Source organism: Rhinopithecus roxellana, chromosome 17, assembly GCF_007565055.1.
Source record: "Rhinopithecus roxellana isolate Shanxi Qingling chromosome 17, ASM756505v1, whole genome shotgun sequence".
Lineage (NCBI taxonomy): Eukaryota > Metazoa > Chordata > Mammalia > Primates > Cercopithecidae > Rhinopithecus > Rhinopithecus roxellana.
The window spans coordinates 6,981,198-7,123,700 of NC_044565.1; the positions used below are offsets into that span (position 1 = coordinate 6,981,198).

At 47.6% G+C, this 142,503-nt stretch overlaps 2 protein-coding genes and 1 long non-coding RNA gene across 17 annotated transcripts; 2 read left to right on the plus strand and 1 right to left on the minus strand.

Annotated features, from left to right (window-relative positions):
* Positions 1-8,998: 8,998 nt before the first annotated feature.
* On the minus strand, positions 8,999-70,470 carry PAX8 (paired box 8). Of its 6 annotated transcripts, none has more exons than XM_010366036.1 (12): positions 70,351-70,470; positions 69,893-69,992; positions 38,122-38,287; positions 35,801-36,001; positions 34,038-34,126; positions 33,302-33,424; positions 32,845-33,020; positions 27,586-27,706; positions 26,931-27,137; positions 18,741-18,842; positions 11,732-11,818; positions 8,999-10,252 (listed from the first exon to the last, which is right to left on the minus strand). In XM_010366036.1, the coding sequence occupies exons 2-12, from the start codon at positions 69,915-69,917 to the stop codon at positions 10,176-10,178; spliced, it is 1,374 nt and encodes a 457-aa protein (XP_010364338.1). In that variant the 5' UTR covers positions 69,918-69,992; positions 70,351-70,470; the 3' UTR covers positions 8,999-10,175. The 6 variants fall into 6 exon arrangements, with proteins under 6 accessions (XP_010364338.1, XP_010364341.1, XP_010364339.1 ...); XM_010366039.1 differs by having other exon boundaries at positions 26,931-27,058; positions 35,801-35,998; positions 70,351-70,442; XM_010366037.1 differs by having other exon boundaries at positions 35,801-35,998; positions 70,351-70,442.
* Positions 27,179-72,763, plus strand: LOC104664520. Of its 10 annotated transcripts, none has more exons than XR_004054200.1 (4): positions 27,179-27,598; positions 29,897-29,983; positions 54,534-54,710; positions 56,768-58,315. XR_004054200.1 is itself a non-coding variant. In XM_030920553.1 (3 exons), the coding sequence occupies exons 1-2, from the start codon at positions 50,516-50,518 to the stop codon at positions 54,677-54,679; spliced, it is 444 nt and encodes a 147-aa protein (XP_030776413.1). In that variant the 5' UTR covers positions 42,833-50,515; the 3' UTR covers positions 54,680-54,710; positions 56,768-58,315. The 10 variants fall into 10 exon arrangements, 1 of the variants encoding a protein (XP_030776413.1); XR_004054201.1 differs by lacking the exon at positions 29,897-29,983 and adding an exon at positions 60,773-64,160 and having other exon boundaries at positions 27,188-27,598; positions 56,768-56,826; XR_004054199.1 differs by lacking the exon at positions 29,897-29,983 and having other exon boundaries at positions 27,183-27,607.
* Positions 72,764-100,916: 28,153 nt separating this feature from the next.
* On the plus strand, positions 100,917-103,563 carry LOC104664519. Its single transcript, XR_748285.1, has 2 exons — positions 100,917-101,250; positions 102,765-103,563. It is a non-coding gene; the product is annotated as an uncharacterized LOC104664519 (long non-coding RNA).
* The last annotated feature ends 38,940 nt before the right edge of the window (positions 103,564-142,503 follow it).

A 142,503-nucleotide genomic window follows, 5' to 3' on the forward strand; every position in this document is an offset into this window, starting at 1 on the left:
TGAGCTTTCAAGATAGTTTCTGGAAGATGCCTCTAAATCTAAGCCTTCAACTCTCATCTCTGTTCTGAATTTCAGACCTGGAATTCTAACTGTCCACAATACATGGCTCCTCAATACATCTTCCATACGGTACAGTTGTTACTTATCACCCGTAAGACCACACTTGGCGTTGTCTCCTGAAAACTAGTCCTCTCCTGACTCCCCTGCTTCTGTGAGTGATTCTGCAGTGGCCTGAGGTCATCCATTGCTTTGAAAGATCTCACACCAGGGTACATATGGAGATTTGACCCGGATGGTTGGACCTGTGCCTCATGATCAGGGTAGAAGCCTCTAGCTGTCTCATTTCTTTGTCCTCCTCTGTGGTGTGACACAGGTGCAGGAGGAGGTACACAGACACAGAAGAGATGCTTTCCCTGTGCAGGGTTGCTGACAGTCTTGCCCGTAACTCCTGGCCTCCTTCCCCTGCATCAACACATTCACTGCTCTGACCCTGAGTTGGACCCAGCTAGGAATTGTGACTTCAGTTACTAGTATTTCCTCTGAGCCTCTAGTCATGGCCAAGGGCTAATCTGCATATGAAAACCCACTTGAAAGAAATCCCAGTGCTGAAGAAAGAATTGAAACATACAGAGCGTTTCCTTGCTCAAGGGAGTGTGGACTTCAGCACTTTCACTGAGCAGAGGCTGCAGGTGACCACCTTGTCTCTCCCTGCAGGAGACAGCCCAGGGAAACTGAGCCTGAATTTGCTGCCATGTTTTGAGGACATTATCCACGCTAGTCTCTTTCATCTGGGCCGAGGTGGGTAATTTTCCTTAGAATCAAGTAATAGAAAAAGTGTTGCTTCTTCTGAGAGCTGGTACATTGCCCTCTTGTGAATGAGAGCTACATACGTGACCACAACACCCTTTCATTTGACCACTAAGAGACTGAAGGCCAATTCCGGATCAACTTTACAGCTGCCTAAGGTCTGCTATACCACCCATGGCATACTTTCTGTGGTCTGATGCTTTATTTTTTATTGTATTTTACTAATTTATGGCATGCATATCGTATGAGCTGTCTCAAATCCTCCCCAGAATAAGGTGAGGAATATATTAATATTTAAAATAAAATAAACAAAATGTCAGTGTGTGTGTGTCTTAGGCTGGAAATTCCTTAAGGGCAGGGACCATGTCTGTTTATATAGCACCTGGCACAGTGTCAAATTGAGGCTTAACACATGAATTTTGATGAAGAGCAGAAAGAAGCTGCAGAGACTTAGGCCTCATGCTCCCACTGATAGTCATCCAGACCCTGTTTGCCAAGGTCCCCTTCCTCATGCCTGACGAATCCTTACCCCACTCCTGACCATACAGCTTCACTCCCCACAGTCTACCTGGTCCTCACCCAAGCTCATGCTCTCTCACAAGCCCAGCCACACCCAAATCTGCTCAGAGGTTCACCCCAATCACCCAGCCCACCCTTTCACCCACTGTCCCCGCCACCCTGCAAGCCCATCCCAGGCTGGGCAGCCGCATGTGGTGCTAGGAAATGCCACTGGCATTTGAGGCGTTTGAGGTGCTGTCCCCACACGTGCCTTGGCCCTGTGGGGGCCTCCAGCCAGGCAGGGACCCGGGAGAGGGAGGGAGAGGATAAGCCGCTTCGAAACTCCAGATGCAGCAGTTAAAAAGAGGACAGAGGCAATGATCCTTCAAATTGCCACATCTGTATAATCTGCCTTTTATTTTCTGCTTCATGAAGTTTTATTTCCTATTATTTATTCACCTCCCCGCCCTCCCCTCCCCTGCCTCCACTCCTCCTTAGCAGGCGACATGCTCAGATGGGTCCTGAGCCCTGGCCTGGGTCTGGGTCTACCCCCATCCCCTCCCTGGGGCTGGCTGCTGGGAGGAGGCACCTGCTCCCCGCTTCTCTGACTCCCTGTCTTCTACTTTCCCTTCCTTCCTTGAGACATTCGGGTACTGCATCCCCCCATCATTGTGTTTCAGCCTCTAAAGTCCCCTCCCTCCATCCTTCAAGTAGAGCTCTGAGAAAATGTGCATGGATCATGGGATCATGGAGGTGAGGCCTGTTCCTAAAGCCTGTATCACTGTCACCTCCCCCAGCAGTCCTAGAACTCACAGCCAGGTGATGTCCTTGGCCCTCTCCTTTCCTCTGCTTGCCATTTCCCACTCTCCCCACCCTGGAACCTTCCCTCCCTTTTCTAGTTCTCCAACCTGTGGTTGGGGAGCTTGGCTGGTCCACCCTGGGTGCAAGGGGCTATCAAGATGGGAAGGAGGGGACCAGCCAGATGTGCAGGGAGGTGCAGCCTGTAGTGTGTTTTCAGACCCTGAGCACCCACTGCCCCCTTCCCCACCCAGGTGTAAGAACAAAGAAGCAACTCAGAGAGAGACGCAGACCTTCTGGTCCTAGGCTTTGTGGTCCAGTTAGATAGGTTTGGAGCAAGTCTGGAAGACGGTGGTTGGAATGGGGTGAGAGGGTGTTTGGGAAAGGATGCTCATGATGTTTTATTTCTTCCTTGCCTAGCACCACCTTACTCCTCCCAGACACAGAAGCATAGGAGGCCAGGGGAGCAGCCTTTTTCCAGGAAGACAGGTCGGACTTCAGGCTTGAGGGTTAGAGTTTGCAGTTGCTGTTCCTAGTGGCTGCTTCTTGGAGAAGACAGTGATCCCAGATAGAGGCCTGGGATGATCCTGAGGGACTTTGCAAATATTATCTGAAACCCAACAGTATTTTGTGTTTTATATGCAACCGTCTTCTGATCTTCACTTTCCTACTTTGCTCTATAGTTCTGTACAAGTCTCATTTCTTAAGCTATTGTGTTTTTTTGTTTTGTTTGTTTGTTTTTTCCCCCTGGGAGCTGGGAGGAGTCCTTTTGGGTTCATCTTGTTTTCTCCTGGTGCCTACCAAAGGGAAACGTTCATAGCTGGTAGTTCATGAAAGACTTCTGAATGAATGAATGAATGAATAAATCAGCTAATGTAAGGGTTATAGCAGAATCCTCATGTCCCAGCCTATACTAACTGTGGCTAGCTGGCTCTCCTCTGGTTTCTGCCCCATCCTGGACTTTTTTGAAAGCCTGGCTTTAGCTCGGTGGCAAACTGAGTCAGGATCCAAGCTCCCATCAGGGAGGGTGGGGCACCATAAGCTGCCCCACCCCCACCCCAAACACAGAGCAGATTCCAAATATGGAAATACGGTGTTTGCCTGATGGAAAATTACTGGGGAAATCTGGGAGAAGGAGGGTTTCATATCTAAACCAGTCAAATGAGGCCCTCGATGCTTTCACTGACCTGGGTCACTACTGCGTCACAGTGTTAAGCTGCACATTTTTTCTGGCTCAAGCCACGCATTTTACAGTTGAGGTAAGTGAGCAGTCTCCCGGAATCGCCAGCAGGGAAGGGACAGAAATCCGGTCACAACCCTACACTCCAGGTCTGGGCTCTTTTAGCAACATCCCTCAGCCAATCTCTCCCAGGGGGGAAACAAAGGCAATGACCAGGGGCCACGTTATTATGATATGATAACTAGCAAAACTTGAATAACACCAACCAGTTCAGCCCCTAGAATAACAGACTGGGCAGACCCTTTCCTCCTGCCTCAGCAAAGAGGGTGTTTCTAGGGAAGAAACGGCTACACTTTGCAGGTAAACACTTTCATCGCCTTCATGGCGACAAGAGCTCCAGGCCTTGCTCCTCCCTTCTTTCTTCCTCCTTGTCTCTTTCTCATCCTTGTTTTCCTTCGGTGGGGAAACGAGTTTCCATTCTGACCAAGCTCATCTGTTTTAAGGACAATTTCTTTCCTGCTGCAGTTAAGTCTTCTGGGTGCTCTCGTCTCCCCAGGGGGATGGCTATATGTGGGGGTCCCCACAGCTGGGGGCCTCCCCACTGGGTCCCTCTAGGGGGTGAGGACAGGGGAATGATGTGACTTCGGTGGGAGGATGAGAGGGCCTGGACTGTGAGGTCCCAATCTGTGCTCCTAGCAAGGGCTGTGGCTGTCAGTGAAGCTTGCTACCAGGCCCCCATCTCCAGCAAAAAAAGCAAACAAACACAAAACAAACAAAAAAGACAGTATTTACAAATGAACTTGTCTCTCATTGGGGTGGCTCTGGGTGTCTGGGTAGTAGGCGGATAAGCCTGCGCCCGCACGGTTGTGTGCAGGAGCAGGAGCTCAGGCTCCTGAAACTAGGGGAGGGTGCCTTGTCTGGGGGAGGTGCCTTGGCTGTGGAAAAGGCAGGAGAGAGTCTGACGGGAAGAAGACCATGGAGGAGGAGGAGAAGTGGGGGGGGGGTCTCGGAGGGGGTGGAGGAGGGAGGCGCGGTGGGGGGGTGTTGGCTTCATGCTGTTACTAGTTTGATTTATCCCTAATGAGTTCTCAGCACATGGCTGCTCCCGGCTCACTCCAGGGGCCAGCCGGCCCGCCCCGACTCTGCAGCAACAGCAGCAGCTCGCTCAGAAAAGAGCCAATTTCCACACTGCACAGTCCGCTTCACTCAGGGGGAAATCACATTTCCCCGGGAGAGCCGCAGGCGGCGCTTCCCTCCACAGCCTGGCCGGCTGCCACAGGGCACAGATGCCTAGGAGCTGGGTCCCCCACCTCCCCTTGTCTCCCCATCCAAAGCCCCTCTTGCTGCCTTCCAGGAGGCCTGAGTCCCTTCACTGTGCACCTTAGCCCCTGCTGCTTCTCAAGGATAGGGGAAAGAGTGAGGTCAGGGGAAGGAGAGACCTGTCTGCCCTGCCCGCCTGCTCCAGCTTCTTCCAGGAAGGAGAACCAGGCACCCTCCTTCTATCTGAAGGGCATGGAGATGTGGGGATGGGGTTGATGACAGTGGTGTGTGCCTATGAGAGTGGGGACTCGTGGGGACAGGTGTCTGCCAGGCGGTAATGACCTCCAGTGTCTGTGTCCCCGTGGTCTCCAAAGAGCCACAGGAGCTGTAGACAGTAATGAGAAGAGCAAGAAGCCAAGGAGAGGGCCATGGGGTGAGGGCGATAGGGAGAGGACAAAGGGGAGAGGGAGATGGGGAGAGGGAGAAGAGGGGAGGGTGATGGGGAGAGGGAGAAGGGGAGAGGGTGATGGGGAGAAGGTGATAGCGAGAGGGCACTGGAGAGAGGGAGGAGGGATGCTTCCTGGCATTTTGTGAGCACGGTCAGGGACTCCAAGCTCTCCCCAAACATTCCCTTTCTCTTTCCCTCATTCATAGCCCTGGAGACACAAATGTCTCTCAAACAGTAGGGAAAGGAATAACTGCTGTAGACTCAGCAGAAAAGGAAAAAGACTAGAAAACTAAAAGAAGTGAACAAAGGAAGGAGATAGAGGTGAGAGAGGGAGTTTCCTCCAAGAGAACCAGAGCCACGGTGGCTTGGCCACTTGGCATCAGAAGGTAGCAGAGCAGCCTGGGGCAGAGGAGCCACCAGCTCCTTTATGGAACATGGAAGGCTTTATGACCCTAAAGGTTAGAGAGGGGCTGCCAAAGGGCACCAGGAAGGGAGATTTAGGGCCAAGGATGGTGGGAAGTCTGACATCAGCCTGGCACCGCTCTGCCTGGCCCCAGTGCTTCTTCTGTTGAGCTCTGGGCCTTGTTGTCCAGTCATGCTTTGCAGGGAGGGGCAGCAGAAGTCACTGTGCCCCAACTGGTCAAGTGACTTTTGCTCCTCCCTGCAAAGCAAGAGGTGTCTGAGGTCTCTCAGAAGCCTGGCCATGTCCAGATAATCTGAGGCCTGATAATAGGATGCAGATTAGGCCTTGGATTAGGGGTCAGGCTGTGGTCCCTGCTCCTCTGCTGACTCGCTGAATGACCTTGAAAAAGTCAAGTTATCTCTTGGTCTCAGATTCCCCAAGTGCAAAACAAAAGAGGCCAATGTTCAAAATCAGAGATGTAAATAGATGTGAATGGGCTTTGTATGGAAAAAGAAACTAAGCCTGTGTAGAGGGTTATTATCACTTCTGAGGCTGAGGCAGGGCAGAGATGCTGTTAAACTGTGGGTGCAGGAGCTGCCTGTGAGGGAGCTGAATCCCCGCCCCAGCCTCCCTCAGCCTTGATTGATGGGGCTGACGCCTGCCGACGCCCAGGCCCAGTAATAATGGCATTGAGGTCCGCAGTCCCCTTCCTCTAGTGCCCACCCCCAAAGAACAAGGAAGTGTGAATTACCTTAAAGAAGCCTCATGGTTTTTTTTTTGTTTTTTTTGTTTTTGTTTTTTTTTTTTTTTGAGACAGAGTCTCGCTCTGTCACCCAGGCTAGAGTGCAGTGGCACGATCTCGGCTCACTGCAACCTCTGCCTCCCGGGTTCAAGTGATTCTCCTGCCTCAGCCTCCTTAGTAGCTGGGATTACAGGCATGTGCCAAAATGCCTGGCTAATTTTTGTATTTTTAGTAGAGACGGGTTTCATCATGTTGGCCAGGCTGGTCTCAGACTCCCGACCTCGTGATCCACCCGCCTCAGCCTCCCAAAGTGCTGGGATTACAGGCGTGAGCCACAGTGCCCGGCCAGGAAGCCTCATGTTGATATGGATGGGAAAGGTATGTGTATTTTGAGTGGTAGAAGTGGGAGGATGGTGAGGGTAGGTGGGAGAGGGGAGATTTTAGCAAGAGCCTCACCCTCTCTCTCTTTCTGTTTCTATTTGGAGGCTCCTGCTTCCAATTCCAGTAGGTTTCACCAACTCCTCTTGCCTGAAGTTGTAACCAGGGTTGAGTGTGTTTGGCACCCAGAGGGCAGAAGATACATATTTCTTAGTCACAACTCATGGCAAGGATATTGGAGAAGTGAGAGATGATGTGACAAGGGGAGGGGTTGGAAGTAGCCTGGGGGCTGACTTTGTAGGTGACGACTCCCAGTTCCACTGTCTCTACTACTGGAACTTTGTGGTAGAGGGTACAGGTCAGAGCAATTCTGTTCATCTGGTGGGCCCCAGGCAGGGTTCCAGCTGCCCCTTTCCCAGCAAGAAACCCACTGCCCTGCCAGGGTTGGTTGGTCCACATGAATTTCCTGCGAGCTCCTAGCACCCTGGACTGGCCTGGTCTGTGCTAGAACCTGAGGAGGAGGAGTGAGGGTAATAGACCAGGGAGAAGTTAAGAGTAACCTGCCTGGGAAGCTCAGGTGGTCTCTCTACATGAGCAGTGCAAGGGATTATTCCAGGGGGAAGGGATAGTGTTTTGGGCCCATGCCTCATTCCCAATTCTCCTACCAACACACATACCACCCCCAGAGAACCCCTGGCTCCCCTGCACCATAAAGCAATCCCCCTTCACCTGTGACCACTCACAGATGCTGCCCTCACTCCCCCAGGTGAAAGTGGCCCCTGGGCCAATCCACAAAGACCCCTACGTGTCCTCCCTGTCCTTGTCATCACACCCTTCTTGTGTCCCCCCATACGCCAGTCTGACTCCTCCCAACACCACCCCAAATGCTGGGGCACTTTGAATTGTCTTTCTTTCGCCCAATACATAAATGGCCCTATTTTCTGAGCCCGAAAAGGGGACCCATGGTTTGACCATGGGCAGAATATTGGATAGGTACTAGCCAAGGCCCGCTACATGGGGAACACATCCCCCACTCACCAAACACCCGCTCTGAGCAGAGGTTCCTGGCAAGCCTAGCTCACCTCAGGGAAAGAAAGGCAAGTTTTAAACCATGGTCACCTTAGCCAAAGCACAGCCCAAGCCCCTTCGTTGGTTGTGAGTCGGAAAGGGCCTGACGGGTGTACAGAGTGTCCCCAGAGGGGCTGTGGCTGTAAATGCAAGGGATGGCACTATAGGCTCCTTCAGATGCTGTGCATCTCAAAGTGATTCATGGGTAGGGAGCACTCGGGATCCCAGAGGTTTGAGGTCAGGAAGACTCTCAGATATCATGGATTGAGAGTCGCGCTGCAGAGGGAAGTCCTGCCATTGAGAAAACAGCCGCATCTCAGATCCCCTCAGAAGAGATGGATTTTCTTCCCGGGAGGGCTCCCCCCTGCCATGTCATCCATGGCAGCATCCCTAACCTCCCTTTGGGAGGCCTAAGGAGGTAAGAGTCCTGTCTCCCAGCCTCTGTCCTCCCAGCCCTGGAGTCCCAGGGCTCCTTCCATCAGACTCAATCTCAGTGTTGTCTGTCCAGCTGTCCACATTCACCTGGGCATCCCAGCTGCAGGCCCCTGCCCCCTTGTTCCAGCTGGGTCTCACATGGACAGGGCCCATGTGGATACCAGACAGCCCCCTGGAGTGCAGAGCCCAAACTGTCACATTGCATTTCCCAAATTTCCTGGAGGGGGTTGGCCTAAAGTCCTAAGTCTCTATAGCTCCCTCACCTTGTCCTGGCCCCACCACACTGTACCTCTCCATTCAGTCAGGTCAAATCTTAAGCAAATCAAAAGAAATTAAATCCCCACTGGCAGCCCCAGAACCTCCATTGGGTCTAGAACCCTTTGGCATCCCTGATGAGGACTCTGGGGTTTTGGGTACAAGTGTTGGGCTTAGAGTAAGAGGACTTGGTTGAATCTACTACTTCTTATCTTTGGCAAGTCATTTCATTTTTTTCAAAGCCTCAGTTTCCTCATATGTAAAATGAAGCTGTGTGTAAAACAGGGTTAATTTCAACTTAATTTATATGAAGCCCTCCATATTGTGCCTTGCACACAAGAGAGCCCAGTCTTCTCTCTTCCTTCAGAGTTGTTTATGCAGGCTGTAGTCATAGCTATTCCCAGATCCTTCACTAACCTGCCCTGCTGATTCTCTGGCTTCCTGTTAATAACAACAGCAACTCCTTGCGGGGAGTCTATGGCTGGCTTGACACTGTGCTATCCTTGCATTTACTCAGTGTCGAAGAACTTGGGATGAATGAGGTACCTAGCATTCAACATGAATTAAAGGCAGAGGAAGAAGGCCAAGCCAGAGCTGTGGGGCATTAGATGGTCCCTTCCAACCCACAGCCCCAAAGTGAGTTTGTTGGCTACTCAGCTCTGATGCTCTTGGGAGAAAGCCCAGCCCCAAGGTGCCTCCTTCCCCAGCCAACCCCAAAGCCTGAGATGAAGAGCAATGGTTTATTGAGTCATGTGGTAATGGCAGGTTGTCTTTAAAAAAAAGAAAGAAGCATCAAGGAGAGAAGCCCCACATGGCAAAGAGAGACATTTCACTCAGAGGCCAAAGTCTGGGGGTGGAAAGAAGGAAGCTTGACCCAAACAAAGTTTCATTTACAGTATATACAGTCAGGCCTTGGGGGCAGGAGCTGCTGGGGAGCACAGAGGGACCCTGTATTGTTGGTTTCAGGGGGTGCCTTGGGTCTCTTCAGTAGCTGGTGGGCGTGAGCTGCAGGAAGCACATTTGGCTTGGCAGGAGCTGTCGGGAAGGGGAAGCGGGTTTCCTGCAATTCTGCCTTGCTCTGCCCTGGGTGAAGCTGCACACCACGCCTCACCTCCCAGGCGCCCAGGCCCTGTGGAATGTCTGTTTTAAGCTGCCTGGGGCTGGTCCAGCTGACGGCAGCTGCTAAGGGGATGCCCCACTGCAGGAGGACCTGGGGTGGTGCTGTACCTTCACAGCAGCAGGCAAAAGAAGTCAGCTGACAGCCTGGTGGAATTTCTGAGGGACTCGCCCCAGCCTTCAGCCAGCCCATGCCCAAGTGGGAGGTGTAGAAAGAGCCAAGCAAATGGTGTGGAGAAAGAGGACAGTTAGAGCCTCCGTGTGGGCCAGGCGGGAGGCTAAGGGAGGTGACTACTCCCTGGGTGGCTGGTGAGGAGAGCCTCAGCACCAGGCTGTGACTTGTGGGCTGGAGGGAAGTGCTTATGGTCCATAATTGCTAGAGTTGTGCTAACAATGGAGCCATGGAGGTGCCCTGTGTACCCCTTGGGCCCAGGCAGGAACCATTCACCATCCCCCCAAGTTCCTTGGCTATTCCTTCTTCTCTCCTTTGGTGGGTACCAGCTGGGGGCTACGTTTCTTCTTCAATTTTGTCTTTTTCAGCATGGCATGGTTCTCTTTCCCTGGGACTCCTGCCCCTCATTAAGGAGTCTTGGAGGACAGTTTGGCCTTCTCCAAGGTCATCCTGTCTTTCATGGTTCATTAAATTAACCACACAGGGAGTGTGCCGCAATGCTGGACTTGTGGTTATTTTTCATGTAATAAATAAAGATCCTTTGTGTGACTCTCTGGGGCCTGTCCCAGGCCGAGTCCTCCTGTTGCTCAGTCGCTCCCACTGTCCCCATGGTAACTACAGATGGTCAAAGGCCGTGGCAGTGGTGGGCGGTGCGCTCGGCCTTGATGTGGAACTGTAATAATATGGGGAACCTGGACACATTAAAAAAAAAATAACAACAACACTGCTGGTCAGAAAGGAAAATTGCACCATAGCCTTCCCTGCATCTGCTGACCTTTAAGACAACACAAGTTAATCATTCATTTCTCTGGCCTATCTGATCATCAAAGATTAACTCCTCTCCAGCCCTATTTCCTCCTTCTCTGGCCTCACCTTTGAATTTCTGGCCAGAATGAGAACAGTGGCTTCTTGCCCCTTCCCCCTATGGCTGCTCTGACCTTCAACACCCTCATTGCAGGGAGAGGGCAATAGAAAACAACTGCATGTGGAACCCCAAAGAATCAAGTGCACTGAGGGGTCATCCGGATCCTCCCTAGCCTTGCCCAAACAGTGCCAGGACAGAGAGCCTTCTCTCTTAAGACCCAGAGAGATTAGACTGCTGTGGGGTCAAAGGGGGTCTGGGCTTGACGGCCCTTAAGGTGAGGCTCTGCCTACCTGCAGGATCGGCAGCCTGGGGAGGCTCAGTGGGAAGGTGCCTGAACCCTGGTATGTCTCATTGCCCTCATCTTTTCTGGTTAAATTGAATGGAAAGGTGGGTTGGAGTTGAACTCATCTGGCAAACAGGACCCAGGTCTGCCACCTTTCAAGTTATTTCTGGAATACAAGGAGGTAATGGGAAGAGTGGGGGTCTTGGGGAATGGATAGTTCCCAGCCTGCAATGGTGCCTGTGGGGTTGGCCATCCTTGGGTCGCTGCTTCTGTCTGGCTCAGGTTTGCTCTGATACCCCCAAGGCCACCACTCAGGGAGGCTCTAGTGGGATCCCTCAAGTCCCCGTTGGTGGGGTTTTGCTTTGCTGGAAAGCTTATCTTCCCAGTCCAGGACTCCAGGACAAGAGAGGGGTGAAGAGAAGCCTGAAAGCTCACTGAAGCTCACTCTCTGGACTTTGACCCTGAATACTGCCAACATATCAGGCTAAATATGGGGAATGTGGTGGAACAAAGGATTTCTGTGTAAGGGTTTGGTGCTGAATCATGAGTATTTCGGAGCCACTTAGATGGTTAATGGGGGCAACAGGATGACGTTCTTGAAATCAGCTCCCAGGAAGGAGAGCAGTTGCATTCTGGCGGGTTGCCTGGCGTCAGTGTCTGCACTGTGGGACTGTAAGCCGTGGAGGCAGGAGGTCCTCTCTTAGGCTTTTCTCAAGTCCTCCCCTGCCCTCCCCTTCAAGGCCTGAGCCCTGAATCTCACACAAAACAAAGATTTAAAAGACATGGCCTTAAGAAGCAGGAGGGAAACCAATGCCTGCGAGCCTCTGGACTTCTGCCCTCTTTCCCCAAACAACCAGGTACACTGCCCTCCTGCTGCCTTCTTCCATTACAAACAACACCACCTCCCAGGCTGTCTGTATAATCTGAGGCCTCCCAGCTTTCAGGTAACCTTTGACCCACCCTTGCCCCCCACCACACCATCCATCCTGCCCAGCAAAGGCCTGGGCGGCCCCAGGGACTTACTCAGCAAGCTGGAGTTGGGGAAGCGCCAGGCCTCGCTGTAGGAGGAGTAGGGGGTGTGGCCATAGGCATTGCCAGAGTATTCACTTCCTGTTGGAGGCACACAGGGGAGAGGCCTGTGAGGTGAAGGGCACCAGTGCAGGGCTGGGGTGTGGGGAGGTCTGCAGGGCTGGCAATGGGCAAGCTCAGGAATGGTCGGGGAGACAGTTGGAGCCATGGCAGGGACAGTGGAGCTCAGAAGGTCCCTCTATCATCCCTTTTGGAACCCATCAGTCTGGATAATTTGGGGCAGTGTCCTTTTCCGTAGGTACTGGAGGCACTGGTTTGACACACTACAGCCCTCCCAGGAGGCCCAGAAGGTAGATGTTATAACTACCCCCATTTTCCAGATGAAGAAACTGAGGCTCTGCCATCTGCGGAAGCTCCCAGAGCTGGAGGGTTTGGTGGAATTAGGAAACTGTGTTGTGACTCTAGGGCCCAGGGACTAACTGCTCCTTCTCCTGCCTGGACCTTCTGCAGGAGGGCTCTTCTGGGAGGGCCCCACAGCAGGGGTATGGGGTTAGGCGCCAAAGAGGAAATCTGTGTATATGAACCTTTTAGCCTCCATAGGTATGAGTATGTGTGTATGCATGGGGGGCTGAGGGGAGGTGTGAGGGTTAAGGATGGGACAGGAGGGAGAGACCCAGAGGGCACCCACCTCCCGGGAAGCTGCGTCCTGGGACTTGGAGTAGTTTGTTGTTCCATCCTGAGTCTGCCACTTTAAGCAAACTCAATGTATAAATTTATGCAAAGTAAATCAGATCACCTCCTTCTATTAATAGATTCTTGACTTTTCCAAAGGAATTATTTACAGATGAAATTAGTTAAGAATTCCCTGACATAACAAAAACAAAGTCAAGTTGACCACCACAGCTACTACCAGTGCTTGGTGTAGAGCTTAAAGTTTGTAAAGCACTTTCCCACATATTATGATCTTTTATTCTCACACTACCCTATGAGGTACTCATGGATACCAATTTATAGAAAAGGAAACCGGAGTGCAGCATGATTAAGTAGTTTGCCTCAAATCACATTGTTGTTAAGTGTCAGAGTAGAACTCGACCTTAGGGCTCTCGACTCTAAATTGCAGATAATCCCTTTATTCACTTACAAGATAATTCCATTTACAAAGCTAGATTCCTGCCAATCCTGAGACTCAATGAATGTCCACCCAGCCTTTCAGAAACTCACCTACGATTGTGAGCAACGTGGTTCTAAGTCTCCTTCTCAGACTCTCTGGAGGGGTTGCTCGAAACTGCCTGACTCTGGAACTGACCTGTCTAGAGTCAAATCCTTACTTCCCATTTCCTGGTTCTGTAACCTTGGACAAGCCACTTAGCCTCTCTGAGTGAGTGACTTACAGGTGAGGCTTGGTTTCCTCATCTATAAAGTGGGCCAAATAATTATCCCTATCTCATTTTGTTTAATGAGAATTAAATGAGAAAATATGTATTAAATGCTTAGCACCATGCTTCAAATATATAGGGAGACCTCAATAAATGTAAGCTTTTATTATTTTCCCATTAAACAGGTGTGAAAATAAAGCTCAATGAAGGCTTAAATCAGTCATTCAATCAGTCTTAAGGCCTGGGTTGGGGTTAGTGGGAGCTGCTTTATTGCCAGACAAGTAGGTGTTTATACAGGAAGAAGAGAGATGAAGAGGAGGAGCCTGAAGCAGAGAAAGGCTACTGGATCCTTTCCTTGTCTAGGAAGTCAATGACAGATAAGAACACAGTAAGAAAGTTCCTTAGGGGCAGAGACTAAGTCTAACGTAAATCAAGCAAAAAATATGAGTAAAAAAAGGAAGGGGGTAAAGAAGTAAAAAAGCAAAGCACAAACAAAAAACAAAAAATACCCTAAGAAATAATTGAATCTAAACATCTATTTAACAGATGAAAAACTAAGAAATAATCTACTCTAAACATCTATTTAACAGATAACACATCTGTTACATAGGGAAGTAAAGACATTTGGCCAAGGCCACGTGTTCAGTGAAAGCCTGAACTAGAACCCTGGCCTCGTCCTTCCACACCGGTGCTCTCTCTTGCATCTTCCAGTGCCAAGTGCCCTCTGCTTAGCCCAGGTCTCCCGGGTTTTAGCCGATCCTCTATTGGCCACACAGCAAGGGCCCTAGCACCTTTTACCACACCCTACCCAATGGCAAACACAGCAAGCTCTAAAGGACAAGGGAGAGAAGTGGAAAACACAATGTTGTTTACCCTCTCATTTTGTCACTCATTCATGCATTCACTCACTCACCCACTTATTTATGTATTTAACTACCATTTACCGAGTACCTCAGTCACATGGAACCTGGGGCAGGGGATGAGGCTCGGTAGGTGGTACACACCTAGGTGTGGCATCTGCCTGTCACCAGATGTGCCTACCTGCCTGCAGTCACAGCAGACGAAATGTCTCTGCCCCAGTGAAAGGCCAACCCTGCTTCTCTGCTCTGCATTCTACCCTACTCACCTTTCCAAGGATTTGGCGGCTCCAACGATCCCATTTTCTGTTTCATCAGTCTCTCCCTTCACCCTGCAAACATACTCTGCTATCTTCTGTCTTTAAAAAATCCCCTTCCTATCTCCACATTCCTCTCTAGTTACCAGTGCCTTTCTCTGCCCCATGGTCTCTGCCTTCACCTTCTTATCCCTTCCCATCAGGCCAACTCTGATCCCCTCAAGTCCCCACAGTCTCTAACTCCATCATACCAATGGTCGCTTCTATATCCACAATTCCCTTGACCGTTTAGCTCATCTCTCTCTCCATGCCTTTGGGTTTGTGATGACCAGTCTTCTGTTTGCTTTGTAACTCAGTTGTCTTTCCTACTCATTCTCCTTGCTGTTCCTTCTCTGTTGAGCTCTAAATTGTTGAAGAACCCCAGGCTTGGTTTCTAGTAGTCTTATCATTAAATGACAGCTTTGTGCAATGGCTGAAATTTATACTCCAGTCAGGATTCTTTCCTGGCTTCAGACATACATGATATACCTACAAACTTATTATAAAACTGGGTATTTAGTAAGCATCTCAATCCTAACATGGCCCAAAAAACTCTTGATTTCCACTTGCCATCTACTATATCACTTTCCCTCCTGGTCTCCCATATATGTACTTGCCACCATCATCCATGTCCCAAACCTACAAATGATCCTTGTTTCCTCTATTTTCTCATCCCGACAGCCAATCCACCAGCAAGGTTTGCTGGCTTTGCAACCAAAATATATTTTCAGGGTCTCTTTTTTCCTCCTTCACTGCTAATTCCCTAGCTCAAGCCACTGTCATCTCTTGCAAGAACTACTGAAACTGTCCCCTAACTGGTCTGTGCTTTCTCTCTTGACTGTGTACAATTCATTTTCCTAGAAATCAGAGTCGCCTTTTCAAACTCGACCCAGCCACTGGCAATTACTTGCTACCATGCTAAACTAGTTCCTGCCTTAGGCCCTTTGCACTTGCTGTTCTTTGGGCCAGGGATGGTCTGCCCCAGTTTATCACTTGGATGGTCACTTTGAACACCTTCTCAGAGAGGCCTCCCCTGACAACCCAATCTAAAGTAGTTATCTCCTCTCCCTGTGGCTCTTTATTACATCATCCCATTTTATTGTCTTCACAGGCAATAAATTATTATGTTTATTCATTCGTTGACTTATTTACTGTCCATTTCTCTTCACCATTATGTTATAAGCTCCAGCAATAAAGGAATCTGACTTATTCACTGCTGTATCCCCAGCATCCCATACAGTAGACCTTCAACCAGTATTTGTTAAGTGAAAAAGTGGTGAATGAATGGATGGAAGGATGCAAGGATGAATGAAAGTGTGAATGATGGAAGGATGGATGGGTGGAAAGATGGATAGAAAGACAGATAGATAAAAGGATGTATGTGTAGAAAGATGGATAGATTAATGGAGGAATAGATTGAAAAGGAGATGAAAGATGGATGTATGAGAGGATGGATGGCTGGAAGAATGGATGATGAAAGGATGGATGGAAAGATAGATTAAAGGATAGTTCTGTGAAAAGATGAATGGATGAATGAATATGGATGGAAAAATAAAAAGATTGATGGAAAGATGGATGGATGGAAAGATGGATGATAGATAACTGGAAAGATAGATGAATTCAAAGATGGATGGAGGGGCCAGGCACGGTGGCTCATGTAATCCTAGCACTTTGGGAGGCAAAGGCGGGCAGATTGCCTGAGGCCAGGAGTTTGAGACCAGCTTGGCCAACATGGTGAAACCCTGTCTCTACTAAAAATACAAAAATTAGCCAGGCGTGGTGGTGGGTCCCTGTAGTCCCAGCTACTGGGAGGTGCGGGGGGCTGAGGCAGGAGAATCGCTTGAACCTAGGAGGCAGAAGTTACAGTGAGATAAGATCATGCCACTATACTCCAGCCTGGGCAACAGAGCAAGACTCTGTCTCCAAAAAAAAAAAAAAGATGGATGGAAAGATGGAAGGATTGGTGGAAAGGTGGAGGATGACAGGATGGATGACGAAAGATGGAAAGATAGATGGGAAAATGCATGGATATGTGGAAAAATGTATGGGAAGATGAATGAGTGGAAAGATAGATGACTGGATGGATCCATATATCTGGAGCTGCTGGTTCTGCTCTAGAACTGGTTAAGAATCATTGGCTGTTAATGGAGTCAGAACAAAAAATAAAATAAAATAAAATAAAATAAAATAAAATAAAACAAAATAAAAGAGAAATAGAAGGTGAATAGACAAGGGAAATCTGTCCTAGCCCTTTTCCTGTGCTCCTCTCTTGTAGCCTGTGTCTTTATTTCTGGTATGGTAGGAGGCACTATGATGTAGTGGAAAGAGCCTTAGACGTGAAATTGAAAAACCCGTGTTTGCACAACTCAGCCACTGAGTATGATTATGACCCTGAGCACACTACTTTGCTTTTGCTTCAGTTATTCCTTAAACTGCGATAGTATTAGCCTCTCAGTCTTATGGTCAGGGTAAAATTAGAAATAAAGTTACACATATTTGAATGGCTAGACCTGCACAAGTACATAATAAGTGATCCTTCCTTTCATAATCGATTGAAGAATGTCTTTGGCATGCCTTGCTTTAAGCATTTATCATATACCTAACATGCATGCAGTAGGTGCTCGATGAAGGTTTATTCACTTTAATTGCAGGAATCCCCATTCGATCAACTGGGAGATTGCAGGCGGTGGTAAGAGATGGACATATACTTTTTCCACAAAAAAAAATTCCTTAAGAATTCATTTGCGCAATGCTATTCCTAGGAACCAAATGATTCATTTAAATAGTGCTGCATTTTCTAAAAACTGATTTTCATGGAACTCACTGGGAGCCCAACTGTGTAGGACAAGGTCTCTCCTTTGTGGATTTTACTTGCAGTCAGTGTCCTAGTTGTGCTATTTTTTTTCTTTTTCTTTTTCACAGCACCCACTCAGGATTCTTTCTGGAAACAACCTGGGGGACTTTGATGAGAGGCCCAAGCCTGCCAGCTACCTCACAGGTCAGACTCTGGGCCCCAGGAACCCCTTGCCCTGGGCCTGCCCTCAGGGAATGATTCATAATTAAGAGAAAAGCCTTGTGCTTTATGTTTCTTCCTCCTCCTCTAAGCAAGCGGCAGGGGAAGGTGGAGGGGTTGGAAGGGGAATGGGGGGAGCCGACTGGAGCCTGGGATTTTGATTGAGAGGCCCCATTATCCACACTCTTAAAAAAATAACCGAATCTTTTCCTTTTTTATCTTGACCAATCTCATTTCACGCTCCAGAAGAGGAAGGGAGGGAGGGAGGGAGTCCGGGGCCAGGAGGGAGAGAGGAGTCAGTATTCTGTATTTTCAACGCTGCATTAAGCACATCGCCACGGTAACCAGGCAGCAACAAGTGCCAGCTCAGCAGGTTCCCAGGGAGCACAGAGCCTTTTTCCCTCCTTCTTTCTCTCCCTCCCTTCCCTCTGCCCAGGAGATCCCAGCCCACCTGCCTCTGCATAGGGTGCCCAGAGTGGGTGGCTGGCAAAGATTAACTCCTGCCGGCAAGGAAGGGAAGCAGGCCTAGGTAAATATGCCAAGTCTCTGGGGTCAGAGCCAGAGAGGCTGGCCTAGGGCTGGCATGGGGGTCACAGATGCCTTGTGTTCAGATCTCTTTCCAGAAATTCCAGGTCCCAGGCCTTTTTGACCAGTGAAAATGGCTCAATTATGTCTCATCCATCCCAAAGTCTTTCCTATATAGCTCCTAAACAATTGAGACTTGCCCAAGGAAACTCCCATTATCTTCGTTTGTTCAGATCTTGTCACCTTGAATCACCATTGGATGATGACTGGCAGACAAAGAAACCCAAATGACTGGGAGGCAGGTTCCAGGACAGTTCAAATGAGGATGGAGAGCTACTCCAGGCTCATTTCATCCTCTATAGTACTCTTAGAGTACCTAGAACCCAGGTCCTATCCATGCAGGGTTGAGAGAGAGTGAGATGTGAAGCATATATTTCATCATCATGGTCATCATCATCATCATTATCATCATCATCAATACCCTTCCGATTCAGATTTTACAGAAGGGGAAAACGGATTCATCAGAGTTAAATCACCAGGAGACCAGCACTGCTTGAGGGTAGGGCTCATCTTCCACTCACAGCGTTTTGGGGCCCTTGAAGTGCTCTCCATTTATGCTCACTGATTCACCGGAAGAAGTGGTGGAGCTTGGATTTGAACACAGGTCTGTCTCAGCCCCTCCCTTTTCATCATGGAGGGTAACGTGGCAGGCCTGGGAAGAAGGAGGCCAAGCTGGGGCGAGTTAAATAGGGAGTCAGGACTGCACTGGGATATTGTCTCCAGGCATTTGCAAGAAGATGCCCCCTTTGGTCCATCCTTCAGTGCCCTTCGGGAAGTCTATGAATAGGGCACAGTATGCCTCTTGCCCCTCGTGTCCCACCTTGCTCCAATACTTCCTCTGTGCAGTGCTCCCCTCCCTGCCAGCCCTCTCCTTACCTGCCACCATGCCTGCGATGGCAGAGGAGGCATAGCTGCCCTGTCCGCTGGTGGGGATGTGGGGTGGGTATCCGGGCAGCGTGGGCCCCACCATCTCTCGCCCTGAAAAAATACAGCAAAGAGTCATCAGTTGGGCCGTGGGGGCTCCCATATGTATCATCTCACTCTCCTGAGGCTGTCTTCCCCCATGCCATTCCCACCCTCTCTACAGTCATTCTCCAAACCCACTTCCTCCTGCCCCTCCTCCTCTGAGCCCAAGTTCTTGTCACCTCTGTCTGGTCTTCTGCAGGACAGAGGCTCCACCATGCAGGGAGCACTTGTTACTGCAGTCTCACACTGTTCCCTGTTCTCCAGTGGTTTTGTTTACATGATTGTTATCTTATTAATCCACAAGAATGTCCTGGTATTGGAGGCTGAGGCTATGTCATCTGTTCTTTGTTATCCCCGACAGCAGCCTGCAGAGCAGTGGGTACAGCTGGCCTCCATAAATACATTTGAGGCCACTTGACTCCGAGCTCATCCCTTTCATTCCTGGCTCTGAGGAGTACCAAGAATAAGACCCTATGAAGGGATGGCATGCATGTGGCCCACTAACTCATCACTATTTTTTGGAGGGGGCCTGTGACAGACATTGCTAATCAACCACTAAACCATTTCCCACTGAGTAGGGGGGCCTTCCAAGTGGATGCAATCTATCAGAGTTGCAAGGTACAGGAAACCGATTGGCTAACCCCAACCTGGAAGGAGATGTGGCAGAGATATTTCACTTTTACATGACCATGAGCCACATATCTGTCAATGCTATTTTGAAAAGAACCATTTTTAGCAAAACAGACACCAATCTCTCTGTTTCTCTATGGCTTGTGGGTCATACTCCAACCTTGGTGATACCAAATCAGCTCTGTAAAGACCTCATTTCCCAGCTCTGCTTCTCCTCTATGTCGAGAAATCACTTTCCCATTCTGGAGGCCCCACCTGACCTGGCGAGCATCTCCCCATCTACTACATATAACAATGAACATAAGCATGATCCCTTGCCCTTGCCCCTCTTCTATTGCTCCTGTGTCCTGCAGGCCCCAACCAGACTCTCCTTCACCCCGAGATTCTTGGCAAGGTGACAGTACACCTTGGTTTGCCAAGATGTACCCAGGTGATGACCACTATCCCAGCATATTTATTAATTATGCCCATTTCACTCTCAAAATGCTCCAACTAGAATAATGAGTTATTTGCTCATCCTAGTTCTTGGTAATGTTTACAGAGTTTCTCAGTCTCAGCAATATTGGCATGTTAGGCTGCACAATTCTTTGCTGCAAGGGGCTGTCCTGTGCATTGTAGGATATTTAGCAGCATTTCTGGCCTCCATCCAGTAGATACCAGCAGCAGTTTTCACCCAATGTGACAACAAAAATGTCTCCAGACATTACCATATGTCCTCAGCAGGAGGTAGTAGGGGCAAAATCGCTGCTGGCTAAGAACCATTATGTTGGACTATGACTGTTTTACCCAAATGCCTTCTGCCTCTTCCATTTTGGGGGCTGTTTTTTCTTCCCAAAACTTGTGTGGGCCACTGTGAGCCCCTGTCAACCAACTTACCAAATTCATCTCCTCTATGGTACTGCTTGTCCAACTTTCCGCCCATCAGTCCCCCCCAGGTCCTTCATACCTCAGCCCCTTCAAGGGGTGCCTGGTCACGACAGAAGGGAAGGAAGGCCTCATGAAATCCTGCAAGTTGCCAATACTACAGTGACTACCTCCTCTTTCTCTCTCTTTCTGGAGATTCCTCAAAGACAATGTTCATTTGCTAAATACTTATTGAGTAAGTACTATGTTCTAGACACTTTTCTAAGCACTTGGGTATATAGCAGAAAGCCAGAATGCTAAATTAGCAAGGCCAGGCACTAAATCAAGAAGGGACATAGGCTGGGATAGGCATTTGGAGCCAAGCCCAAGGGGTCAATGAACAAAATCAGGCACACTCAACTTCTGCGCTTCCTCTAGAGGGAAGGGCCTGGGAATCAGAGGGCCTGGGGTCCTTATACTGCTTCTGTGGCTGGTTTTCTGAATGCCCTTAGATAAGGCTAGTATGTGCACTGTGTCAGTTTCTTCAAATGCAAAATTGGAAAAAAAAAAAAAACATAGCTGGAGGTACCTTATTACAATTTCTATGAGGTTATCTGTATAATTCAGAGCCAGGGTTTCATGCTACAGGTGGACATTGATTAGTGCAATGGACACATTCTAGAAATGGTTATATGCCAGTGAACTCCTACAGAATAAAAGCCATCAGTGCTCATTGTTTAAAACTGTGCGCATGTTTTGGTAAACCGGAACACCACCTTCTAATTCGTCTGACTATTCCTGCAGTGTCCAGCTGTGCTTGGTGCTGGACCAAATGGGGTGAAACCCACTAGCATTCCACAGGTGGGCTCAGTTCACCTGACACAAGGTCATCAAGGGAACAAATGAAGGGTTGGAAACACAGGAGGGGAAAAGAGGATTTTTAAGATATTTAGATGTAGAGGGAGAAATATGCAGAAGCTATACTGAGATAAAATCTGAGCTTTCTGTGAAGAATACAACACAATAGACCCTCAAACTCAGCCCCCTTGGCCCTGAGATAAAGCACTGGCTAGGCAAGAGTGCCAAGGAGTGACAGGAAGTCTGTGAGAGCAGGAGGAGCATAGGGCAGGGACAGGTGGTGAGGGAGGGAGTGATGGAAGAGGGTGGCAGATTCAGGCCTGCTTCCTTCTTTTCTCTTCCCTCCCTACTTCCTCCTCCGTGAGAGAGAGAGAGAGAGAAAGGGAACTCTAGATCCAGGCCAGACCCTGGATGAAAGGTAGCCACTTAATTCTCTGAACCACATCTTCCTGCCTGTCACATAAGGAACTAGTTTAGATTTCAGCTTGTAAACTGGATTCACCTGACTACTTGATTGACTGGTAGGGGCTTCCTGGCACCCAGTGTTGAGAAGGATTCTGAGGCAGCTTGTGTCTGCCATGATCAGGGTGGGGAGCAGTGGGAGGTGGTCTTGGCTCTCAGGTCACCTGTTTGCTGATGCTGGCCTCCTGCCCTGCAGGGCTGCTTCTGGCCTGGCAGCCTGCGGCCCCGCGCTCCCCCTCTCCCCGCCCTCATCCTGTCCCTTCTCTTTCTATTACCTGAACCTGCTGCCTCTTGAGCCTAGCAGAGTAGCAGGCAGAGTTCCAGAGCATATACTCCCCTTACAACACAACTTAATGTGGTCCACAGGTGCCCCCACGGGGCTCTATCGCATAAGAAGTAGCCCCCACATTGCTCTTATAAATGAAATTCATCAGCCTCACTCCCTTGTACTCTAAGATTTTAATCTTCATCTCCCCTCAGTCACCTAATGTCTTCCCAATGGGGTAGAGGCTTCTGAATCGGACATCAGAACAGATGCCTGAGGCTTCCTCCCATGAAAGCTGGTCTTCCTGGAAAGACTGGTAAGACTTTCTTCAGCATAGCTCTCACCAAGACTGTGGCACCATAAACTTTCCCAACAGCCCTACAAAACTCTTTGCTCCAATTGCTTAAATACATAGTTTCTTCCAAAAAGCCAAGAAGCTTGCAAGCCTTCTTAGAAACAAAACCACAGAAGCCATGGGGTGGAAACTGCATCAGGGCCTAACCGTGCCCTCTTATCTACTTCTCTGTTTTTAAGACTCTTCATCATAAAATATCCTTGCTATGAATTCCATCTCCTCTACACCCACATATCCTTCCAAGTGGTCCTATTTTTAAGAAGTTGTCAGAAAGCGCAGGCCCATGTTGACTGGCTATGGGGTTCTCTAGCTCCCTCCACGCCTTGAAATATTGGTAAATATTCTAAATATCGGTAGAGACCAGAATCATAAAGCTGTTGCCTGGAGGAATTCAGAGGGTAGAGGTGATTTCAGACTATTTTATTTGCCCCCTTTGAAGTCTGCCCTCTATGTAACCCCTTTTCAATTCCTTATCTCGTTCTGATAGCAAAGAGAATTTATGGCAACCCAGAAATCTCTTTGGCAGAACTAAATATAATTTTGTACAAAAGGATGGAGGAGGGGAATGGACTCTTTGATGATAAAACCTAGCTCACAGCTTTCCTTTGAGCTGAGCTGGAGTCAGTCCCAGAGCAGCTGGGACCAGGACGGCCTCGACATTGCTGTCTTGGCCAGTGTGTTGGGATTCCAGACCAGGGTTTCCAAAGGGAACTGGCGGCAATGTTAGGGGCACTCTTGCTACTCCCCAAACCCTGCTGTTTCCTCGTTCTGGGCTGACTGGGGACGAGCTGAGACTCAGAAGGATAGTCCCCTTGGAAATCACACTATCAGAGCCACTGGGCCGAAAGAAGTGACCCAGAGAAAAACACTATGAAGCAGGTAAAGGAGTTGCAGGAGGCAGCAGCGAGGGTCCTTGGGAGTCACTCAGAGGAGTACAGAAGATTGACGCAGGTTAAAGCTGAACTGACTATGGAATGAAAACTCACTGTGTCCTCTTCCTTGGTCTGCAGCATTACCTAGGAATAATGTGGCCTCAGCTTCCTTCTTTTTCTTTTTTTTTTTTCCTTTTTTGAGATGGAGTTTTGCTCTTGTTGCCCAGGCTGGAGTGCAATGGCATGATCTTGGCTCACCGCAATCTCTGCCTCCTGGGTTCAAGCAATTCTCCTGCCTCAGCCTCCCGAGTAGCTGGGATTACAGGCATGTACCACCACACCTGGCTAATTTTGTATTTTTATAGAGACGGGGTTTCTCCATGTTGGTCAGGCTCATCTTGAACTCCCGACCAAGATGATCTGCCCACCTTGACCTCCCAAAGTGCTGGGATTACAGGTGTGAGCCATCGGGCCCGGGCTCCTTTTCTTTCTTTCAAATTCACCTCTTCTTGGGAAGGTCTGCAGCCTCCTGTGCTCTTGGAACCATTCCCTTCCTAACCTTCCCCCACCCCGTCATGTCCTCCCAGCCCTCTCACCATGGCTCAGCCATGTGTTAGGTATTGAGGTCCAGTCTTGACCAGAGGCCTCAGGTGGACAGTCTGCAAGGAGCTCCAGGCCAACACTCTGAGCTCAGCATGGACACCAGCCATCCCCTCCCTTGTGCCTGAGCCGCTTTCTGACTTGCTTCCTACTCTTGGCCATTTACCTAGACCCCAGATCCTCCATGCCTAGCACTCCTCACTCTTCTCAGAGCCTCTGCCTCTGTGCTGAATTGTCCCCCTTGGGCAAGGGGGCCCTGTGACCAGCCAGCAACCTTCAAAATGCTCACACCTGCACTTCAGCATCATCTGGGCCTGGGTTGGGGGCCACCAGCCTGAAGGATATGCTGATGCGGCATATTTGACTGCTTGCTGCCTGCATGACCACCTGGTGTCTGCTGCCAGCTGTTTTATCCCATGGGCTGGGTGACCTCTCAGTTCTGCAGTTGGCCTGGAGAGTGGGCATGTCCACTAAATTAACAGCTGACAGTAGTTGGAGGCATCACCTCTGATTGACTGCATGTTGACAGGGGATGCTAACAGGATGACAGGGAGGGGACAAAGTGTGGGGGCTTTGGGAGCAGGGAGTTTGCCCTGGGCTGTTCCAATTACACTTTACACCACAGCCTGTGTCTGCACTGTGATACATCTATCCACTTTCAGTTGCCCTAAATCCTTCCCTCTCCTTCAGCTGGTCCTGCCAAGCCTCTCCATGGCTTGTACAGCAACTGCTCCCCATCATCATGGGCACCACCACACCCTCACCCGTTGCCTACCCCGTGACCGCCCCCAGCTCTAGCCTGCCATTCTCAGAAGACATGCAGGCTTGTGTAACTCCCTGTAACTGACATGAGCCTCTTTTGCTCAACCCCTCCCCTCCCCTCTCTTCCCTTCCCCTCCCTTCCTCTCCACTCTCCTCTCATTCCCCTCCCTCCCCCCATCCCATTTTCTCTGGCTGACATAATTTTACTCAGCTCACAGGTTTTTCTCCTGTAATCACTTTGGTCAAAACAAATGACCCAACTCTGCTGACTTCACCCTCTTGAATTCTTGACTCCGAGTCAACATTTTATTCCTCACTTTAGATCCTTAAACACCATCTTTCTGCCCACACACTGGATGTCCCTCTCTTCTAAGAAAATTTCTCACATTAGGTGCAGGGCTGCACGGGGTGGGGGTGGGGGGGGGGAACCTGGGTGCCAGCCAGAAAGAAAATGTAGAGCCAGTTATAAAAAAGGGTCCATGGGCCGGGCGTGGTGGCTCAGCACTTTGGGAGGCCAAGGTGGGCAGATCATGAAATCAGGAGATCTAGACCATCCTGGCTAACATGATGAAACCCAATCTCCACTAAAAATAAAAAAATTAGCCAGGTGTGGTGGTACACACCTGTAGTTCTGCTACTTGGGAGGCTGAGGCAGGAGAATCGCTTGAACCCAGGAGGCGGAGGCTGCACTGAGCTGAGATCACGCCACTGCACTCCAGCAACAGAGTGAGACTCCATCTCAAAAAAAAAGGGTCCATGGACTTGTATCACATGACCCTGTGGTAACTCTGGGCTGGCAGAGGTTTTGCTCTGTTGGTGCAGTGGTTTTCAAGTCCAAGGGTTTTCTAGGGGCAGGACCCCCAATCTAAAAGAGCAGTTCTTTAGGGATCTGGTGAGCATACATGGCTTCTGTCAAAGGCTTCATTTCAAGAGAGCATTGAGAGGCCCAAATTTGAAACCACTGGTCCAGATGGACTGTCTGACTCTGGGCTGCCTCTGTGACAGGTCTCCCATGCCCCACTCCCGCACTGGTCTCTGCTCTAGCATTTCAAGGTCATCAGGGTAGGAGGGTGTGGGAGGTGAGGAGGCATTTACTCTGTCACTAAATACCCACACTCCTTGGAGACAGTGCCAATATTAAAGAGATTCCTCCAATGCTGAACTGAGAGCTAGCTGGTTTCCTCCCTTGGTCCTGGGCCCCAGCTGGGCCCACATCTAAAATAGTCCTATCCCTGTGGAAGCCCTTAAGGTATCTGATGACCATATGGGTCTCTGCTCCCCACTTTTACTGCACATCAGGCCTTCTCCAACCCAAGCCAAGCACTTGACTCTTAGCCATTCCTCAGACCCTGACTGGATGGGCGAAGGTCCTTCTGCCAGGAGACCCAGCTCCCCTTGAGGTCTGACTCACGGAGTGCAGGCCCAGGCCTCAACCAATTGCAGATGGTGCTCCCACCCAGAGACCTTGGCAGGGACCTTCTCCTCCCTAGGCCAGTTTCCTCAGCAGCACAAGAAGTTTGCTCTAGAGGCTCCCTCGGGTGTTTCCAGATTTACTTATTTTTATTTATTTATTTTTTTCCGTTTTGAGATGGAGTCTTGCTCTGTCACCCAGGCTGGCGTGCAATGGCGTGACCTCAGCTCACTGCAACATATGCCTCCTGGGTTCAAGCAATTCTGCTGCCTCAGCCTCCCCTGTAGCTGGGATTACAGGTGTCTGCCACCACACCTATCTAATTTTTAATATTTTAGTAGAGATGGGGTTTCACCATCTTGGTCAGGCTGGTCTTGAACTCTTGACCTCATGATCCACCTGCCTCAGCCTACTAAAGTGCTGGAATTACAGGCGTGAGCCACTGCGCCCGGTCAGTGCTTCAACTTTAAATATTTTGAGGCAGTTGAGGTTCCTGATGGGAGGTCCCCCACTCCTCCTCTCCCAAGTTGTTGAATCACTGAATTTATCATGTTTAACAGATGTCTGACTGTCCTCCTGGTGATGCTGTTAAGCTAGGTATGAAGATGGCTACCTCATGGAAACACAACTGGGACTGACCCTTGGCCTTTTTAGAAATTTGATCCTGAAATTGGTTCCAAAAGCCAATGCCTTTTTCCCTCCAAAATGTTCATTTTTCCTTCTATTTATTTATGCATTTACCAAGACCAAGTGTTCCTATGTTACAGCACCTGGCTCCCGGCCTCAGGGTTCCTGCTTTTCCATGGGGTCTTGGGGTGGTGTATCCCACTTTCCGGCACCCCTAGAGCATCCGCCCCTTCCGAGCATGTCTTCCCAGTCACGGAGAACCTCATGTTGGCACCTCCAAAAGTTGCCGTAGGAATTAGGGAATAGGGTGGTGGTGGACGAGATTGGGGCCAGAGAGGGGGCTGGCGGTCGGCCCTGAGGACCCCCCTCCCACCCACCGCAATGCCTGCATGGCCCCGGGACTTCCCTGTCATACCTGAGAGGAGGGCCTGGCCCGTGAACTGCCCGTACACGGAGGCAGCATGGGGAAAGGCATTGAAGGGCGGGACCGAGGCACCGGCTGGGACCCCGGAGCCGACTTGCTGCAGATCCAAAAAGGCGGAGCTAGATAAAGAGGAAGGGGTGGAGCTAGAACTGGACACCTCGGGGGTTTCCTGCTTTATGGCGAAGGGTGAATGAGGATCTGCCGGAGGGAGGGAGACAACAAGGAGAGAGGGGTGTGAGATGATGGGGCGGGAACATGCACAAACCAAGCCATGAGATGTGGAGGGTGCGGGCGGGGCGCGGGGCAGGCAGGCCCAGCTGCTCTCAGAGTCTGGGCTGGGGAGCCAGGGCCCACGAGGTGTGGCAATGAGGGGAGAGAGAAGCTCGACCTCCCTGCTGTGCTTCTGCAGTGAAAATGGAGAGACTGGGAAGGAGTGTGTGCGCCCGCCTCTCCCACAGGAGGGAGAGTGGAGGCCTAGGAGCGGCCTAGGACTGGAGGCACGACCCCCTTGATCCACCTTGAGGCCTAGCCAGCACAGCCCACCTCTCCTCTCCAGGCCAGGGCCCCACACACGTTCTGCCTGACAGCCAGCCAAGCTCTGCAGTCCTCCGCCCTCCACCTGCCAGGGAGGCTCCGGGCATCGTACCTGCCACCACAGGGTAGGTCTGGTGAGTCGACAGGTTGCGCCCCAAGGGCGTGTTGGAAGGAGTCAGGGTGGCCTTCCCGTCGTCCAGGGTGCTGTTGAGCAAGGGCAGCGGGTAGAGGCCCTGGGGAGCAAAGAGAAGTCAGTGCACAGAGATGATCTGACAAGCCGACCTTCCTGCAGACCCTGAGCCTATCTTAGGACTTAGCAGCCCTAATCTCCCCAGGAGATTTCCTCATCGTCCCCTTCTTCCTTTACATTCTCAACTCCACTCAGCACGTTTCGTTCATGCTCATTGTCCTCCTGCATCCCTGGAATTCAAGGCCAGCTGGTGGCATGGGTGCTCCGGCATGGGATAGAGGGTCTCAGCCAGAGGACCACAGCCTGGCTAGATGGCTGGTCGGCTTCCTGGTTTCACCACACTGTTTTGACCCACAGAATACAGGCCGGTGCCAAGGACGGGAGCAGTCTCCAACCGGACTGTTCCGGGTCCTTCCATCTATGATTCTTCCCCAGATAGGGAACCCAGGCACAGAGGTTTAAGAAACTTGTCCCACTTCCATATGAACCAAAGATAGGATTCAGACTTGAGGGATCAGAAGGCCTCTGCTCTCAACCACTGTCCTAAACTGGGTGACATAAGGACCACTTCTTACACTTGCAAAGAGCTTACATCAGAGCTTTGCCTCTGTTGTCCTAGTAGAGTCCCCCAGCAGCCCAGTGACATGGGTGAGTAATATGTCTGTTATTGATTTTATATGTGGAGCCTGGAACTCAGAGAGGTAAATGGCCTAGTTTTGTGTAATGAAACTGAGACTAAACCCAAGATTTCGGCTGCTTTACCCATCACGTGGATTTCTTCTTTTCTCTCTCCACATCCAAACAAATAGAAGTGTGCAAGTTCAGCTTGAAAATGGTATTTAGGGCCGGGCGCGGTGGCTCAAGCCTGTAATCCCAGCACTTTGGGAGGCCGAGACGGGCGGATCACGAGGTCAGGAGATCGAGACCCTCCTGGCTAACACGGTGAAACCCCGTCTCTACTAAAAATACAAAAAACTAGCCGGGCGAGGTGGCGGGCGCCTGTAGTCCCAGCTACTCGGAGGCTGAGGCGGGAGAATGGCGGGAACCCGGGAGGCGGAGCTTGCAGTGAGCTGAGATCGGGCCACAGCACTCCAGCCTGGGCGACACAGCGAGACTCCGTCTCAAAAAAAAAAAAAAAAAAAAAAAAAAAGAAAATGGTATTTAGAGTTTTTTTGTTGGAAGCACTCTTTATCAAGTACCTGGGGTCTTCATCAATAAGACCTCATGTTAAATGCCTCGTGGCCTCCCCTTGCCAGGAGCACAGCTATGACCTTAGGTACTCCTTCTGAAAAGAACTTGTTTAACTAAGGGCAAGTGTACCTCATCCTCACCATGGCCTCCTCCCACCGGGGAAGCAGATAGCACAGAAAAAAGAACACACCCATTCCCCGCATACCTTCACACACGTCACATACCTGCTACGTGAGATATGCAAAGCTGAATTCAAGGAATGCTCAGTGGTTACATAATAGTGCCACTAAAGGCAATTGTTTTCAGTGATTTCCATCAAGCTGGGTTCTGCAAAGATCCACAGCACTTTCCGGTTGCATGCTGGGCACTTTTGGAAGCTGCAGTCAATTCTGAAGGCCACCAGGGCACCATTAGCACATAGCAGCAATTACTGACTAAATGGTGCTCTGGTTCCATGTCTTCCAAGGGGGCTCACTTAGAGGCAGGGTGGAGTTGCTTAGGGCCTTTGGGTTTTTTTTTTTTTTTTTTTTTTTTGAGACGGAGTTTCGTTCTTGTTGCCCAAGCTAGAGTGCAATGGCGTGATCTTGGCTCACTGCAACCTCTGCCTCCCGGGTTCAAGTGATTCCCCTGCCTCAGCCCGAGTAGCAGGGACTACAGGCGCGTGCTACCATGCCAGGCTAATTTTTTATATCTTTAGTAGAGAAGGGGGTTTCACCATGTTTGCCAGGCTAGTCTTAAACTCCTGACCTCGTGATCCGCCTGGCTCGACCTCCCAAAGTGCTGGGATTACAGGCGTGAGCCACCACACCTGGCCAGGGTCTAGGTTACTGAAATTGAACAAAATACATAATTTCTAGAGAGTGTAAGAAAAGTTTAAAATGCTTTATGGATGTGTTGTTTTGACAGCAAAATACTCAGAATCCTATAGCTATTTCAAAATTCAAGTAACTTAAAAATACCTATATAGGCAAAATATTTTGGTGATTTTGTATTCAATAGCTGAAACTTCCCAGTGATTATTGGGCTTTTTTTTTTTTTTAAGCTGGAATTGAACTTGAATTGGGGCAGAGCAGCACAATGCTTCAGAACTTCAGTGAATCTGAGCCCTGGTTCTGCAATGACTTGCCAGGTAGCTTTAGTCTGCTTGACTGCTCTGAAGCTTAATTTTCTCACCTGTATGGGAGTCATAGACTCTATGAGGCTGATGTAAGCATTACATGAAATTTTATATACTAATACATAACGTGCTTAGCACCGAATACTTGGTGACAACAGATGCCCAGTGAGAGTTATCACAGATACTGTTTCAGAATCATGTGAAGAGTCAGAAGCCACCAAATTCTTGATTTCTGTCAGTAAGCTGATATTCATATTCTGTTGATGTTTTTTGATGCGTTTGAAAAATAGGGAAACGAGCTGTATGACTTCTAGCTGTGTCTGGTCATGAAACAGCAACCAGGAATAACATGATGTTTCTGTTGAACACTTCCCCTTGCCCTTTGTTGTTGTTGTTTTTTCAGATGGAGCCTTGCTGAGTCACCCAGGCTGGAGTGCAGTGGCACAATTTTGGTTCACTGCAACCTCTGCCTCCCAGTTTCAAGTGATTCTCCTGCCTCAGCCTTCTGAGTAGCTAGGATTACAGGTGCATGCCACCAGTTCTGGCTAATTTTTGTATTTTTAGTAGATATGGGATATTGCCAGGTTGGCCAGGCTGGTCTCAAATTCCTGACCTCAGGTGACCCATTCACCTCAGCCTCCCAAAGTGCTGTGACTACAGGTGTGGGCCACCATGCCTGGTCCCCCACTTGTTGATTTTACAGAAAAGATGGCTGTGTTACAACCTGTCCTAAGATCAGGTATGAGTACTTGAGCGTCTTTCTTGGCTCCCCAACCCAGAGGGCCTTCCTATGCCCAGGTGAGAGAGCACGGAGTGTTACTTTGGTAGCATAGTCAGTTACCAGAGGTGGGAAAAGCAAAGGCCAGGCAGGACATGAGGGGCCCTTGCACTGGCTAGTTCTCCCTGCCCTTCACCACCCTCCAGGTGAATGACTGGGTGAGTAATGATTGACTGAGTAGGTAGTGAATAATTTACGGACACTGCTGGACCTCAGTCTCCTCATCTGAAAGATGAGTGGTTGGAGAAGTTCAATGGTTTTCAAATGCTTTTTTTTTTTTTCAGTCTTCAAATAAGTATTTACATAGAAGCACCATATCTGAAGCAGGTGACAGTGGACCAGTCTGAATGAAATGAGGATTGGCAGGCCTGAGCTCCAAAATCTTCTGGTTGCCCAAGCCCTCCTTATCTTGCTTGGCCTTGGATTATCTCCATACAATTGGAGAAACTGGATGAGGTGGTCACGGAGGTCTCTGCAAGCTCAAAGACTTTCTCATTCCAGGATCCCCCCTGTTCATATGCCAGTGTGACATGGGGGTGCTTTGTAGTCAAGCAGGGTCCTTTGGGGGGCTTAGGGATGGAGTCAGGAAATGGCTCTGGGTGGGTGTCCAGTCTTATCAGCAGGGTTTCTTTACTTTCACTGGGTGGCTGGTGCCTGCACACTGAGTTTTGCAGGCTTGCTCTCACAGAGTGAGCTTCCTGCAGGCTCCCCACTGCAACCCCCTTTCCTTCCTGGAGCTGTGTGCTGACTGGTAGGTGAGCACCCAGGCCCTCTCCCCATGGCTGCTGACGGCCAGCTTTCTCTGCACCCTCGTGGTTGCCACAGTCAAAGCTGATAAAATTGCTGATGCAGATTGCCTGGCCAGCTGCGAGTGCTGGCATGGGACCAGCAGCCCAGACGGTCACTGGAAGTGGTTGGGCTGATTATTGCCATCATCTCCATTGTCCTACTCAGTTCTTAAAGGCATATGGGTTTGCCTCACTCCTACAGCAAATGACGGCATGGGCAAAGAGGGGCAACAGACAGCACCCTGAAGACACTCCTCATCTGGTTGACTTGGTGGGGTTAAGGGAAAAAGATGTGATGGCTAGGGGCTGAGAGTTCGGTGGTTCTGCCAGAGCTGCAGAGTCTTTGTTGGCTTCGGGGTGGGACCTCTCACATCTCTGTCAGCTTGTCACAGATGCCGACCTGTTATGATTCATTTCACCTGTCCTGAGCACTAGCAAGAAAAATTCCCTGTAGCTTGTGATGTATTATTCTGAATTTCTCAACTCATTCATTCGTTCATTCATTCACTATACCATTACTATCTATTATAAGGGGGGCACAATGGTAGGTGCTGGGAATAAAAACGACATTTCATGTTTCATGAGGCTTCTCTGTCCTTAAGGAGTCCGCATGTCTTTGTACCTGTCTGTCTGCCACATTATTAAGCAACACTGAGAAGCTACTGAGAGCAGCATGTGGGACAAGCAGAAGGACAAGAGGCAGGAGAGATGATTCACGTCGGAGAGGCAGGGGAGGACTCATGGAGAGGGTGATGTTTGAGCTGAGTCATGAAGGCTAGTGGTATTTTTCCATGCAGAGAAGTGGGAGGAAAGGCATTCTGTGTGGAGGGCACACGGTGTGCAAGGGCAGAGAGATGTGAGCGAGGGTGGCATGCTCGGGGCCATGAGTAATGCAAGAGCATGGGGTGTGCAGGATGAGTGGCCAAATGTGGGGCTAGGAAGTGGTGGCTGAGGTCGTTATGTGAAGGCTTTGTGCTACTGCTTCAGAGTTGTGGAACCCGACCTCGCGGTCTGGGGAAGATGCTGATGGCAAGGGATGGCATCATCAGGTTGTGCTGCCATCCCGGAAAGGCCCAGGCTCAAAGGTTTTGGGTTAAATAAGCCAAGAGGGTTAGAAAGAGAGGAAGATGCCAGGGCATCTGGTACGATAAAGCATGTGTCAGGCTTGGAGTTGCATGAGGCAGGTGCCCTGAGCCCATTGATGCAACTTCCAGCTGCTTTGGTGGTGGAGCGCAGGCACATTTGGAGAGCACACCTTGCTCTGGCCCCTGCACACCCTGCTCACCTCCCAGGGCCCAGCTTCTCACCTGCTCGCCTTTGGTGTGGCTGGGAGAGGCATAGGCCTCCGGGTAGTGCTGCCGCTCAAATGGGCACTCAAGTGGCTCAAGGTGGTGCTGGCTGAAGGCGTCCGTGCGAAGGTGCTTTCGGGGTCCGGTGCTGCTGCTCTGTGAATCGATGCTCAGCCGGCAGCTATCCTGATCACCTGGTACCCCCCGGAGCAGGAAGAAAGCTTTTAGGGGACATACCTACTCGTGCCTCAGGCCAAAGTAGAGGACTGACTCCAAGCCGACTCACTGTGGAGGGAGAAAAAGGGCCAGCCACCTGGGCCCAGGAGCCTTGGCCAACTGACAGACAGGACATGTGACAGTCACATGCCGAGCTCCTACAGAGTCCCATGTCATAAGTGGAAGGGCTTCTGTCCCCATCAAAGCCTGAGCAAACTGCCCTCGTGCACCCCCGCTGCCCTCCTGTCCCAGCACTCACTGTCATCCATTTTCCTCTTGTCGCTGCCAGGCTGAGCGATGCCCAGGAGCCCATTGATGGAGTAGGTGGAGCCCAGGGAATCTGACTGGGGTGACTCCGGAGGAGTTACAGCTGAGCTGGGGACTGCAGCGGGGGAGAGGGAGAGGTCAGGGGTGGGACACCCCTCACAGTCCTGGGTGACTCTGGGGGAGTTACAGCTGAGCTGGGGACTGCAGTGGGGAGAGGGAGAATAGCTGAGCTGGGGACTGCAGTGGGGAGAGGGAGAACAGCTGAGCTGGGGACTGCAGTGGGGAGAGGGAGAGAGGCAGGGGTGGGAGTGACACCCCTCACAGGCCTGGCGTGACTCCAGGGTGACTGCAGGGGGTGCGGGGAGAGGGTCAGGGTGTAGGAGTGACACCCCTCACAGCCCCTGCTGACACTGTGGAGGAGGCAGCAAGCCGAGCCATGGACTGAGCCCCGAAGGGGCTCAGGGGCTCAGGTCCTTCCTCCAGGGGGCCTGCTGGTGGGAGGCATTCTTGGAGTCAGAGTTGTCTCAAATGTTTGCACCTCTCCATAGTTCAGTGAATCTGCCCTGGGAACAGGCCAGACTTTGTTGCAGTGGCACAGCTCAGTCCACACATGGGTTTGTGAATAGTACTGTGCACAGCTGTGTCTGTGTGGGTGTGTCTCTGTGTGCCTCTGTGTATATGTGGGTACACTGAAGGATGTGTGTGCATCCAGGTCTCTCAGCACTCACTCAGCGTGTGTCCGGGGCTCAGGGACTTGGTGGCCACGCAGCTGTCCATAGGGAGGTTGAATGGTTGCTGCACTTTGGTCCGGATGATTCTGTGATGAAGAGAAGAAAGGCCATGAGAGAGAAGAGGAGGAAAGATAACTCATGGCTGCCCCGGACCCAGTTGCCTTTTTAACACCCCTTTGGGTATCTCAAAGGCACTTGAAACAACTGTTCACAGTAAAGTCCGTGACCCTACTCTGCATGCCTAGTCCTCCCCAGTTGTCTGTATTTCATGATTGGTACCATCAGTTGCTCAAGGCCCCATCAAGAGATGGGGCTTAACATCTGCTTCCCTCTCTTTCCTATCAAACCCATCATCGAGTTCTGTGTTTTGACCTTGTGAACCTCGCCAATGTTGACCCCTCTCTTCTGCTCTCCATCAGCACCTTCGTGCATGTCATCACCACTATTCCACGGTCACTCACTGGCTCACGCCCATCCCCTCTTGATCCTTTCTAAGTGATTCTCCCTACTGCTGCCACAGTGGACTTTCTGAAATGCAAGTTGACCACCTGCTTAAAATCTGCCAACAGTTTCCCATTGCTTTATGACTAAACACAAGAAGGTATAACACAGCTCCCAGCCTCTGAAAGGCCACCTCTACTGACATGTTCAACTTCAGCCTACCTTATGCTCCCCTGCTCTTTATCTACTGGTTTTCTTTTCTTTCTTTTTTCTTTTTCTTCTTCTTCTTTTTTTTTTTTTTTGAGATGGAGTCTTGCTGTTGTCACCCAGGCTGGAGTGCAGTGGCGTGATCTCAGCTCACTGCAACCTCTGCCTCCCAGGTTCAAGCAATTATCCTGTCTCAGCCTCTCAAGTAGCTGGGATTACAGGCACCCACCACCACACCCAGTTAACTTTTGCGTTTTTAGAAGAGATGGAGTTTCACCATGTTGGCCAGATTGGTCTCAAACACCTGACCTCAGGTGATCCACCTGCCTTGGCCTCCCAAAGTGCTGGGATTACAGACGTGAGCCACTGCACCTGGCCTATCTACTGGTTTTCTTTTGATCCTGTTAGCCACAGGGCCTTTGCATAGCTGTCTAAGCTCTTTTCACCTAGTTGTCTTATTTTTTCTTACTCAGGGGAAGACTCATGACCTTCATAAACCAAATAATCCTATGCTAGCTTGCATATCCTCATGTTCCTTTTCTTAGCAGGACTTACAGCTGTATTTTTACAATATTTTTTGTAGGTAGTTGATTAATATCTGTGTTCTCATTAGACTGTAAGCTCCGCAAAGATGGGTTTTGTGTGTCCCCAGGGCCTAGCACAAGATGAATGAGTGAATTATGTGGGAATGAATTAATGAACAAGCGAGTAAGTAAATGATTGATTGAGGCAGTGAGTGAATCACTGAGGGACTAAAAAAATGAGTGAATGCTTGAATGTGGGCCAGGTTAGGGGTCTGGTGGCTTAGAAAAGGATCAACTCATGAATATTCTTTTATTGAATGAAAGAGGATGTGGTGTTTGAGGAAGGAAACTGTAGATAGCACACTATGGCTTGGGGCCGGGGGGAGGGTGCCCCATAGCATGGGGCAAGGGAGGAGGCAGGGAGATATGGTATCTGCCTGGAGCCAGGTGTGCTCCCTGCCTGATTCTTCAGCATCAGGCCCCTTCCTGGCCTCTGCTCCACCCAAGCCAATTCCTTCTTGTTTCTTTCCTGATTTCCTCAAAGCCCAGGGGCCCCAGCCTGATGCCAGAGGCTGCTTTCTCTCTTACCTATTAATGGAGCTGACACTGGGCACAGTGTCATTGTCACAGACGCCCTCAGCCAGGAGCCGGTCTCGGATCTCCCAGGCAAACATGGTAGGGTTCTGGCGTTTGTAGTCCCCAATCTTCTCTACCACCTTGGGGGTGGCCACCTTGGGCTTGGAGCCCCCTATCACTCCAGGACGGATGCTGCCAGTCTCGTAGTACCTACTCCAATAGAGAACCCCAAAGAATTACCCAATAAGCAGGTGGGGTCTTTAGACAGTGACTTAGCCAGAGCCTCCCTCCTCTCTAAGGCTTCTAGGGAGGGGTATGAGAGTGAAACGTGCCCCCAAGGCTGTCCTCAAACGCTTGATGTGCATGGAACTATCTGTTTCCCTTGCATGGGTAGGTTCATGCTACTGCCAACCCAGCACCCTCTGCTAAAGGCCTCACCTTGGCTTCTCTCTCTCTCTTCCCTCTGACTGGTCTCTTGTGTCCTAGCACCTGCAACAGCCATCATATGGGACACAAAAGATTTCCCTTATAAGAAAGGAAATCTTGGTGTGCCTGATGTGTGAATGACAGGGGCACAGCAGTTTGCTCTATCCAGCTTCTCTTGGCTAAAGCACGACTTTTTTTCTTTCTTTTTTTTTTTTTTGAGACAGGGTCTCACTCTGTCACCCAGGCTGGAGTGCATGGGACAATCTTGGCTCACTTTAAACTCTGCCTCCTGGGTTCAAGCGATTCTCCTGCCTTAGCTTCCCGAGTAGCTGGGATTACAAGCGCCTGCCACCACACCCGGCTAATTTTTGTATTTTTAGTAGAGATGGGTTTCATTGAGTTGGCCTGGCTGGTCTTGAACTCCTGACCTCAAGTGAAACGCCCGCCTTTGGCCTCCCAAAGTGCTGGGATTACAGGCATCAGCCACCATGCCCAGCCAATGACTGACTATTTTCTTTGGCCACTTAAAAAGCTAGCTGAGGTCACTGGACCCTCTGCTCTGTCTTGCTGGTTCACCTTTGCTCCCTGCCCTGTCCAAGCCTGAGGCATATCCCTCACCCCCCTTGTCGCTAGCTTTCTATCAGGTTTTAGCAGGTTCAAGTTGAAGCTTCTCCTCATGGACTCTGGAATCCTGACCTTGCTTGGATCCCCAGCCAGGTCCAGCTTGTTAAGCTGAGCCTCCTCTTCTGGGGCCTCCACCCTTCCCCTCCCTTTATCCTCCAACTAGTTGCTTTGGCAGATCAACGGCCTATGTCAGCATATCCTCCTCTTCTTGTTGTAGAAACTCTCTGCTCTCATCTGCATGAAAAAGAATCTGGCTCTTTAAAACTCCATTCAGCTGTTGCTTCCATCCGGGACTCATCTCCTCTGGGACACCACAGCCCATCACAGGAATCCCCTCTTCCAAGCCCAGCAAAGGATCACGCCTTTCCCTAACTACTTCAGGAAGGGAGCCAGGGCTTTTCACGGTTCAGAGAACAGTCCAGTTCCCTTTGCCTTGTCCAACCAGGGCTCCTCCTAAATCTACCTAAGGGTCAGAGCAGGGGGACAGGCACACGCACACATAGCTGACTGGAAGCTCTGGCACAGAGGCATTTGTAGTGGAAGTGGCTTTGCAGACTGGAATCTGTGACTGTGTCAGCTCAGAAGCAGGCCTTTGCTGCTCCTGGTCTCTCCTGAACCTTTGGTTCAGTGGTTCTCAACCCTGGCTGCAGAGTATTAGAGTCTCTTGCTGGGGACAGACAGGTTGGGGAGTTATAAACCAAAATTTGGGCCTATTTTGTTTAAGTTTTGATTTAATTGGTCTGGGCTGCGGCATAAACAGTATTGCTATTTTTAGAATCAGCCTTCCTCAGGTGACTCTAATGTGCTGCCAGGGCTATGAAGCGCTGATCTGGGGTCTTGGGGAATTATGGTTTGAGAAACATAAACTCAGATGTCCCTCTTTTAGGGGTTAGACCTTGGGAGCTCATCTGACTGTGTGTCCCCTCCCTAGTGGCCCAATTTCCCTAGGTCTCAGTAGGAAGAGGACCTTTGGGGAAGATTCTCCTGCCTTAGAAGAAGAGAAGCCTATAGCAAATGAGACACAGAGCAAAAGAGAAGAAGGGAGAGGGAGAAAGTAAAAGGATAAATGGACAAAGAGAGAAGGGAGGGCAGAAAACAGTAGAAAAATGGTGGCTAGGTAGAGGCCCAGAAGGACCACCATAACTGTTCAGGTCTCAGGACCAAAGCTGGACATTGGGAGCAAATCCCCATTCCCTGGGAGGGGAATTCTCCAGCTGCCCTGAGATGAGCTGGAGAAGTCAAGCCCTGCAGGGAAGCCAGCCCACGGTGAATTTCGTGCTTACCTGCCGAGGATCTTGCTGACGCAGCCATGGCTGACGCGGAGCTGGCGAGAGATGTCACAGGGCCTCACACCCTGGTGGGCCAGGTCTACAATGCGCTGGCGGACCACTTCCGGCAGGGGTCTGCCATTCACAAAGGCCCCTCCCAGCTGGTTCAGCCCTCCATGGCCTAAGGAGACAATATTCCCAGGGACAGTTGTCAGGGCCAGGAGGCAGTTTGGGTGGGGATTAGCTATGAGTGCAGGTGCAGGTGCAGGTGTGTGTGTGTGTGTGTGTTTGACTGTGACCATGAAATCCCACGGCCAGGCCCTGTGGACCCCTCTGCAGTTCTTTCTCCCAGGATGCTGGCACAAATGGTATGTGATACTCATCCCCCACGATGGGATGGTGTCACAGGAGCACCTTGGGCTTGGAGACTCTCCGGGCAGACTCAGCCCTTCACTCCAAATCACAATCCCCTATTTTCTTCCCTCCCTCTGAAAAGCGTGTAAGGAGTTGAGGATGTAGGGTCTTCCCATGCCAATACTGAGCCATTTGACCTTGAGGAAAACCCCTTCTCTTCTCAGAGTCTCTTTTCCTTTTGTAAAATGAGGGCACAGGTGATTTTCACCTTTCTCCTTCTCCTCATGGAACCGGATTTTAAAATACTACCCCATTGAGAAAAACAAATACAAAAGAATAAAAGCAGAACCTCTCTGGTAGAGCTTGGGCAGAGAAGGCCTGAGCCCTATCTGTGGACTTCTGGCCTAAATTACCCCCAAGGTTCCTTCTTTCTCTAACAGGCCAGAGCACCAGGGACCTGCTGCAGGGTCCTTACAGGCATAGATAGCACTGGGTTCCAGGATGGACATGGGGGCTACCGGCCACTGTGGGAATCTGTCCATGTCATGGATGGATATGTGTACACATTCCCTTAGCTGCTTTCCTGACTTGGCCTCTGCTCTCCGGCCCCAGCCTTTGTTTCATTCTGAGCCTATCTATCCAGTCAAATCTATATGAATTGAGTGCCAACTATGTGCCAGGCACTATACTGGTCCCTGACGATGCCAAGGTGAATAAGGCAGACATGATCCCTATTCTTCCCTCATGGGGTTTATTACAGTGAGGTCCCAGACCAGCAAAAGGCCAGTTAACATATTTTGTGACCACTTTTGGGACTGGTGACATGCAGAGAGTTATGGGAACCACTGGAGGGGAACTTGACTTGGCTCAAAGAAACACAAAAGGGTTCCTGAGGAGGTCTAAGCTGAGACTGAAGATAAACAGGTACTAGCCAAGTGAGGGAGAGAGGGGAGAAAACTGTTCCAGGCAGTGGGAACAGAATGTGCAAAGACTCAGAGGCAAGAGGATACTTGTCTGTTAGATTTTCTGACATATTCAACTCTATAGTCCCTAGAACCATTTTGGGCTAATTTCAGGGCCGAGATTTCTATTTTTCTCATGAGGAGATTGGGGCTCAGAGAGTTTTAGTGATCTGATTTATATGCTTGTTTAACTCAGCTTATATGAGGAGGAGCTGGGATCCAACCAGAATTTAAGGCTCAGATCAGGGCTGCTCCTTGAGGGGAGCCCTATTCTGGGGCTAGAGCTACACTGGACGTTTGTCATTGGCATTGCTATTTTGTGCTGAACATGCCATGGTCTTTTCACAACAGGGGCAGGATTTGGTGATATGACGGGGAGGGTAGAGCCCTGGGGTGTAGGAGTCAGGGAGCAGACAGGTGAGAAGGAAGAGCCAACCCCAGGCTTCTGTGTGAACCAGTTAAAGACTATTTATGGCCGAGGGTGGGAAGTGCCTTTGCTGGGCACACAGTGCCCATTATTACCCACTGACTTAGCACATTCAGAACTGCCTTGTAATGTCTCCTCAGGGGCCCAAGCTGTCTTTAGCAGAACACTCAATTTCCCTCTAATAAAGGGGGTGGGGGCTGGGCATGGTGGCTGACGTCTGTAATCCCAGCACTTTGGGAGGCTGAGGTGGGTGGATCACCTGAGGTCGGGGGTTCGAGACCAGCCTAACCAACATGGTGAAATACTGTCTACTGATAATACAAATAATAATAATAATAATGATAATAATAATAATAATAACTAGCTGGGCGTGATGATACATGTCTGTAATCCTAGCTACTCAGAGGCTGAGGCAGTAGAATCGCTTGAACCCTGAGGTGGAGGTTGCGGTAAGCTGAGATCGCATTGTTTCACTCCAGCCTGGGCAACGAGAGTGAAACTCCGTCTCAAAAAAAAGGGGGGGTGGGGGTGCTCTAATCCTCTACCCTGGGCAGTAAGTCAGGAGGAAAAGCCCTCTGGCCAAACACCCAGCAAGAAAGATGCAATGATCCATCTTCCTGGTGGAGACAACGGGCGAGCTTGGGTACAGCTTCCACCTGTGCCCATCCAGGCAAGCCTTCCTAGTGACTGCTTCTCCACTGGGGCTGAAAGAGTGCTTGGAGGGCCTTTAGGAGAGCCCAGATGGTGGGCAGAGGGGCCTTTGCCCAGTCCTAAGCCCATTCCTCTGGTCTTCACTGGCCAGAGTGCCATTGATGAATTCCTGTAGCCATTTGCCCTCACTGCATCATTGTTGCCTTCCGGCTCTTTTGGGTCCAGGCACTGAACACAAGGGGGCGCCAGACAGCCACCCAAACACAGACAAGACCTTCAGCAGTCCAGCTTTGTCCTCATTTTCCAGAACTTTCCCTGCTGCATCCACTCAAACCTAGATGTTTGTGCTGGGACCTCTATATCTGGAAGCGAGGTTTCTTAGAGGTGAGGGTTCTCCACCTCTACAAATGTGAAGCAGGTTTAAACAAATGCCATTGCGGGGTGGCATGAATTGGGTATTGTGCCTTAAAATTAAAAAAGACGGTGTAAGTTGTGTGGGCCATTGCCCTTAATTATTATGAAGGACTAACTCGCATCCTTAGAAACCCAAACCCTGAGAGGTTATTTACCGTTATCAGCAAACATTGTAGTGCTGGGAAAGATGCATTCACATTTCTGGCCCCTAAACTGAATTCTCTGGTGCTTGTTTTATTTGACTGCCTTCTGAATGACTTTGTGTTACTGTGGAAAGAGCCTTGGACCTGATCCCTTCCTTGACACTGCCTGTTTTAGTCTTATCATTCGAGAAAGTGGGTTTTATTTTTTCAACCTTAGTGTTTTTGTCTATCGAATGGAGCTTAACAAAACTTATGCCTGCTGCTGACTTAAACTCCTATAAGAAGATAGGGGGGCTCGGCATGATGGGCATGGTGGCTCATGCCTGTAATCTCAGCACTTTGGGAGGCTGAGGTGGGCAGATCACAAGGTCAGGAGATCGAGACCATCCTGGCTAACACAGTGAAACCCCGTCTCTACTAAAAATACAAAAAATTAGCCAGGTGTGGTGGCGGGCACCTGTAGTCCCAGCTACTCCGGAGGCTGAGGCAGGAAAATGGGGTGAACCCACAAGGCGGAGCTTGCAGTGAGCCGAGATCATGCCACTGCACTCCAGCCTGGGCGACAGAGCAAGACTCCATCTCAAAAAAAAAAAAAAAAAAAAAAAAAAAAGAAGAAGAAGATAGGGGGATCAGGATGGAGAAGTATTTATTTAGATAAACAAATCTTGCTATAAATGTAATGTTTTTCTAATTGGTAATATTCCCATGGTTGAATGTTATGACCCAAGCTTAGGACTAGGATATAGGAAGTGTTTTCTCAAACTTCAGTGTGTATCAGAATCACTTGGCAGTGAGCCTTATTAAAATACAGACTACTGAGCACAATGCCCTAAGTTTCTGAATCAGTAGGTCTGGGATTGAACTAAGAATTTATGTTTCTAAGAAGTTTCCACATGGTGTTAATGCTGCTAGGCCAGGGACACACTTTGAAAACCACTGGTTTAGTCCAGGTGATGGCTGGTAAATTAAACATAAGAGAATAACTCTTCATACTCCTCCAACATTCTTCTAAGAATAATAATGATAGTTTGTATATTATGGTTTTCATTTCTTTTCAACTCAAGACATTGACCAAGTGCCTATCATGACTCAGGTACAAAGCACTGGGAATACAACCTTGAACAAGACAAGAATCCTGGCCTTCAAGGAACTTCGAACCTTTTGGGGGATATGATAAGATACATTAGGAATCACCATGTTAATGGTGACCTTTCTTGAAGGATATGAGTCCAGGTGCTCGCGGAGCCCTGGTGGTTAGAGGGAAGTTGCAAGGAAGAGTATCTAGGAGGTAACTAGGCAAAGAATTTTCCTCAGGGGGAAGAAAATCCATGCGTAAAGTCTTGGTGCCTTCAAGAAATTGAAAGACATTTAGTGTGGCTGTAGGACAGGCAGGAAAGAGAATCTGGAAAGAGCCTGCTGGCTGCAGATGGAGATGGCCCCTATGGTTTGAGGTTTTGAGCTGAGTCCCTGTAATGGAAAGGCTTTTGTCTTTCCTGTGTCCGGTGTGGGGGAGTGGACTCTTCTGGGTGAGTCACCACCAAACGCCCAGAGGTGGGTGCAGTCTTCCTTCCTGCACTGGGGTGGGGGGACGATTGGTGCCCACTGTGCTGACCACCCTTTCATGCTGCTGCAGATGGGGTGGGCTTTGAGGTCGGAAGCCAAAAACAAGTAGGAGCCTCCTGGTTGGGCGGGAAGTGGGGTTGGGGGGAAGGTGTGACCCAGGAAGAGGTTTGAAGCCTCATAAGCAGACTCTTTGTATGTCTGAGAGATTGTGAGTGGGGAGGTGGGGTGGGTATGGGGGAGGAAGACAAGACCGCCTGGCCGGATGCAAGCAGGTTCCTGAGTGGAAGGTACTCAGACAGGAAATGCAAGCTTTCCTGTGGTCAGAGAGGACTTATCGTACAGTAAAGGGATTGGAGCTCAGCAAAGTCCTAGGTGAAGCTTGCTGTCCAGAAATGTATCCTTTTGAAAAGTGACCATTCAGGGAGGTCTTAGGACTTTGTTGGTAATTTATTCGTCCTTTATAGAGCTCCGAGTAGTTGGGATGGCAGAAAGAAAAGAGACAGTCATTGACCAAAATTCGTGTTACATGCACCAATATCCAAACCCTTAAGATGTGGAAATCCTTTCCCCATGTCCCTATAGTCCTTTGCACAAATTCCTATGATAGCACTGACCGCGTTGAACAGTAACTTTCTCTATTTGGGCTTCTTTATGAGTTACTCAAAGGCAGAGGCCCTGTCTTTGCCTACTGTAATTAGTGTTTTCGTATATACAAGTGGTAGAAAAATGGTTTACATTGGTTATGGTTGTTGCATGGATTCACACGATTCTGCATGATGGGACCCCCAAATCCCATGCTTCAGTACTTTCCCCTTTATCCTTTTGCTTTATCTTTTGCCACTCTGCGCAATCCTAAAGTAGCAATGGCTCAATGTGTTGTTCTGCAAAAATGTCCATTTAACTACCTGGGGCTTTTTGACACATAGAGTGTCAAGTTGGTGGTTGAGCCTTGGCAGGGCTATAGTGAGAGGTGCAGTGGCCTTTTTGGGTGCCCTCCAAATCATGCCAGGCCTATTCTCCTTCTACAAAGGAAAGGCCTTGTCCATACGAATCAGTCCCTGGCATTCTCGGCTTGGTGCTTTTCCCTTCCCCCGCTGCTCATTTGCAGGTCTGTGATCTCCATGTGCCACCTCCCAGCTAATCCTCTTGACTTGGTGCCTTTCTGGAGTAAAGGCCAGGGCCTGTGCCTCCAACTGCTCCTGAAGAAAGTGTCCCAGGACCATGGAATCCCAGTGTCCAAAGTCTGCACACCAGATCACGCCAGCATACATGAGGTTATGGGTTACCTGGACACATGAGACCCTTGGACTGGGTAAAAGGGGCTGGCATGCTGGAAAGCAGCATCCTGCATCTGCTGTTACCCCCAACTTGCTGCATGACCCTTGGTTATCTCTGTGTCTTATAGTTGTCTTCCTAAGGGAAACTGGAACAGAAAGACAGCAGCTAGGCAAAGCTGTGGCTTGTGTTTCTCATTGATCTCTTGCCCTTCTACCTGTTCTGGAATCCTACTCCATCAATTATCCTCTCATTTTAAAGCATTACTTACCTCTTCTTTTCTACCAGGTCCTTCCCCTAAACCTACAAATGGAATTAAAATAATCTATGTTGCCTCTCCAGCCCCTGACTTCAAAATAAATTAAACAAAAAAATTCTTCCCTTGACCATGATACTCTTCTTTCCTATTGTTTTCAACTAAATTTCTCAAAAAGCAGCCATACTTGCAGCCCATTCCTCCCTTCACATTCCGTGCTCAGCCTGCTCTGTGCCTCCTGCTTAGCATGTGCTTGGTGATGAGTGGCCATGGATGGACAGTGAGTGGTTGGAGGGTGCCATGTGTTCCCTCTTGAAGAGATTTTAGTGATTCCTTATACCTTCAGTCTAGGCTTTCTCTTTGCTTTAATGGGGTTCTCTTCCCTCATTTGCTCCATGACGTATGTTTTCTCCCTTCAGGCTTCTCTCAGTTCTCAGTGTTTCTCTCCCCCTTCATGGCCATCCTTGGTGATCCCACACACTCTCATTGTCGTACCTACTACCCATCTCCTGATGGCATCATGGGCATCCCAGGTAACCCCAGTCAGGTCTTTCCCCCAACTTTTGTTTTCAATTTCTATTGGAGATTTCCTCTTAGGTGATAAGGGGGCTCCTCCTCTAGTGTTGTCTTGGTTGGTAACAACACCAGCTGTCATGCAAGCTCAGGGCCTGCCCCTTCCACTCAGCCTCCTGCCACCTGCCACCACACTCTCTGTGCTGCACTGTCATCGATCTTCTGCACGACCTTGGAATTAACTGTGTCCCCAGCCTTGGGGCACTTGCACGTGCTGTTCCCTCCTCCTGGACATCTTGTCTCCCCGTCTTATCTAGTTAACTCCTGCTCATCCTTTATATTTCAACACTGAGTCATTTCCTCGGTGGCTTTGCTTTATCCTACAGAGTAGGTGCAGGCTTCTGTTTGGGTATTCTCATGACATGTTTTACCTTTCTTGAATGGCAGTCATAGAAATGTAGCACCAAATATAACTGCTGTTTGGAATCTGGTTGAAAATGAGAGGACGAAAATGTCTCATAGTCAAGGGAGGAATTTTGGGGAGAATGGGGAGGTATCATAGATAAATTTAATTGCATCTTTACGTCCAAATTTTTATTTTACATTTTTTGCATAACCATAACTGTATATGTATGAATCATAACTGTCTTCTCTCACCAGATTGAAAGCTCTATGAAGGCAAGACTTCTTTCATTTTGATCATTATTAAATTATATTAGATATTCAATAAACTTATGTCACATGAATCAACTAATCACCTTTATCTTTTTCCATTCTCCACATGAAATACTCACAAGACCACTTTTTACCTCCTAAATATTTACCTAACCAATATCTCCCTGCCTGTCCCCAGCATTCATTCGCTCATTCATTTATCCATTCTACATATATTTTTTATGCCTACCATGTAGCAAGCATTTTAATAGAACTGACTATATAGAATTGATTTCTACCTTCGTGGAGCTTCCAGGCTAGGGATAGGTAGGCTGAAGATGGGTATATTTAAAAAGTAAATACAGAAATAAATGTGTAATTACTACTTGGAATAAGTGCTAAGAAGAACACAACAAGGTGCAGTGTTAAAAAATAATGGGGTGGGGGTGCAAGAGAAAATGAGTTCAAGCTGATTAGGAAGATGTCTCTAAATGACATGTAACCTGCGTGGAAGGTGAGTAGGAGTTAACTACTCACCTGGACTCATTGGTCTCCACATCCAACCTTGCTCAAGTGAACCTTTGCTACCCAGCTAGGGAGCAACACATCTAAACCCTAGTCTGGCCATATCACTCCCATATTTAAGAATCCTTGCAAGACATGGCATCATTTTCTTCATGGCAAAGCCCAAGCTACTAAATCTTGAAGTCAATGCCCACTACCACCTGATCCTGACTTAGTGTTCAAGCCTCATTTCTTACCTGTGTGAGCGTTGAACCTGATGCCCTAACAACACAAAATTGTTTGCCATTCTTTTGCCACATCTGAATCCTCTCCTGGGTCCTTGACTGTGTCCTCCATGCCTGGAGTGCCCGTCCTCACTTTCTCCTGATTGATTTCCATTCATGCCTTAGGAGTCAGTTCAGGAAGCTCCCTCCTACAGTAAGTCTTCCCTGGCTTTCCCTGCCTGCTCTCTTTGGTCCTTTCTTTTAAATAAGCCAGGACATAATCTCATTAAGCAGAATGTAAGTGCCTGTTGGTTATTAAAAGGAAAGAAGAAAGGAAAGAGGGGAGGAAGGAAGGAAGGGAGGGAGGGAGGAAGGAAAGGAGGAAGGGAGTAAGGGAGGAAGGAAGGAAGGAAGGAAGAAAAAAAGAGAGAAGGAGGAAGAGAGGGATAGAGGGAGGGAGGAAGGGAAGGAGAGAGGAAGATCTGCAAGTTTAGCGAAGCCCACACCTTATTTGCCTTAAACAGAATTCTGTTTTCCACAGACACATATACTTATAGAAATGAGTTATTTAAAGAGGATGGTCCAGATTCCACAGTCAAAAAAAAAAAAAAAAAAAGAGAGAGAGAGAGGTTTGCCCTGCTTCTGAAGGAGTCAGGATATGAATGCAGAGGTCTTCCTGTTGGCTTACATATCAGATCTTCAATGTCAACAATAAATGTGTGAGCACTTGCCAGGCTCACACTGTTGAGAACACCTTTATGGTTGAATGTGGCAGTGTGTTCTGCAGGAGTCCTCTGTGAGATTAGTGCTACTCTTGCCATTTTACACCACTAAGGAAACTATCACTGACTCTAGTCTTCGGATTCTGAGCCAAGAAGTCTTTTTCTTCTAGCCTTGGCCATAGAGACTCTATGGAGAATAATGGGAGGTGATCTACACAGACTCCTCCCTCACTGGGTTGATAGCTTTGTTGGGAAGATTTTAACATCCATCAAGGGAAAAAACCACCAGAGACAGCTCAAGTTAGGGAGGCAGAGGGTTAGCAGCAAATGCTACTCCTCGTTAGAACTCAGGAATTCCAGACTTGGAGATACCATGAGAAGTTTCTGACTCATGACTGTGTGGGCCATGCTGCATGCATATGCCTGCCAGGGCTCAATCAGAAAAAAAAAAAAAGTGGTCTCCAGTTCTCATTGCCAAGGAGCTCAGTACTGTGTTCAAGGCCAAGGACATGATCAATCCAGTCTTAGAATCTGGTTTCCTCAGATCTCTTCTGGTATCAGCCAGGGCTTGATCAGAGGACAGAAACCTTCCAAGGTATTTCAACAAAGGGGCTTTAATATGGGGAATTGTTGTCTGGTGTTGGAGGGCTGTAAGAGCACAAAGGAAGCACTGAAATAACCCAGAGATAGTAGCTACAGGAAGCAGCAACTACCCCTTGGGCTGGAGGAAGCAAAAGGAAGAAACTGGAGTTATCAGAATACATGCTTAGAGGAAGGGCCTGCGGAGCTGGGACTTGGATCTCCGAAGGGCTGGCACATTGTGGCTGTTGCCGGGGGGCATGTGCGACTGGCTCTGGGAGAGCTGAGAGCTGGAATCTGATTCAACTACTGCTACTGAGGTATTGGCCGACAAGAGCCACATACAACAACAAGAAGAAAGTCCTTCCACTATCCTTTAAACTTCTACTACTTGCCAGGTGGCCCATTTATCAGTCCCTCGTGTGTGTGTGTGTGCACGTACATATATATAAAATACATATAGAATATATATATTATATATGAAATATATATTCCTGTATAGTATATGTGGAGTATATATAATATGTATAGAATATACATAATAACACCCAAACTGAGAGGTAGCTTTCAAATCTGTCCTCTTGCCCTGATGAGTGGGTGAGGCTCATGTGTTCATTTATTTTCATTCCTTGAAGCTATATGGAGGAGAGAGTCAGAAACCCCTGCTTCACCTCTGACTAACTTATGACTTTGGCATGAATTTCTGTCACTTCTTTCTGTCTTTCCTTCTAGGTGTGTCCAATGATCTAAATAACATGGTGCACGTGTAGCACCTGACACAGGACCTGGGCTTCAGTAGACCCTCCACAAATGTTAGCCATTACCCTCACCACCGAGACCCACCATTTCCATACCAGACACTGCTCCAGGTTCTGGGGACATAGGGGGATGAAGACAGATGGGTCTCCCCTCTTGGAGGTTATGGTTTTATGGGAAGATTCTTTTTATAATGATTTCAAGTTAATTAACTTATTTATTAGCAAATGGCAAAGCTCCCCAACTCCTATCTGCCCCTCTTCTTGCCTGGATTGATTTCTCTTCTAACTCTTCCAAAATCCTTAGTAATGATAAAAGGGCAGGGTTCTGGGATGCTTGGAGGGGCAGGAAATAATCCCAGCTCCTTCTTTCCCCTTCTGGCGCCCATGACTAGGCTGTTACTGATTGACTCCTGGCTTGTTATTGTTGCTGTGTGCTGGTCTTTGGGGCTCTGTTTCCCTCGTGGAGTGTCTATGCTCTTTAATGCAGCCAAGGAGGACCCTAAGATGTGAGGCCATGAGGACCAACTCCAGCTCCTTGTCTACTACACTCTGAAGCTCAGGCAGATATAAGAGGGTCTTCCAATAGAATATAAAATTTGGCTTCCCTAGATGCTTCTGCCTTAGATCAGCCCAGAGGGTGGCTGTGGTGGAGGGCTTAGCACTATTCTTTCATCCCCAGTAGGGACAGGGAGCTGGGGAGGGACAGGGGAGGGACAGGGGAGGGGAGATAGAGGATGGATACAGAGGTTTCCTTTGGATTAGACTCTATCTGGGAGAGAATCAAACTAGGCTCGTATTTCACCAATGTTGGACCTAAAAGAAGAGGAAAGAGGGGGGGGAAGGAGGGAGGAAGGGCTATCTTTAGTACCCAGCCCCTCTTCCGCATTAGTCAATGCCTAAGAATAATAATTATAGTCAGTATAATGGGAGGTGCTTATTTTGGGGCCAAACTGAGTATTTTACATGCATCTTTTCAATTAATTCTTACAACAACCCTTTGAAGAATGACGTACATTATCCCCATTTTACAAATGAGAAGATGAGGAGCAGAGACGGCATGTAACAGGTTCAAGGCTCCACCCTTACAAAGTGGCATGACTGAGATTCAAGCTGAGAGCGCTCAGATGCCGTAGTGCTCTGCACTGCTTACTTTTGCCCACCCACCTCCAGTGCCACCCCTGGCAGCAGCACTGTATTCCAAGAATAGCCAGACCTCTCCCTAAGAACGAATATGCCCTTCCGTCACCTACCAAGTATGGGTGCTTTCCAAAACTCACTTCCAAATCCTCTCTAGCTTTTCATTATCTTGGGGCCTAATTTTTCCTCTTTAAATTTTCTCCAGTCAGAGAGGGCACCTAATTTCTTTATTTCCCTTCACTCTTGCGCAGTGGCTGGTTGTCCTCCATTCTCTTTGTTTACATCCATTGCTGCCTCCTTTCTTCGCAGTCTTTCCCGCTCTGGGTTTGCATCCCTGCCCTCGGTGTCTCCCAATTTCCTTGCTTTCTTTTATTTCCCTCCTGCTTGCTGCCTCCCCAGTTCTTACCAGCTCTCTGTCCCAGTCCTTTCCTGTCAAAGATGGCAGACTCCTCCAATGCCACCGATCCCCTACCCATCTGCCTGTAGTCTTCCCTTCTCTCTCCCTCCCCGCTGGCTCTTTTGGCCATCCCCCTTCCCTGCATAATCTTTATTGCTTGCATGACTGCTCAGGTTCTTTATCCCATCTTCCCCTCAAAGGCATTCGTAGCTCCGCTGTTATTCTTGTATTAGCATTGAACCCATTAAAGCTAATTTGTTTGCCCTAATCTCCATTTATTTTTCCCTAGTTGATATTAGATTTCCCTTTCTATTGCTCCAGCATGATTTTCTCTTTGTCTTCCTAATGGTCTACCCCCCTCTCTCTTCCTCTATTAATCTGGTTGGCTTCACTGTGTGGTTTCAAGGCCTTTCTCCGCCTCCCCCAGCCCTTAGATTAACCCTGTCACCTCCCTCCCAGGAAGGGCTTCAGTGTGTGGATTTCTAGGGATGGAGCTGCTTCAGATGTCAATAGACCTCTAAGCTCCTTAAGAAAACTACTGTTTGACATGAGGCCCTGCCTTTTGCTGGAGCCAGGCTGGAGGCCTTGGGAGCACAGGGGCCAGAGAGCTTGAGGCAAGTGGGACACACTTGCCTGCTCTGAGCCCAAAGGTCACCAAGTCCAAGGGTTCCCTGGGTAGGGTCGCCTTTGGTGCTGTCTCAGAGATTTCTGGAGGTCTTTTCAAGCTGTCTAAGATCCTATAAATTATATTAGCAATATAAGGGATATAAAGTAACAGCAGATGGGCCACTTTCTCCCTCTGAGACTGGGCACTATTTCCCAAGCAGGGGACTCCCTTCCTTTCCTTCCTGCAGGAGTGACGCTCCCCCTCTGTGGATGTGGCTTTGTGTATGGCTACTCCACACCCTGCACTCTGGCCTTCAGAAGCCCAGGGAGAGAAGCCAACCAGGAGCAACCTTCCAGAACCTTCTCCATCCTCCCACCGACCTCCCCAGCCCCTGTCCTGTCTCTGAATCTCGTTGTCAAGTTCTTCCTCCAGACGCCTGGCTCCTTGAGGGGAGGTGCAGCTTTTATCTGACCATGCAGACGTGCTTTGTGGTAGGTAGAGCAGTGCTTTCCTCCTCCCAACTGCACCCTGGAATCACCTGGAGAGTCCAGAAACTTCCCGCCTCAGGTCAGTTCAGTCAGAATCTTTTGGCATAGCATCCCTGAATCTGTATTTTTAAAAATCTCCCCTGTTGATAGCCTAGAGTTTATATCTACTCTGTGGATGTCAACAAACACTTATTGAAAGCAATAATTAATTGATTAAACATGAACTTCTAGTCAGGGGTGGCAAATGGAGCTTCCCAGTGATCCCTGCAGGTTTACTAGAGGTCATTCTTCCCAGATCCTTCCCACTGAGCTTCCTAGACACTTGCAGACTCCTGGCATCACACACCAGGGCTGTGGAAGGGCCCTCTAGGCTGCAGAAGAAAGGTCCTGGGTCTCTGCATTTGGGGAGGGAAACAGACAAGGCAGGTATGGCAGCACCTGCCGAACATGTGTTTAGATGCTTAGCGACTGTACAAGTTACTGCGCTAAACCCTCAACTCCCCCTGAGGTCAGAGGCCTGTGGCTATTAATGCTTTTTTTTAACGGGTTGATATTAAAGCAATTTTCAGTACATTAGATTTCAATTCAGTGAGCACCCACTCTGTGTATAATAATATTCCAGGCTGCGTGTATGTGGAGAGATGGCTTCTGAGTAGAAGACAGTTCTTGCCCTTGAGAAACTTACAAGTTAATAGTCCCTGACATGTTATAGAACCTTAAAGCTTTTCAACCCATTTACATGCACTATCTCCTTCCATTCTGTCCACAGATAGCTCCGTGGAATATCTGTGGAGGTGTGTATGTGGGTGTCTGTGTGAATGTGTGTATGAATGAGTGGGTGTGTGCATGTGTGAGTATGTGTGTATGTTGGGGATGGGGATGGATAGTAAAGGACATAAACTACTATTAGGTTCTACAGCTCAAAGTTGTAATGCTATAAATGTGAGTTTAGTGGGCAGTGATTTAAAAATCACCCAGAGATGGGTAAGGAGGGAAATAGAGGGGGGTGAGAAGAACCCCTGCTGAGGGCAGGAAACCATGAGAGTAAGGGTGGGTAGTGAGGAGGGAGAGAAGGGGGAACAGGAAGGAAACAACAGCTGTAATTGGGGTAACTGCAGAGACTGAGAGGCTGGAGGAACCAGGGAATCCTGAATATAATGAAGTCGCATAAAGATGCCTCCCTCACCCGGATAGCTGAACTAAATGACCTCTAAATTTCTTTTGAACGCTGGGATTCTTTGCTTCTGAGATCTTAACTAAGATACAACCTGATGGGCTTGACTAGCTCATGGAGGAGGCATTTGTAAAGGGTGGGTTTTAGCCTGAATTAGGGTACATTGAGAGAGAGAGAGTGTGTGTGTGTGTGTGTTTTGTGTGTCTGTGTGTGTGTGCATGTGTGTGTGTGTGTGTGAGAGAGAGAGAGAGAGAGAGAGAGAGACTGTGTGTGTGAGTTGCAGAGTCTTCAAGGTGGGGGTCAGAAGGAGGGCCTGGCCATCCTGGGGATCATAACAGGTAAGAACAAATGAAGAGGAACCATCTTTTTGAGCGACACACAGGAGAAAAATCTGTGACAAAACCGTGCATCTGTTGTTTCCACACCTGTCGACAGCAGGCACCATGGTAAAGGAGATTATCCACTCTAAAGGCTGCCCTCACCGCTGCAGAAGGAAAGGGGAAGGGACAGAGGCCAACAGATGCAGCCTGCAGGCTGTGGTTTCTGGAGAGGGAACTGGGGGTGCTGAGAATTAGGAGGCCTAGGTTCTGCCCACTCTGTGACGATGCCAGTCTGTGCCTCAGTTTCTTCATCTGGCTTGACAGAAGCAGATGATCCTTCCAGTCCTAATGTCTACAACTCTGGGACTGCCCTCAGCCAGGGAACAGAGGCCAGAAACCCCCAGAAGCTGATACAGAGAGAGCTCTAGAGGGAAACATTGAGTAACCTTCCTATGTGACAAAACACCAGTGGTGACACTGGGGGTGCCATAAGATGAGGGAAGGTAGCACACAGTGGGGCCTATGGGCTGCCACATGACTTGGATGGTGACAAAGTGGGCTGCTGCGGCTCACAGACTATGAAAGTAGATGTGCACAGTGTCTATGGAGTGGCAGAGTTGCAAGGCACCCTTCTGAGAGGATCCTTGACTGGGAAGGAGAGGTGACTTGTCTAATGTCACAGACTCACCTCATGGCAGAGCCAAGAAAGAACCTCAGTGTTCTGACCTAAATTCCTGTCTAAGCCCTTTGGGAGCTTAGTGCCTTCTTGGCCGGGGCCATGTTGGCAGAGTGGAGGAAGGTGGTGAGGTTTGCACCGAACATGTCCTGAAGCAAGGCATGCCCTGAAAGATTTTAGGTTTTTTTGTTTTTGTTTTTGTTTTTTTTTTGAGACAGTTTCACTCTTTCATCCAGGCTGGAGTGAAGTGGTGCGATCTCAGCTCACTGCAACTTCCGCCCCACCCAGGTTCAAGCAATTCTCCTGCCTCAGCCTCCCAAGAAGCTGGGATTATAGGTGCCCACCACCACACCCAGCTAATTTTTGTATTTTTAGTAGAGACAGGGTTTTGTCATGTTGGCCAGGCTAGTCTCGAACTCCTGACCTCAGGTGATCTACCTACCTCAGCCTCCCAAAGTGTTAGAATTATAGGCATGAGCCACTGCACCTGGCCGATTTTAGGTTCTTGTATCAGCTTGATTGCTTGTCATTTTTGTTTTCTTAAGTGTTTTTTATCTTTTGTAGAGATGTGATTTTGCCGTGATGCTCAGGCTGGTCTTGAACTCCTGGGCTCAAGAAATCTTCTGGCCTCAGTCTCCCAAAGTGCTGGGATTACAGGTGTGAGCCACCATGCCTGGCCTTTTCTAAGTGTTGAACCTGGACTTGAGGCTCTCTTTGGGGGATTCTGGCTTGGGATGGGGAGTCCCCTTGTCTGTTGGAGCAATAGGAAAGGCTCTGGAAGATGGATGTCACCTTCACCTTCTCTTTCTCTCAGCCCCAAATCAGAGCTTCTGCAGCTGGTGTTGCTCAGACCCAAAGCAGCTGAGGGTCAAGCAGGGCTGGGTGGGGACTGAAATGGACTAAGGACACACAATACTCAGGTGTCATGAATTGAATAGTCCCCTCCCCTGTCTCCACCCACCACTCTAGTACCTGGGAAACAAGGTCTTTGCAGATGATCTAGTTAAGGCGAGGTCATTAGGGTGGGCCTAATCCAATATGATCAAGTCCTTGTGTAAAGGGGAGATTTGGAGACAGAGATAAAGTGAGAAAGTCATATGAATATCAGAGTTATGCTGTCACAAGCCAAGGAATGCCAAAACCTTCTAGCAAACCACCAGAAGCTACGAGGAAGACACAGAACAGATTCTCCTCCAGCCTCAGAAGGAAACAACTCTTCTGACCCCTTGATTTGACACTTTTGGCTTCCAGAACTGTGAGACAATAAATTTCTGTTATTTAAGCCCTCCAGTTTGTAGTACTTTGTCACTGCAGCCCTAGCAAACGCATGCACAGATCAATAGAGCTTTAGAGCTTTAGCCCTGAATTTCACACAGCAGGCTTGGGCAGCCCCTGGAGGCTGCTCTCCTAGGGTAACTGGCTGCCCCGCCAGTTCCCTCCAAATGACTCTTAAGTATAAGGCAGGTTCAGTCAGTCAAGCAGAGGGTAAAATACTTTCTAACATCTCACCTTCTTTTGGTGAACCTGTTTCTCTTGACATTACTATCCTTGCTACGGAGTCATCATCTTGTTCTCCATTTGTGATCCTTGCATCATGTGGCAGTGTTTTTTGTTTGTTTGTTTTTTCAGTGAAAGAACATCAGTGTATCAGCACAGCAAAGCCTCCACATGCCAGGCTGGGTTCCCTCCAATTACCAAGACCTCCGGGCTTCTCCTCCTTTCAAGAACTTTATGACCCTGGATCCAGTCTAAACGTTGGTTATGCACTCACCTGACATCCACAGGGCCCTTCCAAAGTGCTGTCAGGTAAGTGATTCTTAAATTTAGTTCAACAGATACCAGTCAGGTCTTGGTTGCATCAGGGATGGGTTTTCACAACAATCTCATGAGGTAGGTGGGGCTGGCCCTTTGCCCCATTTTATAGATAAAGATGCATCTTGGAGGCTCAAATGGCCTGTGCACAGCCTGTTCGGGGCAGACCTGAGACTGCATTCAAATCTGATCTGCTTCTATCCACAGTCAAATGGGAGATCTCTGGGAGGAGGCACAGTGCAAAAAGAAGGGCTGTGCCCACAGCAGGCAGGCATGAGGGACTCCACATGGGAAAGACTGTGGGTGGGCTGTAGATCAATGTTTCTTAAATGCTGATCATAAAAGAATCCCTGGGAGCTTGTGAAGGATACAGATGCCAGGGCTCCATATTTGCTAACAAAATCCCAGGAGGTTCTGATATAGACCGCACTTGAGAAACGCTTATGTAAAGCCAAGAAAGAAGAAGAAGCAGGAGAAGGAGAAGGAGAAGGAGAAGGAGAAGAAGAAGGAAGTAAGGAAGAAGGAGAGGAAAAAAGAAGAAAAGAAAGATCCATTTAACAAATACTTGTGAAGTACCTAGTATATGTCTACTATGTGCTAGATATTGTTTGGAGTTGTATTCCCAGTCTGTGGGAATTACAGGAATCTTGTAATCTTTTATCCTCACAGATGCTCTCACCCTAAATCTGACCAATTACCCTGCCAAGTCAACACCCAGCATCCACTAGGAAGGTCCCTTGCTGGTTCAGAACTCCCCAGACTTGCCAGTGTTTTTTACTCCCAGTGCCCATTGCTGCTCAACCTGGCTATCTGGCCTTCAAGCACAGGCTTCTGTGCCTGCAAGATGCCCCTAGGACCAGGCACGTATCTCAGTGGGGCAGCTCTGGCCTCAATGGCTGCATAAGGTTCCCTCAAAGACTGCATTTCTCGTTTTCTCAGTTCCCTTATTGCCAATTATTATAAAGAAAATAGAAAACTGATTGTGGCAATATCATGGGAAAGGATCAGGTGTATTTCATGTTGGAAAAACTTCATATACAAAACTCAAATGTGCAAGTTGGGTCAACCAAGGAAGCAATAAAAAATGTTATTTGAGAATTAGGTGAAAAACAGCAGCCCAGACATTTGCGGAGTCCTCACTCCTCCTGTAGGATTTTGTGTAAGGTGCTGGGGATAGAGAGAAATCTGAAAGGATTCTTGTTCTTTCTAGCTCAGAGGCAGGTTGTCACGATAAGAAGCCAAGTGACATTTGTTGGAACAGGTACTAAGTACCCGGGGAGTGGAGCAGAGCAGGTGCAGTGGAAAGTCAGACAGGATGGTCACTAAAGGTAGAGGGTATCTAAAAAGGTCTCAAGAAGAAGGTGGAGCTTGACTGAGGCTTTGTCAAGGAAGTGGGGGTGGGAAGGGTGTTCCAGGCAGCTGCATTGAATGGGCAGAAACACAGAGGTGAGAATGTACATGGTGTATTTTGGAAACAATGACTAGTTGGCTGGAACCATGGGTTTGCATACTGGAAATAGTGAGAAATAGGGCCATGGAGGTAGGAGAAAGTCTTCTCAGATTGTACATCAGCAGTTTGCCTGAAAATACTTGTTAATGATTGGATTAAAAGGAAGTGCAAGGAGAAATCTGATTATTTTGGAAAATCACCAGGCTAAGTTTGTCTGAAACAGAGCCAAGAGAGGAGAGAAACCAGCACATTTTGATAAAGCGAATAACCTAACTATCATAGATTATTGCCATGGCTTTTCCACTTAATAAAAGCACTGCAAAGCCTGAAGACAACAGAGTCAGTAGGTATGCAGCTGTGGCAAGACAGCCAAGAAGGATATGAAAACTGCCAACAACAGAAGCTTGAGGTCAAGCCAGGGGAGGGTGGAAGTTTCATGCACAAGTGAATAAAATGCCCTAAAACATATACATCGAGTGCACTTTACTCAGACGTTCTGATGGCACACTGGAATTAACACCATAGCTTAGCTTCTCTTGTCAAAGCCCCCACAGTTGGGCTGAACCCTGAGCATGTTCCCATTGCTGTCTCCTTCACCCAGGGCTGACTGCTGGTGCCTGGAACCTGTACATGCTCCTGGGACTCCGCATCTCTGCTGGGGTTGGTTTCCCCTCTGAGCCACCTTATGGAATCCCACCCTGACCTGGTCACAGCTCAGCATGCCTCCTTCTCCTACTTGCTCAGCATTTTGTGTCTATCTGGACTGAAGCCTTTGCTTTCTCTCTGTGATTGTGGTGAAAGTTCAGTTTGCTTTCCTGTCTCTAGAATGTCAGCACGAAGGCCGAGGCATGGTCTCCTGAATTCCATAACCCCAAAGCCTAACTCCCTGCCGGCCACACTGAGGGTCTCAGTAGACATTGACATACTAAATTGAATAGTTGAGTAATAATGCTCTTTGAAATAATTTGGAGTTAGATCTTGAGGCTTGTGTGGCCAGGGGATACATAATTGGGTGAGGGCACATCATAAAAACTGAAGGTAACTGAGCATGCCAGCGGTTGGGGTGAGAAATTTGCGTGCAGCACTCCAGACACAGAGGCAGCAAAGCCCAAGTGCTGGGGAGTCAGAGTGAGAGAGTAAAGGGGCACTCAGTGCTTCTTTAGGAGCTGGATCAAAACCTGAGATGATCTGGCCACATGGTGCAGACTGAGCACACACTTGGGAGAGAAATGGGCCAGGAGGAGAGGAGAGAGGTTCACCACAGGACAGTGGATGGCTGGGAATAGAAGCCCTCTCCATGGTGGACCAAGAAGTCTGTGCAGCTGAGAACAAGACAAAAGAAGTAATGATTTCTATGGATAGCTGGGATGGAAACCTCAAGGGTGACAGGGTCTTTAAAGGAAATCTCAAGGAGGGCATCATGTTCCAGGTGTGCTCCAGGGATGCTGAGTAAGAAAATGCCACTTTTTCCGTGTGTGTCTTTACTCTGCCACAAGGCACCTGGGCTCCTAAGTGACCAACACACACATGCTATACTGGTGCCAGGAAAGAAGGGTGTTTTGCTGGGAAAGTCAAGGTGAGAGGAGGGGCCAGGACTTGGCTCCGTTCTTTGAAGGGTGACAGTGCAAATTCTCCATGCTGGGGATCCTACTGATGGATGGAGGCATGTCGATGTCATCATTTCACAGAGTGGGGAGCTATGGCCACTATGTGACTATCACGCAAGTCTAGCCTCACGTCAGCTGGACACCCACTGTTCTGACACTTGTCAGCAGATGGGGCACCCAGAAGGTCACGGTGTTCTGCAAAGAATGCCACAAAACAGTGAGCTCAGTGTCTTGAAAATCATAATGTTTTGCTAAGTCCAATCCCAGATCCTAAAAAAAAATACGAGGTAGAGGCAATTGAACAAAAACAATTTACATGTTAAACTTGAAGATAAGTACAAGTGTGCCTTTTTCCTACCACTGTTGTTCAGTTTTGTTATATTGACGAGCACCTCTGCCCACCCTATAGGGTAACACTGTTTGAGAATCACTGATTTATGAAAGTTATATAAATATTGGCTGATCAAATGTACAAAATATGCATGATGGCACCATAATGTGTGTAATAGTGACAAATGCAGTTCACGTGGGTGCCAAAACAAGCTTGGGGTTGTGCATGAGACTGAGGTTTGCGTTCACACTTCTGCTTTACAGTGTAGTAGACAGAGCATGCCTGAACTGCCTGGGGCTGAGGGGGTCTCAGGCGCAGAGTTGCCCGGGAATTCTGAGCAAGGGCAGAATGTTAGAGAGAATATCCTGAGCTGAGCAGAGAAGCCCGTCCATGCTAGCTGGCAACCACCTGCCTTCAGTGCTTCATTCTTGGGGGACCTTGAGGTCAGTCCTGGAGTGGATGAGTCCTGCCACTACTGCTGCTGCCCACTTGGTAGCTCTGTCCTCGTCTGGGAAGAGCCACTGTGAACCTCAGAGACCCAGTGGTGCTAGGAGCTGATGCAGGCAAATGACTGACAGTTTTCCTGGATCTTCTGTGAAAACAAGAACATTGGACCAAAAGGTCTCTACAGGGCTCCATGACTACCCATGACCCGTAACTTCAATGAGGGGTTGGGGCCAGGAGGGACTCATAGTTGGACACTGGTATTCATCTACTCAGACCTTAAACCACAAGTTGCAAGAACAGGGAGGTCACATGTCAGTGACCTCATGCCTAAATAGATGCACAGCACAGAGCAGATTCCCTGGATAGCTTACACCCTACCAGTGCGTCAATTATGACTTCCTTTCTAGCAATTGTGAGTACAGCCGGTACTCATCAATCACACCGGTAACTTCACAGCTGCATTTCTCAGGGTCTCTGAGAGTAGGGCCTTCTCTGGTCTTTTTTAATCACCCACGGACCTAGGACAGTCTTCTGCACATACTTGTACATTTTAAAGGCTTACTTTTAATATGTTTATGTTTGTGAGATGGGGAATATTGTATTCATGTGTGCATGTGTATGTCTGTGAGTACTGTGGTCTGTGTGCGTAACTGGGTATGAGTGTGTGTGTAATATGGATACAGGGGACTAGAGTGAGGACAGCCAGGCATCCAGGCTACAAGGTCTAAGGAGGCACTTGCTCTCTGGGCCAACCCTGCCCTTGCATGAGCCCGAGAGGGAGAGCCTCCTTGAATTTTGCACCCTGGGTGCCTTCCTGCTTCGCCCTAATCCCACCTGGTTGTCTGTATGTTTGGATGTGAGTGTTGTACATATGCTGTGTATGTGTGTGCATGCCTGTGAGTGTGCAGGGATGTGTGTCTGTCTCAGCAGCTGTCACTGGGCTTTCCAGTCCCTGTCAGCAGGTGAAGGAGGCCCTTTCATTCCCTTGGGTCCTGCTTATGCACCACAGGCCACAGCAAAGGCTCGCTGGGTTGGGTCAGCCCTCACTCTAACCTCAACATGCCCTGGAAGTCACCACAGCGTCATGGAAAGAGTCCTGGTGATGAGATGGAGTGTCTGCTCTGCCACAAGTGCTGTGGGACCAGGGTCGGGACATACCTCTCTGGGTCTCTGTTTCCTCACTGGCAAAATGTGGCGACAGAATCTCATCTGTGAGCCCCCTGTAGCCTTGAACAATTTGGATCTAAGTAGACCAGCATCATGAAAGCCTATGAAGCTTCTGAGATGTGCGAGGCATACATTCTCCCAGGTGCTCAAGTAGCTCAAGTCTGGAAGCTGAGAGCCACAGAGATCGAGCCTTCTCCAAAAATTGGACTGCAAGGCATGCCATACAGGCAGAGTGCTAGGAGACCTTGGGGTGGTGGGGAGGAGGAAGAGGAATCATGGACAGCTTCACGGGGAGGTGGCTTTGGAGCTGGGCTTGGTGAGGACAGCTGGAATGTGGGGAGCACATGACCAAGTGCTTTGCCGACATGGCATGGGCCCCAGCCAGGCCCCAAGGAAAGGAGAGTCTCAGGACAACAGCTGTGTCACTGTCAGCAGGACCCTTGAAAGCAGGTATCACCTGCAAAAGGGGGAGCCCTGAGGCTCAGGCAGGCCTGTCACAGTGTGGGGCACCTGTCTAGACAGCCCCATGGCCAGCAGTGGGGGTGGGCCGTGGGCCATGGCGACCTTCCTGGTATGGGGTACTGCCATGTCCCCAGGGAATATGGGGGGCCCAGGAAGGTCCACAAGGCTCGAAGGACCCAGGTCTTGTCATACTGCCAAAGAGATGTAAGACCTAGAAAGGGGAAAGTTTGCATATCTATGAAGGCATGGAGCCTAGGCATTGGAAGTGTCCAGCAAACATTTTCATTTGGCAGAAATGCCTCCATGGCACTCGTACCTATAGCTCTGCCACATTTTGCCATGAACTGTCCAGCAGCCCTGAGATGGAGCCCTGGTGTAGACCGTCATGGAACACACTGGCTCTGGAACAATGAGGGACCAGACTCGAGAAAGCCAGATGGGGTTTATCTGTCAACAGCCACAGCATAGTTGTGCTAGGGCGGCTGTTCAAGGTAAATGACCTTTGGTGCTCCTGTGACCGGGTTGTTAGTGTTCAGTCCTTTTCCTACCACTGAGTTGTTTTGTCTGTTCATTCCCCCTCCTGGTTCTGCAGGTCTGCCTTCTTGAAAGGGAAGAGCAAGACTCCAGCTCCCTGCCCTGCAGAGGTGCCTTCTACCTTGCCCAGTGTTGAAGCAAAAGAGCAAAGCAAAGCTTAAGTCAGAGATTTGGTGCTCAGCTAATCACAGAGACTGTTAAATGTCAACCAGGGTTTGCTATCAGGCCAAAGCTGGATTATTATTACCCAAAGTAGAAAATTGTGAGACAGAGGCAGGTGGGGAGGGAGGGAGAGAAGGCGGCACAGGATTCGTGGATTTAATTTTTTAAAAATAAATATATGATTCAGTGTCAATTAAAAACAACTGCTCGTCTTCCTGCAGGCCTGTCTTAGCCACACACACAGCATAGAACTGCAAACCCACTTGAGCTCATTTTTGCTCAAAGACCAATTCTGTTAAATCCTTAGAATGTTCTGAATTTCAACACACAGTCCACAGACAGCCATTCTATCAAAAGCTTAGTGTTTTCCCTATGAGTGGGTTTTCTGGTAAAGTGAACTAAGGCATCCTTTTCCATTTCAGGCTGTGGTAACAACAGATAACAGCTGCAGAGGTCATAGCCAACACTTTCCATGCGTCCCTTCATTTAATCCCAGTACTCCTAGGTGGTAGATCTATTATTTTGTCCACATGAAATATTAAAAAGTCTATCCTAAATTTTAAATGGAACAAAGTACTGGGTTTCAAGTTACTGGTGGCCATTTCACAGGAAATGCTACGACAATGGGACTCTGGGAATGTGTTCTGGAGACTTTGCTCCCTGGTGACTACTACATGGAGCATGGAAAAGTGTCTTGAGTGGCAGCTATGTGCCAGGTGAGGAGACAGGTTTTACTTACATGACTCCCCAGAAGCCCCGCAGCATCACCATATTTTATAAAGACGAGGAAGTACAAGCCCAGAGAGACAACTGACTTGACTAAGTTCACACAAAAACAGCAAGGTCTGGGCCAAGAAGGAAGCCCGGGCTTCGCCTTCTTCCGCCTGCAGGGCAGGGGCTTTCACCCTGGCTTCAAGCTGATTTCAAAAGTCTCTTACCCTCTTAACACCTCACGGCCCCTGAGTTTATCCCAAGAATAATAGTTCTACTGTCCTGGAGATGCCGAAGAATCGAAACTGCAACACACACAGAGGGCCTGGGTGTGCGCAAACACTGTAGTACGCACCGATGACAGCAGATTAAGCCATTTCTCTTTTAGGTGTGTCACCCAACCAGCTCCTGGACCCTTCTGCTGTGCTGCCCTGACAGTCACAATATGTCCTAGTGGACTAATTAGCACTAACTACCAAGGTCACTCCAAGGCCATTTAAGAAAACAAATAGAAAAGACAAAACCAATGAGTATTGTGGCCGAAGACAGAAGAAAAAAAAAGGTTAAAAGCAGGGATGAATGAATTATTTTTTCTTTCTCAATCTTTCCCTCTGGTTAAACCAAAGACAGGTTTTCATCTGAGAGCCCGGGAGCTAAGCAGCTACTTTCTACATGAAAAAGTGAAAACATTAAAAGCCCTTTCTTTCAAGCTAACATTCTAAAACTGAACCTCTGCAGAGGTTCCAAAGAGAAATGCCTTGCCTTTAAGCCCCCGAGTGAGAGGGATCCTGAGGAAGTGTCCGAGGGGATGAACCTAAGCTTTGGGAGGTTACAACTGGCACCTCCAGTGGCCACCACTCCTAGCTATGCTGTCTGTGATTGGGGCCCCCAGTGCTGGCCCCTAACAGCATGGGGAAGCCTTCCCAGCAACTCTGAAGCTATTTGCATCACATCCAAGATGAACCTAGGTAGGGAGGCTGAGTGTACTTTGGAGATGCCAAGTTAGGGAAGTAAGTTCCCCAGGGTCCTTCAACTTGTGGTGCCTGAGGATAGCTGCTTTTTTTCCAGTGCAGATGGAGCCTTCGGGGGATGTGTGAAAGTAAGGCCACCCTCCCTCTGCCTTTCCAAGTGACTGATCATCTCCTTTTTTCTCATAGCTACTTCTAGGAGAGGCATCCAGGCAGGAACCACTTTTCCATTTCACAGATGGGAAGACTGAAAACCATACTGGAAAGGGGCGTATTTTAATTAAACTGGAGAGTGGGGAACACTGATGAGGAAAGCAAGCTGATACACTGAAGGCCCTGCCTGTCACTGCCAGCATAGCCACTTAAGCCTTCTTATCAAGGGTTCTGATGGGAGTTTCCACTAGGATTGCAGGTGCCGATCATCTAGTAGCTGAGTTCTGATGAGCTGGACTTTGGGTGGTTGAGGTAGGGAGCAGTGGAAAGGGGAACTGGAGTCATATCAACTTCTTCCCCTCTCTTCTATAACAATGTCAACTGCAATACCTGCCTGGCAGAGTTGTGAGAATTAAATGATAGGATGAATACTTCTGCTCTCAGCACCACACCACACCTGTGGCAGTCTTCAGAGGGGAGAATCACAGCTTCCATTCATTGAGGGCTCACTACGTGCCAGGTCTGCTCAGCTCTTGTGCAGACGTTCTCCTTCTTTGGATGTTAATGTGGCATGGGCAGAGCAGGAGGAGCTGTGAGGCTGGCTGGGCTGAGCCATAGGGATTGCCAGTGTCTTATATGGCATTCAGGACTATGGAGGATCCACAGGTAGAAACACAGAAACGGAACCCAAGTGTCCTTGGGGGACTCTTGGACTTTCTTCCCCTTGATCTTGGACATGGCTCAGTAAAGAGATGCTGGTTTCCACCCAGGCCCATTCCTGGGGAAGGAACCCCCAGCCAAGCAAGGTAAAGCCCAGACTCAGTGACGTGAATTACAGGTTTAAGACAGAAGCCTTCCCATGAAGATTTTTCTGGCCGGTGGCTTATATAAGAGAAATATGCTCATCGTATTTCTATCTGGCCAAGGGAGGGGTCTAGAGGGGCTTTCAGCAACCCAAACGGTCTTGTCAGCCCTAACTCTGGCCCTAAGGAAATAATTATGAATCCTCACGATCTACTTAAAAGTGTCATTACTGTAGATAAACAAAGAAGAGTGGATGCTTCTTCCAGCAGAGACTCCATCCAACCCAGGGTCACTGACCATGACTGGATGAACTGGGATTGTCTGGGAGAGTGGAGTTTTCAGGAGCCAAGAGACTCCTGGATTGTCATGCTCTGTACTCCTTCCCCACAAAAGGAATGTCTAGAACTCCTGCTGAAAGTAGTCATTGCCTGCACTTCCTAGGCAGAATGTGTTAGCTCCCTCCCCAGAAGAACCTGGGCTAAGGTGTTCCAATCTGCATTCGGAAAGAATCCCTCCCACAAAGAACTTGGCTCAAGCCTGTAATCCCAGCACTTTGGGAGGCTGAGACGGGCGGATCACGAGGTCAGGAGATCGAGACCATCCTGGCTAATACGGTGAAACCCTGTCTCTACTTAAAAATACAAAAAACTAGCCGGGCGACGAGGCGGGCGCCTGTAGTCCCAGCTACTCGGGAGGCTGAGGCAGGAGAATGGCGTAAAAAACCCGGGAGGCAGAGCTTGCAGTGAGCTGAGATCCGGCCACTGCACTCCAGCCTGGGTGGCAGAGCAAGACTCCGTCTCAAAAAAAAAAAAAAAAAAAAAAAAAAAAAAGAACTTTACACCTTCTAAGAGAAGATAACGTGAGGGCACACTCTCCTCTCTTAGAGGGTGTTTTCAACACTGAGTTCTATCTCTGAAGAGAATGAGGACCCGGTGGGGGCCAGTGCCCCAAGTTTTCAACTAAAACAAAAGCAAAACTAATCTGCAGCCTTGAAGGTGAGCTCGTTCATTCGCCTGCCTCCACTTTTTAAAACATTTTTTTTTTTCTTAAATGAAAGTTTCTTTAATCTTTTGGCTTCTCGCATACTCAGAACCATAGAGCTCAAAGCTTCTCAGCTCAACTGAGAACTCAGCACTTCTTGGACTGATAAATAGAGCAGCTTTAAAATGCTTAGAACTGAAGACAGACCAACTGTGGCGAGAGAAAGTAAACACATCCATGCACCAGTCAACCCTAGCAAGCTCCTGGCTGAGATTACAAACTGCAGTTCCTGCCTGAGCTGGCAAGGATGCTGGAGCAGGCTGGGGGACCAGAACCATAAAGCAGCCCTCCTCTGCCCCAGCTAGTTGTGCCCCAGAAGAGCTGGGTCCTCAGGGAATCTTCTTGGGGCCCGGTTTGGATGCTCCTAAGCATAGAAGACTCTGCCAGTGTGTTCCTCATTCGTTTCAGATTTGGAAATGTACCAAGAGAAGCGGGAACCAGCTTTATTCTTTCTGATCTGGATGGGACTCCTTTCCTTTGCATTCAAGCTCTCTGCATACAGGTGAAACTTGCCAGTGAGAGACTTGGGATTTTTTCACAAAATAGAATGCCATAAGGACATAATTTGTTATGAATATTTGAGGAGCTTTATCTATGGACAATATATACTTTAAACATCCCCCTCCCCAAGTCACACACACACATTGTTTTTATGAGAACCAATTAATAAATGGTAATTCATTCAGGTATATCTTCACTAAATTACTGTTTCCTTTAATTGCAGGGGAATTTTCCATTACTAAACTCTCCCTTGCTGATTTTTTTTTTTTGCATTATTTATATATTCTTTCAATTTCGCTAATAGTGAGGTTGGTATGTGATATTATCTGATGTTTGTAAGTCTTAAATTTATTTTTCATTTAAAATATTTCCTCATTCTTGCAGCTCCCCATAATCTGGGAGAAGCATCAATAACAGCAGACAAGATTTTATAATAAGTGGTTGAAAAAGGCACTGGCTGAACTCAATCTGATAGGAACGCATCCTGTGTGATTGTGTTTCTCTCATTCCAGGCGTGCGTGTGTGCGCATGTGTGTGTGTCTCTCCTTTGGGTTAATGTGGGAATGCTTTCCTATATCAGTAAGTCACAAGTCGATCTATGAAAAGATTGTGCATACAAAATAGAGATGAAGATCACAGGGGCTTTAATAACAAAATAAATATAAACAACACTCGAATCTCTTTATAAATCCCAGAGCACAATGTGTGTTTTCTTGCTTCCTTTTCATGAACCCCAAATAAAGACTTTGACAGCCAGATATCCAAGATCCGGATCTGCCAGCTTCCTAAAATTCTGCCTTTTTTTTAATGTGTAGAAAAGTAGGGGTATCTCATGGTGGTTAGGGGTTGCTTAGAGACTGTGGTAGAGATTTGGTGTTAACAAAATGTGTTTTTAAAGCAGGATTTCGATTTTCTTATATTGAATGGCAAAGGTTCCATGCACCTGGCTATCTTCATTTCTGAAATAAATGCTTTCATTTTATTCTCTCCAGCTACCTTCTCCCTTTCTTTCCTCTCCACCCCCATCGCCTCCTTTCAGTGTCTTTCTTTTTCTCTTTATTCTTTCACTCCTTTCTCTCTCACAGCAAAATGTTCTGGAGGATGTGAATGATTAAACTGTTTACTCCAAGGTTTAGGTATGAAAAGGCATGTCACTGTAAGTAAAGTTTCACCTTTATACCCAGCTCCATCAATAATTACAGAACAAGGATGCCTATTAGTAAATCTTTCTTACAATTGGCTCTTACAAAAATGATTTCATTTTTTCTGGGCATACCAAGGTCGACAGATTTTACTTTTCGCAAAAATTATTTACACAGCAGAGGAACCTGCTCCAAAATGAAGGCAGCATATAAAGGGCCTTTGAGTGTATCCATAGGAAAATGAATACCTATAAAATGCATCTCAATAAATTAGAGATTTGAGGCCATAAATAGAACGTTTTGACATATTATATTAGTAGATGCCCTCTAATTTGAACCACAGTGTCCCTTAATAATTAAAATTCCATGAGATTGATTTTTTATTTGGTTTCCTTCACTTCCTTTGTCTTCTTCAACAAAATTAGGCAGAGTCCTTTTGGGGGTAGACTGATAACATTAATTAACTTTCCTTCTACCCCCAAAAAGTTCCAAATAAATGCTTCCAATAGACATCAAAAAAGTGTCAATTAGAAATAATTACTTCTTATCAATCAGTGGGGCAATTAAAGTGACAAAGCTTAAAAAGATACTTATCTTAAAACTAATTCACAAGGTAGCTAAATTGTCTCCTAATTAACTTGCATTGAGGAGGCTGGGGGGGATAGACCGTCTTGAAACAAAGATGAATTGATGAACCCCAATACCTCTTTATGTTCCTCAAAGCTGCTTCACTTCCCTAAAACCTTATTTTCAACCCAGGCAGGAAACCTGAGAAGAAAACAGATCCTTTCCAAATGCATTTATTCCCCTTTCCTCAATTCTAAAACCAAGAGGAAGGAATGGGGCTTTAGATCTCAGATCAGGGAAGTTAGAGACATCATCGTCTGCCTTGTCTTATTTTACCACTTGAATGAACTATTTTCAGGACCAGTGGGAGTGGGGTGCGACAAGTTATTTAAGATAACTTTTAATGAGAGCCTGCTTGGTTTTACAAAACTCTCTTCCTCGCTGGTACAGTATTGTTCTCACTGGGGCATTTATCATTTCTTCTGCATCTTTAATTTTTTTAAAAAATGTTTTTGCTTTAGAGAACTTCGTCCCTGATGCAACAAAAATAACGATTTTAAGGAACGTTCAGCCCATCGCTGACCTGCGCACATTAGAATGATTCGCGTTCAACATTCCTTCAGTATAAATCTGTCGGAAAGACAATGTTAAGACTCTCTGCAAGGCAAGACCAGTCAACGACGAGGCGAGAGTGAGCCGTGGCAGGCTGGGCGGCGAAGGCCGGGCAGGAAACTTTTCTTGAGCGTCTCGGGTTATCGGGAAGGGTGCGCTGGGCCTCGCTCCCGCGAAAAGCCGTGTGGCTGCCTGCGTCCCGGGCTCTGCTCAAAGAAAACTTACAAGGGAGCTCCCTAAGCACTGCCGAACTCAGAAATGGAGGTGCCTGGGGAAAAGGGGGAAGCTGCTAAAACCTGAGAGAAAATGGGCTTGTAAAAACCAGAGGTGTCCGCTTATGAATTTAGCTCCAATTATAGACAACAGTGTCAGGTAAACTGATAAGAAAGACAGAGGGCCTCTCCCTCAGGTTTGCCAAAGGGAGGGTTCAGAAAAGAAACAGGGAGCGCCTTCAACAGTCTGTGCTGTTACAGGCTGTTTTCTTGTTTTATTAGCATTTAAATTAAACTAAAGAAGAAAGTCTCATCCTCCCTCGCCGCGTTGTTTATTTGTTTTGGAAAGAAGGTAGAAGAAGCCCCTCTGTCTTTCTGAAAAGAAGACAGGGGAAAAAATTACCTGGTAGGTCCAGGGGCAGAGGGCTCCCTCCCAAAACCCAAGCGCGATTTGCATCCGAGCTAATGGAAAAGCGCGCATCTCATCATTTGGGACTGATACTGATTAAAACTACAGTAAAAATAAATAGTGTCTTTTTTTTCTTTCCATACTCTATTCCCATTTATTCTAATGAGTACTTCTAGAATAAAAATAAGTAGCTGGAAAAAAAAAAAAAAGCTCATCTGAGGGACGGGGACATCGTCTTATTTCTTGGGCAGCGACAGAGAGTAAGGGTCCAGCCCGGCCCAGTAAATTTGACTTCCCAGAGCATCCTCTCCTCCTGCCACCGCCGGAAGGGTCAGGGGAAGGTCAGGAGGAAAGATGGACCTCCAGAGCCGAGCAGAGTGCCACGGACCAGCCTGGCATGGGATCTGGCACCGGGCACTGCACATTCGGCCTCGAGGATGGTCCTGGCGATGTGTGATATTGTACCACGGTTTGGCTAAAGACTAAGGGGCTAAAACCTGATCCTGACCTTAGAAAGTGGCCTAGGAGCGCTCCTGGTTCCAGGGCGCGGACGGTAAAGAGGTGCCAGGCAGCTCTGCTCGGTCCCAGAGCTCGCCAACCTCGCTGAGCAGGGGAATGGCTGCGAGGTCTCTACCCTGAGGCCCCTGAAGGGACCCCGCGCCTTCTGGGGGCAGCCGGACTATTCTGGCCCAGCTCTCTGAGGGGAATGGGGGCAGGGAGGGAGCATTCTGCTGACTTCGTCTGCGGCTCTAGATAGAACCCAAGTGAAAAAATCTTTCGGCGCCCCAGGGGGTTCCCGCTCCCCTCCTAGTTGAGCCTTGGCCCTGGGACTGGAGACTGCGCCGCACAACCCGGGCCGCGCCGTGCGCTTGGCTAAATAGAGATCTCAGCCGCGCTCCGCATCCGATCCGACCCTCCTTATTATAACAAATGTCCCGTTTGTCGAGCGGGACTTCATATTCGCGGAGAATTCATTCTGAAATATTGATTTTCTCTCACTTCGCCGGCCCAAATCGATAGCGATGCGCCCTGGCCCCATAAATCGCCTTCTCTGCGGCCGGCCAGGCTCCATCCATCACCGCGGGCCGCGCTGCGCCTCCGCCGCTGTCCGCACTCGCTGCGCGCCGGGACGGCTGCACCCACCAGCCCCGACCCTGGAGCTCCTTCCCAGCAAAGACCCTGCCCAGCCCTGGCTAGGAAGTGGGAAAACAGGCATCGCGGCCTGGGAGCTCCAGTGTTTTTGAAGGCCCTGCTCCTGGGCGCAGGTGGGGAGGGGGTTTCGACTTCGCCAGCAGCTTAGTCCTCACCAGCCGGACGCCCCGCGCGCGGCTCCCTGCCTGCCCAGTGCTGGGCCGGGAGGAGTCGGAGAGCACCTGAGTGCGCTGCCGGCTCCCAGGCCCGGGACCACCGGCTCTATTCCCTTTGGCTTGAGAGATGCGGGGAGCTCAAAGTCCAGCCAGGGGAGTCACTGGGAAGGACTGCGCACACCCAAGGAAGAGGGCTTAGAGGTTGGGGACGGGGAAATGGCAAGTCCAGCACCGGTGCAGCCCAGGGACAGAGCAAGAAGAATGTCCACCCTAATGCGCCATGCAAGACTGGGAATGGAGCTCAAAGGAAACCCCCTCCAACTCCACAGAGATCCCCTCACCGTTCCGTGTGGTCCCTCGAAACCAAGACCTGGGGAGGGCGGCTCAGCTGGCCGAGTGGAACCCCAGTGCCCGAGAACAGTGAGGCGGCTCCAGCGGAGGGCCAGGCCCCAGGCGCCCCCAGCTGGGTCCCCACGCGGGTGGGTCCCGAGAATCCCGTGCATACGCTCCCGAGATCCAGCGACCCGAGTGCACGCACGGACGCTCAGCTGCGCGGGGGTTGGGGGTCCTGACCACACCGCGTTCTTACCAGATCTGATGGAGTTGTGAGGCATCGCCGTGGAGTCGCTCGCAGCCCGCCGAGGGCTCTGGGCTTACTCACGCAGGTCCGGGCCGCGCCTGCCGCTGCCCTGCACAAACCCAGGAGAAGGGCATGAGATGCGATGAGATTCGATGACTGCATCCTCAGGCCCCCTCCCAGGCCTTATCCTTTACACCTGCATCGTCTGCCAGGAGTAGGAGGATTTTTAGGCGAAGTAGGGCCAACCTCAGACTGGCCTAGCTAACAGGCTTCCCCGGAGGATCAAGGATTGGGGGTGCGCTGAAGCTCCAGACTCCAACCTGCCTGCCCACTCCCTCCGCTGCCCCAGTCTTATCCCGTTTAACTTGGGAGGGAAAAGGCTGCCAGGCTTCCTGGGACCCTCTCCCTTCTTCCATCTCCCCGTCCTCACTACCAGCCAGCTTCCAGCTAACCCCTGGGTGACATACCTGGCCGGCCGGCTGCAGGCCCTCACTGCCTGGGTCTGCCCGCAAGGGTGCCCTGGGCCCCGTGTCTCTTCTCCTTCTGAAGTTTGTTCCCATCCACCCGGCATCGCCAACCGGTTTTATCCCGCTGAGGCCCTGGGAGATGGGTCTGGCGAGGCTCGCAGGCCGCGGATTGGCTGGCTGGGTGCAGGGGGGTGCGGGAAGGGGAGGATTTTGCAAGGGGGACATGGCTGAGTGGACTCAGGAGTTAGAAACATTCGCTGGGAGCTTCTGTTTCCAGCGGAGGGAAGAGGGAGGCAGCTGAGCCCTAACTCAGCAGGCCTGGAAATATTGGAGGAGTGGAGAACGGAGGCCTAGGTGCCTGAGGATGAGGCTCTCTGGGTCCTCCTGGGTCACTGACCACCAGAAGTAAGAAAAATGGTCTCTGTAGGATGCCCTTCTTGTCCCCTGTTACCCCTGGTTTGCTCACCAGGAAGCAGCCTTTTCTTTTGTAAAAGGAAGGAGGGAACTTCTGTTTTATGCCTGATGCTTTAGGTACAGCCTGCTTTCAGGGCTGTAGGCAAGATGCTATTACCTTCTCACCACAGCTATGACCTCTTCCAGAGAAGAATCCTGAGCAGCACCTGAAGCCATTCCTTCTGTTCTACACAGATAGCATCCACACCCTTGCATTGTTACACTAACAAAATTGTCACATAACCCATTCCACAGCAACTCCTCGCCTCTCTCCTCTGGAACACACACACAGCCACCTGCCCTCTTTCTTGCTCCTTGAGGATTTTGAACTTGGAAGAAGAGTTCAGGGGAAGGGCATTGAGGCCCTAGACTTCACCTCTGCTTGGAAAGGCCTTAGAAAGGAACAGGAGTGAGCTGACCTCTGGTCTGGTCTGTAGGAATCAACAGCCTCAGCAATATGGGGGCCTGGGTGTGGTTAAGAAAGGGTCTAATTGGTGGGAATGATGGTGGGGTTGGCAAGCCCTGGGACCAAGCAGAGCTGCCTGGCACCTCTTTATCTTAGTAATGGCAAAAGCTGCCCCCTCCTTCCTCTAGTTCTCTCTGTTGGGGAGTCGGGGTGCATATAAGATTGTGAGTGGGTATGAGTGAGCAAATGTCCTGGAACACTGGCAGGCCTGGGGGTCAAGGCCTGGATGTTCCCCCAATCTTTGACCAGACCTCTGGACTCAGGATTACAGTCTAGAGGACAGCCATGCCCTTTTCAGAGATGGCTCTGCAGGCCTGGTGGGGTTGTTCTGGGACAGGAGGCTACGGAGCCAGTGAGGGGGGACAAGGAAGGGGCAGGGGAAACTGAGATATTCAGGGGGATTGGATGTGTGTGTGTGTGTGTTTGTGTGTGTGTATGCATATATGTACATGTGTGTGAAAACACATGAACTATTTTTCTGAATTAAAAAAAAGTTTTGTCTTTCATGTCAATCCACAGCCTCCTTCCACCCAGTCTTTCTTATCTCTCAATTTAGGGAAAATGAATCATCTTATGAAAAAAGAGAGAAGAAAGTGTGTGTCCCTAAATGTTTCCTCCACATTTGCAAAGAGGGGCTCTAAACAAAAATAGTTGGTGCTTCATCGTTTTAAATGTTTCTCTAAAATTGTAATTTTAAATTGCTCTGTGGTTTTCAAAGGTCCAGATCCCCAACTTCTCTGGCAGAAGAAGACTGTCTCCCAGAGAGAGACAATCCAAGGGTGTTGGGATGGAAATGGATCCCGGCATAGGTCCTACGGACCCCATGGGCCAGTTTGCTGCCCTGGCTTGTGTCCTTCTGCTGCAGGGAAGGTGTGGAGTGTGGCAGCCACAGCAGAAACTCTCTTTGTCCATCCAGGATTCCCTCCCACCAGGGAAGCAATGCTCCAGGGTGAATCTGATAGGCCCTCATTTCAAACAGGTCTGACAACCTTACAGGTTCTACCCAATCTAAGGGTCTGATAGGTACCAATATCCATTAACTCTCAGGCAAGCGTTCTTGCCTATGCACACCTTTTCTGCCCAAGCAATCAACTCTCTCCCTTTCCCATCCCCTTTTTGGACAAAATTTCTTAGAGGACAAATCCAGCAAGTTATCAGAACATTCCCGTCCCATTTAGAAGCTTATCTTTCAAATTTCATTTTAAGGTAAAAACAATGTGCACTGTTCAAGGTTACTCCTCAGGCAAAAACACACTCCACACCTTGACAATACCTCTTCTGCAGACTGCAGGTGACATAGCAGATGACCAGAAGACTCAGCAGAGGAGATCCAGGATCAGCAAGAAGTGAGAATGCAGTGAACTCCTGCTGCAGAGATAAACACAGGCCTCCTGGACTGGCCCTGCTTCTAATTAGAATCAGAAATCAGGCCTGGGTTCCTTGGTGTTTCCTAATTCTCTGAGACCAAGGCCAAGGAAATGTCATTAACTGGTATCTTAACTCTGTCTCTTTGGCATCAGTCTCCTCATCTGCAAAACAAAAGGCTTGAAATACATATATTTTTAAAATCATCTTTTATGACAGTATTTTCTCAAACTTAAAATCCATGAATAAATCATAAGAATAAAAATCATATGACTTCCTTTGATATTTGAAATTTTAAAATAAATTTGCACTGTGACTAATAGACTCTCAATGGGACTTTTAGAACTCTTTTTTTTTTTTTCTTCTAGACATAGTCTCACTCTCTCACCCAGGTTGGAGTGCAGTGGCATGATCTCAGCTCACTGCAACCTCCACCTCCTGGGTTCAAGCGATTCTTCTGCCTCAGCTTCCCAAGTAGCTGGGGCTACAGGTGTGTATCACCATGCCTGGCTAATTTTTTATATTTTTGGTAGAGATGGGGTTTCACCATGTTGGCCAGACTGGTCTCGAACTCCAGACCTCAGGTGATCCCCCCTGCCTCAGCCTCCCAAAGTGCTGGGATCACAGGCATAAGCCACTATGCCTGGCCTGACCTTAGAACTCACTTTTAAAAACTAATACCTCATTTGCCACCTTTTCTTCTCGGGCTTGATGCTCATAAGGTTTTCATGGCAGTATTATCAACTGGCAACTAGTTATACTTTTTTTAAACTCAGTGTTTTTTTGAGACAATGTAGTTCATTGCCAATATCAAAATACAGAAGTAGATGCGAGAGTAACTCTGGCTTGCCTTTAAAAATGCAAGAGACCTGGCCACAGATCTGAGTGTTTCTTTGTAGAAATGAGCATTTTTTCAGGTTTAGCATTCCAATAATCCCAGGTAATTGCCTAACTACAGTGGTTTTTGAATTTGCATAATATTCTGCGATTTGTTTAATTATATGCTGGTCTGCTGAGCCTTCAAAAGATGCTCTTTCTTTTCTGGACTCAGCTGTAATGCACTAGGCTTGTGGTAGGATGATAAAGTTCTCTGGTTTGCCCTGGACGAAACCAAGAGTGTTGCCTAGATACGAGTTAAAACTGGGACTTTCCTGGGCAAATCAGGATGAATTGGTTATCCTAGCTGATTAGAGTTGGGGAGTGGGATGCTTTGGGGGTCTTTATAAGCTGCCCTGTTTCAACTGACTATTGAATTAGTCAGTTGATTGCACTGACTAATGCAGTGCATTAGTGGGTGGTTGATTGCACAGGTGGGTCATTCTACCTGCTGGCTCAGGTGACTGATACCGTTGAACTCCAGTAGGTCCATGAGCTCTTCCTCTTACTCCTATGTACCCTGGTTTTCCTGCACACGCTCCCCAGAGGCCAGCCTCAGGGGAAGACCACTGCCCCCAACAATCCTCCTTGCTTACTTGCCGCCATGCCACTTCCCCTACGTAATGAACCATTGTTGGGACTAAAGTGCATCCCTTCAGGAAGAAAACAGCAGCTCTCTACTTTGCATCAGAGGTGAGTGTTCCAGCCCTAAATGTGTAGAATGGGACCATTTCTTCTGCCTGAACCTCAGTTTCCTATTCTGTATGTTGTGGGTACAGATGGGGAGCTGGGGAGGGTCAGACCCACCTCATAGCTTTGTTGTGAGGATGAATAAAATTATGACTGTGAAAGCCCTTTGAAAACTACACCTCTGTACAAAAGTTAATTATTATTAGACAACAAAGGCAGAGGAATACGTCCAAGGAGGGCAAAGTTAAAATGCCTCTAAAATTTTGCTATGGAAGTCGGTTCCTTTAATCCTTTCCCAAATGAGCCTTGGAGAGGAAAGGGCCAGTGAACCCGTGCCTGTGGGTGCAGGCGTGGGTACGGGGGTAGCAGTGGGGCAGGGGTGTCTGTGAGCGGAGCAATTCACATTTGTTGACCCAGAGAGAGGGGAGAGTCAATGGCAGAAGGCCAGCCCCACAGCAGAACTTCCAGCCGCGACTTCATCATTTTGCAGAGGGCAGAAGTGTTCAGGGCATGGGCAGTTTTCGCTCCACTCTCTCCCCTCACAGACTCGCCCAATCCTTCCATAGCCCCATGGGATTTCAACCCTGTCCCCGGACTCAGGAAATGGCCGACAGCCTGCCCTGGGGCCTCCTGGTGGCAGTGCCTGAAAATCAATCATTAATTAATTCCAGGTTCTCCACCTCTCTAGGCTTTGAAAACACAGAAATAGAAATATAGGTCCTGGCAGGTGAAAGGAAAAGGGCCACAGGCTGGGCTGCCAAAGGCAGTGTGGAAGAAGCCACCGGTGGCATTTGTCCAGTTGGTTTGAGTGGGAAATGTGTCCTGGGTACTTGTCCCTTGGGCTCTTTGCCCACCCCACAGCCTTTGGCAGCAGCTGCCTGAGCTTCTGGAAGGAGACCCTGGTACTTCCGAATGGGTGGAAAAAAAACTTACTGGGGACACAAAAAGGAAGGTGACAGAGGGAGATAAAAGGATCGATGTACACAGCTCAATTTTTTTTCTCTAGTAATCACAGTTTTTTTTTTTCTGTCTTTTTTTTAAGTTACAAAAAATGAGCTAGACCCTTTTGGCTACCCATTTTGCAGATGAGGAAACTGGGTTCTAGGGAAGGTAAGTAAAGAGCAAGGCCACCCAGCTAGCAGATGGCCAACTAGGTGGCCAAATAAAGCACCAGTGACTCAGGCTTTGCCTTAAATATTACAAATTCTGCTCACCTCAGCCTAGTTTTTGTTACTCCCCACACCTGCCCCTTCCCCTCAGGAAGGAAGTTTCTGGAACCCAGGGAGTGGCCAGGGTGAGGTCAGACCCCCAAGGCTGGAAAACTTTCCTACCACAGGAGAGGAGAGCAGCTCACCGGGCAGGAATGCCCTCCCCTCACCTAGGCCCCTGTGGTCCAGCCCACAGCAGCAGGAGTCAGGACGCAGGAATCCTCTCTGACCAGTACCAGGGCACTGGAGTGGCTGCCTTCCTGACAGCTGTTCTTGGGGAAGTGCCAAGGAAAAAACCCAGGCCCAGGGCTTTTCATCAGACTCAGGGTTGGCTTTTGTTCTTTGTGGCCTTGGAATGCCAGCGGTTCCTGCTGTGGGCACAAACCATGGAACAGGGCGTGTCCTCCCTAGCTCCTGGCAGTGCCCAGGGGCCTGGTGAAGGGACCAGAGACTCTGCTGGTTTGAACGGGGCAAGGAAATGAGGTTGAGGCATAGAGAAGATTCAGGAGATCTCACTGACCTTTTGCCTGACCCACGAGCGCTTCTGGCACATTCTGAGTGGAGCAAACTTGGGTGCTTTGCCCACTCCTTCATGGGGCTAGGCTCACTGCAGGGCTGTGTCTTCTTGTGTCATGTTGTGGACCACACAGCGCCTGCCTTCCCTGCATCTGAAGGAGCAGCCTGGAGGGCTTAGGGGTCTGGAGCACCATTTTTCTCTCTATGCTTCAGTGGCTATCCTTGCTGCTCATGGCCCCCACACCAGGGTGGACATACCATTACCCCGAGGAGATGCTAAGCGTGGTATTTCCTTCTAATAACAACAGCTACTACTACTGTAATTTACTAAGTATTACTTAATGCCAGGAACTGTGGAGTGCCTTATACACAGGCTGGTTTATCTTTTACAACACCCAGTGAAGCCAGGGCTTTGAGGCAACTGGGTCACAGAGGGTGCTCTGGGTCACCCATTTGCTGAGCAGCAGAACCAGGATCTGAACTCAGGTCCATCTAACACCTGAAGCAGCATTCTCCTCACTAACCCACGGAGTAGCTCCAAGGCATGGACAACTGTCATAACTCCAAGGAAGCTATTAGAACAAACTAGAAAATAAACTTAAAAAAGAGTGTCAGTGTCAGGGGCCACTAGTGGACTGTTGAGAGGACGCTTGACCCCAGTAACAAGACGTATGATTTTTTAGGCCCACAGAGTTGGTAGGTAAGTGAAAGAATGTAAAGGAAATCAAAGGCCGGGGTTATGGTGAATCCCATCGCTCTCCGACTGAACTCCTGCCGTGCTTGCAAAGCACAGACACAGAACACACTTGCAGCAAGAATGAGTGAATCATCCATTTACACATTTTCTAAACTTGTTTTAAAATTCTTTCTATTTTTAGGCCTACCACATTTCATGTCACGTAGCATTTCCTTTTATTTGTTCCAAACACCACTCCTTTGAATCTCCTGAGTGTGCTGTGGCCATGGTAATTTCTGTTCACTTTGTCCACATTCTGTGCACTTTATAGATTTTGATCCCACCTGCTCTGAGATTTTATTTTTTAAGTAGAATCACTTGCTCCAGTTGAGATGGCCTAGAGCCTTGAGAGAAGGATTTTTTTTCTATTTGGGGTTTGGTACTCTTTCTTCCATAATGCAGAGAGGGCATAGGGGTCACACTGCTGGGCTGGGAATCTGGTGGCCAAAGCCAGAACCCTGGCACATTCTCATACTGGCTGTGTGAACTTGTGCCAATCACTCAACTTCTCTGAGCCAAAGTTTCTATGTCTGAAGACTAAGACTAATCATAGTACTTCTCTTGTACGATATTATGATGTTTAAGGCAGACAAAGTGTTTGGAGCACAGTGAGTGCTCAATCAATGTTAGGGGCTGAAAGTCAAACTAGCCACAATAAAGATGGCAGAGAAGCATTGCTCATGGACCTCGGTGTGGCATCACAGTCACTATACCAAGGATACTGACAGACAGAGAGATGCTCCCAAAATAAAAGCGGGGCGAGGGGGCTGGGGAGAAAGAGCAATGAGGACATCCTGAGGAGGTGGTCTCTCAGGTGTGAGTGAGCTGATTCCTCCCTTCCATCCTGGATCTCAGTGTGCACTCTCTGGGGGTCAGGAGTCTGTTCTCAGGGTGTCCAAGACTACAGTCACAGACTAGAGCCTACTCTAGCAGCTCAATGGGCTGCCAAGTTCTACTGTCTGAGAACTCTCTGAGTTCTGAGAGATGGTTCCGTGCTACCAGGCACCTGTGGCTCTGGAGAGCAGAATCCAGAATAGAAGATACCATTCCCGTGGCTTCCAGAGCCATGGCGTTCTAGGCTCAGTTACTCCATGAACCCAGGAAGTGGAGGTTGCAGTGAGCCAAGATAGTGTACTCCATAAAAAAGATTGTTCTATAATGAACTCTATGTATAAATATTTTCCTGGAGAGATGAGAAGTGACAAATGAAACCATGGGAGTACAGGTTGGGCACCTTTAGAATGAATATGGACAAGTTGGCTTCCCATAAACCTAGTCTGTCTTGTCTTTTTACAGCTTTTGAATATCCCTTTAAAGACTAAAGGTAAGCAGATAGGTAAGAGTAAGAAGGGAGTACCTGGAGAGATTCCCCAGTCCAGGGCCATTACCATTTTCCAGGCAGTGACCAAGGTGTACAGAAGCTTAGGATGGGTGTCCTGTCTGGGAAATGCTCCTGATCCTGAAAGCAACCTTGACTGCCCACGGGTAACCAGGAAATAAAGAGAGGGTACACGTTGACCCCTGAGATCCTCAAGCCACGTTCACAGGTCAAATTAGATGACTGAGTTCAGTCTTATGGTCTCTTGTTCAGGATTCAAGAGATAGCTGTACTGCCGTGTTTGAAACTTAGTCTCTCCAATCTAGAGCCCAAGGAGTTGTGAGTTATGGAAAGCACCCTGGACTCAAAGTCAGAGAGACCTGGGTTTGTGATACTGCCCTGCTCTGACCAGTGTGACCTTGGGAAAGACACACTCAAATTCTCGGGTTTCTCACACTTAGTAAAACTCTACATGTAATAGCCACATTTTATTAGCAGGGCTACGTGAAAATGATTTGTAAACTATTAAGAAATGGAGAAAACTAAGGGATGAGGCAATTATGATGATGAATATAGTGCTGTGGTTCCCTCACCAGGAGCGCCTTTTCTATTTTCCTCTCTTCCTCCCCTTTGATGTATTTAGCTTTTCAAGCATTTATTGAGCATCTACTAAGTACTGGACTATCTGCTAGGATGTGGGAACATAGAGGCGACTGAAACAACAACCATGCCCTCATGGAACAAATAAACAGGTCCTTGTAGGGAGGTGTGCTTTGTGCTGTAATGTGGCTGGAGTGTAGAGGCGGAGGTGTGGGGAGCAGTGAGGGTACCCCACAGAGTCTCGGCTGTCCAGGAAAAGAGACCTCTAAGCAGAGACTAGAAAGAAGAGTTGGAATCTACCAGGCAAATGTGAGAATGTGGAGAGTAAATGAGAGAATGTGGCAAATGTGAGAATGTGGAATGTTCTGGTATTGGCAGAAAAAGGTCCAGAAGCCAGAGAGGGCCAGGTACATTTAGGGAACTGAGTTCAGTGTAGTGGGAGATAAAGTACAGTAATAGAGAGCATGTTTGTGTGTGTGTGTGCGCATGCGCGCACTTGTGTGTATCTGCAGTGAGAGCTGAGAGATGGGTCTGGGAAAGTGTGCTGAGTTAGATTGCAAAAATCTTTGTAGTCATGTTGAGAAATTTGGATTTTATACTAAAAAGCAAAGGGATCTTAGTTGGGGAAAGTGAAGGAACAGGCATGTTTTGGAAAGCTCTTTCTGGCTGCAGTGTGGTGAATGGATTGGAGGAGGCCAGGTTGCGGGCAGGTTGGGGTGTTGGTGGGGCACTGTGTTCCCATAATTCTAACGGGTAATGGCAGCCCTGAGGACAGAGGGAAGTGGTGATGGGGATGGGTGGGGAAATATTGCATAGTCAACTTTTGACTCTCAATTCTATCCTAGACTGGTGGTGATGGGCTGCAGCCCTGTGAAGACCAGAATGAGTGTAAGCCCCATCCTATCTTCCCATGTCCTTTGGTGAGCTTCAGCTTCCTCAAGCCCAGTAGTCACTGCAAGCAGATATGGCTCCTCCCACCTCAAAATCTTCCAGTGGCCCAGGGGAAGTTTCTGTCTGATGACAGACAGATCAGAGAAGTGAGGAGGGGATGTTGGTCTAGGACCAATACTCCCATAGATGGACTGAGGAGATGGTTGATTCTTCACCTCCAAGTCTTGGCTCCAAGATCAGTTTCTCCGGGGACTCTTCTCCAATCTCCCTATTGCAAACCAACCCTGCCTCCCCCAACACCCCACCACTGGCTTTATCCTTTTCACTCTGCTTTATTTCTCTTCACCATTTGACATATTGTCTACTTCACTTATTTATTTATCATCTGTCTCCCCCCAGTAGAAGGTAAGTTACATGAGGGCAGGAATTCTTGGTAGTTTTGTTTACTGCTGTATCCCCAGTGCCTAGAACAGTGTCTGGCACAGAGACAATGCTCAGTAAATGCTTATGCTTACATGAGTGTTCGACGGAATGACTGAGTGGCAAGGGTAACGCAATGACCTCATTGTGATGGTGTGGTACTGGATACTGGGCACACAGCAGTTAACAAGATAAACACTGGACTGAAGTCTTAGCCATTCCTGCCCCTCATTGGTTCTTAGCAGCTAGTGGCAGAAGCAGAAACTCAGTAGCCTTTTAATTTTTACCTGGGCATGTTGCCTGCCTCTCTTTTTTTTCTGGATAGCTGAGGACCCTCTGAGTAGAATATGGGTGAGAATTGGGCACAGAACATGGGCAGGGTCAGGGGATGACCTTCCCCAGATCCCAGGGGCAGTGGGAGACAGCCAGACTACTCTCCTCCTCATTGGCACTCAGTCTCACCACCGAAGGCTCCAAATCTCTGGGCAAAGGTTATAGCACCTGCTGCCCAGGGAACATGTGACCACTTGAGCGCTGCTGGGTTGGAACAATCCACACAATCAGGCCATTGTGCTAAACATGCAGGTCCCCTTACCAAGCCACACCCCATTCCAGCACTGCCAGACCCTTGTGGGGCCCTGATTTACAGGTGCCCCTGAGGAGGTGTTCTAATGGCCCTGGGAGAGGATGAGGTCACTTCTGTGGGACTCACTTACTCTGGCCTGCTCTGAGATCCAGGGAGAAATAGATGGGAGAAGGAGTAAATAACCGCATTCTAGCTTCAGGTCCTATGAGGAGTGGTAGACAAGATGATTACTGTTTGACTTCTGATGACATTGGCATTGACTATTGTCCTCCAACATTTGCTTTGCTTGGTGAAGACTGTTGAGCACTTGCTGATTCTTCAGAAGTCCAAAAGATTCCCTTCTGTCATGACTGTGTCCAGAAATTCCCATCAAATGTTACTGTCCATTCTTGAAAATCTTCCTTCCCAGAACTGGTTCTCAGCAGACCATTAGACAAGGATTTGGGGCTACTGAACTCTTGGTCGGTACAAGATTGTGTTTGTTATCATCCTTCTAGGAGCAAGGGCTTTGTACCCTGTTGACACTCAGGCCAAGGTCACTGGTAGGTTTCACTCCACAGGACCATTCAGTGACTGCAAGGTAGTCCCTGCTTGGGCTGTTTATTTGTTTATTTTTTTCATTATAAGTAACCCCAAAGGAGATGGCATGATGAGGTAGAATCCAATTTGACTAAAGCAACGTTTTTTTTTTTTTTTTTTTTGTTTGTTTGTTTGTTTGTTTGTTTTTTTTTGAGACAGGGTCTCAGTCTGTCACCCAGGCTGGAGTGCAGTGGTGTGATTATAGCTCACTGCAGTCTGAAGCCTCAACCTCCTGGGCTCAGTCAATCCTTCTGCCTTAGCCTCCTGAGTATCTGGGATCACTGGCGCACACCACCATACCCTGAAAATTTATTTTATTTTATTTTAGTAGAGATGAGTTCCTTCATGTTGCCCAGGCTGGTCTTGAACTCCTGGGCTCAAACCATCCTCCTGCCTTAGTCTCCCAAGTTGCTGGGATTACAGATGTGAGTCACCATGCTTGGTGTCCACAGAAACCTTGGTTCTAAAAGGCAAGTGAATAAGGATATACCTTTGCTTGGTGTATTGCAAGATACTTTAGTGCCGGGCATGTAGTGAGTGCTAAAAAAAGGTGAATCCGAATCAAGAAGCTTAAAGCCAACCAGGGTCATTTTGGGTTCTGGATATAAGTTACAGATTCAGAGATATCAGTTCTGCTTTATCCCCAATCCTCATCATACCTTTCCACAAAGAGAGAGGAAGAGACTGCGCCAGTGCTCACCCTTTCCCATCTTCACTTGCAGGAAAGATGCTGGTTTAGAGGTCAGGACCCAGGCATCTGAGATGCCCTTGCCCCTGACCCTGGCTCTTGGGGCCCAGCAGGTGGTCTCTTTGTCCCATGTTTTTTCTTTCCAGAGTCATCCTCCAGGGGAACACATGCACCCTGACCATGGGAAGGGAGGTCTGGCTAAGGAGGTCACTGTAATGAATGAACACCTACTTTGTGAGCGAGCACCAACTATGCGTCAGAGGTTGACCAAAGCGTGGTGTGTCCAACATTTTCACCATTCTTGGTGACCTTATCTCTAAGGAAAAGGGTCCTGCAACCTTAAACTTCTGAGTTGGACTGTCTTGGAGACTCCTCTAGCCTAGTTACTGTGGGGCCTTAACAGGTGATTTAGCCCTTCTGGACCCCCAGTGACCTCACCTGTGGCATGGGGATGAGAACACCTTCATTTCAAGAATCACATGAGGATTAAATGAGATGATGAAGCGCATGGCACAGGGCTTGTTAAGGGCTCTGCAAATTTTAGACATGCTGGTGATGATGAAGAAGAAATGTAAGTGCTCTAAAGGCTCCACAAGGTGTTATCTTGGCTTCACTGCTGCCTAGAATTTGCAGCAGGGCAAATTCAGAATTTGCACAGGGCAGCAAGAAGGCCCTGATGCTGGCAGTCCTGGGAGGCCTGAGTGTTTCTCACTTGCCTAGTGGACTGGGGACAATCACTTTCTCCTTCCGCACCTTCAGATCGGGGTCTGAGGGTTGAGTCCCCAGGGCTCTGGGTCACAGACACAATGTCAGAGTTGTTGCAAAGGACAGAAAAGTCCCCTCTCCTCCAGGCGCACAAGCCTCACCCTTAACTCCTCTGGGTCAGGCCACCGCCTGCCCCCTCTGCCTGCTGAAGATGGGAGGAGTAGGGAGGAGGGGCGGGGTAGCTGAGGAGAAGGGCCCCGGAGAAATGGCAAGCCCCTCCAGGGCCAGGGTGTCTCTCCCCGTCCCCGCCCAGAGCGCAGCCGACTTGCTCTAGTTCTCTCCTCCCACCGGCTGGGTCTCCAGGTGCCTTCCTTTAATTAAAAGTATTTAGCCTTCCGCTACACTGGCCTTCATTTGCATGGGATCCTTCTTTTTATGCAGCCTCAGTATCAGAAGGAGCCAGGAGGTTAACGGAGCGTCGTTGTGCAGCGTCCCGGGACACCAGGGCCGAGCGCGCCCTGCTTCCCCGCGCTGCCCTCTGGGACTCCGCAGGCGGCGGCTGTCACGGGGCGGGAGCTGTCAGGTTTCCAGACCCTCCGCCCCGCAGGGCTGGGCCTCCTGGCTGGAGGAGAGGCGCCGCAGCTTCCTCATCCTCCCCTGGCAAAGCGCGTTAACAGCCCATGCCTCCGTGGATCTCACCGCCAGGACTGGTCCTCCTAGTATCTGAACGAAGGAGGAAGACAGCTGTTTTCTGATCACCTACGTGCGCCAGACACTGGACTGAGTTCCGCGGGTGTTCTAGGGAAGGACAGTCACAACTCCTGCCTGGAACTCGTAGCTCCTCAGGAGGAATCTGTATTGGTGGCTACACAAAGAACCATGACATCAGGTAGCAGGTGGTTAAAAACTGCAGGAAGATTTCACCCGAAGGGGCACTGGTTGTTAGAGAAAAGCAGGACACGAACTGTCAGCGGCAGATCCTTACAAATGTTTTTTGTTTGTTTTCTTAGATGAACATTCTGATGCTTAAGATAATCAGGCAAATTCATCAAGGCCATGTAGATGATGGCAGGCAAGCCTGGGGTTTAAACTCCAGCCAGCTGGTCTCCCAGGCCCATCTTTTCCCATTCAGGAGGAGAGGAAGCTGACTGTGTGAGATCAGACTCCTTTCCCTCCAAGTAGCTTGTTCTCTGATGGAGGCTCAGACACAGACCTGGGAGACTCCGGCTCAGGGTGTTTGTTTCTGACTCCAGTCGCCTCTGTCTCATTGTTCTGGCTTCCTCAACCAACCTGAGGTTTTGTCTGTAAACTGCTCCTGGCCTGCTCACTGTCCCACTCCAGTCCCCCTCCATCCCCAAGCCAATATCCACCCCTTCCAGCTGCACCAGGATCTTAGGGACCAAGGGACAAGAGCAGGAAGGAGGCCTGATTCTTACAGATAAGGAAAGGGAGATGCAGGATGGGCTTCTCCAGTTCTGCTTAAGTTTTTACTCATTATCCCAGACTGATTCAGGAGTCCCACTCCCCTCACTTCTCTAAGCTAGTTCAAATGGTCCTTTTCTACAAATTTCTCTTCCTTGGACTAGGAGACAGGCATCATGGAGGTGGGATGTGGTAATGGGAGTTGCTGTGTTTCATTTCCATGCAGAGTGTCTGATGCAGAGTAGACAACCAATACATAGTGAATGAATGAATGGATGGGTCGTAGATTGGGCTCAGAAGTAGGCAGAGCGCGGTGGCTCATGCCTATAATCCCAGCACTTTGGGGGGCCGAGGCGGGCGGATCACAAGGTCAGGAGATCGAGACCATCCTGGCTAACACAGTGAAACCCCGTCTCTACTGAAAATACAAAAAGTTAGCTGGGCGAGGTCATGGGCGCCTGTAGTCCCAGCTACTTGGGAGGCTGAGGCAGGAGAATGGCGTGAACCCGGGAAGCGGAGCTTACAGTGAGCTGAGATCACGCCACAGCTCTCCAGCCTGGATGACAGAGGGAGACTCCGTCTCAAAAAAAAAAAAAAAAAAAAAAAAAAGAAGAAGAAGAAGTAGATGTAGATGCTCATGTAAAAGACAGAGAAGGAAAGAATGTGGATGAAAAGGTAGAAGGGGTGTGGAATCCCTCAGCCACCAGCATTTTGTAGTCTTCCAGAGAGCAGACACCAGGGGTCATGCCACAGCCCCTCCCATGATACTCCCGAGGAAAGCAGGCAACATTTCCTCTCACTTTGCTCTGTGGAGCCTCTGGAACCAGGAGCCTAAGGGACCACCATTGCTGTCTTGAGTCAGCCCAGAAAGACAGTCAGTTAATGCTATTCTAGGTTTGGGGTAGACCTAGGTCCAGGGACAGGGAGGGAATGATGAGCTCAGGACTTATTTTAGAGGTGTGGTTTCAGCATGTTTTTAGTCACTCCTTCTCCTTCCCTGCCCACTGGTGAAGGACCTAGAAGATGAAAGTCTTTCATTAGCACTTTCTCAGTCATGCACCCAGAGTGGGCTGAGCTCTCCTGTCTCACATCTCCTTTGCCAGGGGTGTTGTGCTGAGTTGGGGGAAGGTGGGGAGACTGCCTGAAATCATGGTAGCATTCATATCCCAGAGTAATTTAATAGCATTATCTTATATCATTTTCATGAGCAACTGATGAGGTTACTGTTGATCTGTTTTATGGATGAGCAAAGTGAAGCTCTGACGAGCTAAACACCATACCCAAGGTCAGGTCATTTAATGACTGTGTACTGTAATCAGGACTTAGACCCAGGCCTTCCAATTCCAGAGTCTGTCTCTGGGACTAGGGAACACCATCAGGATGGGGACTGGAATCTGGACAAGATCCTTGAATCCCCAGGCTTTGCCCAGGAAAAGTGGAATCTTTGTGAATAGGTCACTTGGAAGAACAAGACAAGCATCTTGCTTGAAATGACACCCAGTAGGTCAGGTCTCCTCTCTATTTCAGGCACTGTGACTTTAGAGATGTTAAAACACAAACTTTTGTGTTGGGAGTAGTGTGATGATATTAAGCAAAAGCTCAGCAGAGTTATTAGCAGACACTGGACCATTCAATGAGCTTGCCATTACTCAGAAACCGGAGAGCACGATCCTCAGGGAATATATCTTCAGGGCAGGTGCAGTTTGATGGAGGTGCAGGCAGGCTGGGAATGGGAAGAGGATGAGCACAAGGATCTGAGCAGTGAGCTCTGGTAGGATTCTGAGGGCTGCAAGGACAGCATTCTTAGGAGTTCTCTGAAGCCAGAACCTGGGACTACCTTATCCTGTCTGTGTCCCCACTGACCTACACAGCTCCTGGTACCTGTAGGTTCTCAATAAATGTTGAGAAGCAGTAACTAGTAATTGAGTGTTCCAAGAAGAAATAGTTGAGAGAGAAGGTGTGGAAGTAGGAGAGCAGACTGGAAGGCAGCTTTCATGTAGGTGAATTCCACTTTAGGGTTAGAGCTGTGTGAGAGGGAATGAGGTGGAGTGTGTACATGTCAGTGTGAGCTAAAGCTCCGGTTTTCTCATAGTGCTTTCTTGACCTCAAAAAGGACATTTCCAAAACGTTTTTGAAAGGTTTTGTTGATTTTATTGTTGAATATAAATTGAGCTTACCCTGGAGTGGGTTGTGCTAGGGGTGGGAAAGGTGCTGGCTTAGTGGAATGCAGACAGGTCCTCAATTGATTTAGGTGAAAAGAAAGGTCTTGATGGGTCTAGAGGCCCAAGGAATACCAACCCTGCACAAGGGAGGCTTGTTTCCACCCAGTGCAGACATAATAGCACGAGCAGTGCCAAAGGTCTTCCGGAAATTGTATTCTATTCACTGACACTCTTTAGTTGAAAAAATGGCAACCAATTAGGCCCAATTAGGCAAAAAATATAGGGGATGGGTTATAGAGATGCAGGGATGGGTTATGGAACCCAAGGTCAATGATGTAGCTGAGTTTCAGAAATGACCAGAACCAGGACCCAGAAAGTCAGTCACTGGGCTACTGGCCATCTTTCCCTCTATGGCTCCTTCACTAATCTTAATTTTCCTCCTTACTCTTACTTCCCTTCCTCCTTCCTTCAGTCCTTCCTTTTCCTCCTTCACTGTTCTTACTTATCTTCCTTCTCCTTCTTCTTCCTTTTCTCTTTCTTTTTTTTCTCTTTCTGTCTTCTTCTATTGTTCTCTCGTATCTCTATTTCTTATTTCTTTCTTTGCCTTTTCTTCTTTTATTTCTTCTCTTTTATCTTCTGTCTTCTTTCTTTTTTCTTCTCCCCTCCCTTCTCTCCCCCCCCTCCTCCCTCCTCCCTCCTCCCTCTTCTTTCTTTCTTCTTTCTTCTTTCTTTTTTCTTTCTTCTTCTTTCTTTTCTTTCTTTCTTTCTTTCTTCTTTCTTCTTTTCTTTCTTTTCTTCTCTGTCTTTCTTTCTCTCTCTATTTCTCTACTTTATTTATTTCTCTCTTTCTTTCTCTCTCTTTTTCTTTCTCTCTCTCTCTCCCTCTCTCTCCCCACCCTTTCTATTGGCTTCTCTTTCTGCATCTCTGCAGGGAAGTTCTCTTTTCCGGCAGGCACAAGGCAGGTCCTGAGATTATCCATTAGATCCTCATGAAGAGAGTGACCACTCCTCTTTCATCAGAGAGAATCTCCTTATCCCAGCCTGTGTTGCTTGATACCCTGGTCCAGTCTGCTCTCACTGAGGCTATTGGGGGTTCATTTTTATGAAAAAAGATTGTAGTTCTCAGAGAATAGGAAGTCAAGATCTTTTGGGCTGCTTAGACACCTTGAAGATACTCATTGAGGGTGCTTTCTCAGATGGCTTGGGAGTTTTCTAAATATCTATTTGTCATAGTTTACCTATCCAGTGTGCTGGAGCTGACTGAAAGGTTGTTATATTCTTAAGTGGGACTAATAGGAAAAGCACATCCAAGATAAAAGTGCTATATTTCCTCTATACTTCTTTGAGTTGCACCACACTTGGGTTAATAGCTCCATTCTAAGCATCACCTACAAAGAAGGAGACTGAGAAAGAGAAACAGAGGGAACTAGGAACTATGAAGGCAGTGTAAACCATGCCCACTAAGGATGAATTATAGGAAGGAAGGGTACTTTCTTAAAAAATAGAAGACTGAGGATAAAAGTCATTTTTAGAAAACTAGACAGTGGTTATGAGGAGAGAGAATCCATATGCTTGGTGAGCAATGTGTGAACATCATGGACAAGTCAGTTTTGCTCAAGTCTGAGCAACATGTTTGAAGCAGTTTATCTGCCCACACTGCAATGGGCATTGCCTTAGGAGGGAGTTAATGACCTATTGCTATGAGACGGAGTCTCGCTCTGTCGCCCAGGCTGGAGTGCAGTGGCCGGATCTCAGCTCACTGCAAGCTCCGCCTCCCAGGTTTACGCCATTCTCCTGCCTCAGCCTCCCAAGTAGCTGGGAGTACAGGCGCCCGCCACCTTGCCTGGCTAGTTTTTTGTATTTTTTTTTAGTAGAGACGGGGTTTCACCGTGTTAGCCAGGATGGTCTCGATCTCCTGATCTCGTGATCCGCCCGTCTCGGCCTCCCAAAGTGCTGGGATTACAGGCTTGAGCCACCGCGCCCGGCATGAATAATTTCTTTAGTGGTGATTTCTGAGATTTTGGTGCACCCATTACCCAAGGGGTGTACACTGTACCCAATATGTAGTCTTTTATCCCTCACACCACCTCCCACCCTTTCCCCCAAGTCCCAAAGTCCATTGTATCATTCTTATACCTTTGAATCCTCATAGCTTAGTTTACACTTATGAGTGAGAACATATGATGTTTCATTTTTTTATTCCTGAGATACTTCACTTAGAATGATGGTCTCCAGTTCTATCCAGGTTGCTGCAAATGCCATTATTTCATTCCTTTTTATGGCTGAGTAGTATTCCATGGTATATACACACACCACAATTTGCTAAGAGTCTTCTTTAAGAGGAGGGTTGATGCTGGGGATGCTAAGCAGGGGAAACTTTTGGCATTGGGGATTTCCAACCCTGATTGATCATGCAATTGCCTGGAGGAGTTTAAAAAAATCATAGACTCTTAAGTTAGGGTGGGGAAGAATCTCCTGCAGGTGATTCTGATGGTCATCTCAACTTGGAAGCCATTGAATCAGAAGACCTTTAAGGTATGTCCAAATTCTAAATTTTGACGAACTTATCTACACTTACAAGTGTGGCTCCCAGACTAGGAGCATCAGCATTATCTGGAAACTTACTTGAAATTCCAGTTCTTCAACCCTACCCAAGACCTACTGAATCAGAAACTCTAGGGGAGTGAATTCTAGCAATCTGTGTATTGCTAAATGCACAGGTAATTCTGATGCTTGCTCAAACCTGAGGACCACCAATCTTCAGTATTTATTAGTAATTCTATTTTTAATCTACATATTGGAGTCATGAGTTCCATTACATTTACCACCTAATATGTTATAGCCAGCCTTACAGGTGGCCACTAGAGAATCCCAAAGGCAAAGGATTCCCTGCCCCCCACTATTTAGGCCTTTGTGTATGTCTTTCTCACATGTTATCAGTGTTAGTCTATGTGACCACCAGAGTACAGCAGATTGATGGTATATCAATCCTGAGGCTAGATTTTGAAAGACAAGGCTTCTGTCCTGCTCTTTCTTGGATCACATGTCCTGGGGATAGCCCACTGCCATGTCATAAGAACACTCAGGTATCCCCATGGAGAAGCCCATGTGGAGAGAAAGTGAAGCTTCCTGCTGACAGCCATTAGGAACCCAAGGCCTCCAGTCAGAAATTAGGCGACACTGTGGATGTGGATCCTCCAGTCTGAGTCAAGCTTTCATACGACTGTAGGACTGGTTGACAATTTGACTATAACCTCATGAAAAGCCCTGAGCCAGAATCGCCCAGCTATGCAGCTCTTGGATTGCTGACCCTCAGGAATAGATGTCTGAGATAATAAATGTTTGTTGTTCTAAACTTCTAAGTTTGGGGTAATTTGTTACATGGCAATAGAGAACTAACACTAGACTCTTATTCTCACATCTGCTCTGATAAATTCTACTCTTGGCCATATAGGTGTTCAGACAGGAGACTCCTCAGAGAATATTTTCATAGCTAGAGAAGAAAGTGGAACAACTTCTTCTTCTTCTTCTTCTTCTTCTTCTTCTTCTTCTTCTTCTTCTTCTTCTTCTTCTTCTTCTTCTTCTTCTTCAACAGATTTCATTTGAGCTGTAAATCTGCCTCTAGCACTGACACTGAAATTTGGTGAATGCACACATCAATTCATTCTTGGCATTTTAAATGTGTCTTTGATACAGTTCCCTTAGGGGATCCATTCAGAAGCCAGTTGGGAGATATCGGGGCACTCCTTTAGGTCCAGTAGATGCTTTATTCTGCTTTGGCTGGACATTCTGACTGGGACAATGGGTCAGCCTGAGGGAAAGCTCACATGGCCTTTTCTAGAGACAAGTCAGAAAGAATGGCAGTTGCAGGGGGTGGGGAGTAGTAGTTGAGGCTGGTGACACTTCCCTTCCTGTAAAAGAAACACAGAGCGAGGCTAATTGGGTCTTAGTCTTTGCATTTTGTATATGTATATGTATGTGCATGCATGTGGGCTGTTCTTTCCATTTACCATCTTGGAAGTCTTCAAAGAACTGGTGACCAGGACCACTGGTCAAACACACCTTTTCTTCATTGCTTTCCCCTGGTTGGTATTTTCTTGTATGGAAAGGGAGCTACAGAGGAGGGATCACAGAACTGGAGAGAAGGGCAGCAAACATTCTGAGTCTCTGAGAACTAAGGCTAGTCCATGAGAAGCTGGCCTGGGTCTGTGAAGGAGGTCTCAGATCTCAGCTCTTAAGATTTCCTTCTGGGATTCCAAGACGGTGTCCTCTGCTGCTTCTTTCCACTGGCTGGACTCTGCCTGTAATTCAGGCAGGAGCCACCAGGTGGAGAAATGTGTAAATGACATCCTGGACACACACACACACACACACACACACACACACACACACACACACACACACACGTTCATTAATAACAAACATTGTACATTTATGAAACTTAGTTACCATTAATTCTTTCCTGGTCTTTGTTGCCTTATCTTTAAAGTGAAAAGGTTAAGGAAAGTGATTTCTAATGCCTGCTCTGATTTTCTAGGATTCTATAGTATTTCAGTTATAACAAGGCCTCTTTTACTTGTTAAAAACGTATAGGTTTTGGGGTCAGAGGCATGTTCTACATTCCTTCCTTTCCCACAGTTTACTTGAGCTCTCTTTGAACACCATCTACCATTCAAAGTCAGTTTCCTCAACTTCTCTTTATTTTAAAAATGTCTCTATATTTTCACTTACCTGTTTTTCTTCGACCCCCACCCCTTAATTTTGGACACAAACTTTGTGTGCTTTCTTGGATTTCCTCAACTGCCTCTATTTTCTGTTGTTAGGTGTCTGGACAATTCTGCATTTTCCCTCCTTTTCCAGGCTTGATCACACCATGGGATTTGGTGTTGTGGTGAATGGGGATTGGATGATGCCATCCAGAAGCCCAGGGGGATTTGCTCACTCTTGGGTAAATCTTGACTGTTGGGAAACGGGAGACTGGAGGAAGATGGTCAGATAAATCCCCCTCCTCATTCCTGTGAATACTTTATGGTATGATTTCTCCTTGCAAAACCTACACAGAAGCCCAGCATGTCAAGCAAACATGTCTCATGAGTGAGCTGCTGTATGTCTGTGATGGTTAATTTTATGTATCAACTTGACTAGGCCATGGGGTGCCCAGGTGTCTGGCTAAACATTATTTCTGGGTGTTTCTGTGGGTGTGTTTCTGGATGAGATATGCATTTGAATCAGCACACTGAATAAAGTAGATTGCCTTCCCTCATGTAGAAGTTCCAATTAATTGAGGACCTGAATAGAACAAAAAGGCAGAGGAAAAGTGAATTTGCCCTCTGTCTAACTGCTTGAGCTGGGACATCAATCTTCTCCCTTTGAACTGGCACTTATAGCATTTGAATTCCTAGTTGTCAGGCTTTTGGACTTGGACTGTAGAATTATATTGCTGGCTTTCCTGGTTCTCCACCTCACAGATGGCAGATCTTAGGAATTCTCAGCTTCCATAATCACATGAACCAACTCCTTATAATCAATCTCTGTCTCTCAATGTGTCTCTTTGTGCCCCTCTCTCTCTGTTCTTCTCTCTCTCTCTCCATGTAGAAAGAGAGAGATCTGTCTCACATATAGATCTATATGTGAGAGATCTATCTCTGTATATATGTATCTATCTCTATCTCTATCTCTATCTCTATGTTGCATTAATTCTGTTTCTCTGGAGAACCCTAATACGGCATCTTCGCAGCTTGGTGTGAAGTTGCCACTAGGATAGCAATGCGTTTCATCACAGGGCCTTGCATCTGCACTTGCCTTGCTTCCATTTATTCCTCACTTTCACCGTCCTGAGCTTGCACCCTTCCCCCACATAAAATGTCAGCACTTCAATCCTTGCCTCAGGCTCTGCTTTCTATAGGGTCTAGGCCAAGACACCTGGCCCAGAATGGCAAAGTGTCCCTCACCTTTTTAGGCCAATTATGCCACTTGAGTTCTCCTTTTAATCTTTTTCTTCCTCCTCCATATTTTATTAACCATCCTTCCATTGTTTTGAATCTTCAACTTCTCTCTCTATATGTAGATTCTTTCCTCTTAGTCTATAAACATTCTCAAGTATGTCCATGAAAAGCAAACATTCTCTTTATTAAAGGCATTTAATTCCATCTCTTCATGAACACATTTCGTATAGAAATGCACTTACTGCCTGTATTAGTTTTCTAGGGATGCCGTAACAAAGTTCCAGAAATTGGGTTGCTTCAAACAACAGAAATTCATTCTCTTGCAATCTTGGAGACCTGGCTTACAAAATCAAGATGTAGCAGGGCCTTGCTCCCTCTGAAGACTCTAGGGGAGGATACTTCTTTGTCTGTTCCAGCTTTTGGTAACCCAGGAGTTCCTTGACTTGTGACTGCATCACTTCAGCCTCCACCTCCATCTTCTGTCTTCTTTCTGTATGTCTGTGTCTTTACTTGGCATCTTCCTCTCTCTTACAAGGACACAAGTCATACTGGCTTAAGGACCAATCCTAATGACCTCATTACACCTGCAAAGACCTTATTTTCAACTAAGGTTCTATTTCTAGGTACTGGGATGAGAATTTTGACATATTTTTGGTGTGTATGATTTAACTCATAAGACTGCCTTAATATCCTTACTGCTAACTAATTCCTTGGCTTTGTGTAATCAGTTTTCTTTCCACAGGTTTCTCCTTGTATGGTTCCTGCAAAGGTCATCAGTGCCAAACTCAATGGCTTTTACTCATTCCCCATCTTTGTGACTGTCCTGCAGTGTTTGTCATGATTGCCTTTTCCCTCCTTCCTGTAGATCTTTACTATAGTACCTGACATCCCAGTTACTGTGCACACCTGTGGCTCTTCCTGTCTTTCAGATTGCTCCACGTGTGCCCTCTTCTCTGACTTTTTCTTCATTCCCCATCTCCAATTCAGGGTTCATTTTTAATGCTGAGGCCTTGGTCACATTCTCTTCTTTCAACACACTATTCTCTGGCCTCCTCCCGACCTTCATGCATCAGTGCTCTCTTCTAAGTAGGGAACAGATATATCTCTCTGGCTTGACTGTCTCCTGAGCTCAGGGCAAGCACTGCCATCGAAGAACCTCAAAAGAAATATATCCCAAGCACAAGACATCCTCTTTACTTACACACACACACACACACACACACACACACCACCCCCAACCCCGTACTACCATCTATCCATTTTCTATTTTGCATGCATCTATGTCAGTCTTTGTGATACTGCTCAGAGACTTCAAGTACTTGTGATATTTTGAATGTGGATAGACTCCTGAAGGAGTAGGTGGGATTCATCCAGTGAAATGTGGCTTATTGCCATTATTGTGACCTAATGTTTAGATTCACCCTATTGAGGCCTAGAGAAGTTTGATCTACACTCAATTCCATTGTCTGAGACCCTCAAAGCAGCACCAGAGCAACCATATATATGCAGACAACTTAGGGGTATTAGTTTTGTGGACTGCATATTTTGAGTACCCCAAAATTTGCGTGTTGAAACTCTAACTACCAGTGGGGTGGTATTTGGAGATGGGGACTTTGGGAGGCTATTGGGTCATGAGGATGGAGCCCTCATGAAGGTATTAGTGCCCTTATAAGAGAAAATATGAAACTGCTTGCTTCCTCTCATTCTCTCTCTCTCTCTCTCTCTGTCTCTCTGCGATGTGATGACACAGCAAGAAGATGTCCACCTCCAAGCCAGGAAGAGGGCCCTCACCATGCTCCTGACCATGCTGGTTCCCTTCCCTTCAGCAGCATGTGAAATAGATGTTTGTTGTTGTTGTTTTTTTTTTTTTTTTTTTTTTTTTTTTTTAGAAGGAGTCTCGCTCGGTCGCCCAGGCTGGAGTGCAGTGGCCCGTTCTCAGCTCACTGCAAGCTCCGCCTCCCGGGTTTACGCCATTCTCCTGCCTCAGCCTCCGAGTAGCTGGGACTACAGGCGCCCGCCACCTCGCCCGGCTAGTTTTTTGTATTTTTTAGTAGAGACGGGGTTTCACCGTGTTAGCCAGGATGGTCTCGATCTCCTGACCTCGTGATCTGCCCGTCTCGGCCTCCCAAAGTGCTGGGATTACAGGCTTGAGCCACCGCGCCCGGCAGATGTTTGTTGTTTAAGCCACCCAGTCTATAGTATTTTTGTTACAGCAGCCTGAACCAACTTGGACAATTAAGTAGCTCCAGGCCTAGTTTTAGATCAAATGAGACCTAAGGGCATCCTTGGACATCTTTTCTCTCATAGGTAATTATATGATCTTGACATTAATTCTGCATTTTTTTTCCCCCAAAGCCTGTGGTAGAGAGCCTCCCAAATAGCCAGCTTCCTGTAAATGTGGCTGAGTGGTGGATTTGCCTGGCTGCTTCTCTTGGTCAGGAAGCCTGAAAAACTGGCACTAGAGGATCTGTAAATGGGAAGCTGCTGCAGCTTCCTGCAACTCGCCTCCCAGATCCTTCATTCCCTGCCTAGCCAGAGAGCATCTTAAGGGTGATGTTTAGGATTCAGCATTGAGGTAAACTCAGGGATGAGCTGCTTTGAATCCTTTGTTTCATTGATGGAGAGGCAGACGTTCTGAGACATTAAGGACCATCCCCACAGTCCCCCAAGGTCTTCTTATATGGCACCTGCCTTTATTTACTTTCTTTTTAGAAAAGATCGTATCATTCTTAGATGCCCGTTCCTAGGGTGGGCAGAGGGGGCACTCTGTGTGCCCCCTGCCTGCAGTGTGTTGGTGGGGGATACAGTCCCATTGCACATTTTCATCCTGTGACTTTCACCTACAGCTCTGTGGAAATGCTGCCTGGAAGAAAAGCATATCAGGGTATCTTTGGAGAGGTTGCTGTGGGTGGATCCTTGGGGTCTAGAGGTCTCAGCAGAGAGACGAGGGAAAGAAGGAGTGTTCGGGGATAGTCATGTATTGGGAAATCCAAAGCCTTTGTGGGTTATTTCATGTGTTCATATGGAACCCAAGAATTCTCAACTATTCTCGAGGACTCTTCTTGGACCTTATAAGGATCCGTGCCTTCCTGGATAGCTGAAAATTGGTGTCAGTCACATTTTCAACAGCTTTTATTGGGTGCCTGCCTCTGTGTCTTGTATTGTCATAGCCATTTACATACAGCAAGCCAGACCGGGAGTGAAGAATTTATGTCATTTGTTATTTTAATTTATTTGTGAATATGTGTGGGGGTGGGAGACTGGGTGCTAGACATGGGCTGAGGTCCAGGCTAGGCACAGGGAGCTGACAGCTACAGGACATGCTAATTGGTCTGGGAAGGCCTTTGGAATCTGGGAAATTGGCTTTCTGAGCTGAGGCGGGGTCCAGGCAAGGAGGCAACAGGATGCAGGCATCACAAAGGGACGGGGGATCTCCATGTACCCAACACCTAGGTCTCATCACTCAGAGAAACATTCTCAGCTCTTGGTGACCTTGTCCTCCCTCAACACGATACTCACTGCATACGGACTCATTTGACAATTGCCACAAAGGCTTTGGCCTCAGAGGCACATTAAGGATATAATAGTAGGAAAGGGAGGCTTGGGGAGCCAGAGTGTCACCCACACAAAGCCCCACGCATGTTCCTAGCAGAACCAGGATACACTCCCAGGCTTCCTGAGGCCACATGTCCTTCCTGTGGCTGCCTGGTCATTCCCCTTCACCTAGCGGCTGTCTTACTCCCATGTAGAACAGCAGGGCCCAGCGGCCACCTGCACCTCGCCATTTCCTCCAGCTCTGTGCTAGAAATGATGTAATTAGGAAAATCATTTGCTTGTGGACCTACTGTGTGTCAGGCACCTACTGAGCAGTAGCATTTGATGCTCTCGATGGCCTTACCAGGTTGGCACTGATTTGTTGATGCTGCAGTTGAGGAGTTTTAGCTTAGAGAGGTTAAATAGCATCCTCAAAGTCACCCAGGACATACTGTGCTGCTGGAGAGGCTGGGATGGAGCATGGGAGTGTGACTCCCTGAGCATGGACCGCACAGGCCACCTCGCAGTAGGCATGGTGAGGTGAAATGAGGTGAGGCAAGCTTGCAGCTCCTTGGTGCCAGCCCTCCCACAACCAGAGCTGGGCTGCAGCAGGCTCTGCCCCAGCTTACCTGGGCAAGCGAGTGAGGACTGCACGGCTGGCGAGTGATACATGGAGAGCGTTGCCGCCTGCCTGACAGGAAGAAGATAAACAGTTCCCCGTTAAATCTCACTTAATGCTGATATTTATAAATTTATTCAGCTTGTGTTTACTGAATCGAGAGAATGCCTAATAACATAACGTGCTTCATCTCACATGTTCCTACTAATGAGAATGCAAGTATTGCTTAATTTTTTTTTAACATTTCATTTGCTTTCCACTCACTCCACCCTGTTCTGTTGTTGTTGGCTTAGGGTTTAATTTGTTGCTAAACACTAGAAAGTTTGGGCTTCTCAGGTGTTAGTGAGGAGAGAACCAAGGTGGGTCTGGGGCGGTGGCTGGACCAAGGCCTCCAAACTGTGCCCTGTCCCACATGCAGTGCTTGGTGACCATGGAGTTGGCATACCCAAAGGATAGGCCATACTGAGGGAAAATGAAAGCTTTGGTATCCTCTGCTGTATTTTGGGGTGGCTTCGTGCATTGGGTCAGGGTTGCAGTATTTGGGGGCTTCGGGACAAAAAATTTAGAGTAGAGCAGTGTCCTTGGCTTTGAACAGACAGGAGGATGGACAGAATGACCAAGGAAACATAAGCAACATTTGTGGGGTGTGGTATAGCTGTGTGTGAGGATGTGTGTGTGTGAGAGAGGGGTGGAGGGCTCCGTCTCTACCTTTGTTTAATCTGCTTACTGAGTTGTTGTTGTTGTTGTTGTTTTAGAAATGCTTTCCCTGGCTGCTTATCGCCCCAAGGTCAACTGTGCTGGCTGCTGCAGGTTCAGTTCTGGGGTACCCAGGGCAACCTTCATCAGGCAGGAGGAGCCCTTGGAATGGGGCAGGGAGAGATGGCAAAGAGATCAGCAAAGCTCATGAGGGTGTTTGGGAATGCATTTGGCAAAGAAGCGAAGTTGGAGTGAGCTGAGATGGTCTGTGCTGGGTTTCCTTGAGTGGGGCGGGTGGGAGAGGGGAATTAGGGTGCCTGGCCTCAGAGATCAGGTGGACAATGAGTTGAGTGGGGTTGGGGGGCACCAAGTAGAATTCTAGAGCAGGGAGGAGGAAGGACGCGGAGAGGCTGTCCAGTGAGGCAGGACCAGGATGGGGGCACACATGGGATGGGAGAATGGAGGGAGACTAAGTCTGATTCGGGGGAACAAAAACAGAATCTGGGGTGAAGCAGTGGAGGAACTGAGATGGGATGCAGGCCTTCTACAACCTTTCCCTCCCATCCCACCACATCCTCTGTCTTCCCAGCTCCAAGTCCTCATACTCTACATCCACCCAGCACTAGATTTTCTTTTTGATGTCTCCTTTTTCTTCTCCTCTTCAACTAACCATGTTGAGGGACTGAAGCATTCTTTCTAGTTCTAAAAAACATATAACCTTAAACATAAAAGTTGGGTAGAATAATTCATACTTTCCCATCAAATGCTGTGGCATATCCAAACTTATAGATAAGGTATAAATGCTTCCTTATAATTCAGCTGATTGTCCACCGACCCACGCCTGTGTCCCGTCCTTGCGTGTTGGCTGGAGGAGAGACTGTGACAAGCGAGACCAGAGTTCCTGCCCTGACCCCTCAACCTTGGATGCGCTATGGGCCTCCTGGGGCCTCATGGCCAAAAACTCCGGGCCTTCTAGCCCTGCTGTGGAGGGCAGCACACTGTGGTCTGGGCATCTTCTGCTGGGCTGGCAGAGCAGGAGGCAGACTAGGCTGCTGGAAGTGGCAGCTCTAGGGCAGTGCTCTCTGCCTTTATATGGTTTGAGAGGCAGGACAAAGCTGTCTTCCATGGGGCCTGGTATCTCAGGAAAGGGACTCATGCCTTTTGACATTATCCAAGAAGCTGGGATAGGCCTGGGTTGGGCAAGGATGGAGGCCCCAGTCAAACACCAGAGGCCCAGTTTTTCTCAAGGGCAGGGAACAGATAATGTACTAAGTTTCAGTTCTGCCCATTGCTGGGTTTGTGCCCTTGACAGAGTCCTCTCCCTGTCTGGGCATCAGATTCCCTGTCCCATTAAAAGTAGATTGACACTGAATAACTAACGCAACCTCTGCAATTCCATCTATGGTCAAATTCCCACGACCACTTGCCCAGACAAGCCTAAACCATGGTGTCTTCACCAACACCGTCCAGATCTGCAGGGGCTGACACAGACAGCCTCGGGAGGAAGGGCAGCTTTCTTTACTGGGACCAACATATTGGGGTCCCTCTAGTTTGCTTCTCTGAGGGTTGGGGCACAGGCAGATGTCGTGGACATCAGAAGGTTTGAGTAGCAAACACCTATGTAAGGAGTGAGTTGAGAAGCCCCAAACGCAACCTCTGCTGCTGCCTCCTGTTTCCGTCCGCCCCCCACCCCTCCACCAACCCATTCAGTCCTCTCCACCTGCAGCCTGTATCCCCATCCACGCTGATACCTCCAAGGCCTATCAGGATGGTCAGCCATCCCAGCTGCTTCTGTCCCGCTGCAGCAGCAAGAACTTCCTCTGAAAGCGCCTCTGCATGCCTCCCTCTGGGCGCAGCTCTGTTTGGGGCTCCTTCAGGGGAGGGGGACGGGGGTTCATCCCTTTCTTTTGTGCTGCCTCTCCCTCCCACTTCCGCTCCCCTCGCTGCTCCGGTGACCTTTCACCCCTCCCTTGGACGTCCCTCAAAGGCAGCTCCCGTGGTTAATAACTTCGGCTGGCAGCCCCACACAAAGCCAGGGCCGGAAACCATTGTCCCAGGGACAATGGCCGAGCAGCCCAATAATGAGGTGGCCACAGTGTTGTCTGACATCCCACGTTGCCCTGGCAAAGGGGGAGGGGCAGCGGGGCTCGCCATGCCCTCGCCTCCTGGAGTTGAATTATTCCCCTCCACATGGTGGTTCCTCTTTCTGAGGCAGCACCAGGCACCTGTGCCCTCCGGTGGCTGCATTTCCCTGGGACTGCATGCTGAGGGGATGTCACCCAGAGACCCCGACCCCCCTCAACACACAGCATCGTTACTTTGCCTCATTTTTCTGCTCCCATGTCCCAGGGAGCCCGTCAGCACTGCAGAGCAGGGCAATTGATCGGTTCTGGCCAATCCATAAGGGAGAGGAGATCTCAGCCTGCCGCCCAGTGGGAAGCATGTGGCACTCTGGAAAGAGCATGTGCTCTGGAGCCAGAGGGCATGAGTTCAAGGTCTCCCTTCTACCTTCCTAGCTGTGTGACTTTGGGGCAGCTCCTTGACTTCTCTGAGGCTCCACTTATTAATCTATGAAAGCAGAGGTGGGATGGGAGCTGAGAGGAGGACTCTCAAAAGCAACCACAGAGGTGAATATCTGTGACCTCCAAGAAGTCGCCATGCCCTTGCCACTCTGGTGGGTGACTCAAACTCTTTGTGAGAGTGGCCTTGCCTCAGTAGTAACTTCACTCTTTTTGGGTAGGTCCACCCCTTGTATTCCAAACCAGACCATCAGTGACTGAGAGACATAGTGTGTTGCCTGCTTTCCTCTCTCTGTCCACCTTTTGCCCTCTGCACAGTGCTGGGCACTCAGACAGATCCCAATGCAGCAGTATGGTAAGGGTTGACTGCTAACATCTGCAAGAGGCACCCAAGCAGTTCTCAGCCCTACTGCCCATTGGAATTTCCTGGAGAGGCTTAAAAGATACCCAGAAATTTTGACCTAATTGGTATGGGCTGTGGCATCAGGTAAAGATGCATTTATTTATATCCTTAGAAAATGTGCCAACTCAGACTTATTCCTGAGCACAGCCCCTTCCTCGGGGGAGAAATACAGTATATTTTAAGAGAGCCTTGATATTCTTAAATACACTATTCTTTATTACAGCTTTACTGTAAGTAATGATTTAAATTTAGGGATAGTTTTTTAAAATTAATTTTATTGAGGCATAGTTTGCACATACTACAATATCCCCATTGAAAGGGTACGGTTCATGAGTCTCGACAAAGGTATGCATTTATATAACCACCACCCCAGTGAAGATGTAGAATAATCCACCATCCCAGAAAGTTCTCTTGTGGGCATGGGATTTTCAAAGCTCCCCAGGTGATTCTATGGTGCAGTGGACTCTGAGCACCATGGAGACTCACTCTTAACAATCTCTGCTTTAGAATCTCAGAGAGGTTGTCCAGGACAGCACTTCTCACACTTTAGCATGCATTTCCTTGGATCTGGTTGAATGCCCATTCCATCCCAGAGTGGGGCCTGGAACCCTGCATTCCTAACAAGCCCAAACCACACTTTCAGGCTCTGGTCCAAGTCTCTCATTTTGGAGGTGAAGGAAATGGAGGCTGAGAGTGTTGATGTGAGTGGCTTGCAAATCCTGATTTTGAAGCTCCTGGACTAATGACAATCACATCCCTTGCCCTTCAATCTCTTTTTTGATGGCCACCCTAACCTGGAATCCTAAACGAGAGGCATGGCCATGATAGTACCTCTCTCCTGTTTCCCTTCTGAGTGTTGTCCACTGCTTCCAGCCTATTCCCATCTGCCTTGTCCTGACTTGAATCACCTTCCTGGGGAAGGGCCCCCTCCTCTGCCTGTTTCTGAACCAGCACCTACTTTTTCCCTATCAACAGCTCCCTTTCCTGGTTCATTCCATTCCTTAATATGTATCAACTCAATTTAATAAGCAAGTGTTTATTTAGCAATTGAACTGGGTCAGACCCTATCATGCCCTTGAGGAGGAAGGCAAACTAGAAGCTGTGATTGACTTAACAGATAAGACAATTAAATAACAGGATATATAAGTGAGGAGAGACCTTAGTGACTCCCCAGCTTAGTTCCTCATTTTGTAGGTAATGTTTAAGAGAAATGACCCAGTCCTACTTTCAAGGAGTGTGCTATGTGCAAGGAGGTGCACATAGCATAGACCCATGGAAGAGGAGGGATCTGAGAAGGACTTTGAAAAAAGTGTAGGAGAGGCTGTGAGAAAACAAGGCCGGTGTCCTGACTGAGGACAGGAAGGAGGCACTGCGATGGAAATTGGGCCCCATTTCCTTGGAGGATTCGCAATAGGACCTATGGACGGGGCGGCCCACACAACTGCTGGAACCTCAGGCAGTTTTCAAGCAGATTGACCTTCCTGCTGGAACATAGCAGATGAGGTGAGGTTCTCCTCTATCCAGGTCTGTCCTTAGTGCCTTATGAAGGGTTTAACCTCCATGGACATAAACAGGGTGTGTGTCTGGGGTGCTTTGGGGATTAGGTCCCATGAGCACAGGGACCTAGAGATGCTTCGTCTAGAGAAGGGAAGGTTTGGTTTGGGAAACATGGGAGTAATGTTTAATATTAGATAGGCGGTCACATGGGATATTTAATTAGCACTGTGGAATTTAGAGAGAGGCAGGTTTCACTTCACTGTTGGGAAGTACTAGGTTCTAACACACCTCCGTGCCCTGGAAACAGATTGAGCTACCACAGATTGAATCCCTTGGGAGGAAGGAATTTCAGTCCCTGAATGTGAACAGCTGAGACTGGATGAGAACAGAGAGATGTCAGATGCCCAAGCTTCTGTGTCCACTCCCCGAGAGTCCACTAGGGGAAGCCAGTCATCATGGTAGCCTCATGTTCATCTTCATGTCTGAGGTTCAGCCCCAGAGCAATTTCCCCGTGGCCATCTGGCTGGGAGACATGTTTCATTTGCCTCCCAGAGGAACAGGCACCTTATTTGCCTCCCAGAATAGATCCACATCCAGAAGAATGTAATGGAGACAGGCAAGAACACAGAAGATTGCATCGGTTTAGGAAAGAAGATGGCAACAAGGTTCTGTTGGGTTGCATCTGAGGAATCTTAGGTACCTAAAAAAATAGGTCTGGAATTAAAATAAGATGTTAGTGTTGAAGGTATAGAAATGGGAGTTAAAATGATGGCATGAGGCTTATCTAGGGAGATCATGCAGCTCCAGATGAGTGTGGACTGAATGTCTGGTAGGGTTTTGGGGAGGATGAAGTGAGAGTGGAATTTGGCCACGATCAGCCCTTAGAGTCGGCTGGAGCCCTGCCCTGGCCAGCTGTGTGTCCTTGGGTATGCCAAGGTGAAGTTTCCTCTTCTGCATAACAGTGAGATTGTCCACAAGAGATTTAAGGTTCTTCTAGCTTAGACACTACAGAATTTACATCTTAAGATTTTAGGGATTCAAATCAAATTCCAATCCAGAAGCAGATATCAGGGCTGATCTGGGCCACCTCAGGAGAATAGCAGGGTCAGTGTCCAGAGGGGCTGGTCCTGGTGGGAGGGCCTTGAGGAAGGGAGACAGAAGAGAAGGATAAATGTGATTTGAGGTGGGAAAGAAAAAAATCGGACTGTCCTCAGTCCCTTCAGTCAAGCATTGCAGAAGCTATGTCTGCCTGCCAATTGTCTGACAATCAGACTGAGAATGTCCCCACAGGACCTCACGGGGGTTGCCTGGTCCATGTTCCACAAAGCAGGAACAACTGCTGGTTAATTATGCAGACACAAGGTGACAAGTGCAGCTGTCTCTAGAGTTAACTCTCAAGGAGCTGCAACTTTTACAGTTAGCTCCCAGTCAAATGTAGGGGACAGGCTTTTCATGGTTCTAGGAGAAATAGGTCTACTGGGCTTGTCCAACCCAAACCCGGTCCCCTCTATCACCCCCAGGGTTGCTTGGCCTTGCCTCCGCCATGCCTGACACTGGCTTTCTGCTGGGAGGAAAGAGCTTGCTCTGTTGCTGGCTGTGTGGAACACAGAGGGAAGTGGCAGACACTCTGGGCCCAGCACTTGGGTATCTTACTGTAGCCATGCGAATCATCTCTCCAGTTCAGACCTGCCCCTGGGAAAAAGAGCCCAGACCTCATCACGAATGCTTTCTTAGGAAAAAATGAACAGCTGGAGAATGCTCCTGATCAGGAGGCCTGAAGGATGCTGGGATGCAGCCTTCAAGATGGAGCAGCCAGGATGCCAAGTATCCCTCTCGCCCAGATCCAAAGGCATTTTTTCTTACTGATCCATATTGACCTCAGGAGATGTCTCAACACAGCACCCCAGTCAGTGGAGGTGCCACATAAGATGAACTCTTAATCATCTCTAAACTAGAGAGTTAAACTCAACACTAGCAAATGACTTTGGGTTTATGTATATGTCGTGTTTCCTCTGGCAACTGCACAGAATCATCTCTAAATATCACGTCTACAGTTGGCAGGAGTGGCATGTATAATACAAAATGTCTGGTGGCCCTATTGTCACAAAACCTGTATAAAAGTAATTCACAAATGGTTTTTTAGAACTGATGACAAAAGGTTACTCGTTACCACTTTTCTACTTAATTTCCTAAAAGGGCAATTTGAAATCACACTGGGATTCTCACAATTTTGGTTGACACTCAAGTAAATTGCAGCTACTTATGAAGCACTTTTGAATGAATACATGAAGAATGAACAAAATGAAAGCTCTTCTGTTGCCCTCAGTGTCACTGGTGTTCTGTATTTCTTCCTGAAACCTTTCCATTGCTCTAAAAACCTTTCTAAAGTGAAAGCAATCTCTTTATAAACTGCAACATACCGGTGATGAGTTTTTACTGTGGAAACATTCTCTATGCCTGCAAACCAAATCACCACTCTCTTTTCCTGGGAAGCACATCTTTCTCAGAGCACAGCTTTGCAAAAAGCGGAAACCAAAGCTTCCATGAGATGATAGTTACAGCTGCTCTCTCTTCCTGTTGCCTCAGGTGCCAAGGTGCATAGGGGCAAGGTGGCAAGGCCTAGACTGGGCAGAACTTGTTGGTCATTATCTTTGCAAACTGACTTTCTGAACAACTGTGGTTTATTTCACTTTGGTGTACTTCTACTCAACTCTTCTCTAGTACATTTTCCTTCCTAACTGTGTTTGCTCTGACTTATGGTAAGATCTGAGTGTAGTTTCCGAGATGCTCTATAGGGTCAACAATGGGGTGTGTTGTGAGGCTTGATATAAATGCATAACCAGGCAGCATGTGGCATGGTGCACACTCAGACCTGCCTGTGGGAGCCAACAGCATGGTACACACTCAGACCTGCCTGTGAAGGCTTGGCATTTAGGTAAGCAGCATTCATACATCCTCCTGAAAAGAGCCACCAGCGTGAACTTATTGTTGTCCAAGGGTACCATGGACTCTAGGTGACCTTTGGTTTGCTAGTAATCCTGTCCTTTCCTTTTCTGCTTCCTGCTTGGGTTGCAAAGCCATCACTCCCCATCACCCCTGCCCCCAGCCCCCAACAGGAGAGAAGGGTGGAGCTGGAAAGTTGGTGTAATGAATTCATGCTGAAGTCTGAGATTGAGGAGAGGGTGGAGGAGAAGAAACACTTTCTGAAGAGGGCACCAGGCATCACAGAATTCTACATGCCTGAGATGGAAGGAGAACTAAGGAGCATCCAGTCCAACTTCCTCATTTCAATAAAGACAAAACAAGAGCCAGAGAGGGGAGGTTGCTTATAAAGTTCACAGAGCTCATTTTTGAGAAAACTAGGACTGTGTAGTTTGGGTCTTCTGACATCCAATCTCCTACATGTCCATGTCTCATGCTGCTCCAGGGTGGACCGTGAACATTAGTCAGACAGTCCCCTGAGAGCATCAGTAGTCTGTGAAACCTGAGTCTCAAGGCTGAGAAGCTGGTGGAAGTAGCCTTGGGTTTCTGTGTAAACACTCTTTTATCCTTTTCTAGGCTCTACACTCCCATTGAACTGGAAGATTTTGTGCATTTCAAGATAGTTTAAAAATATTTACCATATTTCATTTAATTCTAAAACCAATTTTGGGGTAGGACTATTATTTCCATTTTATAGATAAGAAAACTGAAGCCCATCCAGAGATGGTGAGTAGCTTATGTAAAGTCATAGTAGAGCTGAGAGTTGTAAGTAGCTTGTAAGAACCCCATGCCTGGGTCCTTGGGCTTCTCTTGCTGGCTGTCCAGCTGGGCCCTGCTGCACTTGTTAGTTGCATGAGACAGTCTGCATAGATGGTTGGGGACAGCTTCGCAGTAGGAGAAGGGACTAAGTGCTATAATCTGTTTTAAACTATACGAACTTATCTCATTTGGAAGTTTACTGGTTTCCTACTTCTTCCAGGGAATTTTAGAGTTTGAGTCATTGAATTCCTAACGAGGGATTTCATCTTGTGCACTGAAAATGACAGTCTTGCTGTCATACAGCCTTGGATCTGAGCCCAGCTCTATCACGTAAAAGCTGTATGACCTAGGGAAAGCTACTTAGTCTCTCTGAGCCTCTGTTTCTTCACAGGGAAATAAGTGTGCAGGAAGTTTATTGTGGAGTGTTTCTGGGAGCAGAATCCGCTGGGGAAGAGAAGGAAGTAGAGTTGGACAGAGGAAGAAGCTGAGCAGCAATGTAGCTGATGCAGAGCCCTGAAGCTGGATGGCTCTGCAGAGTGGTACTGACTTGGGGAGAGGGGGACCAGGCCTTTAGAGCCCCATATTGCCCACTCATTGGATGTGGGACTTGACCTTGATTGAGTTGGCTCTTTATAAAGGGTAGTTCAGAGAGGTCCAAGAGCTGGGAAATGAGTCCTTTAATCTTGATGGGGGATCAGGGTGAAGCAGCACAGCGTCCACTGTAGTATTGGCAGTGCTGCTTTAGGATTAAGTTAAATGATTGGAATGAACAAACAGCACAGAGACTAGGGCAGAGAATGTGTCTAGTTGATAGTAGGGCATGTTCCTACTGTCAACGTGGCCTCCTCCCTGCTCTTCACTCCACTTCTTATTCTCTGGTAAGGAACCTCTGCTTGATCTTTCAGATATATCTACAGGGGCCACAATCTACAGATCTCACAGAGAGCTCAGAGCACCAAAGAGAAGAAAACCCCACCAGAGAATTTGCCTCCATTCAACAACCTAGCCTGACCATCTTGCTGCAGGGGCATGGAAGTGTGTGTTTATGCCAGGGGTGGTGAGAGGGGTTTGGGTGTCTCTGCCAAATCACTTACGAGCTTTTTCAGACAGAAATCATGTCTAATATTCCATTCTCATTTCCCAAATAGTACTTTTGCTTAGTGCTGCAGGTCACAATGGGTATTTGTTAACCTGATTTAAACCTAACCATATGGAAGGATTATTTTGTGTCTGTGAGGCTGACACAGTAGTAGTCATAGCTGCCTCATGCCAGGTGCCCTACACATGATTTTCTGTAATCCTGAGAACCCTTCACGGTAACCGCTGCTCCTGTCTACCTTATACAGATTAGAAACCTGTAGCTCAGAGCAGTCAGGTTACAAGGCCAAACTGATCCCACTGATAAGTGGAAAAGCTGGAACCCCCTCCCAGGAGTCTGACTTGTGCCATTCCTATGCCCCAATGCCTTGCTCTGTGTCCTGTGTTTCTCTCTTTTCAGGAAAAAGAAGGTAGACCTGGGTGTTCTGTTTTAGAAGAAGAAGCAGAATTATGAAATTCATACAGCTGACTAGCCTACCTACAAAGGAACTATAGGGGATAGTGACCCAGCCTGTTCATCTTAAGGGGGTTGGTGGGAGATTGGTAGCAGAGGGGAAAGTCTCAGCCTGGAAGAAGGAGAGGAGCTGAAATGAATTTGTGAAGAAGCCTGTGGATCTTCCTCCCCAGAGACCACGACAAATAGGACACAGCAGCCATCAGTGGCAATAATCAGTGGTTCACTGCTCATCAGAAACCGAGGTAGGCTGATAAAATATCGGCTAGGGTCAGCCCAGCTGTCCCACTTCAGGAAGACCTGCTTTGGGAAAACACGAGCTTGCAGGCCAGGACAGGTGGAGTGGCTCCTTATTTAGTCATCTTAAATTTGTTTATTCTTCTTAGAGACCTTTTAACAAGTGCATTTCCCTAGTGCATTAAAAATTGGACTTGGTCCATGTATAATATGTAACATTGCAAATCCCCACCTACTGCCTAAGGTGTGTGTGCTCACATGCTCTGCAAGTGATTGCTCCGTTTCTGGCACTTTGGTGTCCTGGTTGCCTTGAAATCCATGACATGTCTGAACAGGTGTGGATCATGGAGCCCTAACCTTCCCCACGGACCCCATCCTGAGTGTTGGACCAGGTGATGCCTGCTCTTACTGCTCCTCTTTTCAGGCCCATTGCTCTGCCCGCTCTCCCCTTACCCCTGTGATTGGACCTGGGTTGCTTTTCTCTAGGGCTTACCTTGGTTTCTGTATGCATCTCATACTTGCAATTTGGGTTTTGTCTACTCTGTATAAAATGACTCCTTTGATCAGGAACCCAGACACACTCATGTCAGCTCCCAGGACCGAGAATGGACAGGGGATTCAGGGGCTTAGAGGAAAGAGGGCTGCCAGAGATGTTCAGACCTCACCTTCCTGACCCAGTCTCTGTCATTTAGCTTGAATCCTCTCGTCTGCAAGTTGTTTGGCAATGTTTGCAAAGGGTGTGGCACACACTTTCATGAAAGATGGCTGCTGTTGTTGCTGCTGCTGTGATTTTTATGATCTCATGACTACAGGTCCCCTTGATGGCTGGATGGTGAGAGGAAAAGCACAGCTGTACCAAAAAGACAGGAAGAAAGAGGTCCCAGGCACAGCATATCCCTTCAGGGTGGTGGAAATGGACTTCTGCAAAGTATTGCTGCTGTTGCTGCTGCAGACTTTACAAGAATCTCATTTACCCTGGATCCTGGGGCGCATGCTGCTGACAGCTTGTTCCAGGTCATATGTCTGGGAGTTCCATCTAGATCCTAAAGCAAAGACCTGGCATTCTCAGGCCATTGCCAGCATTCTTTAAAATTTGGGTGGTCTTATCTCCAATGAAGAGATCTTTCTCCATGATTACCAGATTGCTTGCAACTCTCAGAAGGGAGGATAAAAATTACAAAGGAGCTCAGGAGTCCAGACCATTTGCATAGAAACAATATAAATTGTCCTTAGATTTCCCTAATCAGCCACTCACAGTATAGCTAAGACGCTGCACATTTGTGTATTCAATGAGATGAACAAGCATATAATATTGTTGCTGTGTGAGTAATTAAACAATGCATCTGAAAATTGAATATACTAGTTTTTGCATGTACCCTGAATGCTGACCTCTTGAAGAAAGAGAATCAATTAAGGGATGTTGAAGGGGTAGACTTTTGAGGAGACTCTGGAGAAGGATGTGGCATGTTCAAGGACTTTTTAGGTTGGTGGCACCATTTCTTTATGACATCTAATTCCACCTTGCTTCTCATTGATTCAGACAGATCACTTGAGCACTGGTCTTGCATTTATCAGTCATTATTAAGGTCAATTTTTGGCTCACAGATAGAATGGATAGAGGGAGAAGATGGTGAGAGAGAAAGAGAGAGAGGAATGATGAGAGGGGAAGGGTAAAATGAGAGGGAAGGAAGAAAATGCACAGATTTCTTTAAAGATACTAACCAGTTGTTGATTTGTTAAATAAAATGGTTTAGGGTTTTCTGCTGATCCTGAAAGAGAGAGTCAAAGAGGGAAGAAGGACAAGATGTTCATTTGGGGAAAAAAAGGAAGCAGTGGAGAATAGGAGTGAAGGCAGTTGGTTACCTGTGTCTGCCATTAAGGCTGCTATTCACTCAGGACACCCTGGCTCAGTAGGTCAGTGGTGGGCGGTGGGCAGCTGGTAGCTGGCAGAAGGAATGAGACACTTGTAAGATCAGGTGTTTATGATTTGAGATGATATGTTCCTGAAGGTCAGGGTCATGTACTGGGGGAGGGTGCAGTAAGGGTGGGAGTCAGCTATTCTTTTTTTATGATGATGATGATTCAGGTCGATGTCATCCTGTTTCATATCAACTGATTGATTAATGCTGTCCTTTCACCCATGACACATGAATTGAGCTCCCACTACGGTGTGGTTCCTGGGGTATGGTGGAGAGTATAAACAGTCACAGTGTCTCTTCTCAGAAACCTGTCGTCCACTGGTGGAGATAAACATGAATGAAATAATCACACAAATGCACAGAAATCTGCATTAGCGATAAATGCCATGAAATGCGAACGATGACAGAAGGATTTGACTTGATCCTTTCTGCACTGAGGCTTCTCGAAGAAGCTGATGCTTGCACTGAGACCTGAAGGGTGACAGGAGCCGTGTGGGCTATGAAGGAAGAACAGTGAACCAGGCAGAATGGGCAGCAGGCTCAGAGGCTACATGGTGGGAGATATAGCCTGGTGAGGAAGTGGCTCTCCAAGAAGGGAGCAAAGCTTGGGGAGGGCGGGCCTTCAAGGGTAGGTCTCCTTCAGAAGGTACAGATGAGGAAACCGAGGCTAGAGAGGTGAAGCAATTTAAGCAATAACCCACAACTCAAAAGAACCAGAGCTGGATTCAGTCCTCATAGCTTGGGAAAGCTGTAGCTCCTAGTTAACGTTTCTCACCTATTAGGGACTTTGTTCAGTGTGAGTGCTTGGGAAAGACCATGGTATTATTCTTCATTAAAACATTAACAATATTATGTATTGCTAATCAAGCATTGAGAATAGGCATATAACACCATATTATGTCTTACACAAATACGAATGTTAATTAAATATGTACATAATAACCAGTCATGTCCTCGTTTAACTTGCTAACATATGTTTCTGGAGTGTTTCTGGTTAGTGATATCACAACAGCAAACATGACTACTGACTGCTATACCAAGTTGAAAAGAAACTTCCAGTAGCATGGGCAGGTGATCACTGTGGCTGCCTGCAATGCTTTCTAGGGTTGTATACCTGCAAATCATCATCACTTTACACAATAGATGCAGTCTAGAAAACTCATGTCTAAGTTGAATTCGGGCAACTCAAACCTACAGGTAACCTGAAGAATCCTTTCCTTCAGAACAAAGTTTGATGCATTTATACATTTGTATAACACGTTTTCTCAAAGCAGAGCCTCCTTATAATATGTTGACAAGTTATTTACTTCTCTCTCTTTTTTTTTTTTTTTTTTTTTTTTGAGATGGGGGTCTCATGATGTTGCCTAGCCTAGTTTCAAACTCCTGAACTCAAGCAATCCTCCCACCTTAGCCTCCGAAGTAGCTAGGACTACAGGTGCACTCCACCATGGCTGACTTCAACTCACATTTGAGGGCTGACTTTTGGAACATTATGGCAACTGTTTTGCAGTCTTCATAAGTGAGAAGCTGGTAGGTGTATAGATTGGAAGTCTACATGTATACTTTGGTATTTTTTAACCTGGCAGTTACTACACAGAGTCTACAGCTCTAACTAGAGTGACTTTGGCTTTCTGCACTGGCCTGGAAGCCTTCTTGGCACAGATGACACAGAATAATGGAAGCTGGGTGGCTGACCTTCAAGGATTCTGCCTGTCCAACCACATGCAGCATTTGTAATGGACTTCTTTCTTTCTAGAAGGATGTACCTTGTGCTAAAAACCACTTCCTACTGCAGGGTCACATGTCCTGCATTGGTTCATCAGGCTTTCTACTCTCACCTGAACAGTGTCTGGCCCCTTTTACCTCCCCGACTCCCAAACTCATCATGTCTCCTCTTAGTTTTTGCCTATGGTCTCTGCCTTTCTGCTCAAATGCATATCACCTGCTGGCATGTCCTTAACGCTTCTTCCTTCACTTCTTCCCTCCGCTCTCCCTCCCATCTTCCTTCCGGCCCTTCTTCCTCTCTTCCTCTCCTGTATTCTTCTCTACCTCCTCTTTTCTTTCTTCCTTTCTCTCTTTCCCTTCCTTCTTTCTTCCCCTCCTCAAACATTTATTGAGCACCTAATCAGTAGGTTTTACAGATTAGGACAAGGTCAGGTCAGCTTTCAACCCCCACTTTGCTCTGGTCAACATTTTGTTGCTCCTCTTGGACAAGGTGAAGTTATTGATAATTCACAGAGTGACTATCTAATTCTTCCTTGAGGGGTGCTAGGTAGACCTGGCCCAGGGACTGAATGGGGTAGGGGTCTAGATGTTAGAAAAAGAGCTCTGAACGCAAGCAGACCTGGGTTTCAATCCTGCCTCCCCTAATTACCGGTGTATGACCTTGGCAAGTTATCTAAACTCTCTAAGCCTCAGTTTCTTTTAGTATAAAATTTTGGTGAGAAAAATTCCAATCTCCTAGAATTGTTGGAAGGATTTACTGACATAAAGTACAACAATCATCTGGCACATAGTAGGTGGTACACTTGATAACTCTTATTATGAATAGGGTGGCATAAAAATAGAAAGATCTTGAGGGTGACCCTAAAAGATCAGCAGAGTTCTATCAAGTCCAAGGGGAAAGTGGAGAATAAGGAACAAGAGATGATCCCCAAATCTGAGATGAGACAAATAATGAGCAGATTAAACTTGAGAAAGGATGGCAGGCTCCAGCCCTGATTCACCGACTACAGGTTGCCTGGGTTCCAGTGTGGTTATGATGGAGGTCTTTTAAGGGGAGAACATAGTTCTGGATTTCATTTATAGCACTCCTTACCCCAAGAAGCCCCCACAGTCTGATTGACCTGTGTTCTTCCAACCCCAAGATTGTTTTACATTTCTCCATCAGTTATTTTTATTTCAATCAGAATAAGTTTGAGTCTATGTCACTTTGACTAATATGACACTGGGGTTACTAGTCAGCAATTTCGTTTCTAAAGCTGAACTTCCACTTGGCTCACCAGTAGCATTGATCTCAGCAGGTCTCAGGTTTCATGCTATAAAATTGTGATGGTTTTATTGACCAATTAACATAGGTTAATGATGATTGTTTTTATGAAAGTTGGTGGGTCGCCCTCTGGACAGCAGGCTGAACAATGTCATCTCAGTCTCAATCATAGATCATAAAATGTTAGCTCTGGAAGGGTCTCAGAAGCCACATAGTCCAACCCTCTCGGTTAACAGAGGAGAAAACTGAGGCCTGGAGAGGCTAAACCCTGGATTCAAATGGCCAACAGGATTGAGAGGGACATGGAAACACCCAGAAGAATAGGCATTTCTCTTACATAATTCCATCAAGAGGCTCTCATCTCTTTCCATAACCACAAAACTTAGCCCTTCCAAATGCTAGGTGCAAAGATGATGCTGTGATGGGATTTGTAGGGCCACCCTTTGAGGAAGTGGATATTTTAAAGGCTAGATGACCTCTAAAATTTTGATCAACTTTGACATTCACTGTAGGGCATTATGTGTATGAAATACAGGATACTATATACTATAATAATTTACTTTTTTGTTTAACTTATTTCTTCTGGAAGGAAGCTCCTCAAAGAAAGAAACTGTGACACATCTTTGTTTCTCCTGTAGCCTTACATATACCATGTTCTTGATAAAAGATCCTCTGACTGAGTGAATGGCTGGAGGTTTTTTGGAAGCCTGTGATGAAGAGTAGCCAGGTCATTGACACAGAGGGCAGGGTGAGTTTCAGAGCAGAGGAGACTCTCATGTGGTCAGTGACACTTAAGAAAGATCAGATGTATGTGGAGAGGGTGAAGGATTTGCGTTGACTAGAAATAATGAGAGATGCAGTCTAAGATTTTTTCTAGAAAAAAATAAAAAGAAACTTTCCAAATCCCATTTAGAAATCCTGTATAGACAAACTGTGACATGGTACCACCTTGAGTGGGAAAAATAGGTTTTACAGATTAGGACAAGGTCAGGCAAACAAATATCCCAAAGCCATGCCATCAGCTCGAAGCAACTCTGCCCCAGCCCACTGCTCTTCCTAGGCCTGGCTCACCCCTGCATGTGGGACAAATCCTTACCCTGCTACAAAGAAACCAGCATGGGAATCCGAGGTCCACCATGTCTCAGAAAAAGGAAGAGAAATGTGAGAATACATTTCCATTTGGTTCACACTTCAGTAGACTGCATTTTTCCTGCCCCATATGCAAGGTGCAAAGCCCCTGGACCTCCCAGCCATCACCATGTGTCTGCCGTCTGGCGGTTGTGTTCTCACCTGGAAACTCCAGTTGCACCTGGGCCAGAGGACCCTGGCTGCTGGCACTACCCCTCTGCCTGGCAACCTCCTGCTCTGAAAGGGGGTAGTGGTGCTGACAGATTTTTTAAAATTTTACTGGATCCTGCTCAAGGTTGGTGATCTGAGCCATCTTAATCATCCTAATGAGTTTGCAGCTGTTACTTCTCATTGGAAACACATATTCAGTGCTATCCATAAAGTGTTGGTTTCCACACAGGGTGCTTAGGAGACAGGGGCTCTATCCCCAGGGTGACAATAGGAAATTAAATCTGTTCCCAGGGCACCTTGTTGGCACTGCAAGAGCACGGAGAAGAGCCCCTGCATTTATAGGGGATTGCTTCCACCTGCGGGCATTTCCTTAATGCTCCTCCCTTCACTTCTTCCTTCCATTCTCCCTCCCACCTTCCTTCCAGTCCTTCTTCCTCTCTACATCTTCTCTGTTCTCCTCTATCTCCTCTTTTCTTTCTTCCTTTCTCTCTTTCCCTTCCTTCTTTCTTCTCCTCCTCAAACATTTATTGAGCACCTACTTAGTATGAGGCATGACATTAGGGGGATGTTGTGGAGGGAGGGGATACAAAAGTTGACAGAATCTGGCGTCTTTTCAGGAGAAATTTGCCAAATTGAGTCATAAAGAGAGAAAGCAAAGGTTGTGCAGAAATGTAACTGTCCCAAACTCCCAGAGAGAATCCACTAAGTGTCACAAAGTGAGTCCAGGGAAACTGGGGTGTTTCCTTAGAAGCTCAAATGCATTTAGGGGATCAGAGAAGCTGTCCTGCCAGGCATAGCATTTTAATTGGTCCTCAAGGGTGGGTGCACCCCTGGGTTCTCCACATCCAGAAATGGATGTTTCCTTCCCTAATGTCCACAGCACTTCATCTCCTCCTCCAATGACATCTGCGTGGCTCTGGCAGCTCTGTGGGTGCCTTTCCTCTCCTCTCGAAGGCAGCCCTGGCTGCCCTCTCCTGCTATGGCCTCTGGGCCTTGATACCCTCAGACTCACACAGAACTGAGATCCCTACCTCTAGGGGTTTCAAATGCAATACAATATGGCCGGCATGGACTTTTATATTCAGGAAACACAGACAAGATAGGATACATTTTGAAAATGGACTTTAAAATGTCAGCCATATATATTATATCAACATAGAGAGAGAGGTGCAGTTTTTAAAAGGAGATAAAAATACCTCATGCGTATAGTTTCCAAAGAGGAATGGTGCCCTTTGGGAGGATTTGGGAAGCAGCCTTGAATCAGTCAGCCAGTCTGGGAGAGCTCCATGGAGGAAGGTGGGCTTCAGAGACTGACAGGACAGATTGAGATGCAAGGTTAGGATGGGAGTTTAACTGGGCATGTGGCACCCACTAGACTGGGGTTCTCTGAGGACAAAGATTGTGCCTCAGACTCTCCTGTTGCCCCAGTAGCCAGTCTAAGTACTGGCACATGCATAAACAAGCTCTGAAGGAATCATATGGGAGAAAGCTTACTGGCAGGGCAAGACAGGGAAGTAGAGAGTGACAATAATTGGAAGGGGCTGGAAAGATGGGCTGGGACAGAGCATAGGCAGAGGGAGGCCAGGCCACGAAGTCACCCTTGCAAAGGGCTTTGAGAAAGGGCATTCACAAAGGCAGCCAGTCTCAGGCTTTAAGGAATTTGATGCTGTCGGGGCTTTGGGTGGGGAAAATCCAAATGATTGGCCTAGAAGATGCTCTGCCCATGTAGCACCCCTGTGACTTTGGGCAGGTCCCCTCCCCTCATCTGCACTCCCTCCTCCTCTTGCGGTCTGGCTCCCTGGGAACCCATGGTGGTGATAAGGTCAGAACAGAGTGCGGTGGGTGACTTGGGGGCAGGAAAAGGAGGCTGTGGTCATCAACGAAGGAGGAGAAAACTAGGGCATGCACCAAGGAACTGACACTGGGACCATCAAGAGAGAGGTAACAAGCTATGAAGTCTGACAACTGATTCATTTTTCAAGAGTCGAGACTAAAATAAGAGGAGATAACAACAGTAGCCATTTATTGGGTATTTAATGTGTCCCTAGTGCCACATATACATTATCTACCTGATAAGACAGGTATTATTATCATCCCACTTTATAGATGGGGAAACTGAGGCTTAGAGAAGTAAAATGATTGTCCAAAGTTAACAATGTTAGTAAGTGGAAGAGGTAAAATTTGGAGACTTGATTTTTTACTCTTGTTAGAGCTCTTGGCCATTGCTTTATTCTGTCTCCTGCAAGCAGATTCACTCATCAGGCTTTATTTGGATTTTAAATGGTGACATATTATGGTTCTTCATGAAGCGAAGATGGTCAGGCACCTGCAGTGCTCAGGGTACATTGTGCCGGGAAAGCAAGAACCTTGGGAAGGAGAGCTGGGGATCTGCCATCAGAAGAAAGTGAAGAATAGGAGGCTTTCTCATTTGTAAAGCACTTTCACAGCTTTTGCCTTAATCCATTCTCATGACAGCCTTGGGAGTGAGGCATGGATTTTTTTAAAAAATCCCCATTTTCCAGTTGAGAAACCTGAGACCTGGAGAGGTGAAAAGAATTGCCCAGAGTCATCTAACTGGTACATGGCAGGAAAGCGGAACCTGGTTCTTTTTTCCCTGGGCTCTGCTGTTTGTCAGGGTTGAACATGAGGTCCCCAGAGGAAGCCCACGTTGCTGGAGGGTTAGAGGGGAGGGGGGCAGAGGAAGTATGGCTGGGGTCCTGAGAGCTGAGGTGAGACAAGTTCTGAGGCACATCTTCAAAGTCCCAAGTAAAGCAGTGGGCTGGGGCTGAGGGTCTGAGAGAGGCATAGCCTGAAGTCCAGAGCTAGAGGACAATGCCAATGGCAAGGCACCCAGAAATGAATGGGCCACCTCAAATGGAGTGCTCTGTGGGGTGCCCGCTCCAGAATCTAGGAGGTAAGGAGAAGGTCCAGCAGGAATCACGGGTTTGGGTCTCTGCCATTCCTAACTCCCTGGTGCCTCAGGCATTGACGGGCAGGATGCCTGGAGGCCACGGGCTGCAGCGGAAGGAACACATGCTTTGGAGACAGATTGCTCTGGATTCAACCCCTGGTTTGATCACTTCTTGCCTGTGATTTTGTGTCTCAGTTGCCCTTTCCATAAAATGGAATAACAGCTTTTTTTAGTCATAAGATGTGAATAAGTGAATGCATATTCACAATATCAAATGACTTATTCATTTCATGAACTCAACATGTGCCAGCACTGTGCTAGGATAGTTCTGTGGGCCCTGTGTGACAAGGTCCCTGTCCTCTGGCAGTTTACTTTGGTGCCCAGTACAACATAGGCCCCTACAAGCACCATTTCATTCCTCCCATCTGTAAAGTTACCCGATTTCTTTCCTGCAGCGCGTGGCTCCATGCCAGTAATCAGGAAGGAGAAAGGGGTGAATCAGAGAAGAAGAACCTAAACTTTGTTCTGAGCCCGCAGTTCCTGAGCCAAGCAGGAGCCAGAGGTCAGCAAGGTGAGGCTGGGGGCTGGGGACCAAAGTGGAAGGTTGGCACGTCATATTCCTCCTTATCTGACTGCCCTTGCACCAGAGCCCAGAGAGTTTGACAACGATGATCTCACTAGTGTTCAAAGCTTCCCGAGGGAGGCCAACAGCAAAGCAGAAAGCACTGGAGTGTGCTTGTGTTGACAGCTGCCGGATCAGAGGGCCTGGCTTGGGATCACAGGCTGCGGGGGTGGTGAAGCAGTGTGCAGATTCTGAAGCCTGGCACCCCCACCCGGGGCCCCGGGAGCCAGGTTCACCCACACAGAAACTCAAGGGAGGCTGCGTTTCCTAATCAACAGCCTGTGGTACCAACAGCGTGTGGTAGATGCTTTTCCTGTGGGTCATCTCTTTCAATTCTCCCAAGCCTGCAAAGAGAGATTATTGTTCCCATTTTCTAGATCAGAAAACTGAGGCTCAGAAGAGTGAAGTAGCCTGCTTAAGGGCGCATGTGTTCATCATAATAGGTGATATGCAGGTTCCCCTCCCTGTCTCCATCACACACACACACACACACACACACACACACACACACACACACACTGCAATGACTGTCTCTCTAGGCTGGCTAACAGTGGACCAAGATGACCCCATCCTTACCTGCATCCTGCATCAGTCCACCGGGAGCAGGCAGCAGGGATAAAGGTGGGGAGGAGTGGGTCAAGGAGGTAGACTACAGGCACCCCTTTGACTCAGGGCATAGAGGGGCTCAGGACATATGGAGCACCTCCTCGCCCACGTTCGTTTTCCAGGTCTGCCTCTCTACCAGACCTCTCTCCTTCCTCCTTTTTGGCATCCTCTTTGGATTCATTTTCTCCTCTCCTTTTATTTCCCCTTCTCTGCTTCCTGATTCACCCCTTGGTATCTTTTCCAGTCTTTTCCGTTCCTCTCTTCAGTCTCTCCCTCTCCCTTTGCTTCCTTTCCCTGGACTCCCCTGGCTCCTTCTCCCTTTCTCATCCTCCCTCGTGTTTTCCTCTCTTTGTTTCTTTGATCTCCTTCCCTCCTTTTCCGTTTGTCTCTCCCTAGCCTGCGCCCCTCCCCGCCGCTCGCACCCTGCCGCGCGCTCCTCCATCTGCGCCGCCAACCCTCCCTCCGCCCCCTCGGCCCCGCCCTCCCCTCGCCAGCCTCCCCCCTTCCCTTCTCTGCTCTCGCTCTCCGTGATTTATTACTTGCCCTGCTGCTTCTGACAAACTATTTGTAGGAAAATGAGATTTGGTCCGCGCTGGATGGCTCCTCTGGGAGGCAGGCGTGGGGGTCGGGTGTCGGAGGCCCCGTGCGCCCCCCAACCCCCCACCAGAGCCCACGGCGCTTACGGAGCTCTTTAAGATAAATGAGCAAAATTAAGAGACTCACTGGGGGAAGAAAACACTGGATGGGAGCGAGCGAGAGCTGATGGTACTTGGTTTCCTCCCAGAAATGCATCCACGTGCGCCCCACTGGGGCCTCCCCCATCTGCTGTAGACTCCAGGGAACTTCCTCCCCTCAAAGACGAACTCCCAGCCCTGGAGCATGTTTCTTCCTTCCCTGGGATGTGGCGCTGAAAAGGGCAGAAACCTCTAGTAAGGCACAAGCAACAGATTGAGGGTGGAGCAGCAGGTCTCTTTGGAAGTGGCCTGGAAGAAACCGGACAGAGAGGATGGGAAGGGGAGAAACAGAAGAGTGTGAAGAGGTGGGTGTCCGAGGGCAGTGGGACAGGCTGTCCGGGTGGGAGAGTGGACTTGAGGAAGTAGCTGCAGGCCCAGACTACTTCAGCCACACCCTGATCCCCTGGGACCTCAGTAGCTTTCTGCGGGGGAGGGTCCCAGGCACCCTCAGGGCACAGGAGGCAGTGCTGGCTCCAACCTCAGTCCAAGGAGCTGTGGAAGCCTCAGAGGCCCTTGGCAGAAGTGAGCCCTCATTTCTCACCTCAAAGGCAGGGATTTAAGTTTTCTCTTGTCTGAGTGGCAGAACTATAAGTTGTCAGAGGGCAGGTAGTGGGTCTTTCGTTTTTCTGCAATACCACAGGGCTAGCTTACCTTAGGCCATAAGTATTATTTGTTGAGATGCATGAATACAAAAATGTCTTATAAGCTCTAGGCTCAATTTTCAACTCCCACAGATGTGCAATGAAAACAATTTTCCAGACTACTTTTTTTCCCTCTTATTTTGAAAGCAATACACCTATTTTTTCCATCAAACGTTAAGACAACAGAGATACACAACATAGAAGAAAAAATATCACCTGTTATTCCACTATAAACAGTCTGGAATTTATCCTAAATCTCAAAATACATATGTGTTAAAAAAAAAAAAAAGTCATATTGTAAACATTGTTTTGACCTGCTTTATTTCATTCAGTGTTAAATTGTAAATACTTTTTATATCATATTAAATATTTTTTCTATAGCAATTCTAAGTGGTTACAGTGTTTTATTATAGGTTTGTATGCTCTATGGATGGTTATTTTGATTCTTTCTAAATGTCTGATATTATCAAGATTTCCTCTTTTGCATTATTCAGATCATCCTTTTTTTTTAAGATGGAGTCTTGCAGTGTTGCCCAGGCTGGAGTGCAATGGCGCTATCTCTGCCCACTGCAAGCTCCGCCTCCCAGGTTCATGCCATTCTCCTGCCTCAACCTCCCCAGTAGCTGGGACTACAGGCACCTGCCACCAGGCCCGGCTAGGGTTTTGTATTTTTAGTGGAGATGGGGTTTCACTGTGTTGGCCAGGATGGTCTTGATCTCCTGACCTCATGACCCGCCTGCCTCAGCCTCCCAAAGTGCTGGGATTACAGGTATGAGCCACTGTGCCCAGCCCAGATCATCCCATTTTTAGCATAGTCAGTGTCTTAGTCTGTTTTGTGTTGCTATAATGGAATGCCATAGCCTAAGTAATTTATAAAGAAAAGTTTTTTTATTCTTACTGTCCTGGAGGCTGGGAAATCCAAGGTTGGGGGGCTGCATCTGGTGAGGACCTTCTTGCTGCATCATTCTATGAGGGAAGGAGGAAGGGGAAGAGAGCAGAAAGGAGTAAGAAAGAAAGTGGGGCAGACTCATTCCTTTTATTAGAAACCTGCTCCCTCAATAACTAACTCCCATGATAACACCATTAATCCATTAATGAGGACAGACACCAATAACCCTAAGGACAGAGCCCAATAACCCTTAAATATCCATTCTCTTAACACTGTTACATTGGAAATTAAGTTACCAACACTTGAACTCTGGGGGACACATTCAGACCATAGCAGTCAGTTATAAAAGCGTGATTTATGATTTTTCCGGGTCTCATAAGCATAAGATGTGACATATTTTAATAGTTGACAATTCTACAGGGCCTGGTCTGACTTCCTAGCCTGGATCAGCCTTTCTAGAACTTTGTAGATTTTCAAAGACCACCAGTGCTGCAAGGCAGGGCAATCTGGAATGTTCTGGAAGCAAAGGAAGTGGATATGGCTTCAGCCATAAGAATCAAAAAAGATATGGTACTTAAAGAAAAGGATTATTCAGTTCAAATCTTCCTAAAACATTCACAAAACAAATGTGCATCAAGTTATAATAATGGGTGACGGTACCACTGATTGGTGTTAAGTATGTTATGTGAGGATATCAATTTCCGAGTATATTAAAATGTAAAACTTGAAAATGGTGGAGTCATCCTAAGTATTATTTCATAAAATACAAGTAGAGAAGAAAAAGAGGATTTGAGCTATAAAGATATGAGAGAAAAACATTCAAAATTATGTGACCTCACACAGGTAACCCTTTCAAGTGACTGGGCACTTTTCAAGTGGAAGCTTTCCTCCCTGCCTTGAAAACAAGGATGTGTGACTGGTGTCCATTTGTCTGTCTGTCTGTCTGTCTGTCAGTCTGGAGTGTGTGGTCTCAGGAAGGCTGGAAGATGATGCAAAACACTTTGATCATTTGTTCTTTGCATTTGTGCTGCCATTCAGCACTTGCATACACTGTACTGAGACTTCTATTGACACGACCCCTCCAGTCAATGTATTTCTTGGAGGACACCTTACTCACTTGTTCTGAACTTCAGTGTCCTGGGTCTCTGAGTGGCTCTGTAGGGCAGTAACGGTGGGAGGGTAGAGTTCACAAACTATGTTCAATATTTGGAAAGGACTGACTACCTATAGTAAAATGACTTGAGCTAGTAAAATGTCAGGTTTCTTTGTTTTGGGTTGATTTATAACAACTCAATTTGGGAATACATACTATCTGGAATGGATTACTCTGATTGGCATTTTTCTAGGTCCTTGATTTATAAATGAAAGGGAGAACCGATTGTTCAATAAATACAGTCTATTTTTCCTAATTATGTAGGAAATCATGTATTTGTAATAAAAGGAGTTTGATGGAATGAGCTCAGGAAGAAGAGTGTAATGTTCAACTATAGTTCTCTCTACTCCCCAGATGCCATTGGGGTAAGTTACCCAAAGAAGAGAAGATTCTATTGACCTTGAAATTGAAGTATGGTGGGGATTTTCTAGAAAAATCCATTCAAGTCTTTTTCTCTCCCAGATCATGAAGAAAAGAGGGAGCATCTATTGAATGTAAGGTGGAGCCAAAGGCATCTATTGATGACTGATGAAGAGGCATGAATATGACAAAAACAGGAACCTAGGCCAAAAAAGATGATTCATAGATGATTCAACCTGGAGGCCCCCACCTTATTTTATTAGTAAAAAAAATGTGGTGGAGAGTGTATGGGGCGAGAAAAGAAATTAAAACACCATGATCCATTTAATACAGTCCAAGATTTACTCTGCAAAATCCAGTCATATTTTTGACAGTAAATTCATAGTTCCTCTGTCCCCAGTAACAGAACGATGATCTTTATGGGGCTGGCGTGAGGAAGCTGGCGGGCACGGCCCCCGCCACATTAAACTGTCTCAGTGAAGAGGCAATTTGTTTGATATTAAGAGTTATAAAAATATCAGCACAGAGCGGTTATGCCAGGGATATTGCACAAGCCAATCTGAATTTTAATGTAGTGTGAGCAGTAAGCACCGCATTCCCTGAGCTCCTGCCACACTCCCTCTGCAAATATTTGAAGAGAAAAAGACAGAGGTTTTGAGTGTCTTACTCTTTGCCACTTGTGCTACATGCGGGCTTGCTCCTCACCAGATGTGTGGGAGCTGGCAGGGATTTCCAGGTGCCTGGAAGGGGAGTTCTCAGGAAGCCCCACACAGGAGATCCAATGGCGTCCATGGCATCGTGGGCAGAGAGAATGGGGTCGGCTTGCTAGCACCTCTGTTCATGCCCCTCAGTCACACAGACAGTCATCCAGCAGCCAGGACTCAGCTCCTCCACCCAGTGTCTCCTGATTTTCATCCCAAGTATTCTTTAGTGTCTTAGTCCAATGAATGCCATTCACCAAGCATTGCACTCCCCTCCCCATCCTCTAAGTCCACCATAAAACGCCCTTCTTATCTTCTTACTGTGCCCCCATCACACCCTGTCTCTTTAGCCCATAGGTGTACACTGTGACCTCGCCCCTCAGGCCCCTTCCGTCAGTTTTCTCATTATTTCCCTTTACCGCCATTCCTCTCCCTTCACCTCCCAGTCACCTCTTCCCAGCTTCTTCTCCCGTAAATATCCATTTAACCTTACAGATAGATCTTTCTGAAACATGCTAACCAATTAATTTCACTTCCACAGGGTGCCTACTCTGTGTCAGGCATTGGGCTAATGGCTGAAGGAGACATAAACATGAACAAGACCTGGTGGTCTCTGCTCTTCAGGGACTCACAGTCCAGTTGGGAGGGGGAGTGGGGGTGCTAAAAGTGGTGGGGTTGCCAGACAAGGATTCTGATCATTTTTACTCTGAGGGCAGAGAGAGATAAGATCCCCAGGAGAGGTCCAAACACAGGCAGTAAAGGGCCTAAGAAGGGGAGATGTGTCTGAAGAGGGGAAATAGAGAACCTATCACTGTGGCTACTGGTTATGCCTTCAAGAAGGGGTACAGTTGGCAGGTGGCAGTTGGGGAACTGGGCAGAGAAGAGTCTATCTTAGGCAGAGCAGAGAAATGCTCTGATGGGGAAATTCATGGGGAATTGTTAAGAAATACTGAGTCATCCAGCTTGTCTGACAGGGCTCAGGGAAGTTCAGGGACATGCCCAAGCTAATGAAAAGGTGAGTCCGATATAGCACGTGGTTTGTCTGAATCCCAGTTCAGAATGCTCTTCGTTACACCACAGCAGTAATTCTCAAGGTGTAAGCCTGACACTCCTGGACTCCTTGAGATCCTTTCAGGGTGTCTGGGAGGTCAATGCTATTTCAAGATCATTTGCCTTTCCTTTCTTATTTACCTACGGGTGTACAATGGGGCTTTTCACTGTGCATTTGGAGGATCTTTGTAACTCAGTGAACCAACATTTTCCAAGTGACCAGTGAACAGTGCATGATGTTACAAATCATGCATTGGTGAATCATCTGCTCAAGGCCTCTCTCTCTCTCTCTCTCTCTTTCTCCTGGCTCTTGCTCTCATTCTACCCACCTCCATCACAGCAGGCATATCCTTGAATCCTTTCATCTGGAAGTTTCCTTCCTTCCCCTTTTCACCCAGCTTCGTTTCTGTAGCACCTTCCACTGCACTCCCTCACTCCCTTCCTTCCCAGATTCCAGATCTAGGCTACTTACATTTCACAAGCCAGCCTCCATTTCTCCATCTTCTGTTATCCCTCAAACTCCCTCTCTAATTCATCATTCTTTCACAGGCATGGTCTCTGTTTCTTCTAGAGTTTTTGGAGGCTATCTATGCTTCTCAACTTTGGTCACCAGGTTCTCAAAAGTTCTTATTTGCTGCTGCAATGGTAGATAAGTGTTCATGTTTGTGAACCATGCTCATCACTTTTGAAGTTATGAGAGACTCTTCTGAACCTCCCAGCCCAACCTTGGGTCCAACTTCATGCAAAGGAGGAGGGGTGTCCTGGCTGTGATGGAGGGAGCACGGGCTTGGAGACAGGCAGACCTGGTGCAGAGCTAGCTTTGGCCCAGTCTAACAATGTTTGTTTAACCAAGTCACTCCATCTCTCTGAGCATTAGGCCCTGATTTTATTGAGTAAAGATAATACTACTCGCCCTGCAAAATTCTTATGAAAATTCAATCAGAATTTATACATATGGCAGAGAGTAAGTGCTCATGTAGATTCACTATTATTATCAGAAAGAGACATGATGGCAATCAGTGAATGTGAGTATTTATTACAAGGCAGTTAATTATTTGTCTTGATTATTACAAATTAAACTATAACCTAAATCACTAGTTCTCCAACTTTCACACACAGCAGAATCACTTGGGAAGCTTGTTGAATATAAGGAGGTCCCAGAATTTCTGATTCAGTAGTTTATGAGTAGAGTCTTCACATCTATAATTTTAATGAACTGATGTACACCAAACACTGGCCCATATATTTCCTGAATTTTCTGGAATCTTAAATTTTCCCACTATTTAATGAGATTATTCAGTTCTTAAAAACCTACACAGCTTGTGTTTGATGATGTTTATTAATATCTCACAGGTTTTCATTCATTCTTTCATTCATTCACTCACATGGATTCTTTGTATTGAACTACTGGTTGTAATATCTCACCAAGCTGTCCTCTGCATAACCCACTAGCCCCTGCCTCCCACCCCTTCCGTCTTTCACAGAGCATGGTGTGCAGTGGAGCCAAGAGACCTTGGGCACTTTCTTTAATATTATCAAACCTCTATTTCTTTGCTTTTGCAGTGAGGACAGCACAATCTCATGGGGACATTGTGAGAATCATCCAGGCTAATGTGTGTGGGGGCTTTCTGTGATGTGCCACCCAAATGCTACTTCTAACCATTTTCCTTTGTGGAAAGCCCAGGTGCTTATTCATGTAAAAAAGGGATTGGACTTGCCAGTTTCTGAGGCTTCCAGTATTTTTGTACTTACTCAAACCCTCCATCACTCCAAGGACAGTGCTGGCTCAGGACAGGCTGAGTGGACACCAAAGTCTGGCCTCTCCTCCCCTTCCCATTCAATCCTGACCAAGCAGAACCTGCACTGTCTATACTCAGCTTTTGCAAATATGCTTAATGCTTTGCAAGCCTGTTGTCTTTTTCTTTCTTCCTATATAATTGTTTGGACTTGCTTATGTACCTTGAGTGGAGGATTCTTTATATAATCTAAATGCTTCTTCACCTCACTACCTTGGGTACAATGAGGTCACAGGGAACTGTGTGCTTGGCTCCTGGGACTGGAGAGGTGTGGCTAGGAACTTGAGGCTACCACCCTCTGCCATCCTCCTGTGGCTCCTCCTAGCCATCTCAGGTGGTACTCCAGGGTTGCCATGTTGCTTTCATGAATCTCTTTGCTGTGCCTCTTTGTCTGTGTCCCCATCATCACTCTGCTCAGGCTGCCCCTTGAAGGGTGGCCACCACCACTTTCTCTGGACAACTATTAGCTGAACATCTACAGAATGGGAAGGGAAAGGCTTCTCTCTTCCTTTGTGACTCCTTTACAGGGATGCCTGAACGCCAAGATGTTCCAGCTCTTTTCACTTTGCATACACATGACCTTTCCTCTGCAAGGAGGCTCAAGCAGTGTTGGCCTCATTCTATGCAGAAACATTTCCGTTTACTCCTCAGGTCCTGTTTCCAGATTGGTTCATAATGGTGGCTTCTTTCCCTCAGGATCTGTCTCCTGAAGTTCCTCACTGCAATTTGGCTTTCTTGAAGGCATTGCCAATGTCATCAGACGTGTCTGTATATGTCCAAATCCCGAATTGTTTGTTTGCTTGTTTGTTTTTTGGAAGCTTCCCAGCCCTGCATAAATGAGTTGGCACAAATAGACAGAGGAGTGTGGGGTGCAGAGAGCCCAAAAGCTTATCCAGAACATAGAGTTATACCCAGAAAGCATGCTAAGGTGGGCAAAATCCTCTCTGCCATTCTTCATGTGAGAAGCACCTATAGGTAGGATTAGGTAATTAGAGTTTTCAATGAAGGTGGATGGTGAAGAAAATGGCCTGCCCTGCCTATGTGAAGAGTTATTGTTTCTTTCTTTGTCATTTATTTATTTGGGAAATAGCACCATAGGGTCAGCATTGAAGAGAGCAGGAAGCTTTGAAGTATTTTCAGGAGAGTGATGAAGGAGAAGCCAGGGAGCACAGAATCAGGAGAAGGCAGTAGGTGGATGAGGCCAGGACCCTCTCCCTCCTGCAGGCAGGCTGTGGAGCTCAGCAGTGAGCTCCTGTCATGGGTGCTTCCCCAGCTGTTGTGTGGAAGCCACTCAGAGAACGGCTAAGGCCCAGAATCAGGAGAAAGGGAAAAGGAGTGAGGGTGTAAAGGTAGTGGAGGGGGTAAAGTTTCTAGATTGGTTTTGGGGATGCAATAAACCTGATGAATTGAGAAGGGCCTCCAGTCTGTCCTCAGAATTACTGCATTAATTGCAAAGGTATGATAGACACATAGGATCCTTTTCCTCAAAGAAAAGGAGATGTGGGATCCTTTACTCATCCCTCACTGAGTGCTCTCTGTGACATTCACTTTCAAGCCCTTCTCTGTCAGGGGACTGGCGGGACCTGCACATGACTTGTGTTGGTGCAAAGTAGGAAGGAAGACTGCCCACTGGTGCTTCCAGTGCAGAGTCCAAGCCTGGATCAGGAACTGCTGTGAGAAAAGAGAGTACAGAGACTGGGAGACCTTGCTGAGAAAGAACAGACAGGAGTCAAAAGAGGGAGTGAACGCCAAGCAAAGAGAAAAATGAAGAGAAATGACTGCCTGGTCCTAAGGCTAATTGCGCTGCCAGCAATAACTGGGAAGTTGGGAATGGGCTCTGGCTTGGAAGGAAAGATAACAAGCTCTGCTTTGGACAAGTTTTGTTGCAGGGGTTGGAAGGCCAACCAAATAGAGATCTTTCAGCGACAGTAAGAAATATGAGATATGAGAAGGACAAGGGGTCAGGGTTTGAGAGTAGGCCGAGCAGCAGTCAGATAATGAGAGCAATGCCGGGTTGGTGAGATAATTCGTTTGTCTACTTAAGAAATATTCATTGAGTGCCTACTGTGTGCCAAGCAAGGCTCTGAGCCCTGGGGATACTGCAGTGAATCAGACAGGGAAGGTATCTTTAATGATTTGTATGGAGGAAGAGAATAAGTGCTGTCAAGTCATGAATGGGGCTGGGGGAAGGAGAGAGTATCAGTGTGGGAGGTCAGCCCAGGATGCAGGAGGCCAGGAGAGGAATAATAGCATGATGGATCAGCTGGGACCTGAGCAGACCTACATATAACAGAAAATCCAAACAGTGGCAGCCTAAACAAAGCACGGGTCTTTAGGGATTTCACAAAGCAAGATATATGAAGGTGACCATCCAGCTCTGGTTCAGGAATGCCATCAAGTAGAGGACCAGGCAATCTGCTCTCCAGAGCTGCATAGGCAACTGCCTGCATCGTGTGATCAGAGAGTCAACCATGGTCCCCCTGCCCCCAAATTTAGAACCTTGCATTTCTTCCTTCTCTGGTTTGAGACTGCGGTTTTCCAACTGTACTCTGTGGTGCCCTAAGGAACTGTGGCAATATCTCAGGGGTAGCCATGTGGACTAAAAGGCCAGCCAAGGAGGCTGGTCCTCAGGCACAGTTGGTCAGATTTTAAACAGAGCCTTTATCATAGTTATATTACATATGGTTATATGCATATATTAACCCCAATTGCTCTTTCTCAGAAGAGTCCCTAAAATGAATGTTTCCTACAGGAACAGATTTCCTGAATAGCTTTCTAGAGTGAGCAGGGGCTCATTTGTGAAGACTACCCACTGCTGCCACAGGTGTAGCCTATGAAGGCACTGGATAATGTGTACAATGTGTGTGTATGCATGCACGTGTGTGTATGCATGCGCATGTGTGTGCATGTGCTGCGTATGCACTCATCTGTGTATCTTTCAGTGCCATGTACCCTTCCTTCCGTCAGTGACCTGAGCCCTTCTCTCCCTAACTATCTCTGCATCCTACCCCCGAAACATCCCTTATCCATTCCAAATCTGGGGTCTTCTTTCCAATTCTTGTCCTAAAGCACAGTACCATGTTGTAAATTTATTTTAGAACTTGTAACTCTGGGGCATTTGAGGTGGGGAGAGAGGAGGAGAAACAGGCAGGGAGAAAGGTAGTCTAGAGAAGAGGCACAGGATGCTAAGTCATGCTTGCTTCCAGGGAGGAAGCCTGGGCTGGTGGAATTTCAGCTGTGAGACCATGCATAGTCCAGTCTCCATGTCAGTGCCATCACTCTCCTAGACTTGAGAAGGGACCTCACATTTGGTAAGAGTAAACTGTGTGCCTGACATTGTCCTACGGGCTCTCTTATAATCATTTACTCTTCATACCAACCCTGTAAGACAGGCAATTTTGCCCTCATTTTATAAATGAGGAAAACTTGCTTCATTTGTATTTGAAGGCTGCTGTGAAGGCCAAGAGAAAATATGTGGAAGAAAAATTTAAAACAGGGGAGGTGTTGTCCAAGTGCATGGGTTGATATCCCTGGCTAATTTTCCACTTGACCCACAGGCCAATTTAGTACCAAAGAAACTTCATCTACCCTCTTTCTGTCCCTAGCCTACTGATGACAAAAATGGAGCATGGAAGGAGAAGGTCCAGGAAGATTCTGTATTTCAAGGGAATAAGATACAAGTCCTGCCACAAAAGCCTCCAGAGAAGCAGGTAGAAAAATAGCCAGTCTTGTGGGTGAACTGAGGGTGCGTGATATAAGCTCTGGCTGGTGACTTTATCTCTCCAAGCCTTAGTTTCTTTATCTGTATAGTGGGATCAATAATAGGACCTGCCTCATCGGGTTGTCGTGAGGAGTAAGTGAATGCACATAAAGAAACTGGGAGTGTCTGCCATGGTGACGGCTTAGTAGCTGTTAGATTGAGTTATTACGGTTTACAGATGAGGAAACTGAGGGACACTTTCCCTAAATCCCAAGCCAGGAGACTTCAGACTGATCTCTCTCTCCCACTCCTGCTCAGAGCCCGGCTCCCTGGAGCCCTTTCTGTTGTTTACACATGTGTGTGGGAAGAGCTGCTGGGGAGGGTGTGTGAACAAGGCTTTATGGCCTGAGGAGGGATTGGAGTCATGTTTCCCTGTGGGTCTCATTTCCCAATCTGGCAAGGCTTATTCAACTCCCCACTTTCCTCACTGCCCCTCCCTGCCATCCTCCCTGTCGCTCCCTTTGTGAAAGGCCTGTTTCAACTCCTGGCTAGAAGAGTAGCAGTTGGGAATCCCTTCCTATTCTAAATTTCTAATTTTATTATAGTCGTTTATAACTGTCTCAAGAGTCATCCTCAGGGACTACATTTCCCCTGTTTTGTTGCAGACTCAGACTAAGATTCTTAAAAGTCTCCTTAACTTTAACTTTGTAAAAAGATCCATGGAACTGTTTTAAAGGAAGTTGAGTATGAATGAGGAAATGTGAAAGAAAGAGGGAGGGATGGAGAGAGAGAGAGAAGTTTCACTCTGGTTGATGTAAGATCAAGACCCTATGGATTTGAGCCATCTGTGGATATCCTCAGGAGGGAGAGATGGCCCAGGACGGTGCAGGAAGTGTGGGGTAGGTGGGGTGTGTGACCGGGGTCCTAGGTCTTCCAGTAGTTTGACCCTGCTACTTCCCACAGAACTGAAATGTGGGTGTCTCAGGAACCTTCTAATATGAAGGGTCTGAGTGGGAATCTCCAGCCATAGTGGATTGAGAAGGCTCCAGGGAAAGGTAACCCATTTACTCACAGCAGCCATTAACGTTCAGACCCAGAGGAGTTTAGCAGATTAGCTCTAGATTTATAAGACCCAGGAAAGTGGATATCGGGCTGACCAGGAAGTGATGGGGCTGAGGGAAAAGAGGAGACCAAGCCTCCTGGACCAGATTTGGAGGCATCAGTGACCCAGTGACCTGGGGGAGAGGCAGATTTTGTAGGGTCTTCTGGGACCAGTCCGATTATCTTGGATGATGGGCCTGCTAATGGAGGTGGGTTGGCTTGTGGAAGACATGAGAAGGGAGAGAGATCAGGATATTTTATTTAGGGAATTATGTTAAAGGGTGAAATCTAGAAGCCACAGTCTGAAAGAATTTATATTTAGTGGGGGAAAATCAAAGGATGCAGAAAAGAAAACAAGACAAGGAAATTCTGGCTGTGTCTAAATCCCAGAAACAGGTGCTCAGACCTAAAGAGCTGCTGCCAACCAGAGCTCTTGGTGGACTGGCTGATGGCAAGGTGTCTGACTTCTTAGGGTCTCTTGAAATCCCTTTCTTTTGGTGCCACACAGAGGCTGTAAGGGGAGAGGTACTTGTTCTGACACCCTGAGGGTGGGCTTTGAGCTCTACCTCCCCTTCACCATCTCATCCTTAGGAGCACCCCATGCTTCCTGGACTCTCAGGGGTAAAGCCAAGATTCCCAGGTGGGGCCTGTCATCTTTGGGGAATGCCTGCCCCACACACAGAGTCTAAACTTAGAGCACATGGCTGTAGGGTGTCATGGGTTGATCTAAGGTATGAGCATCTGCCAGGATTATTTTATTATCTCCCCTGGCCTGAATGATTCCTCTCTGTATTAAAACAAACATAAAAGGATAAAACAAAATAAAACAATGTGTTCTCAGTCTTGCATCTCACCAGTCTGTAGGTTCAGATAATGACATCTGAATCATAGCTTTGAGCCTTGCTACCTTTGAGCTCCCACCTGCTTTACAGTGTCTTACTGAGTTCACTCCTCCCAAACATTCTTGGACTACCCCTGGGGTAGTTGCTGCAGACTGTGCAGTCTGAGCTACCATTTGAGGCTGGCTTCTGTTACTTTGGCCTGTCACCTCTACTACTGAGCAAGAGTCTTTGTTTGTCCCAGGACTGCCACGATAAGGGGCTCGCTCTGTCATCCCAAATTGCTGCCAACTGGCTCAACCACTGATGTTCGTAGGAAGTGAGAACATTGTGTCCCCAGTGCTTCATTGAGGAAGATCTCAAAATAGGGTTGTCTGTACCTCAAAGGGTTACAATTTAGTGGGACAAAATTTAGTCAATTTACAAACACACAGACGTTTCTTCTCTGTGTGTCTTTAGGAGAGCTGAGTTGAGATGAGTTCCTAATGTTACTCAAATGCTGCACACAGAGCCACCATCACTCTAAGCCCCAGCCCTCCTGCTGTGTCTGGTTCACCTTGGCAGACTTTCTTACTTTTGGTGACTTATCTCACAGGGTTCATATTATTCCTTTCTGCAAATGGACTTCCATAAGGAAACACCAAATAGCTCACCAGACATGTCTGTTTATGTGCAAACTCCTACAGAATCAGTTTAAGTTTTTTTTTAGCGGTATCTCATTTCTGCTGTAATCAAGGGATCACATAGATTTTTGAGACAAAGGTATTTTCCAGCTCCATCTAGCAGAGTGTTCCAAAGGCTCCCTTCTGGCCCAGTTGGGACACCTAGTTATTCCAATTAGCAGCAATACCTAGGCAGAACTTTCCTGAGGACCAAATCTGCCAAGAGTTAGTCCAACACATCCACTACCACCACGAAGCCCAGGACCACATTCCCACTCCACTGTGGCTGAAGAAACCACACTCCTGGGGCACGACATGCTCCCAAATCTCTGCACCGAATTATCTCATCTTGCAAGCCCTCCACTATTTTAGGAAATCGATACTGTCCTCTGTCTTATGCAACAGGGCACACTAAGGACCCAGAAGTGAGAGAACATTTCCTTTAATTGGCATGAACTATAATGCAGAGAACCTGTAGCCATGAATCAAGTGTATCCAGACCAGAGTGGATGTGTCTGAGAGAAGGCAAAGGTCTCCTTTTTCAAACTCCTGAAGCTTCACGAAATGTCTTTTCTTGGTCGCTTATTATCTATGGGCCAGGTGAATGTGGCTTATTGGATCCTTGTCATAACAACTCCACTGCCCCTAATATCTTCTCCCTTTTCTTTCCTTCTTTTCTTTTCTCTATCCCTTCCTCCCTTCCTCCCTTTCCTTCTGTACCTTCCCTCTCTCCTTCCTTCTTCCTATACACCTCACATGCTGCTGGATACTAGAGGGATGAGGGATGGGTAAGACATTGTCCTTGCCCTTGAAGGGCAAGCACATCATACGATGGTGAAGGCAGATGTGTACACAATTAACTATAATAAAATATGTTGAGCAATATAATGGAGATCTGCCCAAAGTGCCCTGGGAACGTGCAGGAGGTAGCAAAGAAGCTGTCTTAGAGGTCATCAGGAAAAGCTCCACTGAGAAGGTGATTTCTGAGCTGCCTTTTGAAGACAAAATAAGAATGTCCAGGTACGTAAAAATGGGAAGGGCTTTCCAGGGAGGAAAACTGTGAAAACAGCACAATGGCATATAGTCAGATTTGGCCGGATAGAGTAAGGAATGCAGGAACATTTGAACAGGTAACTCAGGATCAGTATGGGATGGGATCTGAGTGTCATGCTTAGGAACTGGCATTTTGTTCAGTATATGATGGAGAGCCACACATAGAATTTTTCTTTGGCAACACTTCTTGACTGGCAAGGCTCACACAGCAATACTCAAGGTGGGCAGTGAAATTTGTCTGTAATTGTGTTTAATCAATCAACAGATCGAGTTGGCCAGTGTTTGCAAGGTTCTATGTTAGCTACAGTGAGACTGCAAATGATGCATTATGATTCATATACTATGGGAGATCAGATTCATCCTCGCTTAGAAAAAGTTAAGGGTGGGAAGGGGGAGTACAGTACAAGATTGTGTGGTTCAAGGGCTGAGCAAAGACAGGAGAGAGCAGAGGAGTCTGAGTAGGTCTCCTGGAGGAGGGGGTCTGAAGGATCAGCAAGAGGCCATTCTTCATAGGGAAGCCACATGGGCAAAGACTTGCATAGAGTGTGTGTGGACAGTGAGGAATCTGGCCTGCCTGGACATACACTGGGATGCTGGGAAAAAAGAGGAATACAGAGGGATGGTTAGATGAAGGAAGGTCTTGAAGTGAGGTGCAGCATCACAGGACCTCTCCGTGGGGAGGAACTTTAAAATCCTTCTAAATAAACTGTGCACGCCTCACCAGTCCTACATGTGGGTTTCTTCTGTAATATCCCTACACGTGATCATCAATCTTTGCTGGGAAATATTTCGAGATGGGAAAGATAATTTCACCTTTAGATACCTCTGTTGGAAAGTCCTGTGGCGCCTAGCTCATGGTTTCTGGTGTTCACTGATTTCAGATATCTCTCTCTGTGTCATCAGCATCTCTCCCTGTTTGCTGCAGAGCAGCTCTTCTGATTTTCTAAACAAGCTAGGCAACCCTTTAACTTCCCCTTTTCCGGGTTGGAAACTCAGTTTCTCCAACTGTTGTTCCACAGGTTCAGCTGGTGAAGGTGCTCCCTTTGATTCTCCTTTGAAGTAGGATCTGCCCAGGGCTGCACAGTTCAGTGGGTGGTGACTAGCCTCTGTAAAATGACACATTTTAAATGGTATTTTGTGAAAATGAGGTGGGGCTGAGAGTTCAGGATAGGCTGGGATGACTCAACTGCAGGAATGTCAAATTTGGGGAACCTTGGCAGAAGTTTAGGCCTAAGACTTGGATTGGGGTGATGGGGGTCAGGGGATAAGTAGGAAAGATGAAAGCCAAAGGTCATTTCAAACTTTTAATAAAAGAAAAAGAGACAATGATGACTTTAAGTTTTCTAATTTGAAAGCCATGGCAATAGCATGGGCAGAAGTGGAGAGCTGACTCGGGAACGGTTCTGAATTTGCTGCTAGAGGAGGCTGTGGACATTCATGGTTAGATTGGAGACATGAGATTTGGATTCATGAAAAACAGGGAGCCTGTATAGGGACTGAAAATATACAGAGGAAAGAGCCATCAATAAAGACTCCTTTAGGAAATCCTCAGAGTACAGACTGGAGGAGCTCAAGACCCCCACAAAGAAGATAGGGACTCATTGAGTTTTCCAGAGAGCAGCATCGTCAACGGCTAAGTAGAGGGTTTCCAAAAGGAGAGAGTAGATAGTGAAAGCAAACGCTCAGGAGGATAAAGAAAATTAGGCCACTGGGTTTACCTAGGGGGAAGTCAGTTTCAGTAGACTCAAGGGGGCCAAAGCAACCCTGGTGGAGATTCAGAAGGGACTGTGTGTCTGGATTTCCCCCTCCCAACACCCCCATCACAGGAGAGCTGCATTTCCCCTTCTCCCCTCAGCCCACTGGTCCCTCCCATTGTCCACCTTCCTGCCTTCACTCCCAATTCCTCAGTGCTGAGCCACCAGTTGGTGGTCTCCTTGGTGGCACGTCTGGGTCACTTTTCCCCAGGAGGGAAGCTGGGGTAGTCTCTCATCAGGGTGCAACTTCTCAGCGGAGGCCAGGCCCACCCAGGGTGGCCAGCCCACTGTGAGAGCAGTCTGCACTGACAATGCATTAGCCTGGCAGGTGCAGGAGAACCAAGGTGCTGCTCTGGCAATGACAGCCTCACAGGCCCCTGGGGTTGCAGCTGAACTAGGGAAATATATTTCACTTGACATCTGAATGCTATGGTTCCCAGGGGGCAGAGGGCAAGCTGGGAGAAGTTCCACCTCTCCCTCTCCCCGGCCAGCCCTTTCCCTACAGGGAAACCCCAACACCGTGGTGCATCCTATGAACTCTCTGTTTCTATCTCCCTCAGCACTGAGCAGTCTGCTCTCCCCTGGCCATCAGCTTCTTACTGCCCAGGAGCTCACTCTGGTCTACGCCAAGGGCAAATGTGTCTGCTAAAGTTAAGGGCGATTTCCAAGCTTCCTCGGCAGAGACCCCAGAATTCTAGTAATGAGGGAGACAGGTTATGCCAGGCCTGCTTCTCCCAGGATGCACTGGGAGCCTGGGAACCAGGAGGGAGGGAGGAGGCTCAGCTGAGGAGCTCAGGATTTAATTCTATGCATCATTAAGTAGTCCTCTGAAAGTAGTGTCCCCCTATACATCATCCATGCTTAGTAAACAGCACGCTGACATTACATTAGCGGCTGGAAATGAATTTTCTCTTTTATAGGGAAATTGAGAATCCGCCAAGAAGAAAGAAAGAAAGAAGAAAAAAACCTCAAAACCAATTATCTAGGCATTTATGAGTTCCACCCTGGTCTCTCTCTCTCTCCTCTCGCTCAGATGCAAAGAAGCATTTAATATTTAATATATTAAGAAAAGAAAGAAACTTTGATAGATTATGTGGAATCTGGCGTTAATTCTCTCTGCCCCTCCTTACTTCCTCATTCTCCCCTCCCAAAACCTCTTTGCCTGGTTCTAGCTGACATTTAAATGGATTAAGGTGTTCAGATTTCCTTAATAGCGTTGACATTTTGGAAATATTTCTGGCTTTTTTTTCGTCTCTCTCCTCTAAATAATAATAATAAATAAATACTGGAATGGATCTTCCCCCTCTCACTGGAAGGCGGGCTCCAGCCCTGTCCTACTCTCTAGCACTGAGGCGATTTACATTTTCCATTCTTACTTACAAGATTAAGGACAAAGAGAAGTCAAAGTCCTCCTTGGGAGATAGTGGGCTGAGTGTGGGAGTCAGGGTGCAGTTGGTCGGATAGAATTCTGCTGCTTGCTAACTTATTTTCAGACCTGCAGGCCCTTCCCCGCTTCTTCAGGGTTTGGCATGGGGGAATCTGTCTGCCTGTCCCAGGTCCTGCACTGTGACTCTACCCCGGCTCCGTGGCTCTTCCTTCTTGTCACAGGCACTGTCCTTCCTCTGTGTAATGTGGTCAGGCTCCTCTGCAGACTTGCCCTCACTTACCAGGCAGACCAGCCTGGGAGTTCCCCTTCCCTTTAGAAATATGGCCCTGTAGTCTAATGAGGGACCCAGAGAAAAGGAGGTGCGTTTGATTCTGTCTATTCACTTGTCTCCCTGGAATTTGAGTAGCCTTTCTTGCACTGAGCAGTGATGTGTTCCCATACCTAGATGCCAAGGCCCTTGAGTAGTCCATGTCTTTTTAATCTCTGTGTCCCAGCTCACAGCACAACACTTGGTACATAGTAGGTGCCTATAAGTGTTTAAGGCAGGCAGGCAGGCAGGAAGGAAGGAAGGAAGGAAGGAAGGAAGGAAGGAAGGAAGGAAGGAAAAAGGAAAGGGAAAGAAGAGGAAAAGAAGACAGACCCCCTGCAGCTGGAAGTCTTCATTGGTTAGCTAACATTCTCAAATTCCTGATGATCTATGTGGTCTCCAAACAAAATTAATCAGCAGATGTACAAAGTAGCATGATGCCCAGCTCTGTGCTGAGTCCTGCCCATGAGTTTCCTGGAATTTAATGGTTGTTGTTATTGTTGTTTGCAGAAATAACTGACAATGTGTATAGAGAACCCAGTGTTCCTGAGAGCACCTCCTTCTTCATGAATATCAACTACAAGGAGATGGAATCAGATGGCTTTGGAGAATAATCTCAGTGCTCTTATATAGTATGGGCTACTTGATCACTCAGGACTCAGTTTTCTGATATGGAAACCAGGGTTGATAACAACCCTGACCTGAGGACACTACCGTGACTATTACGAGGGTAACACACATTCACTGATTAAGAGGGTGACCACACCATGAGTGGTCAACAAGTTGTACCTGCTTTATGTTGTAATGTTAGTTAGGCATTTAATCCAGTAGCTGAACAATAATGGTTTTTACTAACCAGGCTACACTGGTCAACATTTGAGAATATTCCCAAAAAGAAGAAGAAAAGTAATCATCAGAACCTATTATGAGTTCTAACCTGATCTCTTCCTCAAGTTCTGTTTTTACATTCAGATGCAAGGAAGCATTTGATGTATGACAAAGTAAAGCAACTTTGAGAGATTTTTGGAAGAGAAGTTTCCAGAAGTATATGTTAGAAGAATTTCCACTGGCTTTTGGCCACTTTAGCAGAATTAGTACAGGTTCAGTGCAGACAGTGGCCTGAGTTATAACAGGCGTGATTCATTCTGATGCTCACACTTCTCTGCGGGTCGGTCTCCACCCGCTGCCTTTACCTCCTCATGTTTCTGCACCTACCTCTGGCCTTGCCACCTTCCCACTGGCCTGCTCCTTTCAGTATGCAATGACATGAGTGTTTTCTAGGGACAAATACCCCAATTTCGAAGAATCTGGATTGCCCCATTTCCACAAAGTTGACTTTTATTCTGTCTTCCAAAGATATCCTAGCCCAAACTTCATGAAACCACTTTCTCCCTTGGGCTGTGTGTGGCCTGCAAGAGTGTTATGTGCATCAGACTTGCTTGGTTTAGCAGGGGACTCAACAATACTTCAGGGCTTGGTTTAAATTGCTTTTTTATATCTTAGTCGTAATCAGCCTGGAGTCTACTTTGTATTTTTGCCCTTTCTTTTCATTTTGAGATCCCTACTCTGCTAATCTATTAATACTTGCATTTTGAGTCATTGACTTTAGATTCACTGCTTTTCATGGTCTGCAACTTAGTGTCTGTTAGATTCAAAAGAAGTGTCCAGCATATGTGATTTGCCAAGCACTGTAAGAGGTGCAGGATTAACTGATGACTAAGACACATTTCCCTTCATCAAGCTTACGGCCTAGAAGGACCTAGAAGGACATCAAGCTTGCAAACCAGTAAACAGTGCCTACAATTAAAGAGCATTCAAAGGACTGAATTGGCATAGATTGGGGAACAGCGGTCAGGGAAAAGACAGGAGGGAGTCAAGAAAGAAGAGGGCATTCTCCAGGCAGACTGGTGAGGGTGGGGTCAGTGGAGAGGTTGTGCAGAATGCAGAATTCACATACTCACATTCCTCTTTTCATTTAATAAAGAAGGATTTAATTAGGCTTTTTTTTTTTTTTTTTTTTTTTTTGACAAAGCCTCATTCTTGTCTCCCAGGCTGGAGTGCAATGACGCGATCTTGGCTCACTTCAACTTCCATCTCCCGAGTTCAAGCAATTCTCCTGCCTCAGCCACCTGAGTAGCTGGTATTACAGGCACCTGCCACCATGCCCTGCTAATTTTTGTATTTTTAGTAGAGACGGGGTTTTCACCATGTTGGCCAGGCTGGTCTTGAACTCCTGACCTCAGGCGATCCTCTTGCTTTGGCCTCCCAAAGTGCTGGGATTACAAGCATGAGCCACCGCGCCCAGCCTAATTAGGCCTATGTTGGATTAGATGACCCTAATTCTATTTGATTGAGTGCATTCAGAAGATAAGAGAAACAGAGTCCTGGTTGCAGACCTCAGGTCTTAGCTTCTGCTCTTCTGCTTTCTTCCCTCAGTTGCCCCAAGAGCTTCTATTAATTATGTTTATGTTATATAGGCTTTGAGGTGGTCACCCCATTCATTCACCCATTTTTTCTGATTACTGGTGAGGTTTATTGGAAATTTGTATTTCCTCTTCTGTAAAATGATTATTCACGTTTTTTTTTTTTTTTGACTTTTTGTTGTTGTTGTTGTTGTTGTTAAGCTGTTTGCCTTTTTCTTACCGATTTGCAGAAATTTTGTCCTGAAAACCTGTGGTTGATTGTATGTGTTGCAAATATTTTCTCCCAGATTGTTCCTAGCCTTTTCTGTTTTTTATAGTGTATTTTGATGAACCCACATTCTTGATTTCAATGTAGTCAAAGTTAACAATCTTTTCTTTATGAGTTTTATTTTTTATATTGTGTTTTAAAACAAAAGTATTTCCTATCTTAAAGTCAAAGATATTCCCTCACATTTTTGTCTAAAGTTTTAAATTTTACCCTACATATTTAAGTTATTAAGTCACCTAGAATTGATTTTATGTTTACTGTGAAGTAGAATTCCAATTTAGTTGGTTTGTATGGTTAAATAGTTGTTGCAGTGAGATTTGTTGAATAGTCTGGTCTTTCCTTGTTGACCTGCACTGTCAGTTGTGTTTATATGAAGTAGTGTTCATACATACGTGGATATATTTCTGGGTTCTGTGATCCTTTCCACTGGATAGTTTCTCTATCTCGGCCCTGCTGACAGAGTAGCATATTCAGTGAAGCTCTTGAGTCCAAATAGTGTGAGAAGGAGCTCAAAATAATTCCTTTGGTTCACAGAGACCCTTCTTTATAGGGGTGGTTTAACGGTGGTATATAGGTGTGGACTTGAAAAAAAGGATTAAAATCCCAGCTGTGGCACATATATGTGTGACTTCGGCACATTTTTCAATTTTTCTGAGCCTCAGACTCTTCATCTGTTAACTGGGAATAGAAGTTTCAACCCGAGAAGCTGCTTTGAGGATTAGATTAAATTTTGTATTGTAAAGGATGTGAAAGTGCCTGGCATTATAATGGGCCTGGTAGATGGTGTTTTGCAGCTCTCCTAAACTAAGGCTACATGGACATTTTCTAATAGCTTCAGCCCAAAGTGAGTCAGGTCTTGGAATTACCCCACAAGAAAATGAGACATAAGCCCCCAAATGAATGATTTGTTTCAGATCACCGAACTGTTTTCCCAAACCTCCTGACTTAGTTCCAAACTCATTTTAGAGGGCATGGGGCTGTGAAGTTTCTCTGCTAAATATGATTGAGGATAACTGGGAAAAGGAAGCTTGCTATGTATTACTGAATTAGGAATAGCAGATGAGGGAAAAGTTATGTAGGGAAAGTCATTGTCAAATGCTTGAACTCTAGGTTCTGAAGTCCAACTTAAAGAAAGGCTCTTTTACCATTTATTGGCAATATAATAATTTAAAAAGCACTTTATAATTAATAAAGTCCTGCTGTGTAATTTGGTCCATTTTATTCTTTTTACACCATGAGATGGTTTGAGATTTGAAGTTGGCTCTGAGAGTCTGAGACATGCTCAAGTTTACAGAGCAAGGAGGTGAGGTTGGCAGTTCTCGGACTTAGGCTGGGCAACTCAAATTCTCTAGTTACACACAAATGGTGACTCTACCTTTATGTACTGAGATAATTTCAAACATGTTTTCCACCATTCTTGTATGTACTCTTGTAGGTCAGCTCACACTGTTCATAAAACATTAATTATCACTCGCTGGGCCAAGATTTCTAGTAGACCTGGGGTTGGGCATTCTTCCAGGCAACCGCCAAACTCAACTCCCAAAAATGCAAGCAGTTTTTAAAGTATTGTTTGTACACAAATGGAAATGCTTTCTGATTCACTTCCCCTCATGTATTTGTTATGGAGTTCCATCTAGGGCTAAGATCGTCCAGCATATATTGGTCTTGAGACAATGGTGAGGCTGGTAGCTACCTGTTTACATGCCAACGTGGCACCAGGAGTTCCAGGCCAGGTTTTACCAACCTCAAAGATGTGGCCAGGGTCTTTGGGCACTCCGTCCTACCCTGGCAACACCTTGAGAGCAGCATCCTGGGAGCTAAAGGAGTTTGACAGTTGCCTGAAAGAACTCCAAGTTTCTGGGTTTCCTTGCCTGTCCCAGGCCTTCCTTCACACACACACACACACACACACACACACAAACACACACAAACAGAGCTTCCCCTTCCCCAATCTCAGGTACTCAGCCCAAGAGCCCCAAGGACTTCTTTACCATCTCTAAGTTGTGACGCCTTCAGCTTCTTTTTCCAGCATCTCTCATTATTGTATTGAAATGTTTTTTAATTGAAATGCTTCTTCCCACTTCCCTAGCAGACAGAAAATTTCTCTGATGTCACTCAAGACTCAGACGATGGCCTTCTGCTTCTCTCCCTTGTTCCCCACACTCAAGGAGTCATATATCTCTCCTCCTTGTAGATGACCTCTCAATCTCATAACTTAAACCTGATCATTGATGAGAACGTTAGACTGGTGTCTCCAGGTATCTATGCATAGCTCCCTGAGTTCTCTTAAGCTCTCCTCTCCTCATTAACTGTGACTCTTCTCCTTTTTTTTTTTTTTTTTTTTTTTTTTTTTTGTAAGAAGGAGTCTCACTCTGTCGCCTAGGCTGGAGTGCAGTGGCATGATCTTGGCTCATTGCAACTTCCGCCTCCTGGGTTCACACCATTCTCCTGCCTCAGCCTCCAGAGTAGCTGGGACTATAGGTGCCTGCCACCACGCCCAGCTATTTTTTTATATTTTTAGTAGAGACGGGGTTTCACCGTGTTAGCCAGGATGTTATTGATCTCCTGACCTTGTGATCCACCCTCCTCAGCCTCCCAGAGTGCTGGGATTACAGATGAGAGCCACCACACCCAGCCAACTCTTCTAATTTTTATTTATACATCAGTGTTGCTAGGATTTCATTGATGATCAAGACTCATCCTTGACGTCTGTCTGCTCTTTCATTCTTTATGTCTTATTCAGTAATCAAATCAACTTATTCTCCCCTTCACAACATCTCTTCCCATCACTATTGCCAGAACCCTGGTTTAGGCCTTCACACCATGTTTCAATAGCTTCCTAACCTGATTTCTAATGGACAGTTTCAATGCCATGTTGACTTATCATGCCCCTTCTCCACACCAGATTTTACAAAGGCTTCCTTTGCCAACCCTTATGGGAGAGCTTTACAACCCTTTTAGTAAATGGACTTGTCTTCACCCAAACACATTCACTAACATTAAGGTTTCTTAATTTTTATAGCTACTCTCACCACCATGCTTATACATGTGTGAAATTCTGGGCTCAGCACTCCCCAGAAACCTTCTTAGATCACCTCCTTCCACCGAGTCCCCTTTCTTTCCTATGGGTCTCTGTGCAGGCACGTCATTCTTTGGTCACATCCTGCCTGGCATGACCATCATCCTGATTCATGTACATATACCTTGTACCCTGTGTCTGGCCGCACAAAACTCCCGCTCCTGCTCTGAGTCACATACTGTTTCTCTGATGCACTGTGCCATTCATTAAATTCAGTAGAATTAATGGATGGAATATTGTTTCTCAGGTTGGGGTTGGCCTCCTTTAAATTAGTGCAGACTTAGGATATCTTCCTTGATGCTCTTGTTATTGCCAAACCAACTCTCTATTTCTCATTGACCTCTTTTCTAAGCAATGTGCTCAATTTTCCCAGCTCTCCTTAGTTCCTAATTTCTCTCAACAATTCACTTCTCTTGCTTCTCTTTTGGGACACAGTCTTGATTCACATCTTACTGAGCTCTCTGGGACACAGTATAATAGGCTATAGTCATAGACACAGGAAAAGGGACAAGAAATCAGAAAAGTGTATTACTTTTGTAGCACTGAGAAAGTCACTTACCTTCTTTGACTCTCCATTGTCTTCCATGGTAAACTACAATAGTAATATTTCCCTCTCAGGATTGGTGTGTTATCCAGTGAGATAATGAACATAGAAAACCTTTGCACACCATGACGCATTATGTGAGAGGTATTATCAGCCCTCCTTTGCATCTTCAGATATCGCTATCTCTACCCCCAAAGTGCTTCCTCTACCTTTCATCTCACCTGCTGCCTCCATCTGACTCTGGCTGCAGCAACTTAAGTCTTTCCCTCTTCGTGCATTCTTTCCTCTCTATTGACAATCCTTTCCCTGCCTGACCCACCGTCCCCACTTTCCTAGCATATAAACAACCTCTTACTTGATCCTTCTATCTGTTCCACCTCCCACCAGCCACTGTCCTCTTCCTTTTCCTTTTGTAACCAGAGAGGACAACAAGTAGTCCCTCCTGCTGGCTCATTGCCTACTCTTTCCATAGCTCCTGCATTTCTTCCCAATGACTCTCCCTAGGCCAGCAGATCTGTTTAACTTCTCAGTTCTTATCCTCCTTAAACTCATTATTTCATCTTCTTTTCTCATTCAGTATCACCCCATCCTGTTACAATGGGCTTTTCTCCAGGCTTGGTCTTCCTGCCATCTGCTTTGCCCCCACACAGGGAACCATCATGCACTGCATTCTCTTATTTTACTCCATTCAGATTGAGACACACTAGGAGTACTGTGTTTCTAGGTTTCGCCTTCAGCGAGAATTATGACTAACTCAGGGATATTCAACAAGGAGGACCAAGATGGTAAGGGCACTAGAACTATCTCCTCGTATGGAACACTTGATAGTTTTCCACAACCTACAGAAGATAAAATTCAGAGGAAACGCACACTTTGCTGCCTTAACACATTTGAAAAGATGCAAAAAAGCTTCTGTTTACTGATTTGAATTCCTACAGAAAA

Excerpts from the sequence above, each read along its gene's own strand:
- LOC104664520 (XM_030920553.1), top strand. The coding sequence starts at position 50,516 with ATGTGGCTTTGTGTATGGCTACTCCACACCCTGCACTCTGGCCTTCAG. Across the intron at positions 50,814-54,533 it reads CCAGAAACTTCCCGCCTCAG|TGAAAGAACATCAGTGTATC; the intron begins GTCAGTTCAGTC and ends TTGTTTTTTCAG.
- PAX8 (XM_010366036.1), bottom strand. The coding sequence starts at position 69,917 with ATGCCTCACAACTCCATCAGATCTG. Across the intron at positions 36,002-38,121 it reads GTCAGCAAGATCCTCGGCAG|TAGGTACTACGAGACTGGCA; the intron begins GTAAGCACGAAA and ends TCTCTATTGGAG. Across the intron at positions 11,819-18,740 it reads CATCGCAGGCATGGTGGCAG|GAAGTGAATACTCTGGCAAT; the intron begins GTAAGGAGAGGG and ends TGCCTCCAACAG.